Source organism: Trichomycterus rosablanca, chromosome 3 (genome assembly GCF_030014385.1).
Source record: "Trichomycterus rosablanca isolate fTriRos1 chromosome 3, fTriRos1.hap1, whole genome shotgun sequence".
Classification (NCBI taxonomy): Eukaryota; Metazoa; Chordata; class Actinopteri; order Siluriformes; family Trichomycteridae; genus Trichomycterus; species Trichomycterus rosablanca.
This window is the reverse complement of record NC_085990.1, coordinates 3,381,129-3,503,024: the sequence shown is the minus strand read 5'-3', so window position 1 is coordinate 3,503,024 and position 121,896 is coordinate 3,381,129. Positions and strand designations below refer to the sequence as shown.

Genomic DNA, 121,896 nt, shown 5'->3' with positions numbered 1-121,896 from the left:
CATCCAAGGAAAAGTGTTATGAAATAATTTGGTAAACTATGCAGAATATGAACTGAATTTGCAGTGCAGTACAGTACAATCGAAGACACAACTGATCCCATGTCCTAAACTTACTGACAGGGACAGAAAGTTGTGCGTGTTTAGTTCTGACAGCATTCGTTAAAATGGACAGATCCTCGTCTGGATAAGCGGTAAGTCCCCTGCCCACCTCTCTCCCTGAACTTCGCAGTATGAAAGCAGTTGCCTAGCCCACATGCAAAGACTAGTGCAAAAAGTACTGTATATACATCCCTTAGGTAGCCCCAAGCTGCCGGCAAGCCATCTAAAGCTTAACTAAAGCTGGTAATCTATCCTGCAGATTATTACATTAAAAAACTGAATATAGTATAAAGTATGAAAAATAAATCTCCATGAGAAAATTAAGAAAAGAAAAACAAACATCGCCCAGTTTGTATTGTAAAAATGTATTTTTGTGAACTGGGCAGACATCATGGCTGGTTCTGGATTTACATGATGGAGCAGCTCTCCGGTTTAGGACCCCCCTGTGGGAAAAAAGAGGGACGAAATGTTATTACCACACACATAGACACACACTTGGAAAATTACCAAGCAAATGTGACACATGTAAATAATAAAATTTATTTTAAAAGGGTCAAAAAATGATAGTTATATTATATGTGCTCAGGTGGTGCAGCCCAGTACCTTTGAGATACTGAATCTTATTTATTTATTTACTTACTTCTTTATTAGGATTTTAACGTCATGTTTCACACACTTTAGTTACATTCATGACAGAAACGGTAGTCACTGGTAACACAAGATTCATCAGTTCAAGTTCAATGTCAAACACAGTCATGGAGAATTTTGTATCTCCAAGTATCCTGGGATTGAACCCAGGACCTTCTTGCTGTGAGGCGATAGTGCTACCCACCGTGCCGCCTGGGATGCTGAATCTAAGCAACCCTAATGGCCAGTCAAAGGGAGGGAGAAATGGGGTTTTCAAACAGCCAAGCTATTAAAAGGTACACTTGTCAGTGCACACTCAGTCTCTTAGTGCCAGTCCCAAGCCCGGATAAAACTAAGGAGGGTTGCATCAGGAAGGACATTAGGTGGGACTACTGTGACTTTTTTGAAAAGTCTCCCAAAGTATGTGTAGTAAGGCTCACCCCTTCTATTTTCATAACAGGCCAGTGTGTGTTACAGTTTAAACATGTCTGATTGATAAACATCGCTTTTACTTATCAGTTACTAATAATCAGAGTGATAGTTGGTGTCACAATAGCCAATTCGAAGCAATTTCCTATTTTTGTCTCCAATGGTCAGGACCACCACAGAGCAGGCATTGCCACAAACAAAATGCAGCCTTGTGCATAAAAATGTGCTTTATAATTAAAACAACTCATTAATTTTTGCATTAAATTAATTTGCAAAGCATTTCTTTATTTCCAAATACACGTGGCGACCTCTATATGGTTGAATGACCGAACTGCAACTGCATCTATTAATTGCTCGGTCAGGCTGGTAGCGCCAACAAACTCCGGTCACGGTGGTGGTGTGCTAGTGTATTAGAGTAATGCACCATCCTGATTATTATCAACATACAACATTATTATTGTTTATTTTATTATAGTTTGGGATGTACGTATAGGAAATGCCTAATAAACAGTGCTGCCTAAGAAACAGGCACCACAGATACACAGAGGCCGATTTTCAGAACATTATGTCCAAATATCAGGGTTACAGTAGTACCTTGTAACTCAACGTCCCTTTAACTCAAAATCTTTGAAATTCCACACCCTTCGTCGAGAAATTTGTACCCTTAAACTCGATGTGTTGAGGTTTTTTTTTTATGTTTTAAAAGAATGACAAAGGAGCACTAAATTTCTCTTCATTATTACTGCTCATAAGTTCCTCCACTAATGAAATATCTCGCTTGTTTTAGTACAATAAGTCATGTTAAGTTTTGTTAAAAAATAACGGTACAGCCAGCGCTTCTTATGTAAACGCGCCCTTACTGAACGGAATACGGCATCTCCACGATTAAGAAGCATAAGGAAACAATAAAGAAGTAAATTTTTATTGTATTTTATATTGCTTTTTGAGTTTTTTTATTGTATTTCAGTGTTTTTTTTATTATATTTGTGTTATTTTCAGTGTATAAGTGTCAAAAACAACCTCATTATTTTACATTACACTAAAATATATGCAGTTCCACAGGACCATGGACGCAATAACAGGTTTACCAAACATCCTTATAGGAAAAAAATACCTTGAAACTCAACGTCTTTTAAACTCAACGCCAGTCCCAAAACCAACTGACGTCGAGTTTCAAGGTACCACTGTATATGTAAAAAAGAATGTTATTATTTAACTTATGAAGAATAATACACAGATTAAAGTGTATTATTATTAAAATAGTGTGAAGTGTGTTCTGTACCTGTCGGGGCTTATTATTGCCCACGATGAAGTGGGAGTGGGAATGGGAGACGAGGCCCTCGGCCAATCCTCCGCCGCTGGTAAAAGAACGAGTGACACTAGAACCTCCCGAGCTGGCAGTCACGCTGCAGGCCCCGGTCCTGTCCGACGGCTGACCGCATGAGCCGCAGACCACCGTGCGGCTGCGCAGGTTATACTCGCCTTCGCCAACTGTACTGTGAGCGGCCTGCAGAAACATACTTTTATTAGGTCTGTGTAGCATCACTACAAGTTAATGAGAGCCAGATGCCCCTTTCATGCCCTTGCATTTAATACAGTAGTATGAGACAAGTGATCAAATATATGCACAATCGTATCCTTGGTGGTACAGTGGTGGACTAAGCATTTTCATAAAGTATCTAAAAACAGCTTTTAAATCACAATTTCATTGAAATAGGTTATGCAACACCTATATCACCAATGTAAAGTGACTTGTGACTTCAGTAGTGCTTTAGTGCACGTCAAGGCATTTTTTTTCATGATTTGTTTGTGAAGAGTGAAAATTCATGGTTTTGTCAAGGATGGCAAGTCATTCATTCCTCATTGAAGCAGTTATTCCAACTTTCCCCACAATTTTCTCCCCTAATCTAGTGAGCAGTTTGTTTGTTTGTTTGGATTTTAATGTCATGTTTTACAATCATGACAGGAACGGTAGTTACTCATTACACAAGATTCATCAGTTCACAAGGTTATATCGAACACAGTCTTGGACAATTTAGTATCTCTAATTTACCTCACATGCATGTCTTCGGACTGTGGGAGGAAACCGGAGCACTCGGAGGAAACCACACAGACACAGGGAGAACATGCAAACTCCACACAGAAAGGACACAGACCGCCCCACCTGGGGATCGAACCCAGGACCTTCTTGCTGTGAGGCGACAGTGCTGCCTGCTTTGCCACCGTGCTGCCCTAATCTAGTGAGAGGTATTGACTGCATCTTTTCACTTACACAAGGTGAGTTCATAAGCAAATCAGCCTTGTGCACAGAGAGCCACACCCTGATCAGCACATTATTCCCCAATTCTGCGCATGCGCCATCAATCAGCCAGCCGGAGCTCATCCCACCACGAACAACCCCCCCCCCCATCCCCCCCTTCCCAATGATCTGCTGCGGTGACGCCTAAGAAGAGCACCAAAAACGATTCATTCATTCATGTTTATCTTGTATTTCACTTCCAGTCTCTTTGTAATGAATTAAAACTTTTTTATTTTTCTTGTGGTACCACATACCATTTCATCATCATCATCATCCTGGAAGAGCGTGCGTGTGACTTTCCTCATTGCCATTTCCTACAAAAGAGAGAATAAAATAAAAGTAAAACCTAAATGAAAAAAAATCTTTGTATTACTCTATCAGTGAGAACCGGTTTACATCTCACCTCACCGCTGGCGCTGACTAGAGTGGTCTGGAACAGATCTCCAGTGCCCCAGGAGTTCTGGCTTTTCCACACCAAGTCAGAGGGAGGGTTGTGGGTCCTGCCAGCTCCAGCAGCCCAGATCTGCCATCACAGTTACAGATTTATAAGCCATAACTTGCAATGAACACTAAAATGCAGAGATGGTTGTGTTTAGAACTGTTAAACCTGGTTGAAACTCACCGTGACGGTCTGTCCAGCCTTAAGCATGAATTTAGGAGGGAACTTGTAGATAATTGGACTACCAGAGCCCACCTGCCTCTTCACCTGCCAGTGGCCCAGAGACTGGTCCTGAGAACAGGAGATAAACAGAGATGAACTAAACTGTACAGTGTGAATTTAAATAAACTCCAGCTTTGAAATGAACTGGAACCTCAAATGAGACTTTCTTGACCATCAGTGCCTAGCTATACAAATGCTTTTTCGACTGAATGGCACAAATTCCCACAGACATAAGTCTTGTGAGAAGCTTCTCAGAAGTGGATGTTGTTATAGCTGAACAGATCACACGAGGTCACTCTATTTTATTACCATTTGCTTTTTAAATGGGACGTACAATAAGCTGGTCAGGTGTCCAGATACTTTTGGCTATATAACCGGGTTCTCCTTAAACTGAGCATCATGTGATACCAAAGTACAGGTGAACAAAACATGAACATTGTGTTTTCTGCATGATAAGGCAGAATTGAAAGCATCCAGCTTTGAAAATTCAACAAAAATAGTTTGACATCAATTTAATTAAGAACACAATGAAGACAGAACAGGTGAAAATAATGGTACTATTTTGGACAGTGTAGGTCAGTATTAACAAATCTAACAAATAATAAAAACAAAATTATAAATGAGGTGTGGTGATTTTACTAAGATCTGCATTTATCACAGCTGAAACCATTAAAGACACTTTTACCCTATAATAAATGTACTCATAATGAACATAGTAGTGATTATGGCTGAAAAAGCACTTAGTTTGTCATCATAAATAATTATACTTCTAAATATCGAGTGCTTTTATTCGAACACTGTGCCGTGCCATTCCCGTTAAGACCCCCGTGAGGTTTCGCTTCTCTTACCTGGTCGGATTTATTGCTGAGTCGGACGTATTTGCCCTCCAGATCCACCTCATCCACGGTGACGCGACCGCTCGCTGAGGCCTGCTGGGAGATGCGGGTGCGGGTCAGGGTCCCGCCGGTCACGCTGGAAGCCTCGCTGTCGGTGTCGTTGAGGCGGCGTTTTTTAGTGCTGCCGGACGCGGTGCGAGAGCTGCTGCTCTGTGCCAGGCGGGTCTGGGTGTGTGTGCCCGAGCCTGAGGAACGAGTGACCGATACCACACGGGTGGGAGGGGGGCTGGGGGACAAACGCAACCTGAGAACAAAGAAAAGGGTGAAGAGGGCGTCAGGTAGTCCAAAAACATGTAAACAGTATAATGTAAACATGTACATGTAAACAGGATAATGTAAACATGTAAACAGTATAATGTAAACATGTACATGTAAACAGTATAATGTAAACATGTAAACAGTATAATGTAAACATGTACATGTAAACAGGATAATGTAAACATGCACATGCAAACATGTAAACAGTATAATGTAAACATGTAAACAGTATAATGTAAACATGTACATGCAAACATGTAAACAGAATAATGTAAACATGTAGATGTAACCATGTAAACAGTATAATTTAAACATGTAGATGTAAACATGTAAATAGAATGATGTAAACATGTAAACAATATGATGTAAACATGTACATTTAAAGTTATGATGTAAATATGTAAACAGTATAATGTAAACATGTAAACAATATGATGTAAACATGTACATGTAAAGTTATGATGTAAATATGTAAACAGTATGATGTAAACAGTATGACTATGTTTCAGCCCTCTCTATTTTAGCTACATGTAAAAGAAAAGCGCCCCCCCCTCCCACCTCTCCTCCTCTCCTTCCAGCAGTTTCCGGTAGGCACTGATCTCCATGTCCAGTGCCAGCTTGATATCTAGCAGCTCCTGGTACTCGTCCAGCTGCTGCTGCATGCGCTGACGCATATCTGCCATTTCCTTTTCCTTCTCGTCCAGCCGGCGGCGCATGAGGTCCCTCTCTCGGGACAGACCCTCTTCTAGCTCGTGTATCTTCGCCTCCCGGGCAGCCAGCTAACACACGCAGGAGAAACGTGGGAATGTTGTTAGTGATCTATGATTTATTTACATTAACGTTCACTCAGTCAAGCTGCAAACCTTCCAGCCACTGTTGTGCTTCATGTGCACAGAGAGAACTGAAAAACTCTCGGCTCAGACACCTCTGCATTCTTACAGTAATCAAACACACATCCAGCTGCTCTGGATCTGGAAATGATGTGAATACGAGTCCTGTGTGTCGTTACTGTAATTTTGTAAGATCAGAACCATCAGAATCATCAATGAACTAATTCACTTTAAAATGTGAGTGTTAATCAGAAGGGAAGGGCGTTGGCATCATTTCCTCACACATGAGAAGCTAGAAATGTAATTATTTAAGTACTGTATGCTGTTAGCATGACTAACTGAACTTTCAGTATATTTACATAAATACGCAACAGTTCCAAAGAACTGATATGATCAGATAAATGTGGTTTTATTGTCATCGTAATCTAACCAGCAACAAAGCAAAAATCTTTGATCTGTTAATGGTTTCTGACAGGGCTTGGTTGTGAATAGTCGCTTCAGTTGATCCTGAGCGGATCATAAAACTAGAGATTCAATAAAACACCTCAGGGTTAAACAAATGTGTCGATGCTTCCTTTTATATACATGCTGAAATAGAGCTGAACAGTGAGGATCGGAATTAAAAACGGCCTTTATTTACACCATAAACATGGAACAATGACGTAAGATATAAGCCTATAAAATAATCCTTTGTGCTCCAGTTAATGAAAAAGTAAGAAGAAACTTTATTCTAAAAATAGTGTTTTATTTAAAAATAAATAAATAAATGCTTGATTGCTATTTATGATTTAAAAAACAACACTTATTAGAAACGCCACTGTAAACACAGAAATGCTGGTTAGTTTACATGAAGTGAACTCCCTGTTTATTTTCTTCATGGACATTTTGGAAAGATGCAAGACAGTACGACTGTAAATTATTGAATCAGTATCCTAACCAATTATCATCAGTGATAGCTCAGTGGTTAGTACTGGACTGGTAATTCTGCCAGTTGCCGGTTTGCTTGTTTGTTAGGATTGTAACGTCATGTTTTACACTTTGGTTACAGGAACGGTAGTTACTCATTACACAAGATTCATCAGTTCACAAGTTTATATCGAACATAGTCATGGACAATTTAGTATCTCCAATTCACCTCACTGGCACGTCTTTGGACTGTGGGAGGAAACCGGAGCACCCGGAGGAAACCCACACGGCCACAGGGAGAACATGCAAACTCCACACAGAAAGGACCCGGACCGCATCACCTGGGGATCGAACCCAGGACCTTCTTGCTGTGAGGCGACAGTGCTACCCACTTAGCCATCGTGCCGCCCTGAAGGTTGCCGGTTAAAGCCCCACCACAGCCAAGTTGCAGTGTGTTCAGTCATGATTGTAAGTCGCTTTGGATAAAAAGCGTCTGCTAAATGCCAAAAATGTAAATGTAACATGTAATAAATAAATAAAACGGGAAAGTAAAGTGGTTTGATTAAAAAAACTATAAATTGTCTGAACTAGATCATAAAGTTCATCAAAATAGTGGCACAATAACAAATGCCCTGCAGCAGGAATGTACAGCAGGAGGTATTCATACCTTTGCTAGCTGGGTATTCAAGTCTCTGACCTGAAAAAAGGTCATGCTAATGGCCACTGACATTGTCATACTTATGTGCATGTGTACATTCTATCTTCTGCTCTGTCTCTTAAAATGAGCTTGACTGAGATGTGTTAAATAGCATAGTAGTGTATTAATGTCAAATATCAGCACAGTAAAAACATTATATTTGTTAAAAAACAACATTTATTTTTTTGGTAGGACACTTAAAAGTGTGTATAATAAATAAACTATAGTTGCAGAAAGCCAACAGAGAACGATTTTTTGCTGTTTTGCCATTCACATGACCACTTGCACCATCAGATATTAAATAATTAAAGTTTAAAACCTGATTAGTGTTCATGTAAACACAATAAGTTTATAGCTGTTTGGTTTGGTCTAAACTAGATCATAAAGCTCATAAAAAATAGTGGCACGCCGCTCAGGTGGCGCAGCGGTAAAATACACTAGCACACCAGAGCTGGGATTTCAAAAATAAATTGTATGGAATCTCGGCTCTGCCATCCGGCTGGGCTGGGCAGCTACATGAACAACGATTGGCTGTTGTTCACAAGGTGGGATACAGTGTTCCTGATAACTGGTGCAATTACGACCTCTGCTGGCTGATCAGGTTTGGTTTAATGCTTAAGCTTTTAAGTTATAAATTCTATCAAATAATTATCAACAAACTGGAGATTTCTCTAGAACCAGGCCTACTGAAAAGTGAACAGTGAATATTAAGCTTTATATCCCGTCACCCTGAGCCACATCAGTGAAATATAAACATTTCTGGAGCTTCTTCTCTTTATTTACTGTAGTTTTTAATGCTTTGATGCTGACCTGCTTCTGAAGCTGTGATAGCTGACTGGACATGCTCTCCATCCTCACACGCATCTGCTGCAGCTCCTCATGAGCGGCTCCGACCAGGTGACTGTTCCTGTCTGCCGAGAGGCGAGCGTTATCCAGCTAGAGGAAGAAACAAACAGCATGGGTAAAAGGATTCCAGAAATCTGTACATCCTGTTTTACTAAAACGTATGATCCACAGACATTAAACTGGTACAGTGAAATAATGTTGATGTTTTTATTCTGCCTGCTTATCAAATCTGTACTACTGCTTTTCTACAGCTGTTTATAAAGAGATAAAATTAATATTGAGCACAATATTAATTCAGCCTTTCGGTCCAGCCCTCCACAACAGTCCCAGTTTCTCATGTGGCTCTTTGGAAAACTGAATTGCCCACCTCTGAATGATCTGAACTAGATCATAAAGCTCATAAAAAATAGTGGCACGCCGCTCAGGTGGCACAGCGGTAAAATACACTAGCACACCAGAGCTGGGAGTCCGAATACATCGTATCGAATCTCAGCTCTGCCATCCGATTAGGCTGGGCGGCTACATGAACAACGATTGGCTGTTGTTCACAAGGTGCGATGAGCCAGACCAGGGTTCCTCATAACTGGTGCAATTACGACCTCTGCTGGCTGATCCGCATATGAACTCGCCTCGTGCAGGTGAAAAGATGCAGTTGGTACTGCAAACATGTCGGAGGGGGCGTGTGTTAGTTGCAAAGCTCCTCAGTCGGCAATGGAGGGTTGTATCGGTAGCGGTGAAGCAAAACGCAATCAGGGTAATTAGATACGTCTAGATTAGGGGAGGAAAATTGAGGAACAAGAGGAAAAGTAGTGGCGCAATAACAAACGCCCTGCAGCAGGAATGTGCAGCAGGAGGTATTTATGAAAACAATAATGCTAACGGCCACTGTTACTGTCATACCTAAGCGCATGTGTACATTCTATCTTCTGCTCTGTCTCTTATTCAGGTCTACAGAAAAACATCCTGTTACTGGCTGCAGCATCAGAAATGAGAAAAATAAACAACGGATGTGTGCAAGTGGATTCAGCTGTTCCCTGTTACATATTTGTCAACTGTCCAGCTCACCAACCAGACCAACATGAGACGAGCTTGAGCATTTGTGCGAAGGTTCTAGAGCAGCTGTGATCTACTTTATAGACAGTACGTCTTTATTCTGTACTTCACAGCCTCACCTTTCAGGACAGACAGGTCACTTCTGTAGTCATTTTAAACTTCTGTTTACCCCGTAAGCAAATGAGAGACAAACAGAACTCATCAGCATTTGTGACTTGGGTGTTGGTCACTGGCTGGTTTGGATACTTTATTGTCGTTGCAAGTTTTAATTTGCACCATCAGATAATTAAAATAAAATCTGATTATAAGTGTTCATGTAAACACACTCACCGCACTCATTTTACAACTGGTTGGTTTGTTTTCATGCTTAAGCTTTTAAGTTTTAAATTCTATCAAATAATTATGAGCAAATTGGAGATTCTTCTAGAACCAGGCTCACTAAAAAGATGAACAGTTTTGATTAAGCAAATGAGAGACAAACAGCTCTCATCAGAATTTGTGATTTGGGTGTTGGTCACTGGCTGGTTTGAATACTTTATTGTCGTTGCAAGCTTTAATACCCCTAAAAACAGCTGGACCTGACCACAGGCAGACGGGGCAGCTGCCCAGGGCCCAGTTGTCATACGAGGGCCTGGATGAATGCATCTGTTTGAGATGACACTCATATTTTTTTTCAAATGCTAGATTTTGTCCCCATAACTTCTTAAAAGGCGTGTTTATTTATTTATTTTCCCCAATCCCCCCCTCTGTACTAATTCAACCCTTCACCGAGGACTGAGGACGCCTCTCAACTGACACACGCCTCCTCCTTTGTTCATGCATCGTTGTTCATGCTGCCGCCCAGCCCAGTCAGAAGGCAGAGCTGAGATTCGATACGATGTATTCGAAACCCCAACTCTGGTGCGCTAGCGTACTTTACCTCTGCGCCACCTGAGCGGCAGCGTGTTTATTAACTTATTAACATTGATTTTCCTTTAACTAGCTTTTTATGATGACAGTAAGAATACTCTTAATACAAGCCATTAATGTTTGATATCATGATGCTTGTTTAAAGCATCTTTTATTTCACAATGGCAGAAGTTTTTAAATCTCTGAACTCGCCAATGACAAGCATTAAGTACACAAACCAGGAGTTTTTACTTTGTTTAGATGACCTTTAGAGAAGGCTGTTTTATAATTAAAACATTAAAATAACATGGAAAACGACAGAACTAAAGATACTGAGGGAGCAAAGCAGCTTTTTTAGGTTTCTGGTACAACTACAACCTCACAATCAGCAGCGAGATCTTAAGCTTGCGAGTTCAAATCTCAGCTCTGCTACGGGTGAGTCAGGCGCCTACACATGATTGGCTAACATCTGCAGTAGACACGATTGGCTAAATCCTGTGTACTGCTACAATTAGTCTCTGCTGGCTGGTCAGTGCCGTCTGCACAGAGACGGGGGATAATAGAGATCCGTGAGTGACTCTGTGTACTAGTAATGGGCCGATCCACAGTTTTTCAGTTCCGATCCAAAACTGCCAATACAGATACTTTAATATTATTATTAGTCTTCGGGTTGTCTGCTGGAAGTTTAGCACATTTTTTAAAAGCATCAGCGAGAGTCTGCTGCCTCGTGGTGTTTTCCTGTCCCACTAGTATGAACTCACGGTACTCTTTAATGTGAAACTTCTGCAGTTGCTTGATTAAATTAGTCGTGTTATACGACGAAACCTTACTTCCACCCCTTGACATGCTAGCTTTGCACACATTGCAAGTAGCTGTTTTGCTTTTCTGCGTTTCCAGACTAAAATATTTCCATACAAAGGACATTTGAGTAAAATATGCAGCTGACTGAAGTTGTCACGGGTTCATGGTAAGATGTGTAATGGAACTTGGATCGGTGACGTGCCTTATATTATGTTATGTATTATGTTAGGTTACAGCGGGTTTATGGTCCAGCACAAGATGCAGACTGGAATTTGGATCAGTAAGTAGATCGGCCCGTCAGTCAGATATCCGATTTGTATATGACGTCAATATCCGACCCGATACCGATCCAGGATCTGATTGGGCCCATCTCTACTGATCCCCATGTGAACCCGACTGGTGCAGGTAAACAGAAGCAGTTGGCAACTGCACATGTGTCAGAGGGTGTGTGTTAGGTACAGCTCTCCTCGTTTGAGGTCTGCAGCAGTAGAGTAGAGATACAACTGACTAGTTTGGGAGAAAAAAGGTAAATGCATCACTAGAAACAAACTGGCACTGAAATGGCACAAGAGTTTGTTTCTATTTAAACTAGACAAACAGAAGCAGGTCCCACCCCCAAATATGTGTGAACCTCCTGCTCTACAGCACTGCTGCTTGTACCTTGGCATTATAGGTCTTCTCAATCTCCTCTTTATAGATATGGAGCTGTTCCTCGTGCTGACTGCGGAGCTCAATCAGAGCATCGGCCAGCTTGCTATCGAATTCCTGCTGCCTACTGCCGTCGATCTCCACAATGCGGGACTCGTGTCGCCGCTTTGAGTCGCGCAGTTCCTGGTAAAAAAGAAACCAGATGTTATATGATCTAAAGCTCACAATGTTACATATCAAACATTCAACTAGGTGATACTGAAGCAACATGAGTACACATGACCCACCTCAGAGTAGATGTTCTTCTGGAACTCCAGCTCCTCCTTCAGAGTCTGGATGCGATTCTCAGCATCCACCCTCCTCAGCATCTCATCCTGCAGCTGCTTCTTAGCGTCGCTGAGACTAGCTTCCAGCTGCACACAAAAAATACAAAACACAAATACACACGTAAGTCTGGCAAGCACAAACTGAAGGAAAATAATAATCAAATGCATTCTATTTCACCTGGATTGTGCAGTTAGATCCTTTAAAAATAAACTTAAACTAGACTGTCCAACAGTACATCATTTAGCATTTAATAATTATTACAACTAGATCATAACAAGGCTCATCAATTAAAATAGTAGCAAAGTTTTAAATGCCCTTCAATGTACATTAGGAAGTATTCACACCTTCGCTAGTTGGGCCTTCAGGTCTCTGACTTCAGTCTCCAGAGATCTCTTCTCTCCCAGTGCTGTAGTAAGGGAAGCATCCTTAGAGTTCAGGAGAGCCTCCAGATCCTTCAGCCTGGCCAGAGCCTTCTCCAGATCCGCCTCTTTCTTAGTGTTCCTACATATACAGGAAGAACCACAGGTTAGCACTAGTTAGCAGTTCCGCTTTATTTACATGAATACACAGACTACTAGTTTGAAAGACTGGCCTGTTCTAATGAACGCTTCTTTAAGATGCATTAGTAAGTGCTTGTTTTACTGCAGTGACCATTTGATATGGCCTGGATTTCAATTGTACAGAAAAGAGCAAATATTTTGCTTTTTAATTAAGCTTATAATAGCTTCCGAAGATTTTAGAGTGAACATAGAAGAGGAAAACACAACGTCAGCCATCATGAGGTATAGTTTAGGTATAGTAAAACGGCATGGATGAACTTGAGATAGATGGGGAAACCATTGAAATAGTCAATGTGTTCACCCTGCTTGAATCAATGGTGAACAACAAGGCCTCGAATACAGAATAAATCAGACGAAGAATCGCTATAGGCAAGACAGCACTGAAAGATATGGACAAAGTATGGAAATGCAAAGCTATTAGACTTAGAACCAAAGTACGACTAATAAACTGTCTGGTGCTCCCAACTATGATGTATGGATATGAAAGCTGGACAATCAAGAAGACTGATTGGAAGAAGACGTGGACGTGGAAGACCTGCAACACGATGGATCGACAACATCACCGAGACAATGAACACTACAATATCAATGCTAATCAAAATGGTTGAAGACAGAAGGATGTACAGAGTTACTATCCACCATGTCGCCATGGATCACAGTGATCACGAAGGCCAGGAGAGAGAAAATTTTTTATTTTTTCATTTTTATTTCAATATCAAGTTTTTAATTATCAATCTCAATGCCTCAATTGGGTTTAATAAAATAAGATTTATTTCTGAAATTCTTTGCTGTTTTTACTCTGTTTTACAAAAACAGCAGCAACAATACACACACACACTAATAACAGTAAAACTAAACTGTAATTACAGAGTCACTATTTCTGACCCATTTTCTGCTTTTTTAACAAAAAGTACAAGGCACAACAGAATGTTTACACACTTAAATGTAATGATACCTTCCACATTTGTAATTAGACCAACTTTACAAAGTCAGGTGAAGCAGACTATATCTGTAATTTTACCACGTCCATTCTTGCTTGTGGAAGTGTCAGAGAGTCGATGGAGCAATATGTAAACATTTTGGTTTAAGAAAGAATATTCTAAAAGGGTGTCAATTACACGCCAATGAAGAAACACCTTAGTGCTCATGTTGTAAAGGGTGAAGCCTTTAGAGGGAACAGAAGTTATTTATCAGGGTTTTAACACCATGTTACACATTTGTCATTTACGGCAGGACAGGTATTATGTTTCTGTCTTCTTATTTTATCTTCTCTTTATATTTTGGGTCTATTTTATATCTGCACTTTAATGTTATGCCTGTGAGGTAAGTTAAAACTGTTCTTGTGTTGTCTTGTGTAAGAATTTCTTTTATTGTTTTAGGCATGTGTACGTGTTGTTTTTCCTTGATGTATGTTGGGCATTTTATTAGGATGTAGAAGCAAAAATCTTCAGTAAGAGCATTTGATTATCATAAAGACATTTCAAAAAGTGCCCATTATTCTGTGTTATGACACCGGGTAGCCCATTACCGATTAGCCCATTATGACAGAACTAGGAGGATTGTATTGTGAAGGGCATCTGGCGTAAAAACCATGCCAAGTCTGGTATGCAGAACAGATCCACTGTGGCAATCCTTATATAGGAAAGCAGACGAAATGGAAAGAAATTATTCTTAATAATAATTTTAGTGTATTAAGTATTCTGTGACAGTAAACTTAATGCAAGTGATTCACTTGGGCGATGAGTACAGACGATTTCAAAACCAAAAAAATGATATCAATATTGATTAATTGATTGCAGTGTGACAGCAGTAATTCAAACATAATAAGCATCACACAAACATGTAAAATTAAAAAATAACTAATTGTAATGTAAATATAAGATATAAATACAAAATATATAAAAAAATAAGGACATAGTCGACCAGGTGGTGCAGCGAGATATTCCACTAGCACATCAGCGCTGAGATTCTGAACTACTCGGTTCGAAACCAGTGCCTGCAGCACTATTTGGCTACCGTGTCTGCTGGGTGGGATGACCGGACTATGTGGGTGGGGTCTTTAAACGCTGTGCAAGGACCCTGATTAGCAGATAGAGAGGCGCCTGTGCAGAAAGCATGGGTGAAAAAGGGTTCCGCTAAAGACTGCGCTTGGGTCGGAGGAGGCGTGAGTAGGAAATATACCCTCCTTGAATGCAATCAGGGATCCGCCAGCAGCGGAAGACAAACTGACTACGATAAACCGAGAGAAAAATGGAAGAAAATGCAAAAAATATAATAAACAGAAAAAATAAGGACATAAAGGTGCAGTTTAAAATAGTATGGTGTGCAGTTGTGTGTTGTGTAAATCAGACAGTACCATGTGCCATTGTGCATTGTGTGTTTTGTTTTAATGTTGTCTGCTTTAAAATTTAGCTGAAACTCCAAATCATATGGCTTTGATTTTAAAGCTATTCATTTACTGTTGGAAAAAAACAGCAACACGGCGTAACTGATACACAGAAAAAAAAATAACAGCCTAGTAAACAGGTCAGTAAAATAAAGGCACAATCTAAGAGGAGAAGTTATTGCCAGTATGAGATTCAATTAGGGAAAGAACCAGAGCCGGTGTGATGCTGGGCTGAAACATTACAGTCGTTAATGATAACCAGATGAAGCAGAGATGGTGTCCAGAACACAAACCTTCAAATCTCTGCCTTTTCGTACAATATAACACAAATATTTGCGAGGAAATTTTAATGAAAGACACATCCACATAATCCTGCTGGCAGGATGCAAATAATCTAGTCAAATCATGAATGAGGATTTTATTTACTTAGTTCTATAACAGATGTCAAACAGCAGTAAAACTTGCACAAAACTGAGTAATACACGAGCAATGCATAAAACTACATGTTTTCCTCATCACGTTTATATCCAGACACACTAATGTTGTAGAAATACACTATCAGCTCAGGAGAGCTTTTATAAATTACAATACTCTAGCTTTTGTTTGAGATTTCAGGCTGACACCACATTCCTTACACTAGCGATCCTTTACCCAAAGAGGCTCTGAAGCGTACAGATGTTTAACGGTGTTTCCTGATTCAGAAGTGTGAAAAGATAACTTTTAACTGGCTTATAGTGAAAAATAATGAATGCAACACAAAGCTATACAGCCTGAAGGCTTCCACAGAAGAAACCCACACACACACATCCTGGTGTGCTGGTTATAGACTTCTGGGGAATGTTAGCCATTGTCCCAGCAGCCTTCCTGTTGTGAACTTTCATTTGGAATTTACTTTCACTTTCAGATAATAGCTGTCTGGAAAATATATAAAGGAAAATTCCATATTAGCCAGAGGTTGCAGGTTTAATCTCACACAATAGCTTAAGTAATGGGCATCTGTGGACAGAACTCAGAGACTCTACATGCTCCTAATTAAAAGTGATATATACCAAAAAGACCATGAGTAATACTGTTTCAGTTCATTCAGTTATTTTATTTGTTTATTTATTAGGATTTTAACGTCATGTTTTACACTTTGGTTACATTCATGACAGAAACGGTAATTCACCTCACTTCACCGCATGTCTTTGTACTGTGGGAGGAAACCGGAGCTTCCAGAGGAAACCCACGCAGACACGGGGAAAAGATGCAAACTCCACATAGAAAGAACCCGGACCGCCCCAGCTGGGGATCAAACCCAGGACCTTCTTGCTGTGAGGCAACATGCCACCCTATTCTGCTATATTTTCATGTTTTAAAACTTGATGATTTTTAACAGTTCAAGCTAAAGTGCAGTGAAATATGATTAGCTTACAGCCAGATTCAGAATTTCACATCACGGCGCCCAGGTGGCGCAGCGGGATATTCCGCTAGCACACCAGCGCAGAGATTCTGAACTCCTCGGTTCGGAACTCAGCGTTGCCACCCATCGGCTGGGCGGCATCTAGCAGGCATAATTGGCAGTGCCTGCAGCAGACACGTTTCTGCTAGGGCGGGACTATGTGGGTGGGGTCTTCAAACACTGTGTAAGGACCCTGATTAGCAGATAGAGGCGCCTGTGCAGAATGCGTGGGTGAAAAAGGGTTCCGCTAAGGACTGCGCGCGGGTCGGAGGAGGCGTGAGCAGCGATATACCCACCTCGACTGCAATCAGGGATCCACCAGCAGCGCAAGATAGGGAGAAATAGGGAGAAAATGCAGAAATAAATAGAAAAAAAAAAACTGAATTTCACATCACTATTCACATTTTGAGCCCATAATGACCCGTCTGTGGTAAAGACAAGGTGCAGTCAAAGTGACTCAGTTTTCTCACTGCAATACCCTGTACAAGCAAACACACACACACACACACACACACACACACACACACACACACACACACACACACACACACACACACACACACACAAGGTATGAAATACTACAGAATGCTAGAGCGGAGATTGCAAAGCTAATTTATAGACCGGTATGAACATACATTTCCGGCACCAGATGTATTTTTTTTAATTCAGGTGTTATAAATGTAAATCCTAAGGTTGCTATAGTGGAAATTATTAATAAAATAACTGGGAAAAGTACACGCCAATTGTGATACAGATACTATTAGCTATTAGAAAAGCAAATGCAGTTTGCAGAAATGATGTATGTTGTTAATATGATCTCACAAATCCTTAGTTCATGCCGATCTGCCCTGAGACGTTGGATTTGCCACCAAAAGCATGTCATGTGATGAGAACTGAATATAATGAAATAGCTGTATCAACAAAAACATATTTTGGGGCTAAGCACAAAGTAAATCATTATCTGCTGGTAATCCCTGTTAAGTTCTAACACTTGGTTGTTCCTGTGAATAGTACGTTTGTTTATTCAGCTTTATGTAAGTTGTTGAATTAATGCTCGTGCCATAACTTGCAAAAAATGTCTTTCTGCATCACACTTTGCCACACATACTTTGTTCAGCAAAGCACCACCCAAAATAAGTACTGTAAATAAGTACTACTGAACACGGTACAACACAGCATCTGTGTTTGTTTTTTAGTAACAAACATCTCCAGGATATCATCTCAGGAAAAACAATGGTACTGAGATACAGTGTACTCCATTTTTAAATTGCAGTCTTGCTCCCTGTAAGACTTTTTTACTCCTGGTGTTGGATATATGAAGCCATATTTAGTGTTTAAGTTTACATTAGACATTCCATCCACCCAAGATCACTGCTCCCCAAAACGTAAATGGAAAACTGTTTATCAAACACCGCAAATGATGTGAACAGAAGGCTGGACATGGAAAGACATTACAGTATACATGAGTCGAGAAATGGATGGAAAGAACATCACACTAAAGGGTAAGCATACTGTGAAACAAGCGGTCATAAGATTAAAATACACTGATCAGCCATAACATTAAAACCACCTCCTTGTTTCTACACTCACTGTCCATTTTATCAGCTCCACTTACCATATAGAAGCACTTTGTAGTTCTACAATTACTGACTGTAGTCCATCTGTTTCTCTGCATGCTTTGTTTCCCCCTTTCATGCTGTTCTTCAATGGTCAGGACCCCCACAGGACCCCCACAGAGCAGGTATTATTTAGGTGGTGGATCATTCTCAGCACTGCAGTGACACTGACATGGTGGTGGTGTGTTAGTGTGTGTTGTGCCGGTATGAGTGGATCAGACACAGCAGCGCTGCTGGAGTTTTTAAATACCGTGTCCACTCACTGTCCACTCTATTAGACGCTCCTACCTAGTTGGGTCACCTTGTAGATGTAAAGTCAGAGACAATCATCTATTGCTGCTGTTCCGAGTTGGTCATCTTCTAGACCTTCATTAGTGGTCACAGGACGCTGTACACGGGGCGCTGTTGGCTGGATATTTTTGGTTGGTGGACTATTCTCAGTCCAGCAGTGACAGTGAGGTGTTTAAAAACTCCAGCAGCGCTGCTGTGTCTGATCCACTCATACCAGCACAACACACACTAACACACCACCACCCTGTCAGTGTCACTGCAGTGCTGAGAATGATCCACCACCTAAATAATACCTGCTCTGTGGTGGTCCTGTGGGGGTCCTGACCATTGACGAACAGCATGAAAGGGGGCTAAAAAAGCATGCAGAGAAACAGATGGACTACAGTCAGTAATTGTAGAACTACAAAGTGCTTTTATATGGTAAGTGAAGCTGATAAAATGGACAGAGAGTTTTAATGGTTTTAATGTTATGGTTGATCGGTGTACACACAACTGCTGCGAGTATAAGAGCAAACTATGGGAGCCAGAGAGAAAAAAGTGAGATAAAAGGGCAGGAAAAAATGGGAGTAGACAGAAATGTGTCTCAGTAACATTCCTCTCTTGAGTCACATCCATGACACCCATAAAAAAAAGCATTTCGGCAGGTTACTGCAGGGTGATCATGATGACAGCCTCGTCTCAGAGCTAAAAGTGGAAATCCTGACTCCTGTGCTTATTTTAACCAGACTAACAATAGACCTTTCTTAAAACTACTGCTCAATGGAATACCAATCATGCAGTTAAATGCTAGGGTACCGGAGAAAATAAGAGGACTACCAGTTATTAAATCTAAAGGGCTACATACCATTTTGTGGCCTAGCGGTTAAGGTACTGGACTAGTAATCCAAAGGTTGCTGGTTCAAGCCCCACCTCTGCCAGGCTGCCACTGTTAAGAGCCATTGAGCAAGGCTCTTAACCCTCAATTGCTTAGACTGTATACTGCACTGTACTGTTAGTCGCTTTGGATAAAAGCATCTGCTAAATGCTGAAAATGTAAAATGTCAATGTAGAATAATCAATTGATATCCAAACTAGTGTGAGTGTATTAGTCTGATTGGTTAAACTGTACTGATAAAACACATGCCAGGACTACTGAATCAATAATTAATGGTGCCTTTAATCATTTGCAGTTCTAAAGTCTATCTAGAAGTGTGTACCAGGTAGGTGTACCTAATAAAGTGCTCAGTAAGTGTAATAGATTCATCTTTGGGTACTTCAGCATTTTTGTCAGTCCATTCAGCAGGCAGCTGGGTGTGGATCCATACATGAGTCACTGTATAAACTTCTCTCAATTATGTGGCTCTTTTTTTCCCCAATGGACGTCTAAACACTTCCTTTTACACAGAGATCATTTCTCCTAGTCCAACGTACGGATGAAAACTTAAGCGGAGAAGAATATTGTCAACGGAAAGTAGCAGAAAAAAAAGATCTTAATATAAACCACCTAAAAATAGAACTTAGGCGGTGCCTAGGCCAGAAATGTGGCCTTTACTGAGAACAGTTTCCAAATAGGCTAAAATACACTTTATGGCCAAAAGTAATTGGACGCCTGACCATGAGCACATAGTCTCTGGAGAATTTGTAGGTAAACATTTTAGGGGGTCTTTCAGAGAGATTACAGGATTGCTCTGCTAGTAAAGTGTGCAAATTTTAAACTCATTTTTTTTTTTTAAACAAAGCAAAAACACAGTAATTAAAGAAAAGAGAATGGCCAGAACCAGACACTCCACTCAGATTAAATCTGGAATACACCCGAGCTTTTCTGCACAAGGATTCTGCTCCTTGAAGGATTATGAAAGTAGTCATTATGGCATCAACTTATCCTACAAATCCTGCAATAATTCATTAGAACGGTTGACTCATGTGTCTATGGGTGTGGTTCTGTGGGTGTTTGAGCAGAAGTTAGTACATTAAACTGCGGGCGTTGTTCCCTTACACTGATTATTCACCACCGAATGTAAATGTTTTCTCCTTAGTAGTTTTGCATAGTTTGCTTAATTTTACTATCCAGGCAGGTTAAAACAAAAAACAATGCTTTATAAGGAATCCAGAGAGCATGTTAACTTATTTTACAATAGATAGATAGATAGATTAGATAGATAGACAGACAGACAGATAGATATACAGAAAGACAGACAGACAAGAAAGACAGGCAGGCAGGCAGGCAGGCAGGCAGACAGACAGACAGACAGATAGATACATAGATTAGACAGACAGATAGATAGATCACTTTATTAATCCCAGAGGGAAAGTCAAGTATAACAACAGCTCAAGGCACATCAGAAAAGATGAATTGCCATGCTATTAAAAAAATTATATAGTTTGGGTTTGGTATAGTTTATTCATAGTTGAAGGTTTAAAGATTGTATCAGTTTGAGCTCAAGTGACCAGTAAGACAATAATCTTAAACACACGTTTACATGTCAAGTCAAGTCCAATTTATTTGTTTAGCGCTTTTTACAGTGGACATTGTCTCAAAGCAACTTTACAGAATCCAGGAGCAACAGACCAAAAACCCCTGTTGAGCAAGCCGAGGGCGACAGTGGCAAGGAAAAACTCCCTTAATAATACAGGAAGAGAACTCGAGATGAACCAGACTCAGCAGGGACCCCCATCTCCATAGGGTGGCCTGAAGGATACCAAAAAATCATATAGTTTGGGTTTGGAATAGTGTGTTAATAGTTAAAGGTGGAACACATGTTTACATCCACATTAAAATAATTTTGTATCACTCTTTAACCCTCCAGCCTAAACCCTATTAAAAAGCCAGTGAGATGAATTCAAGAAAAATGACCATAAGAGAAAACCTAGTTTGTTTGTTTGTTAGGATTTTTACATCATGTTTTACACTTTGGTTACATTCATGACAGGAACGGTAGTTACTCATTACACAAGATTCATCAGTTCACAAATTTAATGTCAAACACAGTCGTGGACAATTTAGTATCTCCAATTCACCTCACTTGTACGTCTTTGGACTGTGGGAGGAAACCGGAGCTCCCGGAGGAAACCCACGCAGACACAGGGAGAACATGCAAACTCCACACAGAGAGGACCCGGACCGCACCACCTGGGGATCGAACCCAGGACCTTCTTGCTGTGAGGCGACAGTGCTATCCACTTAGCCACCGTTCCATATTATATGGTTCTGTCTTCATCTTAATTACTTAAAAAAGAACTTTCCTTATCTGTTCCTTATCTAAAAGCCCATCTCTACACTGCATATTTCAATGGAAACTAAACACACCCTTCCTAATGTCTCTGTATCTTCCTGTTAAAAGATCAGTTTGTTTTTATTAGGATTTTATGGTGATGTTTTACACTTTGGTTCCATTCATGACATGACGGGTAGTAATAGGTTACCCATGATTCAGTTCAAGTTCAATGTCAAACACCACCATGAGCAATTTATCTTGCTGTATCAAATAAATCTCCAATTTAATTTAACTTGTTAAAACAATATGGACTGTATTACTGATGCTTTATTGGTGGGAGTTTGTGTAATCATCAAATTTATTTTCCAATTACATTTCCCAGGGGATCAGTAAAGTCTTATCTTATCTTAATTTACTTAACTTGCATGTTGTTGGACTGTGGGAGGAAACTGGCACTCCTGCAGGAAACCCTTGCAGACACAGGGCTATCACTGAGGGAAGGGGGGGGGGGGGGGGGACCTTGTTCTTCTACTTTAATTCCATCTATTACACTTACGAAGAATGTGTATTCTTAGACTGTTGTCCTACTTGTACAGTTTGATTCATCAGTTTACAAGTTTTAATGTCAAACAGTCATGGACAATTTAATATCTCAAATTTACCTCACTTGAATGTCTTTGTACTGTTGGCAGAAACCGGAGCTCCCGGAGGAAACCCACACAGACAAGGGGAGAACATGCAAACTCCACACCCAGGACACTCGAACCCAGGACCTTTTTGCTGTGAGACGCTAACCACTGAGCGACAATTGTTACTTATTCTCAAAAGAAGTTAATATATACAAATTTAACCAGTTTAAAAGTAGGATTTCGCTTATGTTTAAATGTGGAATTAAGATAATTAACTCCACACATTTTACCATGACCTTACTTAATTATCTTTACCAGGGTGGCAAATAATTCTAAAGATGATTACACTAAAGGTTACCAATAAAGCATCAGTAATATAGTCAATATTCGTAAAGAAAAGCTTCCTGATGCATCCCAATGGTGAAAAATACACATGTAAAGCATTAGGATTTTTCCAACATGGCACTAACAGTTGTAGCACGTTAATCCAGGACCTGCTGACTCACTCACTCCTTCATCCCAGTAACTACAGGATCTCATTTTCCACATATCACCGTCTTTAATTTCATAACGAATCTCTGGCCTTCTGCTTTTAATATAAATGCCTTTTTAATGCAAATCAACATGGGCAGATTCTGCCGGAATTCAGTTTTTTTTATATAACGAAGCGTTTGTTTCCCGACAGCTGCCTCTTGTTAAAAGTGAACTGGAGGCTGTGTGTGTGTGTGTGTGTGTGTGTGTTTGATCCAAGCGCCTAAACCAAACCAAACTGTGTGTGTGGTTTAGAATTGGAGAAGAGAGAACCTCCTCTCACGCTATGGGTCTCGTGGGACGACCACGTGAGAATCGATCTGAATACGGACAGAACTGCTGTACACAGGACCACGTTTCAACTCTTGGTGTGGCTCACCTGAGCAAAAAGTGCTATTTTTTGGGGGGAACATTCATACCTTTGAGTTCAAAGATTGTTGGAACATGTTATGAAAGGCTGGTTCCAATGTATTTATTTATTTATTTATTAGGATTTTTATGTCATGTTTTACACACAATGGACAATCTTGTATCTTCAGTTCACCTCACTTGCACGTCTTTGCACTGTGGGAGGAAACCGGAACTCTCGAAGGATTTGTTTGTTTGTTTGTTTATTAGGATTTAACGTCATGTTTTACATGTTTTTTTGGTTACATTCATGACAGGAAATGGTAGTTTATCTTCACACAAGGTTCATCAGTTCACAAGGTTATATCGAACACAGTCATGGACAATTTAGTGTCTCCAATTTACCTCACTTGCATGTTTTTGGACTGTGGGAGGAAACCGGAGCTCCCGGAGTAAACCCACGCCTCCCGAAGGAAACCCACGCGGACACGGGGAGAACAAACTCCACGCAGAAAGGACTCGGACCGCCCCACCTGGGAATCAAACCCAGGACCTTCTTGCTGTGAGGCGAAAGTGCTACCAACTGAGCCACCGTACCGCCCTCTGGTCCCAAAGTAAAGTTAAAACTAAAACTTTCTTACACGTGCTTAATAAAGCAAAGAATTCTTTAATGTGGCGTTAAAAAGGAATTTTTACGTCTAAAGCATGAAAGTGAATGAGAGTTGTGTAAGATGTCGGGTGAGTCATTTATGAGTTCCTTCAATTTAAACCACAACTAAATGGGAACAACTCCCAGTGTGTGTATATAACAAAGGACAGGACATGTGTGTGTGTGTGTGTGTGTGTGTGTGTGTGTGTGTGTGTGTGTGTGTGTGTGTGTGTGTGTGTGTGTGCGCACTCTTCCCCAAAATCTTTTTTTTTCTCATTTTTATGGACCAACTGACTCACAGCTCCTTGGCAAACTTTGTTCTAAAAAAATCCTGAATACCATGGAAACTTTGAGCCACTAAACTCCCCAAACACACACACACACACACACACACACACACACACACACCTAAAGACGGGACAGACTTTCCAACAGAGCACTGGAAGATGGACCGGCACTATGTATGGTTATAAACTGTAATTAAAGTTCTTCTACATTTTTGTACGCTTTTAACACATGAACCCTACAAACTTTCCACCATCTGGTTTCCATTACAGGTCCAAGTGTGAGAGCAGCTGTACCCGACTGGTCAGTGTAAAACCTTAGTGGAGCTTCATGCTAAAAATCTAAAACTATAACTTAAAAATTACAATTTCTTACTCCACAATAATCTGGAGTATGCCTGTAGGAATTTAGCATGAAAGGGGGCTAACAAAGCATGCAGAGAAACAGATGGACTACAGTCAGTAATTGTAGAACTACAAAGTGCTTCTATATGGTAAGTGGAACTGATAAAATGGACAATGTGTGTACAAACAAGAAGGTGGTTTTAATGTTATGGCTGATCAGTGTATGTTTGTTTATTAGGTTTTTAGGGTGTGTGCAAGGGAAACCGGAGCTCATGCAAACACAGGCAGAACATGCAAACTCCATTCCAGGGAAAACGCAAAATAAAAGTATTTTGGTCACATAAATTCTTTTCATAAACGAGCATTTCATTACAAGAGTGTGTCACACATTGTAACCAGAGCTGAACTGATCTAAAATAACGCTTTGGTGAAAAGGCCCAAAGGTGTAACCACATATACAAAAAAAAAAGCAAGATCTGAGAGAGTCGACTCTATTCATACCAGCTCCTTTACTCATCATAACCATTATTCCTCCAGCCTCCGGCCTGAACCTCCACACGGCTCACATGACCCAGCCACTTCAGCTCTGTAGACGTTGAGGAGAGTAAACTACATTTCTCCTTCTGTCCTTTTTAGGCCACAAAAATCTGAAGTAAGCACCACAGTCACATTCAAAGCTGCACACTTATAATGAGGGATCAGGAGAATGTGCCATATCTCAGTGCTATACTGCCAGGACTGCCTATCAATTTAATTTTACTACGTGCAATGATAATAAAGCTTTCTATCTGTGAGAATGGATTTTTAATTCCTAAGAGGAATTCCTTAATAAACAAGTGTTCCAGCGACAACTGCAGTGCTTTTATTTACTCACTCACTCACTTTCTTAACCGCTTATCCAATTAGGGTCACGGGGGGTGCTGGAGCCTATCCTAGCTTTTCAATGGGCGCAAGGCACACAGCAACACCCTGGACGGGGCACCAGTCCACCGCAGGGCAGACACACACACATACACACACACCCATTCACCTACAGATCAATTCAGTGTCTCCGTTTAACCTGACTGAATGTTTTTGGACTGTCGGAGGAAACTGGAGTTCCCGGAGGAAACCCACACAGACACGGGGAGAACATGCAAACTTCGCACAGAAAGGACCTGGGCCGCCCCGCCTTTTCAATTTTTTTATGAATTTGGTGACAAATGTAAGAGTCATTATAACCAAACAACACATTCTGCATAACCTAAAGCCTTTATAATAAATTACAATTTACTGTAAATATGAAACATGTAAAACACCATGTTAACAACTTCTCCTAAAGTGTTCCAATTAGGAAGAAGAGATTGGAGGTGGAGGCAGTTTAGGTTACTAGGCCACAAAAAGTCAAACAAATTTTGCTGCTTCCTATGAGTGGGTGTCTTGCAAAGATCACATCAAGATCACAAAAAAAATACTCCAAACACAAGTAAATTAAAAACATAACTGTGTGTGTGTGGTATGATCTGGACTATAAACAATTCAGTAAATATTATATTCAGACACAGAGATGTATGTGCTGTTAATGTGGCAGAATACTGTACAAACATTCAGGACCCCCACAGAGCAGGTATTATTTAGGTGGTGGATCATTCTCAGCACTGCAGTGACACTGACATGGTGGTGGTGTGTTAGTGTGTGTTGTGCTGGTATGAGTGGATCAGACACAGCAGCGCTGCTGGAGTTTTTAAACACCTCACTGTCATCGCTGGACTGAAAATAGTCCACCAACCAAAAATATCCAGCCAACAGCGCCCCATGGGCAGTGTCCTGTGACCGCTGATGAAGTTCTAGAACATGAGCAACTCAAACAGCAGCATTAGATGAGCGATCGTGTCTGACTTTACGTCTACAAGGTGGACCAACTAGGTAGGAGTGTCTAATAGAGTGGACAGTGATTGGACACGGTGTGTAAAAACTCCAGCAGCGCTGCTGTGTCTGATCCACTCATTACCAGCACAACACACACTAACACACCTCCACCATGTCAGTGTCACTGCAGCGCTGAGAATGATCCACCACCCAAATAATACCTGCTCTGTGGTGGTCCTGTGAGGGTCCTGACCATTGAAGAACAGGGTGAAAGCAGGTTAAAAAGATATGTAGAGAAACAGATGGACTACAGTCAGTAATTGTAGAGCTTCAAAGTGCTTCTGTATGGTAAGTGGAGCTGATAAAATGGACAGTGAGCGTAGAAACAAGGAGGTGGTTTTAATGTTATGGCTGATCAATGTACAGTATAATACATAAATGAAGTCAGTGTTGTTTTAAATTCCATTATGCAGGGTAAAAATATTTACCATAGTAACCAGGTTAGAGCGGGGGCTAAGGGTCTGTCCCAAATGATCAAAAACAAATATCATATTACAATATTAGTCACTGTAATTTTCTGCTCCTAAACATTGTAGTAATTGACGTAGTATCACTTGTGTTATCAGTCAGCACTGGTTTCAGTCAGTAATTGAGAATCTCACATCTGCTGCCCTGTACTTTCTCCTCCTCACTTTTTCTGGCTGGTATTTTGCATGTCCTGAAATAAAAGTGTGTTGACCAAACGGCCCTAAATAGCACCTGTCTCTCCATCCTAAACACTTATGCACTTACACACAACCATATGGTCTGTTTACTAATGACCAGAGCAGACAAATGTGGACACCAGTGGCCACACACATGCGTGAACATGTGGCTCTCATCAGTCCAAGAACATTTGTTCAAGCCCTGGTTGTGCTGATGGATCACCAGGCAAGAGCTGCAGGGACAGTTAAGGTAAATTTGCCCTAGTGTGGGGAAATACAAATAGGCTGCATGTCACGAGTGAGGATTTCCCTGGAACGCCCACCTGACCAAACTGAGTCACACTGAATTTTAGGTAAAACCCCCTTCAGTCATTCTGAGCTCACACTGACGTTACTGCTGCCTAGTTACACTGAATACTATTATTACACACATCTTTACCATGGCACTCCACTTACAAACAATCATATACCCAGTTATCAACATGCATTACATAGCCAAAAGTATGTAGACACTCCTTCTAAATAGTAGGTTCAACCTTCTTCTATAACACTAATTGTAACCAGGCCATGTAATCACTCTAGAAGGAATTGTTGCACAAAAGAACACAAAGGCTTTTAATGTGGTAAACTGCAAGTGTATTTACTGTGAATTAAAAATATCCAAGTGAAACAGGTCAGCCATGAATTCGCAGACCACAGAGCAACCTAAGCACATCATTTACACCTCAGTGCTGTAAATCACCCTGCTATTGTGCTTCAGAGCTGAAATAATATACCAGCAAATCTGACATTTAGTCTGGGACTGTTTTTTTAAATGCATTTTCTCACCACTTTCTCCTAATTTAGCGTAGTCAATTTGTCTTCCGCTGCTGAGGGCTCCCCGATTGCATCCGAGGAGAGCATGCAGCTGTACACACCTCCTCCGACACATGAACGGCCCTCCTCTTCTCACCCCTGCATTCAGCACAGGCGTCTCTTCCGCCATTCAGGGTCCTTGCACAGCGTATGAAGATCCCACCCACACATAGTCTGGTCATCCCACCCTAGCAGATACGGTGGCCAATTAGTATCAGCTGCAGATGGCGCCCAGTCGACTGATGGCAACATCGATCCTCGAACCGAGGCGCTGGTGTGTTAGCGGACTGTTTTTAATGGTTTGTTCTGGACCTCTGCTTCCAGTAGAGACCACTTTCAATGCTACAGCTTATAGGAAAATTCCAGACAACTGTGTGCTTCCAAAGTGTGCCAATTAAAACTTGACTGGTCAGCAGACTGTCCTGGTTTTAACCATATCTAAGGCCCTACCTAATTCACGGCTGTGAACATCGCATCATGGACCGTGAAATGAGCCTTTTCCCATGTAAAATGCAATCTGCTATGAATTCATTCGCATGGCGGTCAAGTGTTACTGGTTAATTTGCACTATGAGGCGTCCTACCAATCCTACAGCAATTCAGTTAGCAATCGCTTAGTCAAAATGTCCAAGATGTCAAAGTAAAGCAGCTAAAAACACGACTCGGGTAACAGAGTTTGGAAAATGCCCAACCAATTCTGTGGACGCAGGGAGGGGTCAAAACACAGATGAGTGTGTGTTTCGTATTTGAGACAGAACATGAAGCCTCACACCGTTGCTGGATGTTCTAGGTTTACCTTCAATGGTTAAGGTGGCTGTGCTGTGTATCGTAGCTTCCATTTATTCTCCATTCTTCCATTTATTATCATTCAGTTTATGAGTGTAATTTAATCTTTTGAAAATCAAGGTCTGTGAAATTAAGCAAATTTTTCCCGTGAATTTAGTAGATCCCTAATCATATCTGACACTGGAGATGAATTGAAATGAGAAGGCGTCATCACCTCACATTAATGCACAACCTTGATAACCTTCCTCTGTCTGTCCGAACATCTGAGTCTCTCGCTGTCTTCAAAAGACGATTAAAAACCTTCATCACCTCTTTACTAAACACTAAAGCTGACATGTACTTACTTACTAACGCTGTTATTCTTATTCATTTCTTGCAAATTTTCTTGCAGATGTGTGTTCTTGGACTGTTGTCTACTTAAACTAGAGTAAGACAATGTTTACTATGGAAGCACTATACCAAAAAATCATATACAGTAGTTTGGGTTTGGAATAGTGTGTTAATAGTTAAAGGTGGAACACATGTTTACATCCACATTAAAATAATAACAAAAACCCAGAATCAAGCTTTTGTATCACTTTCTAACCTGCACTAGTAATCCAAAGGTTGCTGGTTTAAGCCCCACCACTGCCAGGCTGCCACCGTTAGGCCATTGAGCAAGGTCCTTAACCCTCAATTGCTTAGACTGTATACTGTCACTGTACTGTAAGTCACTCTGGATAAGAGCGTCTGCTATATGCTGAAAATGTAAATGTAAATAACACTACATATACCTACCCATGAGTTTGGAGTGAGATGTTTAACAAACACATATGGAATTAATGTTTAGGTGTATATATACTTTTGGACATGTACTGTACAGTCTCTAAATATAAAAAATACTGTAAAATGGAAGTACAGGGTAGTGAAAGCTCATTCTGAGACAGTCTGCTTCCCTTACAACCACAAATGGCTGGTGAGTCATGGCTCATTCCAGTCAGCGCCCGCGGTACGGCTGCAGCATTGCCACGACAACCAAACATTCCCAAACAGCAGCGGCTACTGAGATGATGTGGGATGGAACTGAGCTGAACATCAAGACTGAATCACGGCGTAAATGAGTAAGAAATGCTTCCAGGAACAAGTGGCATGGTTACCCTGGGCAACAATCTGACTGTGTCCACTTGTGTGCGCGACCAAGCGAAGATTGACCTTATCAGAGAAGAATGTATCACCGTATAGGCATCAAGGGACGGGCTGGGAGACCGTAAATTTAATGTATGAAGTGAGAGTGATGGATCCTATCATTACTCAAAGATAACAACAGGATTACGGCATTGATGTGTACATAGTAAATAATAAAGCTCAAGGGTAGCCTGCACATTTAAGGTCCAGACCACACCTAGTTTACTCAGTAACCTAAAGTAAATAGTAAAAATCCTTGACAGCAAGACACACAAACAACACAACGCTTCCAGTCAATGAGAGAGAATTCATTCAGCAGCCTGACTGGCAGGTCCTAATCGCGCTTAGGTGTTGCCCCGACTATATTTGTTCCTTGCTGACAATGCAACAAGTTTCTCTGGCAGTTATGGTGTTTGTATTTACATAGCAAGCTGCTTCAAAGTGCTGAAAAATTCCAACGGCAAAATTACTTAAAAATATGCAATATGTGCAAGCGCCACCCAAGTACTCTTGGTCTAAAGAATTAATTCTATTAGTATTGAAAAAAAAGAAGGAAATGTATTATGGTGTATGGTACAGCACACGTACTGTACTGAAATGTGATGTGTGTGTTATATGTACTGTACAGTACTAAGTCAAGTCAGCTTTATTTATATAGCGCTTTTTACAATAGACATTGTCTCAAAGCAACTTTACAAAATCCAGGACCAACAGATACAAAAACCCCTGTTGAGCAAGCCGAGGGCGACTGTGGCAAGGAAAAACTCCCTGAAAATTACAGGAAGAAACCTTGAGAGGAACCAAGGAACAATATACTACTGTGTATTGTTGTTTATTATTGTTTATTACAGTAATGTCTATTCTATAATTTAAGATTAAGGGAAAATATACGTGTATTTATAACAAAAAAGAGCATTTAAGACATTAGAGAGGTTAGGGGTAAGGGGGGGTTTGGGAGGTCTGGCACAGATTAATTCTATTTACATTATTTCTTATGGGAAAAATAGGTTTAACTTACGAACATTTTGACTTTTGAACATTTGTCCTTCGGGAACCAATTAAATTCGTAAGTCAGGGGTCTACTGTATCTAGATTCCAGCTAGTAAACACACTTACTTACTCAGCAATTTCTTTCATTTGGAGATAACAGTTCTCACTGTGGTTTGCTGGAGTCCTATAGCCCTCAAAATTAGCTTTGTAATTCTTCCCAGAATATTTTAATAAACTTGTTTTCATTCTAAAATGTAATTTTGATATTTATTTTACTCTTTTATAATGCAAAAGAGGTTTTAGCAAAGGTTCTGTGGGTGTTTAGGATTTTTTCAACATAGGGTTAGTTTATGTTGGATATGTTTTAATGTTATAATTTTAAAAAACGTATTTTGTACTTTCTCAGCCTTGCATTACATTTTAAAGATCTAAACAAGAGTTAATACATTTTACACTACTGTATAACTCAAGGCCATCATTGTACTACAAAGCAACATACAGTAATAAATCATTGTGAACACAGTTGTGACGCGTGAGTGGTGGAAACGCATTTCTGGCAGCTGAGTGTGAATGTTCGGTTAGGAATTGGAGGTGCTGGAGGGTGTCTGTGTGCACGACTGCTTTGGGAATTCCTGTTTATAATTCTATTTGGGATAGAAGTACAAATCAGAACACGAGGTGAATGTTTTTCTACACATATTTCTTATAATATTTTGTTTAGTAGGGTTGGGCTTATTTATTTAATGATTTTCAAATGTTATTCATTTACTACATATTTACAAAAAGCTGGAAATGAAACATCGGTGCATCCCATAACACAATAACATAATGCAATTTCAACAGATATTTATAGAAAACAAAAGTTTAACCCCAGCAATCAAGAGCAGCATATTTAGTGTTTAATTAAATGTTAAATAAAAGTCTTTGTATAAGGAGCTAATGTGGACGAGCAACAGCAACATGATTCCTAAGAAATTGCATTTATTTATTCATTTATTTAACTTCAACTTTATGTAACTGCTTTGTCTTGATGTCATGGTGGGTCTGGAATCTCCCTGCAAACACTGGGTGCAAAACCTAGGGGCAATCCACCTACTGGCACCTACAGACTCTCTTTAAAAGTCTTTTAAAACTCAAGTAGACATGGTGGAACAGAGAAAATTCCTCACAGACAGGGACCACAGGCGGAGATCAAGCGTAGGTCCACAGGACCGGGCAGCACACATACCATACGCTGTGCCACCGCGCTGATATCATATTACAATGAAGTTTTCATATCGCCAACCTCACAGTGAGGAAGATCATGCTTTTTAAGATCTAACACAATTTAATACAATGAATATAAAACCACAAACAACCTTAACAAGGGCAGTAAAATCATATCTTGATATTCTAAGACCTGGCCAAGCTGATTAAGTTAGAGTAAACATTTTAATCAGTGGGGCGCTCGGGTAGCACAATGGTAAATTATGCTAAATTATGCCCACTACCACTGAGATCAAGGGTTTGAGTCTCTAACGGTGCCAGTTGGGTGTCTACATACAGACATGATTGGCTATGTTGATGGACTGGCAGCCTGTCTGGGTTGTGTTACTGCATTGCAGCCAGTGTTTCAAGAAAACCGGATCCACAGCATCCCTGACCATGATAAAGTGCAGGTAAAACTTATAATGCTATCTGTTTTCATACCTGGCTTTGAGTTCCTTGTAGTCCTCACGGATCTTACTGAGGTCCAGCTGCAGCCTGGCTCGCTCCTTGGCAACAGAATCGAGGGTCTTGCGGGCATCGGCCAGCTCGTTCTCATAAGCCGCCTTCATGCCGCCCAGCTCGCGGCTGATCTCCGTCTCCGACTCGGTGATGCGCAAGTGGAGGCCGGCGTTTTCCACTTCCAGGGAGCGCACCTTGTCGATGTAGACCGCCAAACGGTCGTTCAGGTTGCACAGATCCTGCTTCTCCTGCAGGCGCGTGATGCGTGTCGGGGAGAGCACGGTGGTCGTCCCACCGCGGCTGGTACGCTTCTGCGCCGGAGTCTCCATTACTGGCTTTGAGGAGGATGGAAGGGTCTGTTATGGGACGCGTGGGGAGAGAAAAATACAATCAAGGTTTGATACGTAAAAGAATAATTTTACCGTACCAATGTTGTTCAGATGTGTGTAAAAGTATAAAAAATAAATATATTTTATTTGGGCTCCATAGAAATTCCTATAATCAGTAGATTTTCCTGGGAAATACCACAGCCATCCACGGACTGTAGAACAGATGAGTATAACTGGCCCCGTTTTCAGATTTGGAGGGTAAAGATGCATTTCTGTCTGCCTATGAATACAAAACTAGACAATCTCAGACATCCATAAGCTTCTGTACGAAAATTGCACTGATCTACCCAAGGGCACTGCACGATTGGCACATTTTAGACCTGTGTTCCCAAACTGGTAGATTATGTGTGAGAGGTTGGACTCAAAACTAAACTAGAATAAAATCTAAAAATGATTAAAAATGTAGGTGTAAGGTTTCCAAAATCTCATGTACTCCCTCGCCTCTTGTCTCCGCCCATCCGCTCCACCCATTAAACGTTCTTTTTTGGTGCCACACCCGTTAAGCCACATAAATGCAAATTAATTATGCTATAGTAGTAGGGTATGATGCCAACAAAACTGATGCCAAAAAAAGACCGGTACATGGAAATAAAAAAAACTTGTTGTAAGTAAACAAACGTGTACAAACTCCTGAGCAAATGTTCTCATCTACACAATATCACACAAAAAAGTCTTTATCATAAACCACATAGAGGCATCCCTACTACTACTACTACTACTACTCTGGCTTATATACTGAATTTGGGATTGCACGATCTAACAAAAGATGGAAAAGTAAAACCACAGCACACTATTCACTCTCAAGCTGAGAATACAGTTTTAAAACGTCCTCACACAGAGACACAGAACAGACGAGGTTACGTATTACGTTCTAGTTCACTTTTATAATTTCTTAAAACAAATTGAGGCACGTCTTTAATGGAATAAGTCACTCCTCCACCCCACACGCCCCCATCCCACACGCCCCCACCCAACCCTCGAACTAACACCTCTCTGTTCTGCACTGTTCTTTCAGTTTTGCTTTACATTGTATAAATCAGTGTAAATTCCACACTCATGAAAAGTCCTGTAGTAAAATAAAACACTTACTACAGATTCACATGTGAATGCAGATGTGTTTACCTGCTAGAAGACAGTGGTGTGGAGCTGTAGAGATCAGGACTTGCTTGGGAAAGCCTGCTGGAGCTGCTTCTTCTTCTCTGTGGTGGTGGAGTTTCAGAGCGTTCGCTTTGCCTTTCTCACTACGGCTCTGATCCTGGCAGCTTGCCTTTCAACCCTTTCCTGGCATGAGAGAGAGAGAGAGCGAGAGAGAGAGACCGAGAGAGAGAAAAGAGAGAGAGAGAGAGAAAGAGAGAGAGAGAGAGAATGGGTGGGTCTGGAAAACAGGGCGGCACCACAGAGCCATGGCTGCATTCTTTCTATCCTGTTCCATCTTCTTTTCGTTTTAGTTTCTCTGGCCTGTTAAACACATTTGCTTTAATTATTATTCTTAGATTACTGAAAGTAAAAGTCAATTCCATAACCAAAATCAAGTTATAAAGTTGTATAAAAACAACTGTCCTTCTGGTATGAGCCCATACTGTATGATGTACACTTGTCTCCCAAATATGCAGGTAGAATATAAGCTGTCCCAAAAAACATTGAGAAGATCCACGATCATGATCACAAACTATGTCCATATGCTATATATCCATAAAATGCCTAAAGCTTAACAAACTGTTCCAAAAGTAAAAAAACATGCCAGGCAGACCACTTATGACGGCACAATAATGCACCACTTATTATTTATTGCAGAGGGGTGGCATCCCTAAAAACGACAGGCCCAATCCGGAGTCTGAACACAGGTGAGTGACAGTTGTCTGGGAGGGAACTTGGTCGAGTACTGATATTTTTAACTCTAACATGACCCTGAGTGAAGTCTTCACCTCCTCCCCACTCCATGTTGCACGATCGGCTTTCTAAACACTGGACGAGTGAACAAGTGCCGGTTATTTAAAGCACTACAGAGTCAGAACTGTCCAGTGTGCCAGACTACCAGTGATTGTGAAACCAGATTTAGAAAAAGCCTAAGCAGCTTCTCAATGACGTATTTGGGACCAGTTACCTCATTCTGCAAGATTAATTAATAATGTTTAAAGGAATATTTTAGTTTTGCTTTAACTGATCTCTATCTACCATACCACACATGTACCACACATGTACCAATCACGTACCAATCATGATCCAATCACGTACCAAACCAAACCTTTGTTACAGTAACAATATCAATTCTTCAGTATTTAACTGGTGTGTATATACACCAATCAGCCATAACATTAAAACCACCTCCTTGTTTCTACACTCACTGTTCATTTTATCAGCTCCACTTACCATATAGAAGCACTTTGTAGTTCTACAATTACTGACTGTAGTCCATATGTTTCTCTACATGCTTTGTTAGCCCCCTTTCATGCTGTTCTTCAATGGTCAGGACACCCACAGGACCACCACAGAGCAGGTATTATTTGGGTGGTGGATCATTCTCAGCACTGCAGTGACACTGACATGGTGGTGGTGTGTTAGTGTGTGTTGTGCTGGTATGAGTGGATCAGACACAGCAGCGCTGCTGGAGCTTTTAAACACCTTACTGTCACTGCTGGACTGAGAATAGTCCACCAACCAAAAATATCTAGCGCCCTGTGGGCAGCGTCCTGTGACCACTGATGAAATCTAGAAGATGACCGACTCAAACAGCAGCAATAGATGAGCGATCGTCTCTGACTTTACATCTACAAGCTGAACCAACTAGGTAGGAGTGTCTAATAGAGTGGACAGTGAATGGACACGGTATTTAAAAACTCCAGCAGCGCTGCTGTGTCTGATCCACTCATACCAGCACAACACACACTAACACACCACCACCATGTCAGGGTCACTGCAGTGCTGAGAATGATCCACCACCCAAATAATACCTGCTCTGTGGTGGTCCTGTGGGGGTCCTGACCATTGAAGAACAGCATGAAAGGGGGCTAACAAAGCATGTAGAGAAACAGATGGACTACAGTCAGTAATTGTAGAACTACAAAGTGCTTCTATATGGGAAGTGGAGCTGATAAAATGGACAGTGAGTAGAAACAAGGAGGTGGTTTTAATGTTATGGCTGAGTGGTGTATATATATACACAATCAGCCCGACCAGGCATAACATTATGACCACCTTCCTAATACTGTGTTGGTCCCCCTTTTGCTGTCTTCGGCTGTCTCCTAGTCAGTGTATGTCCACCACTTATTATAACCGTTACTATCATAGAACAACATGCAGAGAGGAGAGTTTAGAAAAAGTGCTGATTGGTATCTATGATTGAGCACACATACCACAAAAGCTTTCGTAACTCTAACCAGCCAGGATTCATTTTATTGCAGTGTTCCAAGTTGAATAAAACGAACATAAGAACAGCTTTAGTGAGACTTTCTTTCTTTTATATTTATCTCATCCGAGACTTTACGATGTGATCATGCAGCTCTGTTTAAGGTGTTTCTTTTCATTTTAAGTACATGGAAACTATTCATGTTATACACCGAGTTACTGTCGAAGGTAATCACATGTGCTACCGATGTTGTAGACACAGATTAGGTTGCAGATGGTTTCTAAACTAATATAAATCAATCAAATGTGCAAATAAGGTGATCAGCAAAATGACTTGGAGCACAAACTGCTCCGTTTTGCCTCTGCAGGATCACATCTGGGTACCCAGCTTAAATAAACACAGACCCAAGACAGGGAACAAGATGTGCCTGCCTCCATTTCAGGGATAGAAGGGGACTTCCAGCTTCGAGTGACTCAGTGGAAAAGCTTCACCAGACAGTCCGAGTCATTCCTACCAGCGGCACACACACACACACACACACACACACACTTCTCTGTTCCACAGTGGGGCGGTTCCTGCTCCAGCAGGCCATGTGCCCACTGCATTCTTCACTACAATAAAACCGACTGCCCTTGGGAAATCCTTTCCTGACCTTAAGAAATTTGTGGACACTTTTACAAGGTAAAACGGCACTGTTTACCCAATTCACACCAAACAGGTTTAACAGCTGTAACCCAGGTGTTTGGTGACAAGACTAGTAGTTTGGAAGCAAAGACATTCAAGGGCTGAGCTTGGAAAACACAGAATACTAAGAAATGCAGTAATCTGGTTTTTACAACAATTAAACATCTTATGTTTTAGACATATTTTCTTCTTGGGATCACGGAGACCAAAATAATAATAATAATAAAACGTTATTTATAAGCACCTTTCAAGAAACTCAAGGACCCTGTACAACTACAGGCCTAACACCGCACGGAAGTGAATCAACATAAATGTATTTATTTATTTATTTATTTATTAGGATTTTAACGTCATGTTTTACACTTTGGTTACATTCATGACAGGAACAGTAGTTACTCATTACACAAGATTCATCAGTTCACAAGTTTCATATCAAACACAATCATGGACAATTTTGTCTCCAATTTACCTCACTTGCACGTCTTTGGACTGTGGGAGGAAACCGGAGCTCCCGGAGGAAACCCACACAGACACGGAGAGAACATGCAAACTCCACACAGAAAGGATCCGAACCGAATCAACATAAATAAGTAAATAAAAACAACAGGCAACGATCAAATTAAAATGAAGGACATGTACTGTTATTTTAGAGTTCCATTATTAGCTGTGTATTCATAGTTCAGCATTAATATTACGAAAAAGCCTTAAAATAAACCTAATATCATTTATTACAAAAAACAAGGTCCTCCAGAGGCTGGTTACACCTTCAGCAGTAATAAATAATCTTTTTTGCAGAAGAGCGACATTACATTACTCATGTTACATTTTCTGTGATTTATTGTTTCACATCCTGCCAAATCTCTAACGGTGTTAAGTCAGGACTTTGATTAGCTAATCAGAAACTTAAATAATTCAGTTGTGGGCTTCATTTTATATTACTGATCTATTGCACAACCGATTTCAATCCCAGTTTGGGATTATCCTACATCTTTCTAAAGAATTTTGAGTGGAATTTATTATATATTTTTTTTAAACCAAGTCATGCAAGTCCTGACGAGTGAGAACTCCTCCCGCATGACCACACCACCTCCACCATGACCTACTGTTGATAGAGCGCTCCTACTATAAAATGCTTTATTTGTGATGTGAACACATTAACATCCAGGTGCCTGTTTTGCCTGACTGGAACTGTGTTACGTTCTCTTTTCCTTCTGTCATTGTTTGGAAATTAAACACACATTTAGTTTTTAGGTTTAATAGCACACTTCAGCTGCTCCAGGGTCTGCATTGTTTGTTTGTTTATTAGAGTTTTAACGTCATGTTTTACACTGTGGTTACATTTATGACAGGAACGGTAGTTACTCATTACACAAGATTTATCAGTTCACAAGATTATATCAAACACAGTCTTGGACAATTTAGTATCTCCAGTTCACCTCACTTGCACGTCTTTGGGAGGAAACCGAAGCTCCCAGAGTAAACCCATGCGGACACGGGGAGAACATGCAAACTCCACACAGAAAGGACCCGGACCGCCCCACCTGGGGATCGAACCCAGGACCTTCTTGCTGTGAGGCAACAGTGCTACCCACTTAGCCACAGTGCCACCCACATTGTTGTGCATTGTGCCCCACAGGTTTTTAGGGCAGTTGTAGCCTAGCGGTTAAGGTACTGGACTAGTAATCAAAAGATCGCTGGTTCAAGCCTCACCGCTGCCAGGTTGCTGCTGTTGGGTCCTTGAGCAAGGCCCTTAACCCTCAATTGCTCAGACTGTATACTGTCACACTACTGTAGGTCACTTTGGAATTAAGCGTCTTCTAAATGCCAAAAATGTAAATGTAATGGGAGACAGGTCTGGAATTTGGACAGGCCAGTCTAACACCTGCACTCTCAGACTATAACGCTGTATTACAACACCTGCAGAATGGACCTCAACTCGCCAAAACAAGCAGGAATGTCCATAAATGTCCCTACATTAAGACATCATCTAGATGTCAGCATATGCTGCTTCAAAATGTACAAAATGCAATGTTGACACAAACTGTTCCCCCTTAAATCCTACAAACCACTAGTATACCACTCAAGGGTTCATTTTGGGAATGTGATGCTGTGTAGGCAGTTCTAAGAGCATACTGCAATCAGTGTGCACTTTGAGTACTTGTAAAAACTTGATTTTGGTCTGGAAAGCTAGTGTAAGTGTTCAGAACGTGTTTAAACCAGCTGCTGTTTTTCTTTCCAGTAGGGATGTTATCTGAAAACTATGTTTACAAGCATTTCTACTGAATTATCATGCTAATAAACCGAAAGATGTTTGTTTAATGGTGCAGAATAGAAACATTTAGTGTCCAAAAGTCCAAACTAAACCCAAAAGAAAAGATCCTGCAGGAGTTTACCTGCCAGGTACCATGTCCTCTCTTTTAGATTCATTATTCCAGACTAAACTAACACCACAGTTATGCAGGCATGACCACACACACCTAAAATTGAGTTCTGGTGAATAATCCACTTTTCTCTGTTGACTCAATCATGCAGGTAGAATGTGTGGGTGTTTATTAACTGACTGCTTTTCTCTGCAACTTCCAGGACGCTCAGTTTTATTATCTTTCATTATAATAACAAACAGCTGAGTCACGGAGCTGGAATGACATGTTTAACGTTTTATACGCAGCTCTGAAGTAAAATGACTTTATAGCATTTAGAATTGAAGTATAAACATCTAGAGAAGAAAACAGAAGGACTCACGGGATTGTTACTTCTGTGCGTTGTTTAATTTGGGAGCAAAAACCGCAACATTTCTCTCCCACACGAGCAGCCGACCTGAGAAACGCGCGTCTGCGCCCCCTATTGGACATTAAGAGCATTACAGCGCGTTACGCTTATAGAGGGCGCCCGTGAGTCAAGTACTTCTGTACTGAGATTCTTACTGTTTGTAATGTAAAAATAGAAAGAAAATACACCGACTAGGCATAACATTATGACCACTGACAGGTGAAGTGAATAACACTGATTATCTCTTCATCACGGCACCTGTATATTAGGCAGCAAGTGAACATTTTATCCTCAAAGTTGATGTTAGAAGCAGGAAAAATGGGCCCTGCTCCAAAGCAAAAATGCTTCAGGAATGGTTTGAGGAGCACAACTACGAGTTTGGCCTCCAAAAGTGCGATCCATGGAGGCCCAACCTCACAACTTACAGGGGTTAAAGGATCTGCTGCTGACATCTTGGTGCCAGATACCACAGCACACCTTCAGGGGTCTAGTGGAGTCCATGCGATGGGTCAGGGCTGTTTTGGCAGCAAAAGGGGGACCAACACAATATTAGGAAGGTGGTCATTATGTTATGCATGATCGGTATACGTATGTATATATATATATACAGTGTATCACAAAAGTGAGTACACCCCTCACATTTCTGCAAATATTTCATTATATCTTTTCATGGGACAACACTATAGACATGAAACTTGGATATAACTTAGAGTAGTCAGTGTACAGCTTGTATAGCAGTGTAGATTTACTGTCTTCTGAAAATAACTCAACACACAGCCATTAATGTCTAAATAGCTGGCAACATAAGTGAGTACACCCCACAGTGAACATGTCCAAATTGTGCCCAAATGTGTCGTTGTCCCTTTCTGGTGTCATGTGTCAAGGTCCCAGGTGTAAATGGGGAGCAGGGCTGTTAAATTTGGTGTTTTGGGTACAATTCTCTCATACTGGCCACTGGATATTCAACATGGCACCTCATGGCAAAGAACTCTCTGAGGATGTGAGAAATAGAATTGTTGCTCTCCACAAAGATGGCCTGGGCTATAAGAAGATTGCTAACACCCTGAAACTGAGCTACAGCATGGTGGCCAAGGTCATACAGCGGTTTTCCAGGACAGGTTCCACTCGGAACAGGCTTCGCCAGGGTCGACCAAAGAAGTCGAGTCCACGTGTTCGGCGTCATATCCAGAGGTTGGCTTTAAAAAATAGACACATGAGTGCTGCTAGCATTGCTGCAGAGGTTGAAGACGTGGGAGGTCAGCCTGTCAGTGCTCAGACCATACGCCGCACACTGCATCAACTCGGTCTGCATGGTCGTCATCCCAGAAGGAAGCTGACGCAGAAGAAAGCCCGCAAACAGTTTGCTGAAGACAAGCAGTCCAAGAACATGGATTACTGGAATGCCCTGTGGTCTGACGAGACCAAGATAAACTTGTTTGGCTCAGATGGTGTCCAGCATGTGTGGCGGCGCCCTGGTGAGAAGTACCAAGACAACTGTATCTTGCCTACAGTCAAGCATGGTGGTGGTAGCATCATGGTCTTGGGCTGCATGAGTGTTGCTGGCACTGGGGAGCTGCAGTTCATTGAGGGAAACATGAATTCCAACATGTACTGTGACATTCTGAAACAGAGCATGATCCCCTCCCTTCGAAAACTGGGCCTCATGGCAGTTTTCCAACAGGATAACGACCCCAAACACAACCTCCAAGATGACAACTGCCTTGCTGAGGAAGCTGAAGGTAAAGGTGATGGACTAAACCCAATTGAGCACCTGTGGCGCATCCTCAAGTGGAAGGTGGAGGAGTTCAAGGTGTCTAACATCCACCAGCTCTGTGATGTCATCATGGAGGAGTGGAAGAGGATTCCAGTAGCAACCTGTGCAGCTCTGGTGAATTCCATGCCCAGGGGGGTTAAGGCAGTGCTGGATAATAATGGTGGTCACACAAAATATTGACACTTTGGGCACAATTTGGACATGTTCACTGTGGGGTGTACTCACTTATGTTGCCAGCTATTTAGACATTCATGGCTGTGTGTTGAGTTATTTTCAGAAGACAGTAAATCTACACTGCTATACAAGTTGTACACTGACTACTCTAAGTTATATCCAAGTTTCATGTCTATAGTGTTGTCCCATGAAAAGATATAATGAAATATTTGCAGAAATGTGAGGGGTGTACTCACTTTTGTGATACACTGTATATACAGTATATATACTGTATATTTATATGAATATACATTCATGACAGGAACGGTAGTTACTCATTACACAAGATTCATCAGTTCACAAAGTTTATATCAAACACAGTTATGGACAATTTTTTATCTCCAATTCACCTCCCTTGCACATCTTTGTACTGTGGGAGGAAAACGGATCTCCAAGAGGAAACCCACACAGACACGGGGAGAACATGCAAACTCCACACAGAAAGGACACATACCTCTCCACCTGGGGATCAAACCCAGAACCTTTCTGCTTTGAGGTGACAGTGCTACCCACCGAGCCTGTGATATAAAATCAGAGGTTCTCAACTTTTTGTAATAAAAAAGAGGGAAATAACACATATAGGTTCACTTTTATACACTTAACCGTGACTTTTTCAAATGAGTGCAGCAAATAGGGGCTTCCAGAGAGGTGAAACTTTCTATTCATGTTCAAACCTCATAAACACCCCACAAAATCTCTAATCACAAATAATGACTTTGCAACAAGCATGAGAGAAGCTCAGAACTACGGAGCCCCACTTATGGCATCTTGTATAAATAAAAATATTGCAAAAGGTTGTAAACACAATATATATGTAACACCCTGAAGGCTAACACACACATTCATACCTAGGGCAATTTTAGTACCTCCAATTAACCTGATTGCACGACTCTGTACTGTGGGAGGAAACCGGAGCTCCCGGAGGAAACCCACACAAACACAGGGAGAACATGCAAACTTCACACAGAAAGGAGCCAGACTGCTCCACCTTGGAATCATACTTATGACCTTCTTGCTGTGAGGCGACAGTGCTACCCACTAATTTCTTACCTTAATTCAGCAAATGATCTTAGGCTATATGGTACATTTAATTTGTATTACAAGATTATTTACTGGATAACTGTAAGTGTATCCTGCTTAGTTGAATTTTATATCTAGAATAAACAACAGCAATGTTCCAGCAGCTGTGGTTCCTCTTTCCTCACATCCAAATCCACTTCCTTAAACACTGAGTCACCTGGGAACAATGGAGCGGGCTTGTTTGAACACCCAACCACCTGTTGATCTAGTAAATAAAGCTTAAAATAATGATGAGCTGCACAAGCAAAATGCAAACAGACATAAAGTTTCACATGCAGTGACAAGCCTTTGTTCCCTGTCTACTTAGTCTAGCTTACAAAATAGTATTTCTGGCTTATGGGAGAAAGAGTGACTTTATAAACAACAGAACATTGTCATGGGTCAGAAAATCCTCGTTCATTATCTTGTTTAGTGAAGAGCCACCCACACAAGGAGTGTTCGGTTTAAACAGTATAATGAACTTTCATTTAAAGGTATCTATTCATTCCTGTGTTTCCTGCTTATTCAACTACTGACCAACCTAACACACCTCAGAGAATTATTCACCAAATGAGCGACTTGGCATGGCCTCAGAATTCCTTATTACTGATAATGATCAACTGCAACCCTCACCAAGATAAAGTACAGTGATAAAACACACAGTGAATGAATGAATTCATGATAATACAGCTGCTCACTTGTTTGAAACAGAAATGAAGTGATTTTGGAGTCAGTATTGATTTCATTTTTCAGTTCGTTTTCATGTTTTACCACCACTTTATCCTGGTCAGGGTTGCAGTGGGGCCAGCTTCCCTGCAATCCCTGGGCAAAATGCAGGATGCACATCCACCCTGACCAACAAATCATTTCACAATGTCACTTGTTTGAAACAGAAATGAAGTGATTTTGGAGTCAGTACTGATTTCCTTTTTCAGTTCATTTTCATGTTTTACCACCATTTTATCCTGGTCAGGGTTGCAGTGGGACCAGCTTTCCTGGAGTCACTGAGCTATTGGCTGGATATTTTTGGTTGGTGGACTATTCTCAGTCCAGCAGTGACAGTGAGGTGTTTAAAAACTCCATCAGTGCTGCTGTGTCTGATCCACTCATACCAGCACAACACACACTAACACACCACCACCATGTCAGTGTCACTGCAGTGCTGAGAACGACCCACCACCTAAATAATACCTGCTCTGTGGTGGTCCTGTGGGGGTCCTGACCATTGAAGAACAGCATGAAAGGGGGCTAACAAAGCATGTAGAGAAACAGATGGACTACAGTCAGTAATTGTAGAACTACAAAGTGCTTCTATATGGTAAGTGGAGCTGATTAAATGGACAGTGAGTGTAGAAACAAGGAGGTGGTTTTAATGTTATGGCTGATCAGTGTACATGTGCCCTACGAACACTGACTTTTGACGTTAACTATAGATTAGTTGGATCAGATGGATTAATGGATGGGTGAACGTCACACTAATTCCCAACAAAGCTTTTATATTGCTTAATATTAAAACTAATGTGTATCTTACAAACCTACATAATAAACAGTATTTACCACAAGTCGTTTTCCGTGTTGGTCCAGCAGGTGGCAGTGTGGCCACATAAAATGCTTCATAAATTGCCCATAAGAGATTAAACACAGGGTGTCGGACATCTGGGAAAAGCTGTGCAAACCAGAATATAGTAATAACATTATTTATCTTCACTCACAGCTTCATATTACTTTTAAAAACAGTATTATATGGATTCACATTGGCTATTTCTACAGAGGGAGCACCGTTGTTTACAGATAAATTCTCCGTTTCCATAGAAACACGCATCGCATTTCAACAGCCAATCAGAATGCGCCTATAAATTAATACAATAGTATAATAAAGTTAATTAAGAGTTCTATACAAGAGTTATATTTATATTATTATTCTCTCACCAGGAGTATTACAGGCGTCTTCAGCTTGCTTTTAGTTTAGTTCATAGTTATCACTGTAGGGCAGTTGTAGCCTAGTGGTTAAAGTACTGGACTAGTAATCAACAGGTCACTGGTTCAAGCCCCACCACTGCCAGGTTGTCACTGGTGGGCCTCTGAACAAGAGCCTCAATTGCTTAAACAATATACTGTCACAGCACTGTAAGCTGTTTTGAATAAAAGCGTCTGCAACCAGGGTTGGTGGGATCAGAGCCACCCAGAAACAATTATAGCGCTAATGCACCCTGGACATGACCCTGGACATGGCGCTGAACATGCCTGGACAAGACACACTCACACATGAGATGAGAGGAAACCTACATTAACATGGAGAGAACACACAAAACTCACCAAAGACCGTGGCTGGAGGCAAGGACCGAACCCAGATCCTAAGTACTCATGCTGCTGTGCAGCACCCAGCCATTCATTTACATTTTTATCCAAAATGAGTTACAGCAGTGTGACAGTATCTTGTCTAAGCAATTAAGGGTTAAGGGCCTTGCTCAAGAGCCCAACAGTGGCAACCTGGCAATCTGGGGCTTGAACCAGCAGCCTTTTGATTACTAGTCAAGTACCTTAACCACTAGGCTACCACTGTCCTATTCCCAAGGATTGCTGTTGTTGCTTTCATAGGATAATGCAGTACTGATGGTTTTTTACATTTAAAACCAAAAATCTCATTGTTCTTGCAGTTGTGTTTTTATTATAAATGTTCATTCAGTTTTACAATTATTTCTAAGTTTGTTGGTGAGGGGTTGGTATGTTAGATTTCATAATATACAATGTTATTAAACTTGCTGTAATACTTGTTAAAAAGTGTTTTTCTCAGTCTTAAAGTTTCTCAGTCTAAAGTGCTCTTTAGATAATAAAACTAGTTTTATTATCCACCAAAGTTCTGTATGACATGGAAACAGTGACCATTTAGGATAGGGATTAAGACTGACCCCTAAAATAAATCTAGAATACTTAATCACAACTACAAAAAAATGTATGAGTGAACAGCCTTGGATTATCCATCAATTACTAACAATGTAAATAAACATAAAGAATCTACAGAGCTTTAGCAACTCAAGGGCAGAAAAACAGATAATGTCCTTCCCATCGTCTTACATAATAAACAGGCAACATCAGAATGAAGCTGCAGAATTACTCTGATACTGGATAATACATGTTCCATAAACCAGGAGAAGTTCACAGAAAAGAAAAGAAAACGGTAAGGCTTTATAATTATTTACACTGATTCACTGATTAGTTATTTTGTGGTATTTTGACATTTTACTCTGTTGGTTCAGCTGATGGAGTAAAGGTTTGCCTGTCATTAAATACTTATTTGTTTTACATCAAGAAATACTTGTTGTAGTTTATTACATTTTAAATATATTAAAAATCATCAAGATGTTTAAATATACTAACACGTTTATGTTTATCCTTCACTAAAATACTAAAAATGCAAAGTGTATTTAACTAAACTTACAACTAAATGCAATTAAAACTTACACTTTTAAAATTTTTTGTTGAACGTATTTAATACATTTTTAGTTACAGATTACAGTGCTTGAATTTATATATAAATACACATTTTTTAAATGTATTAAACAATTATAATAATGTACTTTTTTATTTATAATCTAACACCTTTTTAAATGTGCTATATTATATATCATTCAACACTGTTGGACCCTAACATTACATAAATCTAGTGAGTTAAATATGTATATATGTATTTATAATCTTTACACCATTATATTGGGGTGTTTTGAGCATATCGGAATAAAACCTTTTTTTTTTGCATAAAACCACCTCCTTGTTTCTACACTCACTGTCCATTTTATCAGCTCCACTTACCATATAGAAGCACTTTGTAGTTCTACAATTACTGACTGTAGTCCATCTGTTTCTCTACATGCTTTTTAACCTGCTTTCACCCTGTTCTTCAATGCTGTTTGAGTCGGTCATCTTCTAGACCTTCATCAGTGGTCACAGGGCGCTGTTGGCTGGATATTTATGGTTGGTGGACTATTCTCAGTCCAGCAGGAACAGTGAGTGGACACGGTATTTAAAAACTCCAGCAGCGCTGCTGTGTCTGATCCACTCATACCAGCACAACACACACTAACACACCACCACCATGTCAGTGTCACTGCAGTGCTGAGAATGATCCACCACCTAAATTATACCTGCTCTGTGGGGGTCCTGTGGGGGTCCTGACCATTGAAGAACAGCATGAAAGGGGGCTAACAAAGCATGCAGAGAAACAGATGGACTACAGTCAGTAATTGTAGAACTACAAAGTGCTTCTATATGGTAAGTGGTGCTGATAAAATGGACAGTGAGTGTAGAAACAAGAAGGTGGTTTTAATGTTATGGCTGATCGGTGTATATTTTGATTACAGCAGGACCAAAAAAACTGCAGTTATTTGGCACATCTGGTTGCAGTTAATGCTACTAAAGATAATGATTAAACTAAGGTGGAGGCTCTTTTTTTAACATTCACATCAATAAATGAAATAACAATAATACAGTATGTTTTGTTTCCTCTTTATGTTCTTTGCTTCACATTCAGTTTGGTATGAGGATCAGATCTGTCAAGTCACAATCTTTTTAATGGTCTGCAAAAAGCAAATGTATAGATGTTGTTTGTCATGATGCCCTATTTAATACCTCCTGTTCCTAGCAGAACAAGTGTCCCGTCTCAGTAAACATCACATTACAGCACTGTAACTAATGACACACTCGCCCACACTTCTTTCACTGCATGTTTTCTTTGATCCGTTCACTATTATCTGCGAGTGGTCATCTCATCATTTCTTTCTTAGCTCTGCACATTGTTTGGTAGCGCTAGCTCGGTAGTTAATTAACAGGATTTAGTTAGAAACCTGGAGGAAAAGGCTATGTTTAAGCCTGAGCTTTGATTGTGGAGTATAAAAAACCATTAAACTGAACAGGTATTGATTCTAACTGCTGTAAAGTCAGTCTTGACTTGACTGACTATATCATTATATAACTGTCACTTATTGTAGAGCAGTTTTACATTCTGGTCAGGGTTGCAATGGGTCTGATTTACTGAGCAAGGAAACACCTTGGACAGGTCACCAGTCCATCACAGGACAGACACACTCACACTTAGGGCAATTTTTGTAGCTCCAAATAACCTGACTGCATGTCTTTGGACTTGTGGGAGGAAACTGGAGCACCCGGAGGAAACCCATGCAGACACAGGAAGAACATGCAGCCTGCACACAGAAAGGAATTAAAACCAGGCCCTTCTTGCTGTGAAGCAACAGTGCCACCCACTTAACTTTGCCAGCCTATCCCAGCTTTTCAATGGGCGCAAGGCACACAGTAACACCCTGGACGGGGCGCCAGTCCATCGCAGGGCAGACACACACACACACACACACACCCATTCACCTATAGGGCAATTCAGTGTCTTCTATTAACCTGACTGCATGTTTTTGGACTGTGGGAGGAAACCGGAGCTCCCAGAGGAAACCCACGCAGACACGGGGAGAACATGCAAACTCCACACAGAAAGGACACGGACCGCCCCGCCTGGGGATCGAACCCAGGACCTTCTTGCGGTGAGGTGACAGTGCTACCCACCGAGCCACCGTGCCACCAATAAGGTTTCAGGTGTATAATTTAAGGGAATAACTGATGAGAGGGGGGGATTTTTTAATAGTTATTTATTTTAGACCTGTTAGTCTTTTCCAAAGAAAATGACACCAGGTCTTTACTTCTTTCAGGTGTAGGATCTACTCACATCTACTTAAGAAGGATTCTCACCACAAGACAACTTTCCCTTCCTTTACTTTACATTTATTCATCATGACTAGCACTGCTGTTACCACAGCCAACGTGACCAGAACCGACTGCCACGAGGTTGAAATTCCTATCGGCATTTTCATGGCTATTGGTATCGTAAGCCTGAGTGAAAATCTCCTGGTTGTGGTGGCAGTGATCCGTAATAAAAACCTTCATTCGCCCATGTACTGCTTCATCTGCAGCCTGGCGGCTTTTAACACCATTTGCAGCCTCTCCAAAACCTGGGAGAACATCATGCTGGTCTTTACGGGTGTCGGCCAGTTAAACTCCCGAGGAACCTCCGAGCTCAGTATAGATCGTGTGATGGACACTCTGCTCTGCATGTCCTTTCAAGGTTCGATCTTCAGCCTCCTGACGATAGCTGTGGATCGCTACGTGACCATATTCCACGCGCTGCGCTATCACACTCTCATGACTATGAGGCGCACGGCAGCCATTTTGATCACGATCTGGACCACGTGTGGCGTCAGCGGCGGCCTCATGGTGGGATTCTTCGAGGCCGACGTGGTTAAGATCTTCTTCATCGTGCTCTTCTTCACAGCGCTGTTTCTCATCCTCCTGCTTTACGTGCACATGTTTTTGCTGGCACGGTATCACGCCAGCAGGATCGCGTCCATGCCAGGAAGCGCAGGGCACCACAGGAAGAGCGGTATGAGAGGGGCTCTGACTCTCACCATCCTCTTCGGTGTGTTCGTGGCTTGCTGGGCTCCTTTCTTCCTCCACCTCTTGATTATTACCGTGTGTCCAGAAAACCCGTACTGTGAGTGTTATCGCTCGCTCTTTCAGCTACACGTGGTGCTGCTGATGAGTCACGCGGTGATCGATCCGGCCATTTACGCCTTCCGCAGCGCCGAGCTACGAAACACCTTCAGGAAGATGTTCTGCTCATCACCATGTCGACCTCATACCTGAATGAGGAGCGTTATGTGGATTACACAGACCATGAGGAGAATTTAGAAATTAGTAATTAGTTATTTATATCACTAAGGCAGTAGCTTCACAGAACATCTATTTCAGTCATGGTGACCTAAACCTTTAACAATCATATTATATTGTAATATTTAATTATTATAAAACCTTGTTACACTTTGTCTTGTTACGTTTGTTTTATTGTCACACATTTAGTCATACCATACACACCACACACAGTTTGTCTTTATACATTTAATATAACAGTTTTTCTTGTATAAATTATAACTCATTTAAATACACCGATCAGCCATAACATTAAAACCACCTCCTTGTTTCTACACTCACTGTCCATTTTATCAGCTCCACTTACCATAGTGAAGCACTTTGTAGTTCTACAATTACTGACTGTAGTCCATTTGTTTCTCTACATACTTTGTTTGCCCCCTGTAGGGCCACTACAGAGCAGGTATTATTTGGGTGGTGGTGTGTTAGTGTGTGTTGTGCTAAGTGGATCAGATACAGCAGCGCTGCTGGAGTTTTTAAACACCTCACTGTCCTTGCTGTACTGAGAATAGTCCACCAACCATAAATATCCAGCCAACAGCGCCCCGTGGGCAGCGTCCTGTGACCACTGATGAAGGTCTAGAAGATGACCGACTCAAACAGCAGCAATAGATGAGCGATCGTCTCTGACTTTACATCTACAAGGTGGACCAACTAGGTAGGAGTGTCTAATACAGTGGACAGTGAGTGGACACGGTATTTAAAATCTCCAGCAGTGCTGCTTTGTCTGATCCACTCATACCAGCACAACACACACTAACACACCACCACCATGTCAGTGTCAATGCAGTGCTGAGAATCATCCACCACCTAAATAATACCTGCTCTGTGGTGGTCCTGGGAGAGTCCTGACCATTGAAGAACAGGGTGAAAGGAGCTAACAAAGCATGCAGAAAAGCAGATGGACTACAGTCAGTAATTGTAGAACTACAAAGTGCTTCTATATGGTAAGTGGAGCTGATAAAATGGACAGTGAGAGTAGAAACAAGGAGGTGGTTTTAATGTTATGGCTGATCAGTGTATATCTTAAGTAAACAACTGTTCATGGGAAATTCATTGATTTATTCATTCATTCAACACACACTAAACAGGTCACCAGTCCATTACAGAGCAAACACACACACACACACACACACACATTTATACCTACAGCAGCTTAGTATCTCCAATTAACATTACTGCATGTCTTCGGACTGTGGAAACAGAGCTCACAGAGGAAACCCACACAGACACAGGGAGAACATGCAAACTCCACCCAAACGTCTAACCCAGGACCTTCTTGCTGTGAGGTGACTGTGCTACCCACGAGCCACGATGTCACTCATAATGTGTATAAAATGTTTTACAGTAGAATAACGAGGTAGCAGTGCATCACCAGAAGCTTAATAAAAGTTGGATGATGAAACATTAACCCAATTCAGATGCTGTGGAATGACCTGAGGTCTGTCCATGCAAGAAATCCCAAGATGGCTGGAAATTCCTCCATACCGTTGAGCATGTTTTACTAGTTATGGGTTACAAAAGCGTACATTTTCTCTGCAGCCTTACAAAACAAATCAATGGTCATTTTTACCCAACAGGAAGATTCAAAAGTTCAATCAATTTTAACATCCTGACAGAAGCAAAAGCAAATACGTAGAGTAAGCAATGGCGTAGCAAAAGCTGGTTCTTTACATTCACGGCATTCGACTTACAGTAGTGTGACAGTATACAGTCTGAGCAATTGAGGGTTAAGGGCCTTGCTCAAGGGCCCAACAGCAGCAACCTGGCAGTGGTGGGGCTTTTGACTAGTCCAGTTCCTTAACTGCCACGCTACAACTGCCTACAACTGGTTCTTCCTTTGTAAATATCCAAAATATGCTTTTGTTTTATCTCTTGTAGACAGTCACACTAAATTTCATAGTAAGCAAGTACACTATATTGCCAAAGGTATTCACTCACCCATCCAAATCCTTGAATTCAGGTGTTCCAATCACTCCCATGGCCACAGGTGTATAAAACCGGGCACCTAGGCATGCAGACTGCTTCTACACACATTAGTGAAAGAATGGGTCGCTCTAAGGAGCTCAGTGAATTCCAGCATGGTACCGTGATAGGATGCCACCTGTGCAACAAGTCCAGTCGTGAAATTTCCTCACTACTAAACTGGACTCTAGAGCAGTGGAGACGTGTTCTGTTGAGTGACGAATCACGCTTCTCCGTCTGGCAATCCGATGGACGAGTGTGAGTTTGGCGGTTGCCAGGAGAACGGTACTTGTCTGACTGCATTGTGCCGAGTGTAAAGTGTGGTGGAGGGGGTATTATGGTGTGGGGTCGTTTTTCAGGAGTCGGGCTCGGCCTCTTAGTTCCAGTGAAAGGAACTCTTAATGCTTCAGCATACCAAGAGATTTTGGACAATTTCATGCTCCCAACTTTGTGGGAACAGTTTGGGGATGGTCCCTTCCTGTTCCAACATGACTGCACACCAGTGCACAAAGCACAAGGTCCATAAAGACGTGGATGAGCAAGTTTGGTGTGGAAGAACTTGACTGGCCTGCACAGAGTCCTGACCTCAACCCGATAGAACACCTTTGGGATGAATTAGAGCGGAGACTGTGAGCCAGGCGTTCTGTAAAACACACTCCTAAACCTTGTGGAAAGCCTTCCCAGAAGAGTTGAAGCTGTTATAGCTGCAAAGGGTGGGCCAACATCATATTAAACCCTATGGATTAAGAATGGGAGTCACTCAAGTTCATATGCGTGTGAAGGCAGACAAGCGAATACATTTGGCATTATAGTGTATAGTAATGTTTTCTTTTATATCTCTTTCATTTCCATACACATAGTAACCTGGGCTCAGGATCAAACAACTGTCCCCGAAGCTGTAAGGCACCAACACTACCTACTGGAGAAAATACAAAAGCTTTGCAAGCCATAGCAGCAGATGATTTCCTTGAAGGTCTTCCTCATCTCCTGGCTCCTCAGAGCGTAGATTAGCGGATCAATTACCGAGTTACACATGATCAGGATCAGGTACATGTTAAAGTGGGACATAAAACAGATACAGTACAGGTTATTTGGACAGGAGATCATAAGGATGAGGTGGAGAAAGAGTGGCATCCAGCAAACAATGAAGATTCCCAGAAGTATGGTGAGAGTGAGGGCGCCCTTCATGCTGGCCCGCTGCTGGATGGATGTGTTGGAACCCGGCAGCATGGCCATGCGCCTCACGTGGGATCTTGCCAGTAGAAACATGTGTGTGTACAGCGTAGCCATTACCAGCAGCATGGCCATGAACATGGACACCAGACAAACAACCACAGGTATCATATCAGAGTAGAGAATAAATAAAATTCCGCAGCCAGTGCAGAAGCTCCAGATGCCGCCAATGATTATACGAGCTCGCCTTAGGGTCATGATACTGGGGTAGCGCAATGCATAGAATATGGTGATGTAACGATCCACGGCGATCGCCAACAGGCTACACATGGAGGCCACCACAGAAATGCAGATGAGAGAATCAAACACATTATCTAACTGACGGATGAAGTGGTCTTCGACATCTAACCTCCTGTTAGCTAGGAGATGGATCACTATGGTCTCCCAAGCATTTGAGACACTTACTAACATGTCTGCCAGGGCCAGACTGCAAATGAAGAAGTACATCGGAGAGTGGAGGTTCCTGTTCTTCACGATGGCAAAAATAACAAGGATGTTCTCAAACAAGCTGACCAGTCCAAGTGTGAGGAAGACCTCAGGAGCAATGTGGACCTGCTCACACCTTCCTGAAACATCCAGTCTGGTTTTGTTGGACTCTTCTCTGTGGTTGATAAGTGTACTGGAGACGTTTGGGAAAACAGGAGGCCACAGTGATGTGTTCATGTCATCTATGTTTCCTTACAGTGTTTAGTAGAAATGCATTTAAACAGATCGCCTGTCAGTGTCTTGATTCATCATGCCAGGTCATCGCATACCTGTGTTAAAAAAACAGAGATGTGGTACAAGGACAAGATTAGAAACATTTAGAAAATGTTGCTTGATTTGCAGTGATGATTGTGTCAAGCTAACAGAGAGACAGTTATTACCCATAACATAATTGAAATAAAATATCACATGTATTCACACTAAATTGTACACACTATATATATAATAGTCCCACTGCACCTACAGAAAAAATAAATAATAAAATTACCTGCATTTCTGCAAGAATTACATTTATTATATAGTAGAACACATCAGTAATTAAATTAAATAAAAATCTTTATTAATGTAATAGTAATAAAACTATTAATTCTGACCCCCGAGCTTCAATATATAGATGTATGTACAACAAAATAAGAAAATGTGACAACCAACTCTTACCTTCCATTCATTAGCCACAATCTTGCCAAAGATTTGACATGCAGCATCCTCAGCGGTCAGTGCATCAGAACCTGAAGTGAAGGAGAACTGATTTCCCTGAGCTGTTCTCTCTTTTTAGAGGGACTAATAGAGCTGAATGAGTGGCTGCTCCTCCTCCTCCTGACAGGATGCTTTAAGCTTTGTTCCTACCTTCCTTATTATATTCTATTTTCCTTTTATCAATATCTTCTATCGAATTTAGAATTGTTTTGATATCGTCAAAGATAATGTTTTAATCACAAAACTATTGCTATGACAAGAAATTAATTAGACTTGTAAATGGAAAGCCAGCACATTGACCTGACTGTGATATAAAAATGAAACACAAATCAATGTTCACATCCAGACATCTTAAACCAGGAAAGGCTATAGAAAAGACATTCATTACTAACAGGCCAAAAAAGGTAAAAGTGGGATTTCCACACACATTGCATTATAAAGACCCCAGCAAACAAAACCATGTGGACTGATTGTTTCTACAACTGCAATTTTTGACATTTGCAAGTTGTACAGAAAGTTATTTAGGTAGTCAAAATGAAACAGCATGTATATGATGTAACAACATATATAGTTACCAACAAACAACTATTTAAGACTGCTTCTGTAGCACAACTGTACAAAATTTACTATTTGTTATTAACGTTCTGATCGGGGCAGTTGCTGTTAAGGCACTGGACTAGTAATTGAAAGGTCGCTGGTTCAAGCCCCACCACTGCCAGGTTGCCACTGTTGGGCTCTTGAGCAAAGCCTTTATCCCTCAATTGCTTTGACTTTGGATTAAAGCTTCTGCTTTTTTGATAATTAGTCAGTCAAGAGGACAGTACAATCAACTTTTTATCAAACCTTAAAGACATTTTATTTAAAACAAGGTGAAATAAACTATAAGACAATATGTGGTGTTACTACTCAACTTTATTCTGCATACATATATAGCCTATCATTAGCTATCACTACCTCCGGTTACTGTGGATTCAGAATGCTTTCCAAGCTCTTGACTTGATGATTTTATTTTAAATGTATGTAATTGCTAATTGTACCCACAAATCTATAAAATATTAAATTAATGAATAGATTAATAAATAAATGAATTTCTGTCTGTGGTAAATGTTTGTCCACAGTTTACAAGCTTTCTGGGGCAGCACAGTGGCTAAGTGGGTCCAGGTCCTTTCTGTGTGAAGTTTGCATGTTCTCCCCGGTGCTCCGTTTGCATGTTCCTCCGGGTGCTCCGGTTTCCTCCCACAGTCCAAAGACGTGCAAGTGAGGTGAATTGGAGACACTAAATTGTCCATGACTGTTTTAGATATAACCTTGTGAATTGATGAATCTTGTGTAATGAGTAACTACCGTTCCTGTCATGAATGTAACCAAAGAGTGTAAAACATAATGTTAAAATCCTAACAAACAAACAAACAAACAAGGCTACTGTGAGGAAATATATAGTTTGGGTTTTGGATATACACTACCATCTGCTGTCAGAAGCAGGCTATTAACCACAAAGTACACTTCTTGAAAAAAAACGGTTTACAAACTTATGTAGTAATACTTTAGGGCAACGAAGTACATTTATAAAAGCAATTTTGATATGTTTACAACCACTGGAAGCCTCGCTAGCTTGTTTGTTTATGCAAACTTTAGTACAGGCCTGTACTGTGTGTATTCATGGCTAATGCTAAATACCCTGGCCAAAATGTATTCAGCGTGTAATATTTTAAAAATTAGCGAACAAACTCTAATTAGTAATAAAATTTGAGTAAGTTTGTTCCTGAAAACGAAACGTTTAACTGTTTTCATTTAAAAAACGACAACAAAATGTGGAGTTTTATATCTAACGTAAGCTAACTGCAAAAGACTACATTTCCCATGATGCCCCACGAGGGTACCGTCCACGTCTGTACCTAGACATGGCGCTGGACGAGGACACGAGGAGACGTTAGACTACCTCATATTTTCCACTTTTATGTAAGCATGATTTCACACACCGAACACTTATTATTATTATTAATATTAGTATTATTACGCTTCATAACTTTTCTCCAGACCGAGCTGTTAAGCAGCGACTCTAGACTGCAGGATTGTTAGCTAACCGATTGACATAGTTGTTTATTTTTAGTGGTGTGTGTGTGTGTGTGTGTGTGGACTGTGGCCTGTCTAGTGTCCTCAGTGTGTCCTGTGTCCTGTCATTACCCCGAATTAAATGCACTACTTAGATAAACACTGAGCATAACCGTCTGGTAGCGATTTAATGTCAAATTAGTAATGCAAACCGTTTATCAGATGAATGCCAGTGTCACTGTAAAGCTTGGAACACGTGTATAGCTCTTTTTCGTGTGTGTGTTTGTCAGCATATCAGTTTATTTATGGACATGTTGTTTACTCTGTACAGCCACGCCCCACAGCTGAAGGTGATAAACTTAATGTCAGGGTTGCAACTAACATTTATTTTATTTGATTAGGTGGTTTATTAAAAAATAAGCAAGAAGGTCCTGGGTTCGATTCCCAGATGGGGTGGTCTGGGTCCTTTCTGTATGGAGTTTGCATGTTCTCCCCTTGTCTGTGTGGGTTTTGCTCCAGGAGCTCCGGTTTCCTCCCACAGTCCAACGACGTGCAAGTGAGGTGAATTGGAGACACTAAATTGTCCATGACTGTGTTTGACATTAAACTTGTGAACTGATGAATCTTGTGTAACGAATAACTATCGCTTCTGTCATGAATGTAACCAAAGTGTAAAACATGACGTTAAAATCCTAATAAATAAATAAATATTAAAAATGATACGTTTCCCACCACATCCCAAATCAGAGTCACACATTTGGCAGCGCTCTGATTTATTTATTTATTTACATTTACATTTTTGGCATTTAGCAGACGCTTTTATCCAAAGCGACTTACAGTATACAGTCTAAGCAATTGAGGGTTACGGGCCTTGCTCAAGGGCCCAACAATTGCAACCTGGCAGTGGTGGGGTTTGAACCGGCGACCTTCTGCTTACTAGTCCAGTACTTTAACCACTAGGCTACAACTGCCCATTTATGTTATTATTAGGATTTTAACGTCATGTTTTACACTTTGGTTACATTCAGGACAGATCAGGTAGTTACTCATTACACAAGATTCATCAGTTCACAAATTTAATGTCAAACACAGTCATGGACAATTTTGTGTCTCCAATTCACCTCACTTGCACGTCTTTGGACTGTAGGAGGAGACCGGAGCTCCCGGAGGAAACCCACACAGACACGGGAAGAACATGCAAACTCCACACAGAAATTACCCAGCCCGCCCCACCTGGGAATCGAACCCAGGACCTTCTTGCTGTGAGGCGTGCCGCCCTTATTTTTAATAAACCACCTAATCAAATAAAATAAATGTTAGTTGCAACTGTGACATTAAGTTTATCAGCTTCAGCTGAGGGGCGTGGCTGTACAGAGTAAACAACATGTCCATAAATAAACTAATATGCTGTCAAACACACACACACACACACACACGCACACACATGAAAAAGTGCTATACACGACAGTGCTTCCCACTGAGAGCTCCTACACTAAAGCAGTGCTCAGCTTATATTAACTTACTTTGTGTCTTTGTCTTCCAGGCTGTAAGAGGAGGCCGGGTGCTGGAGAAGATGCTGCAGCGAGTGCTCTACCCTGCCGCCGTGTCCCTGCGCTCTGTGTGCCTTGACCTCAGCTTCAGGGATCCGCTCTACAGATCACACATCCGTAACGTAAACCTCTCCACTGTACGCTGCTTCAGCTCCTCCACCGTCAGCAGGACCCCGGAATCTCACAAGACACCCACTAAATTCAAACCGGCACCGAGCGCTGCTCAGAACCATGCAGGGACACCGACGGATACCTCACCACAATGTGACATCGACCCACTGCAGGACAAGTCTATCGGCCTCTACCAGAGGTTTAAGAAGACCTTCAAACAGTACGGCAAAGTGATGGTGCCTGTACATCTCATCACTTCTACAGTATGGTTCGGGTCATTTTACTACGCAGCCATGAAGTAAGTCAGATTTATTCTATGATGTGGTGTTTGAATTAATTTGGGATGAATATGTTTGGCTTGCAATCTAGGAGGGATCTTTAAAAAGTTTCCTCACATTTATATTGTGGTTATAAATGGTGAGGGTGTATTAGGAGGAGGTAGGGCTGTCGCGCTAACTGCAATTTTGAAATGATCCAAATACTTGTAATTTAGACTATATTCAAACAGCCTTGGTGTACTAAAGCACTTAATGAGGGTTAATATGGCATTGCAGCCTGCAGATATTCTCTTTCTGGCTTGCTGGAATGATTTAAATGTATTTTTTCGTTGAATAAAAATGTATTGAAACGAATAATAACTTGAAATGTAGTATATATTGTTATGTTAATTATACCTACTAAATAGATGGTTAATAGTGGCGCGACAACCAGGCTAGATCTCCTCTGCTCTCTAAAGTCGCTTGCAGGTACAGTACGTGTGTATTAGTGCAGCGAGCACACACACACCATCAGAGAGAGTTTTAGTGCCGAGGGGAACATCGCTACCCCACTCAGATCCTCTCTGGAACCACATCAGGTGAACATGTTGGTTTTTTTAGCGCGCATGATAACGCAGGTTTAAACTCTTACAGACTTTATTCTTTATTCTATTGTTTTTTTATCATATTTTGATTAGATGTGCATTTAAAATATTTAGCCTAAACACTTTTTTTTCCGTTTCACAGTGTATATCTAGCCTAGGCTAGAAGCTAAATTTAAACCTTTTTTAATAGAGAAAAGACGCGCATCCCTGCTCTGTTCTGTATTTAACAATAAACACGCATTTGATTTGTCCTAAAGCTGCCTCATCTTTGTCATTATAAAGCAATAATATACCGAATCATAGCCCAACAATAAAGCTTGTTTATACAGCTCTAAAATCCAGATTAATTAAGTAATTAAAAAAAAATATATATATAAAGATATTACCGCATACCGCGGTGTTGAGCCACGCTGAATACCGCAAGGGGAAATTCTTTCACCGCGACAGCCCTAGGAGGAGGAGGAGTAAACTACAAGAAGAAATGGTTTAAATGGCTACTGTGAGACCAACTGCGATTAGAACTGTTTATTCTAACTATATGAACGGTGTTACACCATAAGACTTTTGTAGAATTTGATCACAAGAGATCCAGGGATAGATTTGGAGTTCTACCGAAATCTTAACCTTTATGATAATTAAGTCCAGAATGTTGCTAAGCACAATTTGGAGTCTGAATTCTTTTGTGGATGAGATATTTCAGTTTTCGATGTTTAGTTTTCATAAAAACATGTTTATTAGGGCTGTCACGTGATAAAATTTTTTTAACCAAGATTAATCGCGATTAAAGAACCGAATTAATCGCAATTAATCGCAAACTAATAACTAAGCACAATTTAAACAGTTATGCGCATTTTTATTGCAAGAACATGTGTGCCAATAAAAACAGCTACCCATCTTTCAGCCAGTTATTCAAAATGACAAGTCTGTTCACATTGTCTGGTAAAAGTGAGTGAGGATCTTTACCTGTTTATCACCCTGCCACTGAAAACAGGTGCTCATAATATGAACCATTTCTAGATGCAACACCAGTGGCGTAACTAGGAGCTCATGGGCACCAGTGCAAAAAAAACCCCTCAACAAATTGCATACACTGATGGCTGATCAGAATGAATTGAAAGTCACTCAGAAGTTACACTTCAAGTCCAAATTCCTGCCTCTGGTATTTTAAATGCACAGTTTTAGTTATTTTAATTTTACTTAATGAAAATATTGTAATATAGTAATAATGACCTGGCGAGTGCAGCCAATGAGGGGGCAGTGAGGTGAGTGGTTGAGTTCGTGGAGGACCCCCGCCCCCCCTGTAGTTACGCCCCTGTGCAACATGTATAACATCCTGTCGACCCACATTGTTAACTATGTTAAAGCGTCTACAGTCAATTGCGATCCATTTAACACCAGTGTTCATACACCAGTGTAACACCAGTGAGCTCATTTAGTCTGTAACTAAACCGTAGCCTAGTGGTTAAGATACTGGACTAGTAACCAGAAGGTTGCTGCTGTTGGGCCCTTGAGCAAGGCCCTTAACCCTCAATTGCTCAGACTGTAAACTGTAACTGTACTGTAAGTTGCTTTGGATAAAGGCGTCTGCTAAATGCCGAAAATGTAAATGTAACGCGTATCCGTGCGCGCAGATACAAATCCGTGCTCTGACAAAAGATGATAGTAAAGCGTCAATTAAAAACGGTAATTTTGTCTAGTGATGATTTCCCACACTTTTTGAAAATGATTATTTAAAATACCCGATATTTTGCAATATGTAGCAGCAGCAGCTCGAGTAATTCTCGAAGCGCAAATCACCACAGAGACACAAATTTACGTGGCACAAACAGCCCAATAAAAATTGTTTGATTAAAAATTGTAATCTCTATGAATTTTTTTAATCGCGATTAAAATTTTTACGCGTTAACGACAGCCCTAATGTTTTTTACTTTGTCATTTATGTGGAATTGATGGCAGTTATATCCATTTAAAGTCAAATAATCAACACAAAGTGTGAAATTTAAAGTAAGATCCTTGTATACAGGTCACACTTCGAAAGCATGTTGGGGGAAAAAAGTACAGTAGTACACAATGCACACTAGGGCGGCACGGTGGCTTAGTGTGTAGCACTGTCGCCTCACAGCAAGAAGGTCCTGGGTTCGATCCCCAGGCGAGGCGGGGAGGTCCGAGTCCTTTCTGTGCGGAGTTTGCATGTTCTCCCCGTGTCTGCGTGGGTTTCCTCCGGGAGCTCCGGTCTCCTCCCACAGTCCAAAAACATGCAGTCAGGTTAATTGGAGACACTGAATTGTCCTATAAGTGAATGTGTGTATTTGTTTGTGTGTGTGTATGTATGGACTGATGGACTGGCGTCCCGTCCAGGGTGTTACTGTGTGCCTTGCGCCCATTGAAAAGCTGGGATTAGTGGATAAGTGGATAAAAAAATGAATGAATGAATGAATGCACGCTAAATTACAGCCCGTCTTTAAATTGTGCTTTTGATGCGTGATCGGTCCAAACCTACACTGTTCTTGTATTTCTTTCCCAGGGGGGTGAACTTGGTACCATTTCTGGAGTACATTGGCTTACCTGACAAGGTGGTGAGCGTTCTGCGAGACTCTCAGGGTGGATACGCGCTAACAGCCTACGCCATGTACAAGGTATCTGTAAACCAGAGACACGATAAAAACAAACATGCACGAAAAACATAAAACGATAAAGAAGGTATGTATTTTTGTTTCTCAGCTCGCCACACCAGCCAGGTACACGGTGACGCTCGGCGGGACGTCTCTGTCGGTGCAGTACCTGCGGAAACACGGCTACCTGTCCACCCCTCCTCCGGTATCGGAGTACCTGCAGGACAAAATGGAGGAGACGCGGGGGAGATTCACGGAAAAGATGGAGGAGACGAAAGAGAAATTCTCTGAAACCAAGGAGCTCTTTTCCGAGCGGATGGAAGAGACTAAAGAGCGATTCGCCGAAAAAATGGAAGAGACGAAGGACAAGCTCGCCGAGAAACTGCAGGACACGAAAGACAAAGTGTCTCTACGGAAGAAAGCAGATTAGTGAGTCGTGATGCCTCTTAACCCAGCTCGCAGTCTAACTGGAAACCAGTTTAAACCAAAGGGCCTGAAATGTCTTTTTTAGTTATAATGTTTGTGTCTGGAGCAGAAGTTTTTAACCACTAACTGGTGGACTATTGATTTTTTTGGGATTAAAAAGGCTATTTAACAAAATAATTAGCAAAATTAACTTTTAAACCATTTAATTGCAATTAGGTTCGTAATTGGTCTGGGGCCCAACTCTGGACAGTCCAGCAATCCAAGGGTCAGCAGGAAACTGTTGTATAGACTACACTTGCTATACATCACTGAAACTTTAATGTTTTACCACTGCTTTATTCTGATCAGGGTCGCGGTGGGTCCGAAAGGCCGTAAACACCCCGGACATGTCACCAGTCCACACGGCTGATACACACACACACTCACTTAGGGCAATATTAGGCCTGACTGCATGTCTTTAAACTTTTCGGGGGAAACCGGAGCACCTGGACACGGGGAGAACATGCAAACTTTACACAGAATGAAACCCAGGCCCTTCTTGCTGTGAGGTGACCCCTAAATGCTCACTTTGCTTCAGGTTAAATTTATTAAAAACTAGCTAGCACACCAGCACCGAGATTCTGAAGTCCTTGGTTGGTTCGGGGTCCAGTGCTTGCAGGGAGGGATGACTGGAATATGTGGGCGGGGTCCTCAAACGCTGTGTAAGCACCCGGATTGGCGGACAGAGGCGCCTGTGCAGAGTGCATAGGTGGGAAAGGGTTCCGCTAAGGGCTGCACGTGGGTCGGAGGAGGCGTGAGCAGCAATATACCTACATCGACTCCCCAGCAGCGGAAGACAAATCGACTACGATAAATTGGGAGTATAAAACTACTTACACAAATGTTATTAACAGTTAATTTGACCCTTTAATGAGCCACATTTTAAAATGAAAAAAAGATGCTTGTTTTTGAGTCTTAGCACCTCGTTATTAGATCAATATTAAAACCACATCTCGTTCTGTCGTTGTTCTGTCTTCATCTCAGCATTAAACAGGCGCTTTTATCCAAAGTGACTTAATATTTTGAGGGTACACACTGCAAGCAATTGAAGTTTAAGGGCCTTGCTCAGGGGCCCTTTCATTTTTTGAAAATTACTTAATTAATCTGGATTTTAGAGCTGTATAAACAAGCTTTATTGTTGGGCTATGATTCGGTATATTATTGCTTTATAATGACAAAGATGAGACAGCTTTAGGACAAATCAAATGCGTGTTTATTGTTAAATACAGAACAGAGCTAAGATGCGCGTCTTTTCTCTATTAAAAAAAGGTTTAAATTTAGCTTCTAGCCTAGGCTAGATATACACTGTAAAACGAAAAAAAAAAGTGTTTAGGCTAAATATTTTAAATGCACATCTAATCAAAATATGATAAAAACAATAGAATAAAGAATAAAGTCTGTAAGAGCTTAAACCTGCGTTATCATGCACGCTAGAAAAACCAACATGTTCACCTGATGTGGTTCCAGAGAGGATCTGAGTGGGGTAGCGATGTTCCCCGCGGCACTAAAACTCTCTCTGATGGTGTGTGTGTGCTCGCTGCACTAATACACACGTACTGTACCTGCAAGCGACTTTAGAGAGCAGAGGAGATCTAGCCTGGTTGTCGCGCCACTATTAACCATCTATTTAGTAGGTATAATTAACATAACAATATATACTACATTTCAAGTTATTATTCGTTTCAATACATTTTTATTCAACGAAAAAATACATTTAAATCATTCCAGCAAGCCAGCAAGAGAATATCTGCAGGCTGCAATGCCATATTAACCGTCATTAAGTGCTTTAGTACACCAAGGCTGTTTGAATATAGTCTAAATTACAAGTATTTTATTGAGTGTGAACTCAATTTGATCATTAATAAACTTGCCTATAATTAATGTTGCCATTGTTTCCATTTTAAAACACAAACTCTGACACTCGGCAGCAACGGATGCGAACAGGTTGCGGGAAAATGACGCTCTTAGATCATTTTCATTATGAATTTATTTAACATTTATTCATTCATTCCACAAGATGGACCCTGCAACAAAAGAAAGAAAAAACGTGAACATCGCGGTGTTGCGGTTGCTTGGCATGCCCTGCGGTTGGCTGGTCTATACCGCGGTATTTCAAAATTGCGGTTAGCGCGACAGCCCTATCCTCCACCACCTGGGTTTTCTATACGTGTCCAAATCTTTCAGTTGTGTCGGCTGATTATATTTATGATATATATTTAACACAGGGTGCCTGGGTGACACAGGTTAATTACACTAACTGACTAACACTGGGTTCCAGGCGTCTGTGATGGATTGGCGTCCTGTCCCGGGTGTGTTATTGCATCGTGCCCGGTGAAGAGCGGTAAAACACGAGAATGAAATCTTATAATTGCAGTAGTTTCTGTATAATGAATCCACTGTCTGTATAAGCGCCAGATTTGAATTCCCTACCACCTCGCCACCCGATACCACTGCGTATTTTATAATCCTGATACATTTTGTACTTTAGAATCATTTCTGGAGCTTTTTGGTTCTGATTTAATTTGCTGTGCTTTGAAATGTCTTGTTCTACGTGATTGGAATTGCTTTTGGGTGGGAAAATCATGAACTAAATGATAGTGACAACTATCATACATCGAGCAGAATATTTGATAATTGACGATGCGACTTCTGAGGAACTGTTTAGCTCTCAAGTTCAACTGGCGTACCCTTACAATCCGAACACAAGGCCTAAACTCAAACGAAAGCTGTCCAGTTGATTTAAAAGCGACCCATGTTGACTATCCTTTCATTCACATCTATGCACAGAACCGCTCATGGCTGCAGGACAAAAAAAACCCACTTTTTTAACACACTAGTGTTTCCAGCTCAGTTTAAAGTTGTTTAGAACTCAACGCTCAGGTGGCACAGCGGTAAAATACGTCAGCACACCATCGTATCGAATCTCAGCTCTGCCATACGTTTGGCTGTTGTTCATCCAGAGGAGGGAGCCGGACCAGAGTTCCTCATAACTGATGCAGGTACGACCTCTGCTGGCGTCTGCACAGAGTCGGGGAATAATGCTGATCAGGGTGTGGCTCTCCATGCACAAAGCTGATCTGCATATGAACGCGCCTTGTGCAGGTGAAAAGATGCAGTCAGATACTGCTACTCGTGTGTCAGTTCGCTCTCCTCGATCGGGGGTCGGCACCAGTAGAGAGGAGGCATAAAAATTGGGAGAAAATGCATAAAAAAAAAGTTCTGTTTAGAACTCGATTAGATTAGAAACTAATTTACTAAACTCAGTGTGATTTTTTTTTCTACATGACAAGAAATGGAGTTATTTACTAATTAACTTGAAGATTTTTAGCAGTGTTGTGTGTTTGAGACTCATTTAAAGCTATAGGTTTGTATCTGTATGTTGTGTAAATTCATGTTATCTTGGGATCGAGCACATGGAATAAATTTATTAAGATTTTGTTGTTTTAAAGATAAAATAATGAGCGGATGAAACAAAATAATGACGTCTAATATACTAATGTTTGCAATATACTGGTAACCTTAAAATGATTAAAACCCTTCAGGAATCACAATACTGTGTGTGTCTTATTGAAGTGATATAGGACAGGATGTCATACACTACATACAGTATATATACTGTATATATGGTGTGTCAGTGTGTGTTGTGCTGGTATGAGTGAATCAGACACAGCAGCGCTGATAGAGTTGGACTGAGAATAGTCCACCAACCAAAAACATCCAGCCAACAGCACCCCGTGCGCAGCGTCCTGTGGCCACTGATGAAGGTCTAGAAGATGACCGACTCAAACAGCAACAGATGAGCGATCGTCTCTGACTTTACATCTACTATGGGGGTCCTGACCATTGAAGAACAGGGTGAAAGGGACTACAGTCAGTAATTGTAGAACTACAAAGTGCTTCTATATGGTAAGCGGAGCTGATAAAATGGACAGTGAGTGTAGAAACAGGGAGGTGGTTTTAATGTTATGGCTGATCAGTTTACAGTCTAAGCAATTGAGACTTGAGGGCCCAACTGTGACAACCTGGCAGTGGTGGGGTTTGAACCAGTGACCTTCTGGTTACTCGTCCAGTACCTTAACCACTAGGCGACAACTACCCTTATCCATTGCAGTAAGGTAATAAAAATAAAGGTTATATAAAAGAGAAGGACACGTGTTAGTATTTTTAAGTTTTAATGGTTTCGCCGTGGTTTGACCACAGCAGTACAAGCATAAAATCTTTGACTACAACAGCATTTAGAGCAACAATTTTTAGCTATTTTAAACTTTTTTTCTCTTTTTTTTTTTCTCCTTTTTTTGAAAAAGTATTGCAATAACAGACCTTAGGCCTAGAAACCTAATACATCACAACTGCTTAAATAAAAAGAGGCAAATACACATATTTACCGTGTATATAAACATACGCATGTACGTGCATGTAAAAGTACAGTACACACTTATGCATACACACTGATTAAAAAAAACGCCGTGGTACAATGATTGGTAAATAAAAACTCAAATGACGATGCACAAGTCCGTGATGGAAGCCGTCCTGAAGCTACGGTTAGCCGTTGGTGTGCACAAGCATCTGATGCTCTGAGGGAAACGAACTGTGGCGCGTTCAGATTCAGTCATCGCTCCTCACAACGCAGGAAACAAACAAAATAAGTTTAACATCATTACGAGCACTGCATTTCTTATGTACATCATCTTCAGCTCCATAAGATGTTGACATGCTTATTAGTAACATTGGACACCCAGCAGGACTGGAAGGAAATCTAGAATTTGTTCGGATGTACCAGGAACACAAAATATCCAAAATATACATATATAAAAAATAAAAGAAATAAAAAAAGAATGGTAAGTGTGCCGTTGCAGTTACTGGCTGATTACTGAAACGCTGGAAGCATGGCATGGCATGGCAGTTTAAGACTTAATAATAAACACACTTTCCAAACAAGTCTGAACACCAGATGATGCTTTTTCATTGAATTTAATACAGGAAATGTGTTGCTCTGCTCTTTCTGTGTTCTCGCGATCTATTTGCTCTACTTTCCGTCATAAACAAACATATTAAATGCGGTCACTTACTTTGGTGCTCAGTAAATGTACAGAATTAAATGCTGTATTTTCATCGCGTCTAAACCAACAGAACGAGACCGACTGTTTACTTTTGTTCCATCAGATTAAAACAATATCAATGAGTAAAGGCAGCGTTTACAAATATGTAGAATGAATGACAGCAGTGATTTGTCTGTTTAAGTACACTATATAGACAAAAGTATTGGGACACCCCTTCTAATTTAACATTTTCGGCATTTAGCAGACACCTTTATCCAAAGCGACTTACATTAGTGTGACAGTATACTATCCGAGCAGATGAGGGCCCAACAGCAGCAACCTGGCAGTGGTGCGGCTTGAACCAGCGACCTTTTGATTACTAGTCCAGTACCTTAACCGCTAGGCTACAACTGCCCCTTATAAGCTTATAAGAAACCATAAGCTTCCAACACTGCAGCAACGGTTACAGGAAGGTCTGTTCTGAACAGCCACGGAACGAACCGGAACATCAACTGAGGCTTTCTTGACCAACATCAGTGCCCAGCCATACAGACGCTCTTTGCCTGAATGAGCAGTCTTGTGAGAAACAGAGGTCACTCTGTTTTAATGGCATTTGTTTTAAACAAGCTCATGATCAGGTGTCCAAATACTTCTGGCTATATAGTGTGGGTGTCTCGGTGTGTGGACCTAATTAAAGAAACGATAACTGGGTATGAACACAGGGCTGAATTTTAAGACAAAGCATAACTAGCGCCCAGAAGTGATGATATATAATATAGAGTGTGTGTGTGTGGGTCTGGTGAAAACACACTTTAGAGCAGCCAATTCGACCCATGGAAAGGAAAAACCATCCAAAACCCTAGGTCAGGGTTTCTTAAAACACTTGGGGTCGCAGAAAAAATAACCGTAACTAAATAAACTTGTACGTGACTGCCCCCTTGTGGAGGCTTTATGTTACATCTTGTAAACACAGATAGCGTTAGATGCATTGCTTGTGCTGCCTGGGACGCGTATATACAGCTCCAATAACATTTATTAGATAAAGTAGGAAAATAAGAATAAACTGATTCACCGATCAGCCATAACATTAAAACCACCTCCTGTCCATTTTATCAGCTCCACTTACCATATAGAAGCACTTTGTAGTTCTACAATTACTGACTGTAGTCCATGTTTCTCTGCATGCTTTGTTACCCCCCTTTCATGCTGTTCTTCAATGGTCAGGACCCCCACAGAGCAGGTATTATTTAGGTGGTGGATCATTCTCAGCACTGCAGTGACACTGACATGGTGGTGGTGTGTTAGTGTGTGTTGTGCTGGTATGAGTGGATCAGACACAGCAGCGCTGCTGGAGTTTTTGAACACCTCGCTGTCACTGCTGGACTGAGAATAGTCCACCAACCAAAAATATCCAGCCAACAGCGCCCCGTGGGCAGCGTCCTGTGACCACTGATGAAGGTCTAGAAGATGACCGACTCAAACAGCAGCAATAGATGAGCGATCGTCTCCGACTTTACATCTACAAGGTGGACCGACTAGGTAGGAGCGTCTAATAGAGTGGACAGTGAGTGGACACGGTGTCTGATCCACCACCACCACCACCACCATGTCAGTGTCACTGCAGTGCTGAGTACCTGCTCTGTGGGGGTCCTGACCATTAAAGAACAGGGTGAAAGGAGCTAAGAAAGCATGCAGAGAAACAGATGGACTACAGTCAGTAATTGTAGAACTACAAAGTGCTTCTATATGGTAAGTGGAGCTGATAAAATGGACAGTGTGTGAAGAAACAAAAAGGCTGATCAGTGTATATTTGGTAACAACTAATAAAAAGGTCAAGCTGGACCAGTGGACCAGAACACCAGTATTTTGTCCCAACACGTTAGGACTGAACCGAGCCACAAACACACAACGCCTTCATGCTACAGATCGCTATTGAGCCGACGCCTGCGTCACTTCATGATGAATACTTTTATGGTAAAGGAGAGAGTCTGGGTGTAAACAGTATGGTAAACGTGACACACATTTGTACTGGTAAAAGTCATTCTACCGTTACATTAAACCGCCGAGCCCTATAAAGAACAAGTTATACATGTAAATTAGGGAAGGATTTATTAAAAACAAACAAAACAAAACTGTATATTCTATTTCAAGCTCAACGTTCTTGTTCAAGAATAACTGCCATTCATACTGTTAATATTGTTATTATATAAGAAAAATAATATGTACTCATTTGTAATGTTCTGTAATTCATATTTAAGTATCGTCTGCAAACGTCCTCGTTAACAAAAACAAACAAAAATCAGACAAAAGCACATCAGCTGTAGGCATTTACAAACCCCGTTCCACTGTGTTAAAATTTATACCGTCTATACATTATATTACATTATTAACAATATCTTCTGTGGTTTCTACCCATTGGGTAGGATATGTGTGCATAACATATTCAAGTTATTTACAGCACCGTACAAAAACAAACAGAGAGAGAAGAGAAAAGTAAAGAAAAGGAGGAACGAACACACGAGGTAAGACGGAAGGGACAGACCGGAAATAAAAAGCACCGTTGGAAGTGAGGCACGCCGAAGGTGGGAGCTTGGAGAGTGCAAGTGGGTTCCTACGTCTGCTCGAAACGTCAGCGTTAGGCACAGAGTTCGCTCGCATCGTACGCACATGCAAACCGGCTCGTCCCATAAATTACGATCTTTATTCATTTGTTTATTCTTAAACGAGCTCGTTTGTTTTTTTGTTTTTATTTTTATTTTGTTACACTGACGAATGTGAGACGAAGCAAACGAGGCAAAACACGCCGACTGGAGGAATGACGGGTCCTGAAGAGCAGAATGGAACCGACTGATGGAAGAGCAGCAGCGGTGGCGGTGATAGCAGCAGCAGAAATGAAGGGAAAGCTCGGCGAGCTCTTTGGAAGAGGAAGGTAAGGGAGAGGATCTGACCGACCGTAATGATTTAAAACCTTAAACAGTCTCAGTGTTCAGGCTCTCTGCAAGCACTTGCTCTACCTAGTAACTGAAAGTCTGGAGCTGCTAACCCAAGTGCGTCCTGAAAGCCGACAAGCCTTTAAAGGCCGAGTTTATCTTCCAGGAACAAATTAAGCCTGGTGCGGTCTAGACCTTAACCAGACTAAACCTGCACAACCACACACACACACACGTCTATTTATATTTATAGTGTCCAGCTTTCCTTAATTAATTTGTGCTTAGGGAACCAGCCCTAAACATCCAGGCCTTTTCACACACACCTACACACCCCACACAGACAGCGTAGTGTAGTCCGTTGGGTTTTAGGTCTTTGAAGGAAACTTCTGAACGATTAAGGCTTGCGGTCAAGATCCAGACTGAGCGAACGCAGGCTTTACGATCGCGCCGATTGTTCGTCCTACGGGTCACATGGCGACTTCGTGAACCTCACACGCTTAAACGCACAGTCCTAACTCTTCAGGTGTGGCTAGATACGAGGCGCGGTGACTATTTGAACTAAACAAAAGGGAGTTTCAGACGCATACACAACACTGCACGATGGAAAGTGACCGCCTGAACAAGTGATTCTTTACATTAAAGGTCTTGATTCTTTACATTAAAGGGATTAGTGCCGCTCCCTCAAGGCTAAAGTACCTTCAGGTGCTACTCGTTCAGGAACGTAGAGTTAAGCTTAATCCGACTGGCCCCTTGGGTTTAGTGCACACTATCCGTACCGCGACGTACGACACTGAAATGCAAAATTCGTACGGATCAGGTGAGAGGCGCTGCTGCGACGGACAGGCTGCGACTCGAACCTCAGATCACGTTTACTTACGTTCGCAGCATTTTTAAACAATTTGAGCAGTCTCACTCAGGGGCCCAACAGTGGCTAGAACAAGCAACCTTCTGATTATAATGGCACAGCCGGCGCAAAGCGGTTTTGCTACGTGACGTGCGATGCCACCTAACAGTCATGGGTTATAAGATACGTCTTATAGGAACGATCACAGCAATAAAGTCATTTCCGCTCATTTGTTTACGTCGTTTTCCCAAGGCTACACAAATAAAATACGACGAAAACACGCGCTGCGTCCGATTAGCATGATTTTGATGGTGAATGCTGTTGTCGAGCAGTCTGACTTTGCATTTTACTGCCACTAAGGTGCTTTTAAGAACCGACCCGCCGCCTCTGGTGGATAGGACGGGGAAGTGCAGGCAGCAGGTACGACGGTATTCAGATGGTATTTAAGTGCCTCACTTTTCTAGATATTCAGATTTCGTTTTATAAAGAGGAAAAGGAATCGACTTTAAAGCGTCTTAACAGGTCCGTATCCGAGGCTGAATGATAGGAAACGTGCAGCGGACAGAAACAACATGAGAAGGCAACATGATTAGAGGAAGGCCGGGTTAATCACGCTTCAAAATGACGAAGAACCCTCACATTAGCCCTTAGCTTTACCGTGTCTTTATACTCCCTTACACTACTACCTAGGTGATACGGAACGCAGGCGCATGCAGCGCAGGGTCGCAGGATACAGCGCTGAAAGGGAAGAAGTGCAGGACCGCGACCGCGACCACGACCGAATCAACAAGTCAGGTTCAAGTAAGGAAAAGCCGAGAGGAGCTCCAGATCGAGCTGCACGAATATATAAAACGTTCTCGTCGTAAATGTACACGCCAGTTTGGTTTTTTGTCACGGGGCGACGCGTGCGACAGGTATTAAGGATCATCACGAGAACCTTGAATGCAGTCTGGTTTAAGTCTAAGCTCAATAAAGACGCAAACCAGCTACAGAAGAAAACAATTAGACTATAATCAGATATAAAATAACTAGCGCTTGTTAGTAAAGTGACATTATTAAGTGAAAGTAACTGAACGGTATTCTGTTCATTCGACTGACCTCGAGAACCATACAGCGGCGTGAAGCACTAGCACGTCTATCTGAAGTTTATGGATAATTTAAGCAGGTCATTGTGGAAGCCCCTAGAGCTCAAATTTGGCCGACGTGTCAACAAGTAATTCTGAAATAATATTATGTTAAATTAAAGCCTCAACTAATCACTCATAGGAAGAGTGAACTGTATGAACTGTAAACCGTATGTAGGATTTGCTCCGTCCCATCTTGTGTATGGAGGAAACTGGACGACCTGTGTGAAAGCTGAGCCGGGACATGAGCAGTATCGATTACGCAGTGTGTTTTAAATGATTTGAGACTATAAGAACTGGGGAAATTGGGAATTTAGGCTGGATCCATATACCTCATGCGCAGAAGTCCCCATCGTTCCAACGAATCGACTTATAGCTTCTTTTCCGAGTCTCCGAACGCAACGACGACAAAGCGAAACGGAACATGAAGCATCTTGCGTTCCCGATGAGGATTAGTGCGACTCTCGTGTGTGTCGATTCGAGTCCGTACCCTCACGCCGGGCCCCCGGACGAAATCCTTGGCACTACAATTTGGGTTCGTATGATTTGATCTTTAAAAAAAAAGACTCCGATTCTGGAACTCCAGCTCCGAGTCCCGTCCTAAACCTGTGCATGTGTGGGTGCTTCTGTAGAGCGAGTGACCGAATAAAGGAAAAAAAACAGAGAAAGAAACGAAATAAAACGTTTATAAAGAAGCGTGTGTGCTAATATCTCCCGTTTGAAGGTAATACGCGAGTACGAAACAGCGCTACGCGGCTCTATTGTCTGTTTAAAAGAGACGGTGAGTAACAGGTTATTCTGTACGATTCGCTCTGCTTGGTTCCTCTTTGTGATGCGGCTTTGCTTTTGTACTGAAGACGAACGTATTTCGGATGTCTGTTGTGCATGAGTGCCGGGTGACCACGCCCTTTTGTAGTCTGTAAAACCGGGCGTGGTCATCAGCCCCGCCCCCGTAGTCACACTATTTCTCCTCTCTGAATGTCCTTGGCTTTGCTTAGGACGATTGTGCTTTCCGTGCCGCCCTGGCGCGTCCTGGCACCGGGTGCACTTGGCACGCCGACGGTGACGGAGGAGGACCGATTATTGCTATGCTGGTGAAGGAAAAATGTGGCGCCCGGGTAGTGGCTCATGACCTCGCTGTACGCGGGCGGCGGACCCTCGGTGCGCCCTCGGGCGCTCCAGTTGGCGGTGCTCACGCCCGTGTTGGTGCTGGGCGGGCACGGGCCTTGGCTGTCCATCAGGTCGCTGTCGAAGACCGTGCGGTTGGGTGGCGCCCGTACCGACTCCCGGTTCAGCTCCAGCTGCTGCTCGGGGTTGCGGAGCTGCAGCGGGCACGGGCCCTGGTACGGCGGAGGCTCCTCGCCGTCCGAAAGTGCAATGGTGGGCGGCAGATCGATGTGCTGCTGCAGGAGCGGGTACGTGGGCTGGAAACGGCTGAAACGGTCGCGCTGCATGAAGGAGGGAGTGCTGAAGCGCTCGCGGGGGTGAGGAGCGTACACCACCTGCAGGAGAGGAGATGAAAAGCCTGAATTATTATTAGAAAAGCTTTATTTTTAATATTTAGATTCATTTTACAATTTCTCTACTTAATCTAGTGATAAACATTTTAAACAAATGACCAAACTAAAAGTAAGAAAAATAAGAAAACATTGATTGTACTGCAGAATAAAGAAGAATACCCTTATTTGTCATATACACATATACGTACATGTGTACAGTACATATGAATTGCTGGGGTCAGAGCGCAGGGTCAGCCATTGTACAGCACCCCTAGAGACAAACGGGTTAAGGTACTTGCTCAAGGACCCACAAGCTTTCAACGTACATTTACATTCTCTGAATTTAGCAGACGCTTTTATCCAAAGCGACTTACAGTAGTGTGACAGTATAGTGTCTAAGCAATTAAGTCCAGTACTAGTACTAGTCCAGTGCCTTCACCACTAGGCTACAACTGATAGCCCAAAGCTCTACCCACTAGGCTACAACTGTGCCTAGTAGCTTTACAGGCATCAGACAAATACAGGCTTCAGTGGAAACAAGGGTGGAAGCTACACACACACACACACACACACACACACACACACACACACACACACACACACACACACACACACACACACACACACACACACACACACACACACACACACACACGTATATGTATATATATTATTTAAATAAAACAGAAAAATAGTTCAGACAGAAAAAGATGCAATGTACTGCGTGATGTGCAATAATTTTGTGGTGCATATGAGTTAGTGGGGGTCAGTCTCTTAGTGTTTTAAAGAAATTACGTCCAGGGTGTAAGGGATGATCTTATCTTATTTGGAAACAGAGCGATACTTAACAGTAAAAAAATAAAAAAGTGTGTTGTTACCCATAATAAAATAAAATCCACTGATTTAAATATTTACACATATATTTTTTTTTACAATTTTGTATCTCCAATTCACCTCACTTGCACGTCTTTGGACTGTGGGAGAAAATCCACACAGACACGGGGAGAACATGCAAACTCCACACAGAAAGGACCCAGCTCCACCTGGAAATCGAACCCAGGACCTTCTTGCTGTGAGGTGACAGTGCTACCCACCGAGCCACCCACTTATTATTATTAATTATTACTACCGTTGTTATTATTAATTACACAATAGGCCTAATTTGGACTCCAGGAGAAAAGATGATTTCATTTAGACCAAACAGTCAAGTAAAATGAATCAAAATAAGTTTAGATTGTAAATATGGGGTCTATTGAGTCAATACATTTTAAGTATCATGATACGGTATGATCTGACCGTATGGCTCATTCTTAACTCGGGCTTTAAACCGTCAGTTAAACCTTACATAATTATATCCATTTAAGTGAGAAGTTTACACGAGCCAGATTTTCCAGCAGTACCACATGATTAAACGTCGTCTGGAAGAAGAGAACCTCCATTAACGCCCAATCAATTTGTTCCATTTGTGTGAAATCTCCATGTCGGCTGGTCAGTGAGACAGACGGTTTTGTTTTATAAGGGCTGCGTTACAGTTCCAGCCTGGGTGCTTAATGAGAGGTAATTTGTAGAGAGAGAGCGAGGCGAGGCGAGGGAGAGTCTAGTCTATCAGACGGCTGTCTAGACGCTGCCAGAATAGTGCGCGAGTGATTGATGACGCACGGGGAAACGCGAGCGTCCAGACAGGGACTCTCAAAGCCACGTCCACGTGGGGGAACGCGCCCAGCACCCAGAAGAGACGCTCACACAATGATTAACAGAGAGGCCCTGCCTCAGACACTGACCCTTCCCTCCCCGCTGACCTCCCGCATTAGGACGCCCAGACAGACACACACTCCCGCGCAGCCATGTGTACACACACACACACACACACATTGATGGGCCTCACCTCAGAAGCACCTTGTCTGGATCCACTATCTGATGGCCAGAAATATCCCTCCTGTTAACAGAAGCAGAGACGACAGCGTTCACATTCGAATTCAGATCAAGCTTCAGAGTTTTAGAACCTCAATGAATTAAAATAAAGGACAATTGGAACAGAAAACAGATAAAAACATTATACAATTAAGCATTTATGTGTTTGTCATATTTACCATATTTTATGAAAGGTATCAGTGTGTTGTGCTAGTTTCTTTGGTCTTGTATTATTTATACACCGATCAGCCATAACATTAAAACCACCTCGTTTCTACTTTGTAGTTCTACAATTACTGACTGTAGTCCATATGTTTCTCTGCATGCTTTGTTAGCCCCCTTTCACCCTGTTCTTCAATGGTCAGGACCCCCACAGGACCACCACAGAGCAGGTATTATTTAGGTGGTGGGTCGTTTTGAACACCTCGCTGTCACTGCTGGACTGAGAATAGTCCACCAACCAAAAACATCCGACCAACAGCGCCCCGTGGGCAGCGTCCTGTGAGCACTGATGAAGGTCTAGAAGATGACCGACTCGAACAGCAGCAATAGATGAGCGATCGTCTCTGACTTTACATCTACAAGGTGGACCGACTAGGTAGGAGTGTCTGATAGAGTGGACAGTGAGTGGACACAGTATTTAAAAACTCCAGCAGCGCTGCTGTGTCTGATCCACTCATACCAGCACAACACACACTAACACACCACCACCACCTAAATAATACCTGCTCTGTGGGGGTCCTGACCATTGAAGAACAGCATGAAAGGGGGCTAACAAAGCATGTAGAGAAACAGATGGACTACAGTCAGTAATTGTAGAACTACTAAGTGCTTCTGTATGGTAAGTGGAGCTGATAAAATGGACAGCGAGTGTCATAAATGGAACAGAAAGATTCACGGTATATTATGGTATATTTTATTTATCTAATAAATCACACGCTGAAGGACAAACATGACGCGTAGATGCACATTTCATCTGTTTTTTTGTAATTAGTTCGAATTTTTAAGCTATACTATTACTGACTGTAGCCCGGCTGTATCTCTGTACACTTTGGCATCCACTGCACCCAAGTTATCATTTAATAGGACTATAAAATGGCCTTTTTATTAGGAACACGTATGCTGTTAGCTCTCTGTATGGCTGTCAACACTAACTAGAGCTCAGCTAACAAAAATGTTGCACAGAAAAAATATTCACATCAGATCTTTATTACATTTTAGTAAGATTCCGAGGCAAATTATGTTTTTTTTTTTAAAGATATTAAGATATAAATACAATGGATGACGGTGAAATTATCAGCAGAGCTTCTGTTGGTGTGTCTGTGGTACCAACAAATAAAAGCCAAAAAAATCAGACAAAGAACAAATGCCTAATTCACCCCGAACCCAAAGCGCTTGTTATGCGCTCATGCTAATTCGGAGCATTTACATGTGTGTGGTAAATCAAAGCGGCAGACTGTTCACCCTCCAGACAGCGTCTCTGCTCCGGCTTGGTGGCTCGGTCCACCCCCCCCCCCTGCGCTCATTAATAAAAATGAGAGCAATCCGGACGTTTATTTTCCTCTCCTGCTCCCTGCAGCAGCCTGCGCTCATGTCTGGCTCTGCGCTGGCGTCTAGACAGCGCTGGGCCAAATTTAATCATCGGGATCACGGCTGGGAACGGGAGCGGCGTGGTTATTTATCAGAAGCGCGGCGGATGGATCCTTGGCTAACGCGCGGCGCTCAGAGTCACAGTCGAGCCGTACCGAGGCGGCGTAGGCCCGCTCTAATCGAATCGTACAGCTGGAGGCGACAGATTTGTCAGGCGGGCTCTGCCAGGTTTGCAGCCCGAGTTTACTACGCCAATAACTCCTGACTGTGCTGCCCCGCGGTTATAATAACCGGCCTAATCTGAGCGGTTTGTCTTCCGTTTAATGACGCCGCTGCATTTTGCACCATTCGAGCAAATCTAAACAGTGTACAGCAGACGACAGATACGATTCAGGCTGCAAATGTTGGGTTGTTACCCTCTGGGGGGCATCTTTTGTACTCGGAGCATTTACGTTTCCCTTCGAACAGTCAAATTATTTTGCACTTCTTCCACAAATACTGGGTCATTTTAGAAGTAGGTCTGCAAAGCAGCTCCAGGATTCTGGGTAAACCTGGAACCCTGGAGTCATCTTCACCTCCTGTTTGTGTCTGTACGGAATTTTACAGATCTGTTACCACCTTGGTTTACTTAAAGTACACAAGTATGTACAGCGGTACCTTGAAACTCAACGTCAACTGGTTCTGTGACTGGCGTCAAGTTTTAAAGACGTTGTTTCAAGGTATTTCTCCCATAAGGATGTTTGGGAAACCTGTTAATGCGTCCATGGTCACGTGGAGCTGCATATATTTTAGTCCAATGTAAAATAATGAGGCTGTTTTTAACACTTATACACTGAAAATAACACAAATATAATATAAAACACTGGAATAACAAGCTGATTCTAATTCTGACAATTTCTCAGAAGCTCGAGCTGTAACACAAGTTTAAAAGTGAAACAGGGAGGAAAATCCAGACAAACACAGATACATGTGGAGCTGTAACACTGGATCTGATGGTTATTCCACACTAATGCACATTCAGCTCATATTCACACTTTGATGATGTTTTATATGCTGGGGGGGGGGGAAGCTGGCAGATGTGGGGCCTGAACCAGCGACCTTCTAATTACTAGTCCTGCCCACTGCTGCCCTATGTCGATGGCATCCAATATAAAAAGCACCATCATTTACATTCTCAGCATTTAGCAGACGCTTTTATACAAAGTGACTTACAGAACTGTGACAGCATACAGTCTAAGCAATTAAGGAATAAGGGGCCTTGATCAAGGGCCCAGCAGTGCAACCTGGCAGTGGTGGGGCTTAAACCAGTACCAGTCCAGCACCTTAACCACTAGGCTACAACTGCCCTAATCGATTATTTTAACAAACACATTTTAAATTAAGGACGATCGTTTGCCAGCACCGTCACACACACACACACACACACACACACACACACACACACACACACACACACACACACACACACACACACACAGATAGAGAGAGAGAAATCAGTGTTTTAATGGCTGGCACTTGCAGTGAAGTGGCGGGTATCTTACCGGCTGCAGAGAGTGCTCCTGCCTCCTGGCCTGGCCCAGCCTGCTCATCAGCGACCACGACGAGAGCTTATAGTGGTTCAGAAGACAGATAATCACCACCACCATCACCATCATTACCACGATTATGATTATTATCTGCACAAACTCCAATTCAGCTGCAGGAAAAAGGGAGAGAAACAAAACAGGCAGGGATTTAGAAGCTGATAGAAACAATAACAGAGAGAATCTGGTGCAGGACTGATGATTATTTGGGGTCTGAAAGGAAAGCGGGTAAGTGCAGTTCTTAATCTGACCACGGGGTGGCAGCACAGAACAGCGATTTTTAAGACAGGTGTGCTACACCAAGGGTTTGTTGTAATAATAATAAAAGTGCTTTGTTAATAATGTCTAATAGCGAATGTTTTAATGGTGCTACAACACTTCTTTATTAATCACTGGGGCAGCGTGAATTCAAGTCTTAAACAAGTATAGTCATTTAGGAAGCATTTATAAAAAATTTTTTTTACAATATTCTGTAGTAAAATACGTAGGATTTTTTTTGTCCACACCTACAGCTATCTGCATTTCAGCTCATGCACCAAGATCTTTTCTCTTTTGATCGCTATAATAAAAAATTTATCGTAGTCAATTTGTCTTGCGCTGCTGGTGGATCCCCGATTGCGGTCGAGGTGGGTATATCGCTGCCCACGCCTCTTCCGACCCGCCTGCAGCTCTTAGCGGAACACTTTTTCACCCATGCATTCTGCACGGGCACCTCTATCCGCCAATCAGGGTCCTTACACAGCGCTTGAAGACCCCACCCACATAGTCCGGTCATCCCGCCCTAGCAGAGACGCGTCTGCTGCAGGCACTGCCAATTATGCCCGAGGAGATTTATGCATTTTAACCTTTCTCCCCCAATCTAGTGGCATACAATAACCCAGCCGTATCTCCTCGACTGCTGCAGACCCCGACCCTGACCGAGGATGGACGTACCCAACACACCCACCATGATGCGGGTTCACACAGGGATCAGTATCAAGGATAGGAAGAGTCACGCACTGCTCTCCGTTATTCACCGTCAGAAACTGTAACTGCAGCAGCAATAATGATTCTCTTCAGCCCATCCTTGTTCAGACATAGACGATCATGTCTGTATAGGTGCCAGACTGGCTGATAGCACAGCTCCGCCGATGGAGCACCCAGTAAAACATAACATTTTCTAATTGGTCTATTCGGTTACATTATAAACCCTGACTAAATGTTTTTAAATGTGTAATAATGCTTAGATGTTACATCTGGTAATTACTTTAATATTCTATGTAGTCTAAACCCTCCATGTTCCAAAGCTTTACAGTTTTAAAATGATAAAAAAATGGACAAATCAGACAAACAAGCGTCTGCTAAAGCGAGTCAGTGGTGGACTATCTCTGGTAGCCAGACGGATTGGGGCTTTAGCTCGGGCGCTGCGAAATCCCAGCATGCCCCAGACTGCAAGCCGAATCCGATCAGGCTAGAAGCGGCGAGCGATCCGGGCCTCGGGCTCGGCGAGACGCAGGCCGTCCCAGAACCGTAGGAAGTGCAGCGGACTCGTTCAGGAGCGTGGAACAGAGACGTATTATCTTCTGGAGCAGACGAGGGTTCGGTCCGTACAGCGCGGCTGGAACGCACGCCACTAAATCGCCCGCGGAGCGCCGGCGCGACACAAACGGCGCTTTTCTCCGAATTTAGGCCACGGAAACGGATTCAGGGAAAGAGGGAGAGAGGGGGAACGCTGAAGATCACGAGAATAAAACGGAAAACAGGGTGGAGGACGAGACGAGACGAGATCTGCCGAGACGTCGCGAATCATTACGACACAAGATACAGAATTATTATTTTACCTAAGATAGAGTCCACACACTGTTTACGATGTGGAGGGTTTTTTAATCCTCTGTACTCTTTCAACACCACACCAAAGGAAGAAATGCAATAAGCACAATGTTTTTATTATGGACCATATAAACAAACAATTTAAGCGAATAACAAAAGTACAGTCAAACCTCGGTTTTCGTATACCCCTATTGTCGTATGATTCAACTTTCGTCTGGTTTTTCTACCTCGAGTTTCGAACGCCGACTCCGTTTTTCGTTGAACCGTACCGATCGCGTTCGGCCATTTCCCACGTGACTCGGTACGGGCCAACGTGAACGAAGACTCGCGCGGCCATATCGGGGGTATCCCTCTGCCTTCCTCGCCGCCTTTCCATACGCCAACAGGACTCCTCAATGAAGGTAAATGTGATGTTAAATGTTCATTTATCCATTTCTTTACTTAATTATAATAATTTCTCATCGTTTTCTGTATTTAAAACTACATTTATTCTCTATAAAATGTATTTTTTGTTAATATTTTTGCCTTTCAGGAACACATTAATTGTATTTACTTTATTCCTTATGGGAATTATTGTTTCGGTTTTCGAAATGACACAACTTGAGCTTGAATATTTAAACAGTTTGGTGAACGTTTGAAATCCAACCACTACATGCCCCCAGTATCATGGCAACTCATCATGGAATCATGGAATGGGAGTCCACTAACCAAGCGTTCACAACAACGAGCACAACAGTAAGTAATGCAACAAAATCTACACTACATAACCAAAAGTATTTGGACACCTGACCATGAGCTGCTTGTGCACCCCATTTCAAAAACAAATGACCTTTTTAGCTACAACAACCACCACTCTTCTGTTCAGCCATAACATTAAAACCACCTCCTTGTTTCTACACTCACTGTCCATTTTATCAGCTCCACTTACCATATAGAAGCACTTTGTAGTTCTACAATTACTGACTGTAGTCCATCTGTTTCTCTGCATGCTTTGTTAGCCCCCTTTCATGCTGTTCTTCAATGGTCAGGACCCCCACAGGACCACCACAGAGCAGGTATTATTTAGGTGGAGGATCATTCTCAGCACTGCAGTGACACTGACATGGTGGTGGTGTGTTAGTGTGTGTTGTGCTGGTATGAGTGGACCAGACACAGCAGCGCTGCTGGAGTTTTTAAGCACCTCACTGTCACTGCTGGACTGAGAATAGTCCACCGACCAAAAATATCCAGCCGACAGCGCCCCGTGGGCAGCGTCCTGTGACCACTGATGAAGGTCTAGAAGATGAGCAACTCAAACAGCAGCAATAGATGAGCGATCGTCTCTGACTTTACATCTACAAGATGGACCGACTAGGTAGGAGTGGACAGTCTAATAGAGTGGACAGTGAGTGGACACGGTGTTTAAAAACTCCAGCAGTGCTGCTGTGTCTGATCCACTCATACCAGCACAACACACACTAACACACCACCACCATGTCAGTGTCACTGCAGTGCTGAGAATGATCCACCACCTAAATAATACCTGCTCTGTGGGGGTCCTGACCATTGAAGAACAGCGTGAAAGGGGGCTAACAAAGCATGCAGAGAAGTAGATGGACTACAGTCAGTAATTGTGAGTAAGTAAGTGTAGAAACAAGGAGGTGGTTTTAATGTTATGGCTGATTGGTTTATTACACCTGTTAGCAACAACCTGCTTTCAAACAGAAGAACTAATACGAGCCATAAAGACTTTAATGGTCTGCTCAACTATTTGGTCTAGTAACTGGGTAAAAATAAGCTGTTTTGAAATAATCTTGCTGGGTTGACGTGTGTTATACTCAAAAGGTATTGGTCGATGAAACTGGTTTTAAGAAAACAGTCTAACGTCTATGTCAACTTGAAGCGAACAGCTGAATAATCATCCATGAAAGTTCATTTACTTAGTGAGAAGATTAAAGGGTTAAAAGGAGCCATCGGTACAGAACGTCTGACTCTTCCCATCGGCGAGTGATTCACGCCTGCGGATGGAGCCACGTGCATCATCGCATCATCTGCGCTCTGTAGTAAATGACTGGTAGCGGCGGCGCTGTTTAATGCGATGACTCAGAGACTGAGGTCAGAGAACAGAACACGCGCATCATTAAACTCGAATAAACACACAGCTGATCGGCAGAATTCATATTTACAGCGAGGGACTGACCCGCCCTGACCCGTCGGATGATGCTACGAGTAAAATCCGTAGCCAAGATCCCCAAAATGAAACTCGGCGATCGGAGATGCTGCCGTAACCATGGAAATAAAGCCGTGACCATCCACTATTACGGCTGCGAGCGTTCCAGAAGCAAATTTCTTCTTTACTTTCCCCAGCATATTGACATTTTACTTTAAATGTATTAATCCGAAGGTTGCTCGTTTACATTTTTAGCATTTTGCAGACGCTTTTATCCGAAGCGAAGTGATTAAGGTTTAAGGGCCTTGCTCAAGGGTCCAACAGTGGCAACCTGGCATTGGTGGTGTTTGAACCAGTGATCTTCTACTGAATAGTCCAGTACCTTAACATCTAGGCTACAACAGCCCTCGAGTTTAGATCTCACTGTCACTGTTGGGCTCCTGAGCAAGGCCCTTAACCCTCAATTGCTCACATTGTATTCAGTGATAAAAAAATCTTACCCTATAAACACTATATGCAGCCTATTAATTCTTTACAATCACTTATTTGAATGTTCTGTGATATTTATTTATTTATTAGGATTTTAACGTCATCAGTTTCATCAGTTCAAGTTTAATATCAAACACAGTCATGGACAATTTTGTATCTCCAGTTCACCTCACTTGCACGTCTTTGGACTGTGGGAGGAAACCCACACAGACATGGGGAGAACATGCAAACTCCACACAGAAAGGACTCGACCTGGGAGTCGAACCCAGGACCTTTATGCTCTGAGGCGACAGTGCTACTATGCAGCCTATTAAATCTTTACAATAATTTACTTAAATGTTCTGGGAGGGGCAGTTGTAGCCTAGTGGTTAAGGTACTGGACTAGTAATCAAAAGGTTGCTGGGTCAAGCCCCACCACTGCCAGGTTGCCACTGTTGGGTCCTTGAGCAAGGCCCTTAACCCTGTACTGCTTGGACTACATACTGTCACGGTACTGTAAGTCGCTTTGGATAAAAAGCGTCTGCTAAATGCCGGAAATGTAAAAGTAAATAATAGGGATGTAACGATGCGATGCGATTCACGATACTGGGTTCACGATACGATTATTTCCTGATTTTTTTTTAACTGAAATTAAAGACAAATGATGACAAAGTTTCCTTTTATTATTTCTCTTTAAAATGAAATAAAATCCTGTATTTGTGCTTATCTTTTATTTATCTAAATAATTAATGTACTTTTATTTCTGAGGTAGGTACAAACTATGCAAAACAATTTCAATAAAGCCCAATTAGGCAGAAAACCCTCGAATCTGGCAACCAAGCGTATAGCGCCAGTGACGTCAACCAGGCAAGGTGTATAGCGCCAGCGCCCTCTGCTGTTTGAAGTGAATATCGATTCATTTTACATGTCAAATCGATTTCAAATGTGGAATTTTTTAATCGGTTATTAACTGTCTTGTGGTGCATCGTTACATCCCTATGGACTAGTAATCAAAAGGTTGCTGGGTCAAGCCCCACCACTGCCAGGTTGCCACTGTTGGGCACTTGAGCAGGGCCCTTAACCCTGTACTGCTTGGACTACATACTGTCACGGTACTGTAAGTCGCTTTGGATAAAAAGCATCTGCTAAATGCCGGAAATGTAAAAGTAAATAATAGGGATGTAACGATGCGATGTGATTCACGATACGATTTTTCCCCCCGATTTTTTAAACTGAAATTAAAACCAAATGATGACAAAGTTTCCTTTTATTATTTCTCTTTAAAATAAAATAAAATCCTGTATTTGTGCTTATCTTTTATTTATCTAAATAATGAACGTCCCTTTTATTTCTGACGTAGGTACAAACTATGCTGCACATTTCCCTTTTTGTGTAAAAAATAAACTGAAATGAAATTATAAAACAATTCCCACATTAAATAAATAAATGATTAATACAAATAAAGAAAGTATCCTCACATAAATACATTTAGCTGGAAAATTCAGAACCTGGCAACCCTGAAGTGACGTCAACCAGGCAAGGTGAATAGCGCCAGGGCCCTCTGCTGTTTAAAGTGAATATCGATTCATTATACATGTCTTGTGGTGCATCGTTACATCCCTAGTAAATAAGCAAACATATGTATCATTTTAAAAACCTATAAGTCCTATAAGTATGGAACCAAAAACAGAAAAGGCTTCTAATTTCCATCCAGACGTCCTTGGCAGCTCTGCGATTATTAAACATATGCCGTGTTCACAGAGGGAAAGTTGGGATAAGTTGGAACTCGAGCGCTCAGACCGAGCAGACTGTACGTCTTCACAGCTCAGACGGTACAATCCTCTTATTCCTGCGTAGGCTGATTACACGGTGGGCCTGCGGCTCTCGGCCCAATCACACTTCCCAGTCGGAACCGAATCTGGCACCTAATTAAAAAAGGAACAAATTCTGCAACACTTTCCTGTTCTGACCGGGTTCGTCTGTGGTTAAAAAAATAGCAGCTAAATAATCGACATGAATAAACTGGTGCACCCGGTCTGGTCGGATGAACAAAGATGACAGGAAGATCAGTTTTGGATGGAAGGTTTGGCTCTTCAGTCGAGCAAGAAATACATAAAGAAAGTTTTTTCTCCCCCTAGTGAAGTGGCACTGCTGGATAATGGACCTTCTGTCCTGCCCTGCCCAGCACTGGCAATGCCATTTTCTCTTTCTTACAAAGACACGGCTGCCATCCAGCTGCCATTATTGCCATGGAGACAGCCCTCGGCATCCGTGCCCGCCGAGACGCGGATAAAAAAAGAAGACCTCGGCGAAACGGAGATCCGACATCGACACGCATGAGAGGACGAGGACCTGGAAAGCAGGCAGGGTGGGTGCTGGGAGGCTGGCAGCACTGTTACTGTTAGCAGGATGAGCACAGCTGACTGAGAGCTGCCAGACAGTGGGCCACTTGCTGAGAGGGAGTGCCAGACATGAGCCGAGAGAGTGTGTGAGTGTGTGTAAGTGTATGAGTAAAAAAAAGAAATGGTAAAACGAGTCGAATTCAATAACGTTTACATTCCTGGCATTTACGAGACGCTTATATCCAAAGTGACTTACAGTATCATTGACTAGGCAATCAAGGGCCCAACAGTGGCGACCTGGCAGTGATGGGGCTTGAACCAGCGACCTTTCGATTACTAGTCCAGTACCTTATCTGCTAGACTAATACTAGGCTAACGGATCTGTTGGGGGCTCACTACTACACTACTGCTGAGCTCTGGGGATCCAGGGTTTGAATCTCAGCGGTGCTATCGACCGGTCGGGCGGCTGCATGGCTCACAGCGCCCAGATTGGAACAGGAGGGTTGGCGCTCAGGTGGTGCAGCGGTAAAACACGCTGGCACACCAGAGCTGACGATTGGCCTGTTGTTCATACGGGGTGGGAGCCGGAGCCGGGGCCGGGGCCGGGACCTCATAACCGATGCAATTACGACCTCTGCTGGCTGATTGATGCCGCCTGAACAGAGTCTGGGAATAATGCGTTGATCAGGGTGTGGCTCTCCGTACACAAAGCTGATCCGTATATGAACTCGCCTCGAGCAGGTGAAAAGATGAATTAAATTAAATACGACTAGTACTGTTCCAGCTTTAACTGAGAAGATTTCCCTCATGGTTTGGCGAAAAAGTCCTTGCAGATCCCTGACTGAGTAACTTTTACCCAAGGACTGAGGCCCGATAAATCAACAAAAGGGGGAACGCTCTCCATGTGGGCATTAATGCGCCACGTTTCAGCAAACGTCTGACTTCAGTGTTCTACTCAAAGAGCTGCACCCCGTGGCACCGCACTACTGAAGAAACAGACGCAGACGTTTACATTGTCGGGACGTCCATGGATGCCACATCGGTCTGACATGACGAGACAAATGTTTTGACAGGCTCATTTGAATGTGGGTGCAACAATATCAGAGACAGGCGGTTCATCATCCGGTGATAAACGGGCGTTTTTGCGCTGGCGGGTGGCCTGGTGTGCCGTTTTAGACGACTGGAACACACAGGTGGCCTTTGTGCTAAAAAAAAAAAATCAAAGCCTTGTGGCATAGTGGGACGGAGAAAAACATGCTGACAGGCTGGCATCCTGCTGGGCATCAGGGGGGAGGGGGGGCCCATTTCGGTCCTGCGGGACGGCCGTGGCACAAACACCGGCAGTGGGATGGGGCCGTGCCACCCAGCACGCCGAGCGACGGCCTTGTACTCTCCGTATACTCTACAGAGGCTCTCGCCATCAATAACCCGTAGAAGGGAACAGAGACGTCACGCTAAAGACGTCCGACTGCGTCTCTGTTCATCCAGCCAGATGAAGCGCCACCAAGCATGAAAGGTTCCTCACAGGTCCTGTACGCTTACGTGTGAAGAGTCAGTCAGTGCATGTTCACTTGTTTAACGGTCGAGCGCCCCTGGCATGCACTCCAAACTGGACTTTTCCCATGAGTAATGTGTACCAACGTCCCTGTAACACGACATGCAATACATGCGTACTGAAATTAGGGCGCATTCACATGAGAAGAGACACAACCGCCCTCGCGCCGACTGTGCCGTTAATCCCTATAGTGTGGGGCGGTGCTGCTTAGCAATTTTTAGCCACCTGATTGAACTGACCCAGTGCTCCTCTAATGAGACGAACTGTTTGATATGACGTTTAAGTACATTAAACCACATTAAGGTTTTTTTTTTGCGATAAACGTTTTAGACTCTCGGAAAAGCTGATTCTGATTCTCACAATTTCTCAGAACCTCGAGCCGTAACACAAGTTATAACACAGATACATCTGGAGCTTTCAGACTGGATTTGATGTTTAACCGCACCGTTCATCTATTAACGCCAAATTTACGCTACACGACTTTCCGAGTGGTCGGGTCGCTGTACGGTTCACACTACACGACTGGATCTCTTGTAATCGGGGGTCTCGGGTTTCAAGTCGGTGTGGATTTCACACTACACCATCGATCACCAACTGGAATCGCGGGCGAGCTTCTCCGGTCTCCCAAACTACGTTTAGTCACGGAAACAAACGCGAGAAGTGACGAGGGGTTTAATGATACCACGTCCAAAAATGCACGTCAACAAGTAAGCGAGCGATCAAAGTTTGTGCGCTGATGTGCTGCATTAAAGCAAGTAGAAAAAGTAAATGAATGAGTGGATTTGGCTACGCGAGCAGTGAGTTGGAGGTTAATAAATATTTTTTACAATGCAGTGTTGGTGTTATGTTTTGTAGAGAACGATAAGGTCAGAAATACTGTAAAACTTGTGTGTGTGTGTGCTGATGTATTCTGATATAAACTACTGTATATTACGCCCGTTCCACTTTCTTACAACGCCTCCCCTGCGTTTCCCCTCACACCGTATCTTGCGTTCTCATTGGCTGTTCGACACAGCACTCATTGCCAGTCGGGCGACTCAGATCCAGATATTTGACGAGCTAGATATATTTCTTCTCTTTAAAAATCCAACAGCAATGCTGCATGATGACACAGTACAGACGTCTGTCTACATCTGGACAAATTTGGTGAAGATGTTTGCCTAGGAATTACACGTGTGTATAAATTCAACGATTCGCTCAACGTATTCCCGTAATAGACTGATAAGGTCCTGAAAGTTCTACAATTCTGTTAAGTAAACTCCCATTTTCTGTTTATCTCGGCGTACCTTCGTCCAAATTATTCCCCTCTAGTCTGACGGACACAAATAAGTATTTGTTTAGTCTGGCCATGAGAGTGAGAAAGATCGCTCACATTAGTGGATGACACAAATCGGGCAGTCGGTCCAAAAAAAGCACGCTGACCCTCAGCTCTGGTGCCAGTATGCCGCCCATCGGTCTGCTTTGTGCGTGACTGGGCATTTAGAACTCCACTCCATGGAGAAAAACACTACAACGTTCCCGGGTTTCCAAGCAAAAGCATTCACTTAGGCCTCGAGAACACGCTGCCAATTATTACCCCCCTCACAACATCAGCGGCGGCTCGGGGGACTCTTGCTTTAAAATAAACACTTTCGGTTCCTGTAGGCTGGGTTAAGAATCTCGGAGGGAAAAAAAACCGAAAGAAGCAGTGTACGTTCTCGTAGGCTTGGTAATGCGGATTCCTGTTTCAGACAGAACGCACGGGCTATAATTAGCTTCCATTTGCTTCTTCATCCGCACACAATTGACTTCTATTTCAGGAAAGCCTTCATTTTTGGCAGACGTACCTCGGCATGTTTTGTTTGACCAGAACTGAAAGGTGCTTTCATGGCAGCCGGAGCTACTTGTGCAGACTTGTAGGCTGCCGAGTCCACACAGCAGTCAGTACTTAAATATCAGGGGGGATAAGTGCCACATTCTGTGGTGTTTTTGTTACCGCCATTTAGTTAAAACGTGCACGATGCATGAAATATCTCCTGAGGCCGTTCTGGGTTCTGAAGCAAGTTTTGTTACAAGATTTGTTGGAGAAAACCAGCGGGAGAAGCGAGGGGAGGGAAAGAACACTCCACTTTCCTAAAACATTAGTCCATGACCGCTAGCTGAACTTGCATGGATGACCTCAGTGGGTGGAAACCACACTCCTCCATTTGAGAATGCTGGAAAAGGGTTGGAGGAGAGTTTAGCGCTGACATTTTTGAAGAGCGAGGGCAGAGCGAGGCGACAGAAAAGGACGATTGTTATCCAGCGAGAAGAAAGGAAAACGAGGCCTTGTTTCCTGCCGAATGCATCCTTCCTTATCTGATCTTTATCAACCCACTGCTTTATTTATCTCGAATGATCCGTAGAACCGAGCTGGCGCTTCGACTCATCAATAATTGTCCCTGGATCCTCATGCTGTTGCCACCACACACACAAATGGCCACGTCAGAAAGCATCGCAGCGTTTTAGGGTATTTTAGAGCTCAATAAGATGGAAATATCTAATAAACGAGAGGAAACGATGAACAAAGTGAATAATAATGGCATCACAACACTGGACACAGAGCTGGACTGGCTTGTTTACATTCCTAAAGACACGCGCCTAGAGACGTTCACTCCACCTCCAACTTCACTGCTAACAAAGGAAACCATGGCAGACTCACTTGCTCAATGGCTTGCATGTGAGGATACCATGATGGCAGTGGAAAAAATAGGATAGTAAATCCTACAGCATGGTGTCCTAGGTCCCAATTTAAGCCCCCACGTGTACATTACACATTTACCTGGATAGTAACCAGCAATCGTTCAGTGTTGTGTGCGAGAATGAACGATCTATTGAATTACAGATAAAATATCAGTTCCACAAACAGGCCCACTGGAGTAACATATTCATGCTTACACTAAAATTCATACAGAAACACTAAGCAAACTCAAATTATGTTTTGTTTTTTTCAGGTTAACTAAAGAACTGCTGGCCACTTAAAGTCATTTGTCCACCTGAGACGTATAAATAAAACACTAATAATTTGGAAACTACAAGCCCTTGTTGTCCAGGCCACTATTCAACATTCAAATAACTGCTCACCATACTGCACCGTTATAGTAATACTGATAAAAGGTGTTTTTACAGGTCACCTGAGACCACAGACATCAGCACTGCAGTATATATTTCTGTAACAGACTGTGCATTTGCATCCACAACAACAGTCTGTCAAGATATAATGCTTTTTGGGTACTTTTCTCACAGCATTTGCACAACAACCACCCTTCTCTGAGACATGAAAGCCAACATGAGCACAGAAGTCGTGATGTTGATTCCCAACCGTATCGCATGATTAATATGCAAAACGCTTGTAACCTTGCCTTTTAATAAATGTTGTTAAATTAATCTTGCATACAGCAATACACAAATCAGTTTGTGACCTGCCTGCAAACTGTATTGTAAACAGTATTTGTTTGTTTATTAGGATTTCAACGTCATGTTTTACACTTTGGTTACATTCACGACAGGAACGGTAGTCACTCATTACACGAGGTTCATCAGTACACAAGGTTATATCGAACACAGTCATGGTTAATTTAGTGTTTGGACTGTGGGAGGAAACCGGAGCTCCCGGAGGAAACGCACACGGACACGGGGAGAACATGCAAACTCCACACAGAAAGGACCCAGACCGCCCCACCTGGGGATCGAACCCAGGACCTTCTTGCTGTGAGGCGACAGTGCTACCCACCTAGCCACCGTGCCGCCCTGTAAACAGTATTGAATTTGTTCACATTTGCTGAAAGTCCAGAAACCGTAAAGGTCTCAAGCTAGTAAAGAATCTGTAGACTTATCTCCTGCATCTTAAGCTTTACTTAAGAATTACTTCATTTTTAAAAGCTTTACTTTATTTCTAGATATAACGTAAGGTCGGTTTATTAAGGCGAAGGGTAGCAATTATAATAAAGCACAATCAACCAACTATATAAACAACTTTCTTTAACTTAATACACAGAGGCTAAGTGAACAGAGATAGAATTGCAGTATGAGGATGGAGATTTCACACTGTTACACCTGAAATCTGCATAAATATGACCTGAAACTGTTTTCCAATCTAATAATGAAGCTTTCTGCAAACTCATCACAAACCATTCTATCATATACTCAGAATTTAAATGTCAAACTACAGAAATAACAACATGTTAAACACTTTCACGCACAGACATTTGCTCTAAATACTGTTCATGAACACTGATGTATTGTTGGAGTTTGGTTGGAAAGAGGTACAGAGGTGGATGATGTCGCCTGGCTACGGCTCAGTCTCAATTAGTTTCCTACTACACTGCATTGGTACACTACACGTCGCTAGCTTTTGCATGCTTTCTAGGGCACTACATGATACACACGGTCGTATTTGACATTCAACCTTTAAACGGCACTGTCGAAACACTTAACCTTGGCCGAACTGTTTTTAATGTTATACATACATTATATATAGTATAGCATATATTATATATAAATATGTAATTATATATTTAAAGTTTTAAATGTAAAACTGTAAACCAAACCGTCAAACAGCTAGACAAGTCTTAATTAGTTTCTCAGTCGCTATATCACTTCATAACAGACAACCAAAATTCAGATTTGTACATTATAGCTAAAACAATAATATATTTTACAAACATTTGCGTTTTCGTGGATTCAGTTCTCACCAAATTAACGGCTTCCAGACGACACAGTGAAAACCAATGATGGCTTGGTCCTGATTGCTTTCTTACACCCTATATCAGTGCACCATATCGATATATAAACTATACAGCTTTAACACTATAGCTAGTGCACTCGATACACTGTACAGCTTTATTTGGAACACAAGTTTCAAAACATATACGCACCAACCGCTCAACCAACTGATTTTACACCACACATACAGGGTAAAACTACCACGTTTAAAAACAATCTTATGCATACACTATATGTAATATAGCACATATTCTATATGGTGCTATTTAAAGTTTAAATCGTAAAAAGCTGTACAAAGACTTATCAGCGAATAAACGCCTTTTAAACCAAACCGTCAGACAGCTAGATAAGGCTTAAATAGTTTCTCAGTCGCTACATCACTTCAAAACAGACACAAAAATCCTAAGTTTTACATTATAGCTAAAACAGTAATATATTTTGGAAGCTTTTGCGTTTTTTGGGGATTTAATTCTCACCGAATTAACGGTTTCCAAACTACTCAGTGGAAACTCCAGCCAACGGCTTGGTCCTGATTGCTTTTCTACACCCTATATCAGTACACTATATAGATATAAATATTATACGGCCTTAACACTATAGCTAGTGCACTTGATATACTGTACAGCTTAATTTGGAACACAAGTTTCATAACATTTATACACTAACCGCTCAACCAACTGATTTTACACCACACATACAGGGTAAAACTTGTGCATACATTATATGTAGTATAACACATATTCTATATGGTGCTATTTAAAGTTTTAATTGTAAAAATAAAAAAATAAAAAACTGTACAAAGACTTCTCACCGAATTAACGGCTTCCAAACTACACAGTAAAAAAAACAGGCGCCGGCTTGGTCCTGATTGCTTTCCTACACCCTATGTTAATCCACTACATCGATATTTATATTACACACATTCAACACTATTGCTAGTGCACTTGATATACTGTACAGCCTTATTTGGAACACAAGTTTCAAAACATTTAAACTGATCGTACACCACACAGACAGGGTAAAACTTGTGCATACATTATATGTAGTATAACACATATTCTATATGGTGCTATTTAAAGTTTTAATTGTAAAAAAACAAACTGTACAAAGACTTCTCACCGAATTAACGGCTTCCAAACTACTCAGTTGAAACTCCAGACGACGGCTTGGTCCTGATTGCCCTCCTACACCCTATATCAATCCACTATATCATCATTAATATTATACGGCTTTAACACTATATCTAGTGCACTTTATATACTGTACAGCCTAATTTGGAACACAAGTTACAAAACATTTAAACACTAACCGCTCGACAAACTGACATACAGGGTAAAACTACCACGTTAAACACCCAGCACTTGGTGTTCTTCATAACGAAGTAAAAACAACGTCCACACTCACATATGTCCATTCCCTGAAGTTGGGCTCCGGTGCAGTTACACACGCAGGCGCCATTGGAGCCGTAGCCGCTGCCGCTAGCCGCTCCGCTCTGGTTCTGCATGGAGCCCCGCACAGCAACACCTCACAGCGGCCCAGCCGGCGAGCCACCGCGGGCATCGCTCAGCACATCTTCAGCCCCGACTCCGGCTCTATAAACACGGGCTGGTCGCATGTAGACACGCCGGTAATCCTGCTCATGTGTGTGTCCGTGTCTGCGTTAGTGTCTGTACGGCGAGCCGGTGTGTGTGTGTGTGTGTGTGTGGTGGAAATGAGGCAGACAGACTGTGTTACCCCCCCCCTCCTACCCGCCCTCACTAATAACACACACACACACACACACACACACACACACACACACACACACTTCCTGGTGACTCCGCCGCCGAGGGGGCTGGGCTATGTCTCAAACCTCACACTAGAGCCCTTAATAGTATGTCAAACAAGCACCGCACATAAGGTCCCTATTCATTCAACTAGGGCTTTTTGGGACAGTCCAAGATCCCATATGAGACAGGACTGGGGGAGTCCAGACTAAGTCCAGACAGTTACTCAATATGTTAATCAGAGTCTAAAGCGTCCTGCTGTGGAGGAAAACTCCAGCAGCGCTGCTGTGTCTGATCCACTCATACCAGCACAACACACACTAACACACCACCACCATGTCAGTGTCACTGCAGTGCTGAGAATGATCCACCACCTAAATAATACCTGCTCTGTGGGGGTCCTGACCATTGAAGAACAGCATGAAGGGGGGGTAACAAAGCATGCAAAGTAACAGATGGACTACAGTCAGTAATTGTAGAACTACAAAGTGCTTCTATATGGTAAGTGGAGCTGATAAAATGGACAGTGAGTGTAGAAACCGGCTGATCAGTGTATATACACACACAACCAACACGGTCTTGCTCCCTGGACTCTGACAACTTCAACACATACAACCACTTAGCGACTGTATTACCGCACCTTTGCACATTTGCAATATGCTCAATAGTGCATTTTTTGCACCTTATTCTTTTACCATGTGCTGGCCAACACTACTCTTGTCTCTAGTGTCGCCTCCCTTAATTACTTTATTTAGATTAGAAATGTTTTTTTGTATTTATTGTACTGTTGTTTATCTGTCTTGCACTTTCTGTCCTGGAGGAACGTTGCTCCGTTTCTTGTAAATAGCTGAAATGACAATAAAGCCTCTCTCGAACTCTCTTGTTTGCATTTTGACACACTGTTTAGCACCGAAGCAAGCGGTTTAGGACGCGGCCCTCTTCATACCAGACCAGACACAACTAAACGAGGCAGTCTGGGGAGAAACATGGTGCTTGACCTTGGCTTGACCCCGCCGTCTGAGAGCAGCCAAGCACATGTTATCTGGCTCTTAACTCAAGACTGACCGTCCATTCTCTCTGCGTTTACTACAGGCCCTTATGAGGGTGATTACACTCCCCTGAAAAGAACACAGAGCTGGAAGACAAAGATCCTAAACTGGGTGATTAACAGGCTTAGTAAAAAGGTTGTAAAATTTGGTTGGTCTGTCACAGTTGCTATATTGTCATCTGATCAATAATGTGTCATGTGGCATAACTAGGAGTTAAATAATAAAAGTACCATACCACTGTTCAAGATTACTTTCAAGGACATAATAATAATAATAATAATAATAATAATAATAATACAATACATGTATAGAATGAATGATGAAAAATTAATCTGGGTGTCAATTGTAATAAAGGCTGATGAAGTATTTTGTCAAATTACAGGGGTTGGGAATGTGTTGTTAATGTGTTGTTAATGTTACATCCTGGCTGGTCACCATATACCCAAGATCTATCTCCTGTTTGCTTAATACCACAGCTGCACATATACACCGATCAGCCATAACATTAACACCACCTTCTTGTTTCTACACTCACTGTCCATGTTATCAGCTCCACTTACCATATAGAAGCACTTTGTAGTTCTACAATAGGAGATAGTGAGGACCACCACAGAGCAGGTATTATTTAGGTGGTGGATCATTCTCAGCACTGCAGTGACACTGACATGGTGGTGGTGTTTTACTGTGTGTTGTGCTGGTATGAGTGGATCAGACACAGCAGCGCTGCTGGAGGTTTTAAATACCGTGTCCACTCACTGTCCACTCTATTAGACACTCCTACCTAGTCGGTCCACCTTGTAGATGTAAAGTCAGTGACGATCGCTCATCTATTGCTGCTGTTTGAGTCGGTCATCTTCTAGACCTTCATCAGTGGTCACAGGACGCTGTTGTCTGGATATTTTTGGTTGGTGGACTATTCTCAGTCCAGCAGTGACAGTGAGGTATTTAAAAACTCCAGCAGCGCTGCTGTGTCTGATCCACTCGTACCAGCACAACACACACTAACACACCACCACCATGTCAGTGTCACTGCAGTGCTGAGAATGATCCACCACCTAAATAATACCTGCTCTGTGGTGGTCCTGTGGGGGTCCTGACCATTGAAAAACAGCATGAAAGACTGGACTACAGTCAGTAATTGTAGAACTACAAAGTGCTTCTATATGGTAAGTGGAGCTGATAAAATGGACAGTGAGTGTAGAAACAAGGAGGTGGTTTTAATGTTATGGCTGATCAGTGTATATACAGAAAATACTATTTGTTTATTGGAGTTGTGTATGATGACACTGTCAATTAAAATTCCGTTATAGTGAAAAGCCTAGAATTAGTAAAGCAGAATGTCTTTATTGTTAATGTCATTTATTTAAAATACAGTGGTACCTTGTAACTCAACGTCCCCTAAACTCAAAATATTTGAAATTTGTACCCTTAAACTCAACGTGTTCTGTTTGTTTTATAAAAATGTATTTATTTAATTTAAAATTAACAATGAACAGCGGCTTTGTTCAGCGCTCGGCTTCAGCTGTGTGGTAATATGTCATCAAAGTGTGAATATGTGACAAATCTGCATTAGTGTGGAATAAGCGTCAGATCCAGTGTTACAGCTCCACATGTATCTGTGTTTATCTGGATTTTCCTCCCTGTTTCACTTTTAAACTTGTGTTACAGCTCGAGCTTCTGAGAAATTGTGAGAATCAGAATCAGCTTTTTATTTCAGTGTTTTTATATTATATTTGTGTTATTTTCAGTGTGTAAGTGTCAAAAACAACCTCATTATTTTACATTAGACTAAAATATATGCAGTTCCAACGGGACCATGGACACATTAACAGGTTTCCCAAACATCCTTATGGGAGAAAATACTTCAACGTCTTTTAAACTCAACGCCACTCCCAGAACCAATTCACGTTGACTTTCAAGGTACCGCTCGCTGTATATGGTTAAAAATTCATGGATGAATATTAATTGAATAATGTTCATAATTTTGTTTCCAGTTTGACTTACTATAAAATTAAGGCAAAGCATCATTTAAGTCCAAACGGTCAAGCTTTAAGTTAATTGAATTCTACGTTTATTTTTCAGTTTTATAAAACATATACACAAACTAACACCCAACTCTCACATGCACACACACACTTACATGCACACAATTCACACACACTGGCACATATACTGTACATACATACACTAACACACAGTCGCTTTCTTCAGCGCTCGGCTTGAGCGGTGCAGTAGAACGTCATCAAAGTGTGAATATGAGACGAATCTGCGTTAGTGTGGAATAACCGTCAGATCCAGTCTGAAAGCACATTTTTCGGTTTTATAAAACACACACGATCCTGGATGTAACATGTTCAAATCAATTGCCAAATCCACACCCACACTTTAAAAATATACACTTAAATAATAATGTTAAACATATTCAGAGTAAATACACTAAATCCAAATGTACTGAATGATAGAAGTTAATAAATATTGATGATAAAGGTCAGTCTTATGAGCACCTATTTAATATATCAGGTATAACAACAAAAAAATCATTCCTCTTTATTACCATATTGTTCAGACAAACCTCAGTACGCATTCCCTGTACATTAGAAAAACCACATAGGTGTTGAAACGTCGTTAGAAACCTTTAATTTGTCTATGTTGCCCAAAACCTGAAAGTCAAAATGAAATGTGAAGATTAAATCCTTTTTTCCTGCCCCCTTACCCACTCATCCCACTGGGAGACAAGCTGACATTTATCTGTCTGACGTCTTGTCTGGAAGTCATGTCCCCTGCCAGCACCCCCCCTTCCCAAAACACACACACACACACACACACACACACACACGTACTTGCACCAGACATGGGGGAGGGGAGGTCATGACTCAGGGTTTGAATGGGTGTCTGAAGAAACGTCCCAAGGGAGGCGAGTGTTGGATAAACTGTGAATGTTAATGTTGTTGTGGCTGTTTTAGTCTCGCCGGACTTTATCTTTATATATAAATTTAACCAAAGTCTTACAATTACGTTCTGCGTTTTCTGCTAATCCTATTTATTTATTTATTTTAATTTTTCAGAGCAGGATAGCAAGCAAACAAACGTAAACGTCTGTATTTTTAATCTTAATTTTAGTTGATGAATGAGAATCCACTTGCTAATTGCGAACTATCCATACTCTGTGTACTCATTTTAGTCTCCACATACGTACATTTCAGTTTCTATACATTAAATATAATCTGAATGCACATTGTTTAACCCAGTGGTCAGTTCCTAATTCCTAATTTAAAGAAAAGCGCCACCTTCTGGCCAATTTAGAAAGCCATGATGCACGGTCCCAATGTTGGCTGTTATTAGTTCCATGAGTTCTCATGATGTAGAGCAGGGGTGTCAAACTCAAGGCCCACAGGCCAAATCCGGCCCGCCAGGATTTTATGTGCTTAAAAGACGTACGATTGTTGTGATGGTTCGAGCAGTTACAGAGACGCACTTATAATTTAATGGGACACCAGCGCATTTAAGCGGCAACCGTTAACACCATAGTCATGGCGACTGACTTTGACTTTGCTAAGAAGCCGTGTCACGTTTACGTTTTAGCGGCAAAAGAACGTGAGGTAACGTCAGTAACGTAAACAATAATAAATAGACGTTAATTCTCTTGCAATCTGATACATTTATATTCTCAGTTGTTTGTAAATGTTTAGCAAGTACGTTACGTTACAGCGTTTCAGTTACAAATTTACCGTCATTCCATAATTAAATATGGTTGTTTCCGTTACTACAGCAATTAGTATTTTTACACACAATGCTAACGCGCTATTTTACGTTCGGTTAAATTTCATATTGTACCACTTTTAGTACTACAGCTATGTGCATGTACTGTACTACGTTTTTATTGTTTGTATTTTGTAGTTTTACTCCATTCTGATGCACACAGTGTATCACACAGTTGGGAGAGAGCTGTCTGTCTGTCTGTCTGTCTGTCTGTCTAGCTGAGAAAGGGGGAAAACTTGGCGAGGGCAGAACAATCATCTTAAAATACACTGTAAAATCCTACATAAACTGCACCTCTCACAATGCATGCCGATTTTGTGACCTGCAAAGTGACGCATCCCGCCACTAGATGATGTTGAGAAATATTTACAAATAATCCCAAAATGTACAAGAAGAGAAAATTGAAGCAGAAAGAGGAAATTGAATGATGGGAAAGTGAAAACAAGGTACGTCTCTTGTGTTATGAGGCCGTGTCTGTGACAATATAAATGTAGATATACATTATAAATATACAGAATAAATTTGGCATTTTGACACCAAACACAGAATTTAGCCTCCAAGAAAACCAACAAAATTGTCCAAGACTTAAAAGGCGACTGCAATCACAGCAGGATACGTTACAATCTGCCCGTTGAGGGCCACCATGATGCAGATGTGGCCCTCGGTGAGAATGAGTTTGATACCCCTGATGTAGAGTGAACAACAGGCTAAATACTCTGATAAAATCATGTGCTTATTTTAGACACTAGGGACAGAAATAACATCATAGCCTATCAAAATTGGGCCGAGCAATAGTAATTCAACAAGTGATCAATTTTAAATCTTCCCTCTAAATAGGTGGGCTTTGTTATCGCTAAGTGTAGATAGATAGATAGATAGATAGATAGATAGATAGATAGATAGATAGATAGATAGATAGATAGATAGATAGATAGATAGATAGATAGATAGATAGATAGATAGATAGATAGATAGATAGATAGATAGATAGATAGATAGATAGATAGATAGATAGATAGATAGATAGATAGATAGATAGATAGATAGATAGATAGATAGATAAGTAGATAGATAGATAGATAGATAGATAGATAGATAGATAGATAGATAGATAGATAGATAGATAGATAGATAGATAAGTAGATAGATAGATAAGTAGATAGATAGATAGATAGATAGATAGATAGATAGATAGATAAGTAGATAGATAGATAGATAGATAGATAGATAGATAGATAGATAGATAGATAGATAGATAGATAGATAGATAGATAGATAGATAGATAGGCGATTAATGTAATGAAAGTGGAGGCTAATGTCTGTCACTAATGGTTTCTTATACGTTGTCGTGATGTGAAAGCTTATTATGAAATACTATCGTCTTTATTCTTAATTCTTAACCTTCGCAGTACTTTAGGAGAGGTCACAGTAAACTAAGCTGGGTTTTTTTCAGAGGGTCGAGGTCAAGGAGTCGCAGTTCGCTACTGTCTCACAGCAAACAATGAACTCAGGAATTTCACCTTTCAACTTTTATCCATCCAGTAAAAAATTTACGTCCACCCACAGAAATCCCAATAAATTCCCAAAAGCCAGTCTATAGGTGTAGTATAATACTGTATATGTTTAATCTCAATCGCTATTGCACATCGTTCAGTTTAACACTATTCGGAGCTGTTGTAGCCTAGAGGTTATGGTACTGGACTAGTAATCAGAAGGTCACTGGTTTAAGCCCCACAACTGCTAGGTTGCCACTTGAGCAAGGTCCTTAACCCTCAATTGCTTAGACAGTATATTTTTACAGTACCGTAAGTCACTTTGGATAAGAGTGTCTGCTAAATGATGTAAATGTAAATGTAAATGTTACAGTTGATAGCATTGCTACTGCCATTGCTATATTGCCTTGCTACTATTGCACGTGACACCTTATACACCATATTTCTCATTTGCACATTCATACATATTTCATGCATTTCCGTATGTACAAATATATATATTCTGTTTCCTAGACACAGCAGTGCTGATAGAGTTGACTCACTGTCACTGCTGGTCTGGGAATAGTCCACCAACCAAAAATATCCACCCAACAGCGATCACTGATGAAGGTCTAGAAGATGACCAACTCAAACAGCAGCAATAGATGAGCGATCGTCTCTGACTTTACATCTACAAGGTGGACCGACTAGGTAGGAGTGTCTAATAGAGTGGACAGTGAGTGGACACGGTGTTTAAAAACTCCAGCAGCGCTGCTGTGTCTGATCCACTCATACCAGCACAACACACACTAACACACCACCACCATGTCAGTGTCACTGCAGTGCTGAGAATGATCCACCACCTAAATAATACCTGCTCTGTGGTGGTCCTGTGGGGGTCCTGACCATTGAAGAACAGCATGAAAGCAGGTTAAAAAGTAATTGTCAGTACAGTCAGTAATTGTAGAACTACAAAGTGCTTCTATATGGTAAGTGGAGCTGATAAAATGGACAGTGTGTGTAGAAATAAGGAGGGTATACATTGTACGCAAATTATACAAACGGAGGCTTGAGATTATACTGTCTGTGTTAGCTGTAAGAAGGCCTGAGGGAGCACGCTAAGAGCAGGACGGAGCACACAAGGCCATCACGCTGTTAAGCTAAAGTGTTATTGTGGGAACGGACCATCTTTAAGCACCGTCCATTACCCGACTCCTCTCCCGCTGTGGCAAATCAACATCACACTCACCCCGGCAGACTGTGGGAGAGGAATTTGCCGCGTGCTGTGTGACAGGTTGACTGTCGTGTACGTGTGTGTTCGAGGGTGAGTGTCTGTGTGGAGATAATCACCAGGTATTCAATTTTCTCCCCCCTTGCTCTCTCCTGCAGCCTGCTGAGCATCATCATGGGCCGTCTGCCCGGTAGGGTGAGGTAATGTCTAGGTTTAATGCCAGCCTCCAACATCGGCACACACACAGACCAGCACACACACACACCAGGGCACAACAGGAAGAACAGCAGGGACAGCAACTCCTCAAACGTCCACTTTTGCAATTCCTAATGAGTATGACAGCATTATTAGCCTTTTACTAACAAGCCACATGACAGACTTCACCACCAATCCACCCACCAGCAGCCGGTGCTGTGATGCCTCCAATACCACACCTGCATCCTTACAGAAGCACTGCAATTCTTTCTGACAACGTCAAATCACAGCACAGTATTCACAATATGTGTCTGCTGGATGATACGCTGGGATGATGTGCCACAGAGCAGCACCAGGCTACAGAGAGGAGAGGAAAATATATTCAGTGCCTCGTTTTTCTCTTACAATTCTGCATCAGTGACAGATTTCCATAACAGTGCTGCTCTAAGTGGGGTAAAATTTAAAAACTGCTAAAGGATTGTTGCAAGACTTAAGAACCTTTAGAATTGTTTTGTATCCCTGCATTCCAATCAGCATGCTGAAATTGGTACCGACTAATTGCTATCTATTTCCTCGGCTGCTCCCATTAGGGGTCGCCCCCTCCCTATTTATCCGGGCTTGGGACCGGCACTACAATGCGCTGGTTTATGCATCCTAGTGGCCGGGTACCTATAGGACAATTCAGCGTCTCCAATTAGCCTGGCTGCATGTTTCTGGACTGTGGGAGGAAACCGGAGCACCCGGAGGAAACCCCCACAGACACGGGGAGAACATGCAAACTCCACACAGAAAGGACCCCAGGACCTTCTTGCTGTGAGGCGACAGTGCTACCCACTTAGTACATCTTAAGGCCATCTTAGGACACAGCACATTTTTCAGTCTGCATATATAATTTATTTATCATTCGTCTCCCTATTATTACACATAAACACACTAACTGTGTTATCACAATTACACAGTAATAAGAAATGAGCACAATTTCCACACTCGTGGCACGGCTCGGTGGGTAGCACTGTGGACTCACAACAAGGAGGAAACCATGTTTGGTACCACAGTGGGGAAAGTCCCCTCTGGTTATATTTTAGGTGTTTTACATTCGTAATCCATATAAAATGAACACATACGACTGCAAATAATTAAACATATTTTATAAGAGATGACTGATGTGAGGTTGGAATCTTTGCAATGTTCAGGGTGTTCTTCATAAAGACCTTGGAATCCTGTTAGGTAACATTGTTCAAATGATTTGCAAATGTGTCTCTTTAGCCTGTGAATACAGGAGTCCAGAAAACTGTGTGGAGTTTGCATGTTCTCCCCGTGTCTCTGTGGGTTTCCTCTCACAGTACAAGACGTGCAAATGAGGTGAATTGGAAACTTGTCCATGACTGTGTTTGATATTAAACTTGAACTGATGAATGCTGTGTAATGAGTAACTACCGTTTCTGTCATGAATGTAACCAAAAGTGTAAAACATGACGTTAAAATCCTAATAAATGAATAAATATTCGACTCATTCTGTGAGTTTTTAGATACATTTACAGAAGCTCATTGCATTGTTTTATCAGTAAAATCTGCCACTAATCTGGAAGATTTATGGTGGAAAGTTACCCAGCAGTTTAAATAATAAGAACCAATTAATGATGAAAGAATGCCTACATGAATTAGCCTTTTGGACATTAAATAGTAATAATAATAATAATCATTCAATAGAATAAAGATGAGGGCGCTCGAGTGGAGTAACGGTAAAGTACTGAGATCTGAGGATCCAGGGATCGGATTTCAGAAGTGCTAAACAGCGACTGGGAGCGCACTTGTCAGTGCGCTCTCAATGCAAGTCCCAAGCCCGGATTGAAAACAAAGTCTTCTGTGCCAAATCTGTGCAGCTCATTCAAAATGCAGCTGCTCGCCTGTTTTTTAACCAACCCATACACTGCCACATCACTCCACTGCTGCCACACCATCACCCCACTGCTGCCACATCATCACCCCACTGCTGCGTTCTCTTCACTGGCTTCCTGTAGCTGCCCGCATTCAGTTTAAAACCCTGATGCTCACCTACAAAGCCAAACATGGACCAGCACCAAGCTACCTTCAAGGTCTAATAAAACCCCGCTCTGTACCGTGCAACCTCCGAGCCACTAGTCTCGCCCGACTTGATCCTCCACCCAGAACTCGAGGAAGACGAGCATCAGCATCATGGCTCTTCTCTGTACTTGCACCTAAGTGGTGGAACGAGCTTCCTCTGTCTGTCCGAACATCTGAGTCTCTTGCTGTCTTTAAAAAACAATTAAAAACCTTCTAAGCTGACATGTACTTACTTACTAACGCTCTTATTCATTTCTGGAAAAAACCCTTTGGTTCTAGCAGGGTTTTAGCAGATTTGTGTTCTTGGACTGGTGTTTACTTAAACTAGAGTAATAAAATGTTCACTATGGAAGCACTTCTGTAAGTCACTCTGGATAAAAGCGTCTGCTAAAAGCCGAAAATGTAAATGTAAATGATTTGCAGATCAGATCCGCCGTGGTCACCACTATTTATAGGAGCAGCCAAAAAAGAATAAAAATGCACCTTAGAATCTCATCAGTGCCTAAAGACCTCTACCAGACAGTAGCTCCATTTGGAGAAACGGCAGAAAAGAGCTACACACTCATTCCCAAATACGCCCTGAGGAAGCTCCTCTAAAATTATACTCACTTCACATAACCGTACAGACGGAACCCGACAGGGGGAGCGACGGATCAGGCACGACACGGCTCCTAAAGCAGCAGTAGTCAGATCTTGGCGGCGCGTGGCCAGAGCTCCTGCTGTCTGCCACGCTGTTTTTTTAATAAACCTGTCAGCAGCTACATGCCGACGGCATCGGACACACTGGCAACGGCGACCCGAGGGGCATCTAGATGAACATATCACGAGTGATATCTTCACAAGGGACGTCACAGTGCCCGCACACGGCGCAGCGCCGCAGGAGAGAACGAACTGAACTTCTGATTCAGGTGTTCACGCAGACGGACGTCTGTTCGTGGTTTAGCAGCAGAAGTGTGTAAAGTAAAATCATGCGGGCCATGATGGTCATATACATTCAAATATACAGTATTATAGGTTAGTTTATTTATTTATTAGGATTTTAACGTCATGTTTTACACACTTTGGTTGCATTCATGACAGGACAAGATTCATTAGTTCAAGTTTTAATGTCAAACACAGTCATGGACAATTTTGTATCTCCAATTCATCTCACCTGCACGTCTTTGTACTGTGGGAGGAAACCGGAGCTCCCGGAGGAAACCCAGAAAGGACTTGGACCGCTCCGTTTCAGAATCGAACCCTGGACCTACTTGCTGTGAGGTAACAATGCTACCCACCGAACCACCGTGCCGTCTATTACAGGTTAGGCTCTCAAAAAAAATTACTATGAAACACATGGAAAGGAAAATTACAAAGCCTGTGGCCAATTGAAAAATTTGTTAAATCAGCATAAAAAAACAATCACATTTAGATATCAGAACAAAATCAGAATGTTATAAGAATAAAAACTTTTATCAACATTGACACAGTAATGAAGAGAAGTGAACAGTGTTTTGATAATAGATGTATTTGGATAGCTAACGTTAGCTGATTCGTTGTGCTGTATGTGTAGAAACGAGTATCTTTTAAGCGCCATTTGATAAGTAAATTACCATTTTTCTTAAGTACTGTGTGTACCTGGTTCCTCCTGAGAAACGCTCAGATAAACATCACCAGTCCCATTCATCAGCAGCGTGAGTACAGTTTTGATTACAATTTTCATTTTCATTTTTTAGTTGTTTAGATCATTTTAAACTAGGAATTTAAAATGAGTTAAATGCACTTTACTTGCTATTGTAAGAGTTTACTTTTTATTTTCAGAATTTTGAATTCAGTTTCTATAGATTTCAATGTCAGTTTAGATTTTTCAACACAGTAGAAGTTTGGGTCTGATTATTAAAGCGAAAGTTATGACTCCACCCTGAATAACATGTAACATCCTTAAGAGCAAAACACCTGATCAGGACACTGACTAGAACTTCTGTGGTGTTCATCACAGTACGACCTACAATAAGGTTAAATCAACTGACAACTGTGATTAACAACTTACATTTACATTTTAAGCATTTAGCAGATGCCTTTAGATAGATAGATAGATAGATAGATAGATAGATAGATAGATAGATAGATAGATAGATAGATAGATAGATAGATAGATAGATAGATAGATAGATAGACAGACAGATAGATAGTATTTAAATGTCTTATTGTGACTAACAATGCATAAACTACTTTTTATAAACAATCTTTTATAGGTTTATTACTGATTATAAACCTGACTTAATGTATAAAAGGTATCACTAAAATAAACAAAATCATTAACAATAATAAAACTTTTTTGTTTGTTATTTACATAATACTGTATATTCATGTCATTAAACACATTGATCACAAATCGACCGAACATTTGAACAACTGTTACTATGCCCAACGTTAAACCACACGTTTAAAAACAGTTTAAGGCCTTAACTGATAGTACAGAAAGCATATAATCAGACATTGATGTATTTTATGATTTAATTGATATTAAACCTTATCCTTTTTCTGCAAGTAAAGCAAATTTTTTAATGAAATTTAGCCATTATGACTTCAAATTATAATACAAACTGCATTTGCAATGTCTGCTGTGAATGCTGGATGATTTAGTCTTTATTAATGCAAAATTGAATCTATTCATGTACTAATTGTGTTGAAAATGTCTTTACATACAGTAAATCTTGTAGAATAATGTTATGTATGACATGTATTTAAAACATTGTTCTTTCCAGCAGGTATAACTGGCAGCGCCTGCAGCAGACATGACTCTGCTAGGGTGGGATGACCGGAATATGTGGGTGGCGTCTTTAAACGCTGTGTAAGGACCCTGATTAGAAGATAGAGAGGCGCTTGTGCAGGATGCATGGGTGAAAAAGGGTTCCGCTAAGGGCTGTGCACGGGTCGGAGGAGGCGTGAGCAGCAATATACCCACCTCGACTGCAATCAGGGATCCACCAGCAGCGGAAGACAAACTGACTACACTAAATTGGGAGAAAATGCATGAATTTGTTCTATGAAAGGTAATGGCTTTGCATTTTGCAGCTATTCAAACACAATAAAAAAAAAAACGTGAATATACAACACAGAACCACGGTGTGCATCGCTGAGTCAGTAGCCTCTTTGATTTGTGTCGTCTCTTGTGAAAAGCCAGGCTGAGAACACCACACAAACTTGCACCCACACACTGATTTCTAACCGAATCCTCCCTCTCAGATGTACCAGCGGACACAGCTGGCGCAGGAAGTCGTAATCAGGTACATGTTAAGTGGCAGGATTCCAGCACTATTTACCGTTATAACACTGAGCACTGAGAATCTAAAGCTTCAGGTTAACATTCAGTGTTCAGTGAGATTCAGTGCATGTGAATTAATGTTGCGTTTGAGCTCATGTCAGGTACGTACCAGGCACTGTGGCTCAAGGAAGAGACGGTCAGGAAGATTTTACAACTTCTGACTGTTTACTCGTTCGGAGAGCACAAAGTGTGTAAAGAATGTGTGTGTAGGTGGGGAGGACTGTTCAGTGCACAGGCGATACTGTTAACCACGGTAACACGAGCACCAAAAAAAGGGTTTACAGGAATTTGATCAATAAGCAATGATGGAAATAAATAAAAAGTGACACGTTACTGTGAACACAACAAGCAAAGTTCTTTTTATAGACAATTACTACAGAAAATACAAAAGGTGTCCATTCAGTCATAGTCTAGACAACCCTGCACAGGACACAAACCTGAACTGACATCCTGTAGTCAACAAATTAAATTTTAGGTTTTACTTTTACCTAATATCACTCACTCAGTCATTTTCTAAGCCATTTATCCTAATCAGGGTCATGAGGAGTGCTGCACACACACACACACACACACACACGCACACACACACATCTAAGGGGAATTTTTTTTTATTTTCTATTTTTCCAACCTTTTTTCCTCCAATTTTCTCCCCTAATCTAGTCGTGTCCAATTACGATTGCATCCCCCACTGATTCAACCCTACACCGCTGACTGAGGACGCTTCTCAACTGACACACGCCCCGTCCGACACGCGCTCAGTACAGACTGCATTTTTCACCCGCACGAGTCGAGTTCATATATACCGATCAGTACTGTGCACGGAGAGCCACACCCCGATCAGCATTATCCCTCAGCCACGTGCAGGCGCCATCAATCAGCCAGCAGGGGTCGTAATTGCACCAGTAATGAGGACCCATGATCCGGCTTGCCCATAACCCTATGAACAACAACCAATCGTTGTACGTGCAGCCGCCCAGCCCAGCCGGGTGGCAGAGCTGAGTTTCGATATGATGTATTCGAAAACCCAGCTCTGGTGTGCTAGCATATTTTACCGCTGCGCCACCCGAGCGGCCCATCTAAGAGGAATCTTTAATATCTTTAATTAACTTGACTGAATGTCTTTGTACCTGAGCACCCAGAGGAAACCCACACAGACACAGGGAGAACATGAAAAACTCCATAAAGAAAAGATCTGGGAATGGAACCCAGGACCTTCTTGCTCTGAGGTGACATGCTACCACCTTTTACCTAATGTATGTTTTTTTTTTTTACTCATAAAAAAATAACAAAACACCAAGTATGTTGCAAATTAAAATTAGATCTGGTTGAGCACAAAATCACAGTTTTAAATGCTCAGAGCTCCTGTAAGAATTATTAACATTTAATCTGGACCAATATATTTATTAGTGTTTCCACAGGACTAAATATTAGATTTTATGCTAAAATACTACAAGGATAGAATACTACAGTAACTCAAACCAGTGACCGATACACCCCCACCACAGAAGCAAAAGGTGGGAATCAATATGTCACGGTAAGGCATCAGAAGCCAATTTTATGAACTAATCACTAAAGGAAGTGAAACCACTGGGTGAAGCTGCAATCGAGCACGACATGCCAGCTACTCAATCCACCAATGTGCCGCAACACATACACAAATCGATGCTTCTCTCTCTGCTCTGAATATAAAGAGAGAAAAGGGAAAGTAGATCCTTTTAAAGTTTTAATGGTTTTGAAAATAACAGGCAAGTGCATCACTGGTTGTCTATCTTTACTGGTTTAGTCTAGCAGACTGCACAGACTCAGCATGGCAGTGAGCTGAAAGCATGGCTTTATGGTGCTGAACTCAGGTGCGGTGCATTAGCTCTAATGAGCGCAGTAACCCCTTGGGATATGTAGTTCACTTGGAACTGCTTCGTTTTTACCTGAATTTCATTTCGCTGGTGAACGTGCTAGTCACAGTAATAAAAACGTACAGATTGCAGAACTGAATGTCACTGGTATTTAAAAAAGGGATTTAGGGAATCCATCATTTGGTACATAAATATTGAAATCCATTTACAGTTTAGACCATTTTAGACATTTGCAAAAAACTGTCCTACCCTACCCTAAAACTTTTAGTAGCTTTGTAAATACCCACCAACTCTAGTTTAACTCTTTATAAAGATATTTTTCCAAATGCCAGCATGCTAATACCAACAGTTAGACTCTTTTCGTCTGGCTACATCATCTGCGTCTCAGCAGAACTTAATTGGGAGGCTTGATGATGAAGCTCAGTCTTTTCTTAAAGGCTTACCATGGACAAGCCTATTCACTTAAAACTGTAGCTTATTCCAGCCTCAGAACCAGGGCACAGACGCCATACCTACAGTCCCAGTGGAACAAAACGCGGACAAACGGCTGCACTTCAAATAGACGACCTTCATGTTCATTTCCACTCTGTGTGGCCTCCAGTCTCCTTTTACTTCTCTTTTCCTCCCATGCGTTTAATTCTGGCCTTTAAGCTGAACCTGATTCTACTCTCGGTGTGGCGTTTTTGTCCTCCCCGGTTCTCTTTTACTCTTTGAGAGTAAAAAAAATGCTAAGTAGAGCTGTCAGTTTATCACCTTTAATGGTCCCAGTTGCATCATTAGCCCCTGTACCCACTTTACTTTAGAAAGAAACAAGAAGGGAGGGATGAAGGCAGGAGCGGGGTTGTTCCTCGTACTGGGTGGCTCACAGGACGGAATGAAAAAAAAAAAAAAAAAAGACAAAGAGAAGGCTGAAGAAAAGAGCCCAGAGGACCTCTGAGATAAACAGTCCCGGACCCCCTGCGCTGTCCCTGTCAGGTGACATTGTCCAATATCCATCTGTAATGATGCGACAGCAGCAACGTCTCCAATGAACTTGACTAATAGGCGACGTGTGAGGCCTCGCACAAACCGCGGACACAGAAAAGCAGGACTCGTTTAACACCCACAGCAACTAGGGCAGCGGACCAGATTTAGGTTCTCAAAAATCACCAGTAACAAGTCATGTTCACTACTGTAGAACCAGTATATCTCATAAGATATGTCTGTTACCCAGTGCACTCAAGTGGTAAGTATGTTTTTATGTTTTATTTATAGTAGGACCACCACAGAGCAGGTATTATTTAGGTGGTGGATGATTCTCAGCACTGCAGTGACACTGACATGGTGCTGGTGTGTTAGTGTGTGTTGTGCTGGTATGAGTGGATCAGACACAGCAGCGCTGCTGGAGTTTTTAAATACCGTGTCCACTCACTGTCCACTCTATTAGACACTCCTACCTAGTTGGTCAACCTTGTAGATGTAAAGTCAGAGACGATCGCTCATCTATTCAGAGATGAGTTGCTCATCTATTAGACCTTCATCAGTGGTCGCAGGACGCTGCCCACAGGGTGCTGTTGGATGGATATTTTTGGTTGGTGGACTATTCTCAGTCCAGCATTGACAGTGAGGTGTTTAAAAACTCTGTGTCTGATCCACTCATACCAGCACAACACACACTAACACACCACCACCATGTCAGTGTCACTGCAGTGCTGAGTTATTTGCATAACTAGATTTTCCCCAAGTCTCATAGTGTAATATTGTACGCGAAGAGCCACGCCCTGCCATCCATAATAAACCTGGACCAGCATGTAGAAGCCACAATTGCAGCAACAGTGAGGAAGACCTGATCCGTGGCGTAACTAGGAGCTCACAGTGCAAAAAAAGATTTTGGGCCCCCTCAACAAATGTCATATAAATATATATACAGTAGATATATTTCCTGTTTGGCTTGCCATAATACATGCACAATATGTGCAGCCAATGGGGGGGGGGGGGGGGGGGGGCAGTGAGGTGGGTGGTTGAGTTCATGTCATGAAGGGGACCCCCCTGCCATGGGCCCCGGTGCACCTGCCCCCCCCCTGCACCCCCTGTAGTTACGCCACTGAACCTGATCAATCATTTCCCTTCCCTACAGACAAAACCAATCGCGTCTGTGGAGGCCCAGACGATCTATAGCACAGCTGGGATTCAAACTCAAAAAAACTGATTATTATAGAATAGAATAGAATAGAATGCCTTTATTGTCATTGCACAGTGCACAACGAAATTTTTTGAGCATCTCCTTGACGGTACATGTATGTACACACAGACATATATATACACATGTATTTACAAAATAAACATATACACATCTAGATACAGAAATAAACGTGTGGTTTTAAGAACTTTCCAGAAAAGAAAAGAAGAAGAAGGTTATTGCACGGTCTCTATAAATTGCACATTATTTCCTAGGATGTAAAGTTTGATAGTTTAGTGTTTTTATGGCGGAGGGGTAAAAGCTTTTCAGGAGTCTGGAAGTACGGGCCTTGATACTCCTATAGCGCCTACCAGAGGGCAACAAGGAGAACAGGTTGCAACAAGGGTGAAATGAGTCCTTTATGATGTTTGTGGCCCGACGCAGGCATCGGGTTTTGTAAATGTTCTCTAGTGAAGGCAGCTCAGTGTTGATGGTTCTCTGAGCTGATTTGATTACCCTCTGAAGAGCCTTCTTGTCAGCCTCAGAGCAGCTGGCATACCACACCAGAATGCCATGGGTGAGTATGCTTTCCACCGTGCTGCGATAGAAGGACACCAGTAGCTGCTTGGACAGGTTGGCCTTTCTTAGTGTCCTTAAAAAGTAGAGCCGCTTCTGTGCTTTTTTCACTAGAGAGGTGGTGTTGGTGGTCCATGTGAGGTCCTGGGAGATGTGTGTGCCTAGGAATTTGAAATTAGACACTCTCTCTACTGTGTTTCCTCCGATGTCTAAGGGTGTAGGTTCCTCTCTCTGTCTCCTGAAGCTGATGACCATTTCTTTTGTTTTAGAGGTGTTGAGTGCCAGGTTGTTAATGGAGCACCATTCAAACAGTTTGAGGACTTCTTCCCTGTAGGCAGACTCATCTCCATTCTGTATTAATCCAATTACAGTGGTGTCATCTGCAAACTTGATGATTGAGTTTGTGCTGTGGGTTGGTGTACAGTCATGGGTGTAGAGGGAGTAAAGAAGAGGGCTCAGCACACAGCCCTGTGGAACTCCAGTACTCAGTGTCAGAACAGGGGAGAGATGGGCCCCCATCCTAACAGACTGTGGGCGGTTTGTTAAAAAGTCCTCAATCCACCTGCATGTGTGCTGGCTGACACCCAGGTTTAGCAGCTTGGATACCAGTCTGCTGGGAATAACTGTATTAAACGCAGAGCTGAAATCCACGAACAGCATCCTCACATATGTTCCCTGATGTTCCAGGTGAGTCAGTGCCACGTGGAGAGCAGTGTTGATGGCGTCTTCTGTTGACCTGTTGCCTTTGTAGGCAAACTGATGTTGGTCCAGGGTGGGCAGGAGTGAAGACTGTATGTGCTTCAGAACCAGTTTTTCAAAGCACTTCATCACCGTGGAGGTGAGAGCCACCGGTCTGAAGTCGTTCAGGCTGTTGATTGTGGCTTTCTTTGGAAGAGGCACAATGGTGGCAGACTTGAAACATTTAGGGACAGTGCAGTGGGACAGAGAGAGGTTGAAGATGTTTTTGAACACCTCTGCCAGTTGATATGCACAGTCCTTAAGTACCCTCCCTGAAATTCCGTCTGGGCCGGTCGCTTTCCTGGGGTTCACACTGCGGAGCACTCTCCTGACATCCTCTGTACTCACAGTAAGTGCTAGGCTGTCAGCAGTTTGCAGTGGTGCTGTCCTGTTCTCTGCTTCCTCCACTGCAACCCCCTCAAAGCGTGCAAAGAAATAATTCAGTTCCTCCACTAGTGAGTCACTGCTACTGGTGATTGTGTTTTTATTGCCTTTGTAGTTTGTGAGGTGGTGGATGCCTTCCCATGCATGCCGGGGGTTGCCATCACTGAAATGGCCCTCAATCTTCAGCCTGTACGCTGCTTTTGCGTCTTTGATGGCTCTCTTCAGGTTGGACCTGGCAGTGCTGTAAAGTTCGCCATTTCCCGACCTGAAGGCTGTGTTGCGGTCCCTCAGTCGGCACTTAACCTCCCTGGTCATCCATGGCTTGTTGTTTGGAAAGCATCTGATGCGCTTGTCAACAGTGACATTATCCACACAAGACTGTATGTAAAACAGGACAGTGGATGTATATTCCTCTATGTTTTCTTGTGCAAATAGGTCCCAGTGAGTGCGCTCAAAACAGTCCTGGAGTTGAATGGAAGCTCCTTCTGGCCAGATCTTGATGGTTTTCACAGAAGGCTCTGTTCTGCTGATGATGGGTCTGTATGCAGGTGTGAGAAAGAGTGATAGGTGATCAGACGTGCTTAGGTGGGGGAGGGTGGAGACTTTATATCCCTCCTTGATGTTACTGTAAACATGGTCCAATGTATTTCTGCCCCTGGTGGCGCATGTCACATATTGGTAGAATTTGGGAAGGACAGTTTTCAAATTAGCTTGATTGAAGTCTCCTGCTATGATGAAAATCCCTTCAGGGTGAGCAGACTGCAGTGTGTTGATCGTTGTAAGCAGTGTACTTAATGCTATCTTGGTGTTAGCACTTGGAGGAATATACACAGCAATGACAATGACGATGGTGAACTCTCGCGGCAGATAAAAGGGTCGGCATTTTGCTGTAATGTACTCTAAATCAGGCGAGCAAAGCTTCTCTATGATGGTAACATTCGTGCACCACCGATTATTAGAGTAAATACACAGCCCTCCCCCTCTGCTCTTACCGGAGGTTTTATTCCTGTCGCTCCGGTGAGCTGTGCGACCCGCTAGTGTGATAGCTTCGTCGGGAATCTTGGAGTGAAGCCAGGTCTCAGTTATTATCATTAGCGAGCAGTCCTGCACAGATTTCTGAGCTGCAATCGTAAGTTCCAATTCTCCCATTTTGTTGCTGAGCGATCTTGCGTTGGTTATGTATAGGCTGGGAAGCGCAGGCTTGTGAGGAGCCTTCTTTAGTCTGTTTTTTATTCCAGCCCTGCAACCTCGCTTCTGTTTCCTCTCTCTACGCCGCTTGCGTCTGCGTCCCGGTATGGTGATCCATGGAGATCCCGCTGGACGCACGATCTCTTCTGGGATGTTTTCATGTTGGTAGTTCCTGATAAAATCCAACTCTTTACATAAAATCCCGATCTTTAATAGATCCTGTCGTTTATAAGTTGAGTTCGTGAGTGTTCTAATCATGCCGGAAAACAAGTAGACTAACAAAAACAAACAAAACAAAGTACCGTTCAGGAGAGCAAAAGCCGCTGCGTCCGTGCGCGCCGCCATCCACTATCGAATACCGAATAGAGTATTAAAGCTACACCATTATGAAACATTATGCAACAGGTGAGGGTATCATGACCACTTTGGGCCAAACTGTCAAACACCTTAAAAAGAACATTTCTCAATGCCCTCACCATCAACCCTCACAATATGAAAAGCGATCGATCGTCATCATCAAAGATTACCTGCGAGACGAGAAGCGAGAGCTTCGTTTGCTACATCTGTTATGATTGTGTACAGTTATTACGCAGCATGTTATACCGTCAATTCATGTGACCCCAGCGGCACTTTTGTGATTTCTAATTAGGTACGTGAACATTTTATGTATATTACGTGTGGTCGCACACTTCAGGATTATGTGGGTGCACAACACTGCAGCCCTCGGACGCTTGCGTCACAGGTTCGCTGGTTCCAGACCAGCATGATTATGATTCTGCATGAACCGTTTTGGATTTTGGCTTCAGCACTGGCACCATGCCGGTGGAAACGTGCTTTCAGTGTCTCGTACGCTTACCCTCTTTAAAAAGATGCTGGATCTTACATTGAATATTACATACAAATTGTATCGCACCCCCCTTCCAAAGGCTTTGGAAAATGGTTCAAACTGTTATACTGAGCTTTTTTACTTAGATTTTATGATACCAGGTCAATTAAAGATTTTTTTTTATGTTTTAAGTATCAACTATATCAACAATGGCCTTTTCTCTACCAAACAATCACACACAGTCCTGTTCTAACACTGTAAGCCTTAATTATTCAAATCTTTAGGTGCTTCTGAAGGTAGAAGCTCTGAATTCAGGACACAAATCAATAAGACTACTCAATTTTCACTTGGTTAGTTGATATGCAAATGAAGAACGAGTTAAGCTCGGAACGCCTCTAATAAACCACTACATCATCCAAGTCAGCGGCCTCAGAAAGCCGAATTACTTCTGCTTTAGTCTATTGAACATCAAAGTGGCGATGGGCAATGAAAGGAACGGAGGAGATCAGAAGAAGGTGCTTTAAAAGATGACTTAAACACACGAAATGTGACAAAACAAGCCACTCATTCAGGTTTATTATTCACAAGTCACAAAATGGCTCTCAAAAGACATTCAGCTCCTCGTCTTTACGCTCCTGCGATCCCGGGCGAGCGAAACAAGCCGGTCGGCCACCTCCTCTCCTCTCCTCTACTCTCCTCTCCTCTCCTCTCCTCTCCTCTCCTCTCTCTCTTCAGGAACTTCAATGCCGCCGAGCCTGACTTCGCCGTACCCGCAGTAATGCCAGCGCATACGCGGGAGGTGACGTCGGTTTGCCAATGAGAACGTTAGCATGAGAATGAGGCGGCCTGCGCTGGGCTGGGATTAGGGCGAGATGATGAGGATTAGGCATGGAAATCCCAAACTCAAACAAACTTACAGTGGTGCTCTTCACTCTAAATAGGACCACGTTAAAGCCACCGAACATGAGCTGGGTGACCAATGACCCTGAACAACCTGGTTAGGAACAGAAAAGAGAGCCAGAGAATGAAATGGGGTTCAAATGGAGGGTGAGAACCACCGTGAGTGAAGGAGAATGTTGGATCAGAGAGACGTGGTTTCCTATCCTAGATAAAACACCAGATTTAAATTTAAACCTTCTATGGTGTGAGCGGTGGAGGAATGTCTGGTGCTGTTTTACCACGTCTTGCTGTGTTTACAGTTGGTAAAAATACCACCAGGTATACATGACCTGATACACCTGACCATGAGCATTCCATAATATACGAGCGAGGGTGTAGTGGGTGGAGTAATCGGTCATGTCTGAGAGACTGAGAGACGCTTACAGTCCGGATTTAGCTCCAACTGATTTCCATTCTTTTGGACACTCAAAAAAGCTTTAAGGTAAAGAAGATTTTCATGTGATGATGATGTGAAAGCAGCTCTTCGCTTTGAGACGACTTTTGTTGTGTTTTCGTGGAATTCTCTGCCATTTCAGACCATGCTGGGCGACGTTCCTCATACTCGACAAATCTGTCAAACCAGGTCTTTATGGGTCTCTTATTTCGCAGGCACAGTCACGCTTTTCACCTGTTAAACATCTACACTTCATAATTAAGAGAGACGTCCATATGCTTTTGCACTATTTGGCTAAAAATACTTGGGACACCTGACCATGAGCTTGTTGGACGTCCCATTTCTAGAGTGGTAGCTCAGTGGACTAGTAATCATAAGAATGCCGGTTCATGCCTCACCACCACCACTGTTGGGCCCCTAAGCAAGGTCCTTCACCCTCAATTGCTTAAACTGCATTCCGTCATAACTGTTTGGATAAAAGCATCTGCAAAATGCTGAAAATGTGACTTCTATGTGATCCTGTATGCCGCTCTTATAAAAAGGCTTCTCACAAGACTGTGGGAATCTGTGCCCATTCAGTCAAAAGAGCATTAGTATAGCTGGACACTGATGTTGGTCAAGAAAGCCTCAACTGATGTTCCGGTTCATGGACACTGGAGTTATTGGTAACTGTCCTGGAACAGGAAAGGGCCTTCCCTTAACTGTTGCTGCAAATTTGGAAAAATAAGAAAGGTGTCCACATGCTTTTGGTCATTCAGTGTATATCACAATTGTACAACACTATGTGGTCAAAAAATACTTGGACATCTAACCATGAGCTGGTTGGACATCCCGTTTTCTTTTCAGCTATAACAACAGGCGTTCTTCTGAAAAGGCTTCTCACAAGACTGTGGGAATTTGTGCCTATTCAATCAAAAGAGCATTTGTATGGCTGGGCACTGATGTTGGTCAAGAAAGCCTAAACCGATGTTCCAGTTCATTCCAAATGTCCAGTTCTTTAACTGTCTGTGTAGACCTTGCTTGGTGCACAGGGGTACAGTCATGCTGGACCAGAAACTGAAATAATTATTTCATGTAGTTGGTTCATTACACCTGTTAGCAATTGTTTTGGCTGAAACACATGAATTCAATAAGAAAGGGTGTCCCAATACTTTTGTCCATATAGTGTATATACCAACCTCTGCAGAAACTATGGAAACCTTGTCTGAAGTAATGTGTTTTATTAGTTGTGATGTTACTCACATAATAATAATCTGGTCAATGAGAACTAAGGTTTTATTCTTGTGACACTTGTGCCCAGTTCTCCTGGTTTATTGACCAGCTTACTGGGAATAACTGTAACAGAATTTCTTCCATGAAGAGCGAGAGCGTCTCCATCGCACAACGATCCTCTGGGGCCGGAAAGGGTCAAAGTAATCAGGAACGGAGCTGTTGACGTGTGCCGTTCATATACTGCGGACGCTAGTCATTTTAGGATTTCTTTGGAAGGGGCACCACAGTGGGATTATGAATGGAGTCGGTGAGCAGTCGGAAAACAGCTGCTAAGCACAGGGTCGGAGAGAACGGTCTGGCATGTCTGGCATGTCTGGCGCGTGTGGCGCAACGGCTTTGCGGTCTCCTTCCTAAGCGACACACTTTTTAATGCCCATAATAGTACATTAATTCATAGAACGGCACCCAAGCATCTAAAGACGCTTAGAAGACACCTAAAGAAGACACCGAGCAACGTCCCGGCTACTGAGCTCCAGTGTCCAGCTGCCATTGGTTATAACTAGCCGGCCGGCTTCAGAATTACATGCTCCTTCGCTTTCATCCCGCACCACCCTGGAGAGCCATTAAAACATGCTTCAAAGTGTGCCACTGTCTGAGAAACAAGCTTCCAAAGATTCCCCGGGAAAGAACAGCATGGCATTTTTCCACTGACCCGAGACCAGCTTCCTGGTTTCTTCTGCAGGACAGAGAATGCTGTCATGTTTATTCAATGCCACTTGGACAGTCTATTTAAAGTAATCCCTTAAATCACACGGACAAAAAGATCTGATGTGAAAGCAGTGCGAGACAGAACAACAGAAGCTGGTATCTGCATATGAATGCGCACTAGCCTGTAGCTCAGCATGGGGCACCGAGAGGGCAAAATCATTGAGTCCTCAATCAGCTTCCCCTTTCCAAAACCCCTACGGTCCTCCAAAGTCCCGTAAGAAGGAGCCAAACACCAAAACAAGCCTGTCTAGGCACGCAGAGGTGAAAAAGTCTTTTTAACCGCAGTGGCTCGAGGGCCGGGGGTCCTGTGCAGTTAAAAGCCCAGGCTGACCGTAGCCCAGGGGAAGCTCATGGTCATCTCATACCGCTCTTTTCAGCTCAGACACTTAAACACACTTGTTTTACGCTTGGTTGGTCAGAGAGTCATGTGGAGAAGTTGCAAAGCAGCTGCAGACCGGCCTGCTGTTTTATCCGAACAGCGTTCTGGCTTTCAGGCCAATTAACCTTGTAGTAGCCGGACGTACGGTCACAGGGGAGAGAAGCACGCCTCACGTAGCTTTAAGTTCGGTTCATGCTTCAGGACATATGATCTTCTGAGGGCTTTAGATGGAAAAAAAAACATGCAGCCAGGCTAATTGGAGACACTGAATTGTCCTTTAGGTACCGAGCCGCTAGGATGCATAAACCAGTGCATTGTAGGCAAAGCCACCGACTGGTAGGACTGCGCACAGGTCAGAGGGAGGGTGTGTCAGGGTCCCCAGCAGCAGATTGACTACGCTAAATTTGGAGAAAGCATAAGCAGCTTTCCAATAAAGTTTCTCAACAAAATAAAGTCTGAATCAATGAATACTACATCGACCAGGCATAACATTATGAGCACTGACAGGTGAAGTGAACAACACTGATTATCTCTTCATCACGGCACCTGTTAGTGGGGGGGATATATTAGGCAGCAAGCGAACATTTTATCCTCAAAGTTGATGTTAGAAGAAGGAAAAATGGGCGAGCGTGAGGATTTGAGCCAGTTTGACGAGAAACAAATTGTGATGGCTAGACGACTGGGTCAGAGCATTTCCAAAACTGCAGCTCCTGTGGGGTGTTCCTGGAACAGTGGTAAACCGACGACAGGTTCATGGGCTCATTGATGCACGTGTGGTTCGATCCAACAGACGAGCTCCTGTAGCTCAAACTGCTGAAGAAGTTCATGCTGGTTCTGATAGAAAGGTGTCAGAATACACAGTGCATCGCAGGGACCAACACAATATTAGGAATGTGGTCATAATGTTATGCCTGATCAGTGTATATTGTTTGTTGTAATGTATCTGATGTAGCTTGGACGGAATGTACAAAATGTGAAGGTAGTTTTGGGATGATTTCCACAACCATTCAGGAGGCTTTATTGTCATTTCAGCTTTACACAAGTACAACACACACAGTACAGACCCACAATTTAGCTCAACGTCCACTTGTTTAAGTACTTCTGAAGAAATAATGAACTGATAGTGAAACAGTCTGTGGTTTTAATCTGGCTGGAAAAAACGACAGACTCAGAACGAACCTGATTCACCAGACTTTCATCACATGGTCGAGTCTGAGTCAACAGCAGCTTTTATAAAGTTCATGACCAGGTCAGGACTGAAAACAAGAGTCCAGAAGGGGAAGAAAGAGCAAACCAAAGTCTAATCAAATACTAAATCAAAAATACCATGGAGGGAAGGACATATCAGGCACTGATGCAGAAGGAAAACAATAAAAAAAAAATTCATTTATGCATTTCCTCCCAATTTTAGCATAGTTAATCTGTCTTCTGCTGCTGGTGGATCCCTGATTGCAGTCGAGGTGGGTATATTGCTGCACACGCCTCCTCCGACCCGCGTGCAGCCCTTAGCGGAACCCTTTTTCACCCATGCACTCTGCACAGGCGCCTCTCTATCTGCTTATCAGGGTCCTCACACAGCGCTTGAAGACCCCACCCACATAGTCCGGTCATCCCGCCCTAGCAGAACCGTGTCTGCTGCAGGCACCGCCGATTATGCCCGCTAGATGGTGCCCGGCCGACCGGTGGCAACGCCGAGTTTCGAACCGAGGAGTTCAGAATCTCAGCGCTGGTGTTCTAGTGGAATATTACGATGCGCCACCTGGACGCCTCACAAGATTTTGGTAAAAATATATTTTAGTTAACCTGACTGCATGTTTATGGACTCCAAACAGAAAGGACCTGGACCGTTCCACCTGGGAATCGGACCCCCTTCTTGCTGTGAGGCGACAGTGCTACCCACCAAGCCACCGTGTTGCTCGTGTTTAAAGCATTTCACCCCTAAATGCACGCTGAGAATCTGAGCTTTGTTTAACCTTAAATCTCAGACAGGAGCAAGAGTTAGATCAGTGTGAGGTTCAGGTTTAATCAGGTAAAGGCTAAAAGTGCTGTTTTTAAGTAACAACAGTGAAATTGTGCGGTCATGTTAGTCATTATTTCATTTACATTCAGATAGAATTCCAAAAAAAGTCGCTGTTATGAAGCATTAAATATTTATCACACTTAGGAGCAATTAATGTTTACTTATCTTTAGCCGGCTGCTTTATTTGAACCAGACTCTCGTACCAGACCCTAAACCCGTACAGTCTAATATAAAAGTTCTTTCATGTAGCTCGTAATCTCTGCTACGCTCTCTGTAAAACGTGCTAAGCAATTAACCCATTTTATAACCCCTTAAACTTTCATTCACTGACGTCTCTGTTCGTTTTTGAAGGGGTCGAGAATATTCTCCACCGCCAGGAAATGAAATCACAGCTTCTGACTCTGGTAATTAGTACCTGCCTTCCTGACTACTAACGTGATGTGATGTCAGCTCGCTTGAAGCCTGAACGTCCCTCTGGTGGCTGGACAAGTCTCTGTCTTTGTCGTTCCTTTTTATTCACGTGGCATCTTTACACGAGCGTCGATGAAGCTAGCTCATACTTCCACACGTTCTGCAGGGCGTCTCTGAATTCAAGAGCGTCATGAGGAAGCAGAGATCCTGTTTTTGATATTAAAGGTGTGCAGCCATAACATTAAAACCACCTCCTTGTTTCTACACTCACTGTCCATTTTATCAGCTCCACTTACCATATAGAAGCACTTTGTAGTTCTACAATTACTGACTGTAGTCCATCTGTTTCTCTGCATGCTTTTTAACCTGCTTTCATGCTGTTCTTCAATGGTCAGGACCCCCACAGGACCACCACAGAGCAGGTATTATTTAGGTGGTGGATGATTCTCAGCACTGCAGTGACACTGACATGGTGGTGGTGTGTTAGTGTGTGTTGTGCTGGTATGAGTGGATCAGACACAGCAGCACTCCATGGGCAGCGTCCTGTGACCACTGATGAAGGTCTAGAAGATGACCGACTCAAACAGCAGCAATAGATTGACTTTACATCAACAAGGTGGACCAACTAGGTAGGAGTGTGTAATAGAGTGGACAGTGAGTGGACACGGTATTTAAAAACTCCAGCAGCGCTGCTGTGTCTGATCCACTCATACCAGCACAACACACACTAACACACCACCACCATGTCAGTGTCACTGCAGTACTGAGAATGATCCACCACCTAAATAATACCTGCTCTGTGGTGGTCCTGACCATTGAAGAACAGTATGAAGGGGGGGGTAACAAAGCATGCAGAGAAACAGATGGACTACAGTCAGTAATTGTAGAACTACAAAGTGCTTCCAGTTCTTTAAGGCAGTGGTTCTCAACCTGGGGGCCTCAGTGAGCCCCGTGCCGGGGGTCCCATTGCATTTCATCCCACTTGATGAGACAGGAATATCAACAGACTAGAAAAAAATCTACATCCTCATGACCAGTGAGTAACAATTTCATCAAGGGCATCGTATGTCTTCCATGCCAGTAAAACAGCGACAGTGGGCACTTACAGTAGAAGAGGGCGGGTGAAGGGTGCTGGGTGGACACGGGGCAGTTCTCCTCATCACTGTTGTCTCCACAGTGGTCGAGCTGATCACACACCAGCGAGCCGAGGTCCAGACAGCGACCGTTGGTGCACAGGAACTTGCACTCTGCACAAAGAAGCAGAAATACAGTTCAAGCGTAACGCATCACTGCTCTGATCATCTGATCATGATTTAATCAGGGACGAGTACAGATTGTGGTTGGTTTCATCAGGATAACGGGTTTATTTACGTGGATTAAAACTAATTATTACTCTACACAGAACATGTAACGGTTCAGGGATGCTTTCATATATCAGATGTGATCAGCGAGGTTTCTTTATCTCGCTCGTTCGTGTCGGCTGTTTGTTTTAGCCTCGTTGCTACACTGGCGGCCGAATGAAGCTACGTGACAGATGCTATCCCCACTGAATATAGTCTAGACACGTTTACAGAGTAAACAGAGACGTTTCCACGTTGTTTAGCTAAGAAATCATTAAGCGCTGGTTGTAACCTTGACTCTAGAGCAGTACACACAAAAGAAGCTTTCACAATCACTGCCTGCAAACGTAACAGACTGTTATCCAATAACACTGCTAAACAAACAGTAATTACTCCTTTAATAACACAACAATCGTGCATTATTTATTATTCTATATGGATTATTTAATCGGAAATAAATCCTGGATGGAACATCAGAAAAACCTTCAAAAGGAGGCTTTTTCTGGAGGAGTTGGGGAGGACTCTGGTATATCCCCACATTGAAATACGCCAGCGGCTGCCCCGAACCCAAGCCTCTGTCAATTTGGTGAGAGAGCTTCAGGCTACACCCACACCAGCATCCTGCACAAGGAACCAG

General features: G+C 42.2%; 5 protein-coding genes across 7 annotated transcripts in view; 2 read left to right on the top strand and 3 right to left on the bottom strand.

Annotated features, from left to right (window-relative positions):
• Positions 1-448: 448 nt before the first annotated feature.
• On the bottom strand, positions 449-44,563 carry lmna (lamin A). 2 transcript variants are annotated; one of them, XM_062992456.1, is made up of 14 exons: positions 44,384-44,563; positions 34,104-34,439; positions 32,575-32,948; positions 12,610-12,766; positions 12,226-12,351; positions 11,951-12,121; positions 8,513-8,638; positions 5,828-6,048; positions 4,964-5,255; positions 4,077-4,184; positions 3,858-3,977; positions 3,709-3,768; positions 2,438-2,662; positions 449-542 (listed from the first exon to the last, which is right to left on the bottom strand). In XM_062992456.1, the coding sequence occupies exons 3-14, from the start codon at positions 32,919-32,921 to the stop codon at positions 507-509; spliced, it is 1,989 nt and encodes a 662-aa protein (XP_062848526.1). In that variant the 5' UTR covers positions 32,922-32,948; positions 34,104-34,439; positions 44,384-44,563; the 3' UTR covers positions 449-506. The 2 variants fall into 2 exon arrangements, with proteins under 2 accessions (XP_062848526.1, XP_062848525.1); XM_062992455.1 differs by having other exon boundaries at positions 34,104-34,262.
• Positions 44,564-45,940: 1,377 nt separating this feature from the next.
• On the top strand, positions 45,941-49,617 carry mc2r (melanocortin 2 receptor). Its single transcript, XM_062992458.1, has 2 exons — positions 45,941-46,004; positions 48,538-49,617. Exon 2 carries the CDS (start codon positions 48,620-48,622, stop codon positions 49,526-49,528), a length of 909 nt encoding a protein of 302 aa, XP_062848528.1. The 5' UTR covers positions 45,941-46,004; positions 48,538-48,619; the 3' UTR covers positions 49,529-49,617.
• A 2,851-nt stretch (positions 49,618-52,468) lies between these two features.
• mc5rb (melanocortin 5b receptor) lies at positions 52,469-53,452 on the bottom strand. The gene has a single exon (XM_062992453.1). It carries the CDS (start codon positions 53,450-53,452, stop codon positions 52,469-52,471), a length of 984 nt encoding a protein of 327 aa, XP_062848523.1.
• A 2,399-nt stretch (positions 53,453-55,851) lies between these two features.
• Positions 55,852-65,174, top strand: fam210ab (family with sequence similarity 210 member Ab). Its single transcript, XM_062992454.1, has 4 exons — positions 55,852-55,930; positions 57,567-57,982; positions 61,071-61,182; positions 61,268-65,174. The coding sequence occupies exons 2-4, from the start codon at positions 57,597-57,599 to the stop codon at positions 61,586-61,588; spliced, it is 819 nt and encodes a 272-aa protein (XP_062848524.1). The 5' UTR covers positions 55,852-55,930; positions 57,567-57,596; the 3' UTR covers positions 61,589-65,174.
• Positions 65,175-68,754: 3,580 nt separating this feature from the next.
• Positions 68,755-121,896, bottom strand: part of ldlrad4b (low density lipoprotein receptor class A domain containing 4b) — a 128,128-nt gene continuing 74,986 nt past the window's right edge. The window contains exons 3-6 of one of the 2 annotated variants that reach the window (XM_062992451.1): positions 121,026-121,166; positions 78,102-78,256; positions 74,945-74,995; positions 68,755-73,062 (exon numbers count right to left, since the gene is read on the bottom strand). In XM_062992451.1, the coding sequence (XP_062848521.1) occupies positions 72,517-73,062; positions 74,945-74,995; positions 78,102-78,256; positions 121,026-121,166 (893 nt within the window). In that variant the 3' untranslated portion in view covers positions 68,755-72,516. Of the gene's footprint in view, positions 73,063-74,944; positions 74,996-78,101; positions 78,257-92,613; positions 92,701-121,025; positions 121,167-121,896 lie in introns of those variants that run through there. The other variant, XM_062992452.1, reaches the window with a different exon arrangement.

Coding starts and splice junctions, on each gene's coding strand:
- mc5rb (XM_062992453.1), bottom strand. CDS start 53,452: ATGAACACATCACTGTGGCCTCCTGTTTTCCCAAACGTCTCCAGTACA.
- mc2r (XM_062992458.1), top strand. CDS start 48,620: ATGACTAGCACTGCTGTTACCACAGCCAACGTGACCAGAACCGACTGC.
- lmna (XM_062992456.1), bottom strand. CDS start 32,921: ATGGAGACTCCGGCGCAGAAGCGTACCAGCCGCGGTGGGACGACCACC. Junction 12,767..32,574: donor TACAAGGAACTCAAAGCCAG/GTATGAAAACAG, acceptor CTGTATATGTAG/GAACACTAAGAAAGAGGCGG. Junction 5,256..5,827: donor CTGGAAGGAGAGGAGGAGAG/GTGGGAGGGGGG, acceptor CTTTGTTCTCAG/GTTGCGTTTGTCCCCCAGCC.
- fam210ab (XM_062992454.1), top strand. CDS start 57,597: ATGCTGCAGCGAGTGCTCTACCCTGCCGCCGTGTCCCTGCGCTCTGTG. Junction 57,983..61,070: donor TTTTACTACGCAGCCATGAA/GTAAGTCAGATT, acceptor TTTCTTTCCCAG/GGGGGTGAACTTGGTACCAT. Junction 61,183..61,267: donor CAGCCTACGCCATGTACAAG/GTATCTGTAAAC, acceptor TTTGTTTCTCAG/CTCGCCACACCAGCCAGGTA.